This window comes from Oreochromis niloticus, unplaced genomic scaffold (genome assembly GCF_001858045.2).
Source record: "Oreochromis niloticus isolate F11D_XX unplaced genomic scaffold, O_niloticus_UMD_NMBU tig00002178_pilon, whole genome shotgun sequence".
NCBI lineage: Eukaryota > Metazoa > Chordata > Actinopteri > Cichliformes > Cichlidae > Oreochromis > Oreochromis niloticus.
In genome coordinates this window covers 4191-130944 of record NW_020327591.1, presented here as the reverse complement: position 1 = coordinate 130944, position 126754 = coordinate 4191, and the positions used below count along the sequence as shown (strand labels likewise).

Genomic DNA, 126754 nt, shown 5'->3' with positions numbered 1-126754 from the left:
ACCACACACACACACCAACAAGATCCAATTCAGTCAACAGTCTAAATATATTGAATTTAAATCTTACAATGAGATCATCCCATAACAAGCCTTTCTTCTCTCTCTCTCTCTCTCTCTCTCTCTCTGTCACACACACACACACACACACACACACATACACACACACACACACACACAAGATTCAATTCAGTCAACCAGTCTAAATATATTGAATTTAAATCTTACAATGAGATCATCCCATAACAAGCCTTTCTCTCTCTCTCTCTCTCTCTCTCTGTCACACACACACACACACACCACACACACACACTCAAGATCCAATTCAGTCAACCAGTCTAAATATATTGATTTTGAATCTTACAATGAGATCATCCCATAAAAAGGCTTTCTCTCTCTCTCTCTCTGTCTCTCTCTCTCTGTCACACACACACACGCACACACACAAGATCCAATTCAGTCAACCAGTCTAAATATATTGAATTTAAATCTTACAATGAGATCATCCCATAAAAAGGCTTTCTCTGTCTCTCTCTCTCTCTCTCTCTCTCTCTGTCACACACACACACACACACACACACACACACAAGATCCAATTCAGTCAACCAGTCTAAATATATTGAATTTAAATCTTACAATGAGATCATCCCATAACAAGCCTTTCTCTCTCTCTCTCTCTCTCTCTGTCTCACACACACACACGCACACACACACACACACACACACACACAAGATTCAATTCAGTCAACCAGTCTAATATATGAATTTAATCTACAATGAGATCATCCCATAACAAGCCTTTCTCTCTCTCTCTCTCTCTCTCTCTCTCTGTCACACACACACACACACACACACACACACACACACACACACAGGGAGAGAGAAGTAAGTTTCTAGCTCAGTCAAGCAGCCTGGGAGCTGCTGAATTTGAATCCACCAATCAGAGAGGCTGTATACTTTTTCCCGCCAAAACAGGTGCAGCCGTTTTTACACACACAGAGCACAGAGACAGGATTTCTGCAGTGAATTTCTCATAGTGAGGATTCCTCTCAAACAAATGGCCATAATTTCCTAACTGTAGGGGCTAGAACGGTCATTCTTACACCGTTTTGTTCAGAAGAGATCAGGGAATCTTAAAGTGTTGACAATTTATCATTAAAATATGAATTATTAAAGATATTTGACTTCTAATGCACCATAACTGAGTAGAGCAAAGCAAAAACTGCCTTGACTTGCCCTCAAACAACGCTTTCTAACTCTAAATCTATTTGGAGTATCAATATCATTTTTTCACCGTAAGAGACAGCAGGCTTTGGTGAACAATCTTGGAAATTTTCAGGTCTCTGTTGATATCCATTAAAAAGATATGACGAGAGAAAAAAGTGGATCATTTCCAGAGTTTGAAATCTGAAGAAATCTGAGCGAAGGACGAATTTCCTACCCTCAAACAAGTCTAACTCATTTCAGAACGGTAATAGGTGAGAAAGAAATTCTTGAATTGTGAGTGTCAGGAGTGTCTGAAGATATACTGGGACAAGCCTCATGTTTTAACTTCGCTTCGTTAAGGAGATATGACGATTCGAATATGCCTCTCATTACAGAAATCAAGCTGTGATTTTGAACAAGCTCTCCATTGACTTTCTATGGGGATTTTTGAGACTTTGTGTTGGTCTGAGGAGATTTGCCAAAATTCTATAAATCTCACAACAATGATGGTGACATTTTCTGAAAGCCAGCAAAAATACCTACGTTTTGATGTATAATTTGTGGAAGTTGAGTGAAAATTGAGCAAGTAGCAAGAAGTTGTTCGGACATGAAGAGAAGACTGCAAAACCTTCAGTGGCACACTGGAAGCCAAGTGCATAGCAACCATAACAACGCATGTATTTTGTGAAAAATCACAATTTTGCAACTCAAAACTTTAAGAGGCATAAAAGTAAAACGGTAAAAGATTTGAAAAAGCTGATTTATTCCTGAATAGCCCAATAATTGGAGAACATTTTAAAGTTTGAATGGTTATTCTACGTGAAAGTAGGAAAAAGTAGTTAAGTTTCAAAAACAAGCAAATTTTAGCAGAATTGCAGAAGTTTCCCATTCATTTCAATGGGACAAATTAAGCTTAATATTTTAAAAAGTATAATAGTATAAAATACCAAAAGACATAGCCATCATTAGCAGAAATAGCAGAATAGTTTAAAATTTGAACGGTGAAAATCGGCTGAAAATTGTGGAAGTAGATCCACGGCGAAAAACGTACGGAAGTCCCAAGAGGAACTCAATAGTGTGGATGCTTAAAGCATCCACACAATAAAGAGAAACAGGAACTCAATAGTGTGGATGCTTAAAGCATCCACACAATAATAAAGTAGGATAATAAAGAATAAAGAGAAACAGGAACTCAATAGTGTGGATGCCTAAAGCATCCACACAATAAAGTATAAAGAATAAAGAGAAACAGGAACTCAATAGTGTGGATGCTTAAAGCATCCACACAATAAGAGAAACAGGAAAACAATAGTGTGGATGCCTCAAAGCATCCACACAATAATTTCTAGTATCAGCTGATGTTTGCTGGAGCCAGAGCTGTAAAAACTGCTGGTCATGATGTCAGTTTGTATATCTGGTGAGAGGGAAACATGCAGATGAAACCAGGAGATGTCCTTACTGAATCATCAGAGCTGAACAGGTGATGGAGAAACAGGTTTACCTTTTAGGCGACATGAATGAGTTGAAGGGAAGTTATGAACTGTTTCTGAGAGACAAATAACACCAGGATCCTTTTCTGTGTAGCTGACAGCTGGTAACTGTGCAGGGGCGGGTCTAGCAAAGTGTTGCCAGGGGGGCAGGTAGGGCATTAACAGGGAAAGGGGGGCACAAAGAAATACTTTTCTTTCTTATTCTCATTTAAAATATGTAGCTTTTATTAAATAATTATCTGAATCTTGCGAACAAAGTTTTTATTTGACATAAATTGTATAGAGATCATACATATACCAAAAGGACAGTGTACATCACTGTCACAACAGCGTTTGTCTTCATTCAAAGGCTTTATGGCTTTAATACCTGGCGGGCCGGTCTGTAGTCAAAATGCCCGATTTTTTTGTCCCAGTCCAGCCCTGCAGGTTAATACTGGCAGTATCACCATGCCAGCTGACTGTATTTCATCATCAGCCAGTGTTGTCCTTTATACATCAGTATTACCAAAGTTTACCATAAGGCAGCATAGAAAGTATTTACTTGCTTTCAGGTTTCATTTTTTGCATTGGCTAATTTGCCAATTGTATGTTAAAAATGTTCGTATTTTAATATTCAAAAATGTTTTTGCCCAAAACATATGTGCCCTATATGTCAGTAAAAATACTATGCAAATATTGCTGTCCTTGAATGCTGAATAAACACTGACAAAGCACTGATTGTATCTCTTGTACATTATCAGCGCAGTATCTAAAAACTTTGCATCATAGTGCTTAAAATCTCATTCTAATAAGAGTTAAAAGCGCATTTGGTTATTAGGTTTATAGGGTTATTGAATTATGGTTAACGGTTGGTAGAATTTTTTTTTAACATTATCTGCCAATTACATCTGGCACCCTTCTCCAAATCTGTGCCCCTACCAGGCCCCCCCAACAAAAAATTTCTAGACACGCCACTGTCCGGTCCCCCTTCTTAGAGATGGGAACCACAGCCTTTTTCTGCCAATCCAAAGGTACCACCCCTGATATCCACACAACATTGTAGAGGCGTATCAATCAAGACAGTCCTACAACATCCAGTGCTTTCAGAAACTCAGGGCAAACCTCATCCGTCACAGGGGCTCTGCCACCAAGGCCTCATTAATTATTATTAATCGCTTGCTCTCTTCCACGGCGCATCTTTTATCCTCTCTTCCTTCCCCAACAGATAGCCACCCCCCTGAGCCTGGTTCTGCCAAAGGGTTAAAAAGGAGTTTTCTCTTCCACTGTAGCCAAAGTGTCTGCTCATAGCAGGGTCAAATGATTGTTAGGGTTTTCTCAGTTTTCACTGTATTATTGTAGGGTCTTCCTCTTACAATGTAAAGTGCCTTGAGGGAACTGTTGTTGTGATTTGGTGCTTTACAAGTCAAACAGAACTGAATTGGTCTTATCTTTAATACCCCAGCTGTCCTGCCAGTTTCTTTCCTTTTCAGAAGTCCCCGACAAGTACACCAATAATTTACTGCTCTCCTGCAGACATAGGTTGAGCAATGATTAACAAAATTGCCCGCCAATCTCTAAAATTATAAAGTGCCTGTCTTTGAGTGATGCTGAAAAACAAGTTCATGCATTTATTATTTCTAGGCTGAACTACTGTAATTCATTATTATCAGAATGTCCTAAAATCTCCTTGAAAAGCTGAATGGAATGTCATTCCAAATACATTTGTTTTTCCAAGATGAGCTCTATAAATTGGGGGCCAAGGTTCAGCAAGCCCCAGCCTCAGGCCCAGCAATGCACACACTCACATACCTAGACACAAACACCAACCTGATATCACAGTAAAGCATGTAATAGACACACCAGTCAGATGATGCAGTTCCAGCAGGGGGAGATAATATATATAAAGCTGAGAAGTTGCTAGTGACCAAATAAGGTATGAAGTAGAGCTGGGCGATATATCGAGTTTTTTAAAAATATCGATATATTTTTTTACGAGATATAAGATGTGACAATATCCTTTATATCGATATAGTCTATGTTACGTTATAATTATAGTTGCGGAGCCGCAAGTTTGCCTCTCTTTCGTCCACTTTTGTCTCTACACAACGTTACTCGGCCTCGCCTCTCCTTCACTGAACACAACTCCCCTCCTCCCCATCGCTTCACCTGCAGGCAGCGACAAGATGGACACGGCAAATCTCCGTTAATGAGTTACTGCGCATCGCCCCGTGCGTGGGGCTGGACGGTGTCAACGTGTTAACGAGCTAACCACGCTAACGAGCTAGCCACGCTAACGCCATGCACGGCCTGAAATCCTTTCATTTTCTCAAAAGTTGACTGCGCGCCTTTTATATAAATTCTGGTTGTGCTTGATGACCGCAAACCGATTTTATGTGATACACAGCGCTCAGCAATCTGTCAAAAATGTTTTAGTACAACTTTGGTAAGCTACGGAGCTGCACCGCTTGATGGATTGTCGGAGCATTACGGCTACCGAGGAGCCTCGCGGAGTGATACGTACTGTGCTTCAACGTAATATTACCGTATTGTGTGTGTATAAGGACCATAAATGGCACCTGTTCAGAGTCATGGTTACGAAGTGGATTTCAAACTCCAGGCTGTCAGTCACGCAGTAGAAGTTGGGAACAGAGCAGCTGCGAAATCTGTCTTTGTTATTATGCTCAGCGTCTTTTAGTTTACATTTTGACTGCACAATTGTGAGCTTTTTGTTATGCACAAAACAACATAGTTTTCTTTTATTTATAGAGCATCATTATTTAATAAATGCTCATAATTTATTTTTGAGTAGTTTTTTTCATGTACATCTGCGCTGTATGTTAATAAAAGTGCCTGTGTGACATCTGGGACACAGCTTTGACTAACAACTCTCTTTTTGTTCTTACTTTATGGCTTTAAAAAAATATCGAGATATATATCTTATATCGCCATCCAGCTACAAAATATCGAGATATGAATTTTGGGTCATATCGCCCAGCTCTAGTATGAAGTACATTCCATGGTCCTCCTATGCCACAAACCATAAAGTTGGCTCACTTTCAAATGCACTCCTGTGATTTTTTGTTTTTGATTTTTTTTGTGTTGGCTTGAAATGAAATCTCTCTCTCATGGTACTGCAGCTTACTGCAACTTCTGCATGAGTGTCCATTGCAGGCATTGAAGAAACAACACCTGAAATGGACACATTGGACCGGCATTGTAGTGCGCACACACACACCCAACCCACTGACTCACTCATTCACACATACCCTCCCACCAACGACACAAAGACACCCATGGACACACATCAACCCCCTTTGAAGTATACCCCACCCCCCAATTCCCTCCCATGCCAGCAGCAAATCCAGGACACAGCCATACCCAAGACTTGGTTCTCACCTGCACGCTGCGTCAGAGCAATCATCCATTCAACTGAGAAAAGACACACAAAAATGGGACAAGACAAACTGCTCTGAGTCTAAGACAAGCTACAGCTAGCAACAATCGATCGCTCTCACCTGATAGGTCTTCACATATCCTTTCCAGTGTTGGGCAAGTTAAAAAGTAATTATTATTGTTACTAGTTACTTCTTCAAAAAAGTAACTGAGTTAGTAACTGAGTTACAAGATTCTAAAAGTAATTAATTACTTGAAAAGTAACTATTGCGTTACTTAAAAAAAAAAAGTTTAACCATGGGGTCCAGGGTATAATTGGCTATTTTTAACTACTTTTGATTTGACTTCTACATTTCACCTTTAAAAACTATTTACTTTGCCTTGTTTGGTATCATTCTCTTCAGCACAACCTCACGTGTCTGAATTTACAGTTATGTTTTCATTTTGACATACTGTATTAACACAATTGATCTAAAATCAGACAAAAAACATAAAATCCGAGTAGAAAAAGTTATATTTTTTACTGTAACAACCACAAACATGTTTAATGAATCATATTTCATAACTTTAAATGCAAATATCAATTGTCAATTTTAAAATCATATGCACAAGTTTTACAAACAACAAAGTTATTTGTATCCATTTACCTTTTACCCTTTTTTTAAATAACCATTTCAAACTATTTACAGAACAATCAGCTGTTCTGCATTCAATAAGCTGCCACACAAATTATTTGTGCCACTCCAAAAAAAGAATTTCTGTCCACTATAAAGGAGAACATCACAGCCTGATACCTGCAGGTCTGACAGCAGCAGGTGTATCACTGCTCCTGTTTCTACCTGGAAACAGCAGTCGCCTCATTGTTCTGACACACAACACAAAACCATCCACAACACTACACACTAACTACACAAGACAACACATTAACTACACACTCCAAACATGCTAAACGTCACAAATCTCTCACATCTCAAAACTCGCTCGCTCTCTTTTTCTGCTGTCTCTCTCTCTCTCGCCGTCACTCCTCAAACTTCCCCCTCTTCCTAAACAACCAAATGTCATGTTGTCATATCATTTTTGATTGGTCGACATGGTGCATTATTCCACCAACACGAAAGGGCTGTTTCTTGTTTTTTGGGGTTTTTTGGTCATAAGCAGAGAGTGCTTGCTGGCGCTGTCCTTCGACAGTAAACGTGACGAAACTATTCAGTAAAAAACGCCGCGTATATATTGTTTATCATGACTCTGGTTTTATGTGGCCTATCAACACAATTTATAAACTGGTATGTATCACCTTGTTGCTTTGTCATCTTGAAGTGGTCATGTGATTGGCTTACCACGACTACTTTATTCTTCCTCAGCCAAACAGCAGCACTCATGCGACTGTTTTGCCCCCCTGAGCTCCAGGTGTTGTGCCAAAAAGTGATCATCGGGCAGAAAGTGATTGCCGCCCGCGGGAGCAGCGCGCAGCTGCTTAAAGCTGTAGCGCCCAGATTACTTACAGTTGCTTCCGTGCAACTGATATAAGGTCCGGTAAGATTTACACAGCTTCAACTGTCTGTTTGTTGAAAAATAGTAACACGACCGCACTGCATTTTCTTGTTAGTAATGGTAACGGCGTTGTAACGATAGAAATAGTAATTAGTTAGATTACTCGTTACTGAAAAAAGCAACGCCGTTAGTAACAATGTTATTTCCATCACTGATCCTTTCCCAGAGCCTGTCAACAGGCATACAAGACCATATAGCATGCATGTAGTTCTTCTAATAACTGTCCATACAGTGGGTGCATATGTTTGAATATATGACGCCCATTTGGAACATCCTTTGTCATACATTGTGTGTTCTATGGAGAGCTTTGTATGTCACAAGTTGCTGTAGTAAGAACACATTATGTTGAACATGGCAGCATGCCATTGTTTGAAAAACATTGTAGTTATGAATTTTCTCTGCTAGTTTACTGCTAGAAAGCTTTAAAGTAAATAAAAACGCCCTCAGTTTTTAATGGAAGCCCATTGGCCATTACAATTTAAGCCCCTTATTCTGTTAAGCATGTCTGAGTCAAATTTTCCAAATAAAAATCCTTGAATAGTTACAGTAAAGGAATTGAATAGGATTCTTTGAACTCTCACTTTGTTAAAGTAAAAGCATTTCATTGCTTATTGAAGATATTAAATACTTTCATGCTATCCCCCTTAAACTTTTTTAGGCAAACTGTTTACCTCCAGCAAGCAACAGAACAAGTCCAACATTAGCAACAATTCTTCCAATTTCTCTAGAAATACTTCTAACAATTAAAGACAGGAAGACGGTCATACATTAATAAATTAAAACACTTTTTGGTGCAGGTTTCTGTATGCTTCATTTATAATGGTTTATACTGTGTATGACTAATATACACACCCAATTTCCCCGTGGAGTACAGTAAACTTTCATCTCATAACCATAATTTTAGGCTGTACCTTTCTCCAATGTAGCCAGCTGTGCACTGGCACTGACCGCTGATATGGTCACATAGCCCTCCGTTACGACACGTGCAATCCTGGGAGCAATTAATGCCAAAAGATCCAAATGGACATGGCTGGGCACACACTGGACCCTGATGGAGAAGAATATATCATGTTTACATGCACATCAAACATGTTTCGGAAGGAAGCAACGTATTAAACATATTAATTATTGGCAAATTAGGTAATGACAGTAATGTCAACAGTATCCAGTGAGCAGCTTCAAACCTCTCTAGTCTAAGAAAAACCCTTGGTTCATGTTTATGGCCTCGATTTAAACTTGAATTTATGGAAAATAAACTTAAATAAATTTAAACTAAGACAAATAGTTTAATATATGCAACTTTACACTTCACAATTCTTTAAAGGTAGTTTCTGTTATTTGAAAAACTACACTCTGATGTCTCATTTTTTCCATCTAAAGTAAAACAAGTTACAAAAATCTCTGGAATCAGTCCAATAAATAGTAAGCAAGACTGTTATAACTGGATACATGGAATGTAATCCCATGTGGTAACTGCCCACTTCATAGTAAAAGTACTTGGTGTCTGACAATGTGATGCAAACTAAGACGTGTCTAACAGAAATCTCATGGGAGGTGAGCTGTTGCAGGAAGACATTAGTGTAAATGAGACAAAAAACAAATAGACAGACCTGTCAGGTGAAGAAATATTATAGCCCATGCTTACTCCCAGAGCTTCAGATATTGCAGGACAAAATACTGACTCTGGTTGACATACTTGTAATATACCGACGCCAAAGGACACTTCCTGTCTTTGTGACTTCTAGCATGAGGTGAATATTTACCCTGGGATGAAAACTGGCTGCTGCATGGAAATTGTAGCTTAGTGTTAATTAAAACTAACTAAATCAAACTAACTTGAAATAAGAAAAACTAGTTCCTAGTTTAAAATGTGGCACAGTAAAGTGCGACACTTGGTAAAGCTTTCATAGACTACTGTGGTGGCAGGAACAGACTAAAGCTGTGGGGAACTGTACCACAAATAGATGGAAACACTTCTGTTTTCAAGTTCATTCACATGGTAAATGAACTTGAGCACTCAAAGGGCTTTACGTCACACTGACCCACTGATACACACATTCATACAAATAGTTTTCTACACCTAAGTGGTTTCTGTCTATCTCAGACATTTACATTCCAATTAACACATCCTAGAGTAACTTGGAGTTCAGTGTCTTGCCCAAGGATACTTTGGCATGCAGATTGGAGCAACAAGGTGTCAAACCACCAACCTGAGCTACGGACACCAAAGGGGCTACAGCAGTCTGTACACTGACCATAATTTTAGGCTGTACCTTTCTCCAATGTACCCAGCCTCTCTTCTTGTAGCAGTCTAGGACAGGAAATTATCATAATATGTGCTTTTGCATGTGGATTTTTTTTTTCTCTCATTTGTGTGACAAAAGCACATATTATGAAAGAGAGGCTTGCTGCAGAATAAGTGAAGCTAAATGTTAATCTTACAATATGGCAAATAAATGAAACAAATTTACATTGAAAACTATCACAGACACAGTATTTCAGCTCAAGATAGGACCAATGCAGAACATTTATGTTCCTAAGAATAATTTAGGCCCAAATGGGAAAACAGAGCCTAGGACACAAAAATACCAGAATTTCTGCTATTGTAACATTTTCCTGGCAGTTAATTCAGATTAAAAAAAAAACTTTTCACCAAACTATTACAAAATGAAGTGTGACCCAGCAGCCAATGCCACATTTTGATAAAATGATGATTGATACATTTTTGTCACCTAAAATGTGGCATAAAAAAAGTTTTTTAAGAAGGTATATTTTATAATACAGTATAATAATACAGTATCATGGGGCTTAACTGTTGCTAATCCTTAAATATTCTTTTCGGCAGATTAGTTGGATGATGCATATCTGCTTTTGCATGTGTCATGTAGTCCTTACCATCCAGCCAGCTGGACAGGAACACTCCCCAGTGACATGGTGACATGTTCCACCATTCTGACAGGGACAGTGATGCTCACACAGGGGGCCATGTTTACCTGGAGGACAAGGTTCCTCACAGCTGGAGGGACAGAGAGCAGGAACAGGTGTCCGTGTCAAGTGGTGAAGCTTTTAATCATTGACAAAGCTCAAAGGTTTGACACAGACAAGTGGAAGGTTAATACAGCCAGATGAGCATTTACACTTTAGGTTACTTCAGTAACTTATGAAAGAGTTTATCAGAAGGGAATATAGAAGAGCCCTAGAAATCAAAGTAATTTCCACTGTTGTCACTCTGAAGAAAATATTTATATTAAAACTTACTAACAAACATCTGAGAAAATAATGTCTGCTTAATTCTTTCTTTTCAGTGGCAGAAATAAGCTGTAACATGTTTATAGACTTCCCAAATCATCATTATACCTGACAGCTTAATGGCGAATTCTAAAAAAGCTGGAAAGGGGAAATGAGAGCATATGATATAGATCGATTTAATGACATGGAACATCACAATTTATTTACAGTACGATGCAAGGCTTGAGAAAGCTCTCATTTATCTTTTCTTTTTTTATTTTAAAGTGGTCTATAACAAAGATAACACAATCTGACAATTCAATTCAGTTTTGAACAGTTGCCTCAAGGTGCTATAAACTGTAAGGTAAAGAGGGAAGACATAACCAATCACCAACAAGGTGCTTCTCAATTAAGGGCTGCTGGCCAGAAACTTATCTCAGCATTGTGTGCAATGTGTCCTTAAAATATTGAGGAATCTGAACAAGTCAATGATAAAAGAAGAAATGGCAGCCCTAAAAACATTTTGTCTACAGCAGATGAACAATAACTGAAAGTCATGTCCTCCAGAAATAGGAAAAAAATCCAATAACACAGGACCTGAGAGATGCAGCTGACCTGGATGAACCATATACTGTTTGCCGAAGCCTCATCTGGTCTTAATGTAACGATGGCACATATCGGGTCTATGGCTGCAAACTGAATGAGTAACTAACATAGAGAAGAACATTCAGATTTTGGTTTACCATGGAATACCATCTGGAGAGCATCTGAGGCTTCATTTTTCAGGATGATAGAAAAACACAGAACATAACATTAGCAGTCAATGACTGGCCTCCCCAGAGCCTGCACTCAACCTTATTGAAGCTGTGTGGAATCTTCTTGACAGAGAACAGAAAAAAGGATAAAGCTCAAAAAGTGCCTACAAAAGATGGAAATTGCCACTGTGACATCACCTATTGACTTGTAAACTCCTTTTCACAAGTTTAGTATTTCGGCTGTCACCATCTTGACTTTTCAAAATAAAATATTACACTAGGGGTTCATCTGAGTAGCCTTTTACAAACACTACCAGTCAAAAGTTTGGACACACCTTCCAACCTATTAATGGTTTTTCTTTATTTTTACCACTTTCTACATTGTAGATAAAAACTGAAGACATCAAATATATGAAGCAAGATTTATGGAATTACGTAGCAAAGACAAAAATTGATAAATAACTCTAAATATGTCTCATATTTTAGATTCCTCAAAGTAGCCACCCTTTGCTTTGTTGACAGAGCTGCAAACCCTTGGTCTTCTCTCAATGAGCTTCATGATGCAGTCCCCTGAAATGGTTTTCACTTCACAGGTGTGGCTTGTCAGGGTTCATTTGTGGAGTTTCTTGCCTTCTTAATGGGGTTGGGACCATCAGTTGTGTTGTGCAGAAGTCAGGTTGGTACACAGCTGACAGCTCTATTTGACAAATGTTAGAATTCATATTATGAAATGACAGTCAGTCTGGAAAATTGCAAAAACTTTGAATGTGTCACCAAGTACAGTCACAAAAACCATCAAGAGCTACAATAAAACTGGCTCACATGAGGACCGCCCCAGGAAAAGAAGACTAAGAGTCACTTCTGCTGCTGAGTTAACAGCACCTCAGATCAGAGCCCAGATAAATGCCACAGAGTTCCAGTAGCAGACACATCTCTACATCAACTCTTCAGAGGTGACTGCATGAATCAGGCCTTTATGACCAAATAGATGGTAAGAAACCACGACTAAGGAAAAGCAACAAGCAGAAGAGATTTGTTTGGACCAAGAAACACGAGGAGTGGACATTAGACCAATGGAAATCTGTGCTTTGGTCTGATGAGTCCAAATTTGAGATCTTTGGTTCCACCGATTGTGTCTTTGTGCAACGCCGAAAAGGTGACCAGATGATCTCTACACCCATGGTTCCCCCCATGAAGCACTGAGGAGGAGGTCTGATGGTGTGGGGGTGCTTTGCTGGTGACACTGTTGGGGATTTATTAAAAATTGGAGGCACACTGAACCAGCGTGGCTACCACAGCATCCTGCAGCGACATGCCATCACATCCAGTTTGCGTTTAGTTGGACCATCATTTATTCTTCAACAGGACAATGACTCCAAACACACCTCCAGGCTGTGTGAGGGCTATTTGACCAAGAGGGAGAGTGATGGAGTGCTGGGCCAGATGGCCTGGCCTCCACAGTCACCTGACCTAAACCCAATGGAGATGGTTTGGGATGAGATGGACCACAGAGTGAAGGCAAAAGGGCCAACAAGTGCTCAGCATCTCTGGGAACTCCTTCAAGACTGTTGGAAATTCATTTCAGGTGACGACCTCATAAGATAAGATAACTGTTTTTTTTTTGTCATTGTAAAAAAAGAGTTACTTACTCCAATAGTACAATGAAATTGGAAACTGTCCCATGTCAGCACTAAGCACAAGTCAACACAACAAAACACAACACAGTGGACTTTAAAGTGGCTTTTTTTAAAAAGTGCCAGAAAGGTATGAGCAAAAACAATAAGTGAATGTTTATTGCACATTATTATTTTTGCCCAAAAATGTCCAGCGAAGAAGCCAATCAGGTCAGCTCGTAGCATTGATTAGGGCTATTGCCCTGTTGTAAAATCTGTCCTTGAGTCTGTTTGTCCGCGACCTCAGCAGCCTGAATCTCCTGCCAGATGGCAGCAGCTTAAACACCCGGTGTCCTGGCTGTGTACAGTCCAGTAGGATGCTGCGTTCCCTCTTGAGACAGCGAGTGCTGTACAGGTCCTTCAGAGAGGGAAGAGGATGTCCAATGATTTTTTGGGCCATATTAATGACCCTATGAAGTGCCTTTTGTGTGCAATGGTGCAGCTGGAGAACCACACTGAAGCTCATTGAGAGAATTCCAAGAGTGTGCAAAGCAGTAATCAAAGCAAAGGGTGGCTATTTTGAAGAGTTATTTTTTGAGTTATTTCACACTTTCTTGTTTACCACATAATTCCATATGTGTTCATCCATAGTCTTGATGCCTTCAGTGAGAATCGACATCGTGGGCACACCTTCCCATTAAATGGGAAGGTGTGCCCACACTTTTGACTGGTAGTGTAGATTGTACTATGTAATGCTGCTACATAATTTTCTGCCCAAATTTGAAAGTATGGACACCAAAGCATTGTTGTTACTTGCTTTAACACTCAACTGAAATAGAAATGCGTAGAAAATGTGGATATGTTATACTGCTTTGTATGCTAATATTCAGATTTTTAACTGTTTAAAATAATCATATGCATTTAAAACAGTCAAATGCATTAGAATTTTCAACAAGCTGTTTGCCATATTGAAAGAAATGCAGCCCTACTGAATTTTACTCAACTCACAAGGCCCCAGTGTATCCAGGTGCACAGAGGCACTCGCCAGTCTGGTGATGGCAGGTAGCGCCATTAAGGCACTGGCACTCCAGCAGGCAGTCTTTGCCATAGAAGTTGGGGTCACAGGGCTCCTCACAGCGCCAGCCCTGGTAGCCGTCAGTGCAGACACACGCTCCTGTTATTGGGTTACATTTGGCACCGTTGCGGCACTGACAGCGGTTACTGCAGTGTGGACCCCAAAAGTCACTCTCGCAGCCTGTAAAGAAAAGGGAGTGGATGAATCATTACACATTATTTAAAACTATAAATTGTGAAGCCACACACCAGAACATTTACTTGTGGTTTTAATTTCCAACAGCAAATTCACAACTGTAATGAGGGGTCAGCCATGAAGCAAGGAACCTACTGCACTCATGGTGTCACAGCTTTGTCAGTCTTACATGAAACACAACCTGAGCAACTGAGCTTTATTATAAACTGAGCAATATTTAAAAAACAAAAAAAACAAAAAACAAAACAAAACAGACCAACTCAGTAGTACAGAATATGCCTAAAATAGTAAAAAATAAAAAAGTTTTGCCACTGTAAAACTGGAAACTGGCCTGAAACAGCCACTTAGTGTGCTATAACAACAGGAAAGTCTTGAACAGATAAATATGTTGTGTACTTTTCCAGGAAACTACCAGGACTGTGTTCCATTCTTAGTCACAGTGTGGTAGCAATGTATTTTCAATTTTTAAAAAAATGCTGGAGAAACTACCATAGAAATTTCACTCTCTCTTCACATGAGATAATTATGTAGCATTTACTCAAAACACTAATCTAAATAAAACTAGAAAGTGCATTTTCTGAAGAAACTGCAGTGTGAATGCTTGAATCTGAATGTATGCACTGAAATGAATTAATTGCTGAATTTTAAGTTAAAAAGTTTGAATGAAATAAAAAAAAACAAAAAAACAGAATTTAACCTGAAAACAAAAGTGCTGAACTGCTAAAAGCTGACATTTACACAGAAGTAGTTGGAAAATAGCTGAATATGTTTTAATTGTAAATTAGAAAAACCTAAGAAATGAGAAAAGAAAATTTAGAGTCAGAAAACATCTGAATGAATATTAAAAGTTCATATTCTTTGAATCACTGAATGACTAAAATGTGATCCCTCCACTTGGATCCACACAGTTTAAAAAGTTTAAATGTCTGAGCTTTGAAAGACACGCTGTTGGAAAGAGAACAACGATGGTGACGTTTTGAGGGTAAAATGATGGCTGTAGAGCAAACACTGTGGACACAGCAGCAGTGGAAAGAGAAGTGTTTAAGATGAATCTTGGCAGAGTGAGAGACAGAGCTCGTTAGGCAGGCAGGTGTGAGCCTGGTTGCTATAGTGACTGCACCCAATGGTGGTGTCCAAATTCATGGGCTGCATCCTCCTGAGGCCGCATTTGTAGACCGATTACGTCACAGCGACGCGCCGAAGGCTGTCCAAATTCGTAGACTCCTCCAAATGCAGCCGACAAATGCGTCCTCCTTTTCCCCGAATTTGAAGGATGGGTCGGTTGTGTCCTTCGTGGCCTACCATCAGTGTTGGGACTAATGCGTTGTTAAGTAACGCGTTACAGTAACTACGTTATCATTGTGGTAACGAGCACGGTAACTAGTTATTATGCCAAAACCAGGAACGCGTTACTCGTTACTGGGATTTAGATAGGCTCGTTACTCGTTACTTCGTGTGGTGGATATCGCCGAGCTTCCACAGATTCAATAACATTAGCAAGTGGTGGAGGCCAGCAGGTGGATGAAGGAAAAGGGAGGCAAGAGGAGAGACCCGAGGCAGCCGCCCGTCCCAGTGTCAGGTGAACTGAACTTCAGGTAAGAAGTTATGACCTGCAGTCTATCCGGGTCAGATATAAACCAAGTTTAGGTGGAGTTTATTTTCGGTATGCTGACATTTTCGTACTGCGTGCTAGCTAGCATGACGGAGTTTCTATACAGCTGTGTGGGTGCTATGTTACTGATGTTGAACTTTATTTTGTTCATACGGTTAATTATTAGAGTTTCCAACCGTCCCCTAAAAAACAGAATCGTCTGGTATTCAGAGAAACTATTACGCGTTTCGTACTGAGGTGAAAAGGAACACAGTTTGTCCCGGACTTCAGCTACAATGAAAAAGACACAAAGCTGAAGCTGCACAGCTGCCTCTTCTTCTCTTATTCTCTCCTCTCCTGTTTCTACTTCAATCACGAAACTGATCAATGATCAGCTGATCGGCTTTTCTCTCGTTTATTTATCGCCCACTTTGCGCCAGAAAGAGGAAACCAGCGGATGTCGCGTTAAACAACAGCAGCACTTTAAGCTTGATCAGCTGTTGTTAGAATTTATTTAATATTAATTTCTAGTATCAGCTGATGTTTGCTGGAGCCACAGCTGTAAAGCTGCTGGTCATGATATCAGTTTGGTTATCTGGTGAGAGGGAAACATGAAGATGAAACCAGGAGATGTCCTTACTGAATCATCAGAGCTGAACAGGTGATGGAGAAACAGGTTTACCTTTTAGGTGACATGAATGAGTTGAAGGGAAGTTATGAACTGTTTCTGAGAGACAAATAACACCAGCATCCTTTTCTACGTAGCTGACAGCTGGTAACTGTGCAGGGGCGGATCTAACAAAGTGTTGCCAGGGGGCCAGGTAGGGCATTAACAGGGAAAGGGGGGGACAAGGAAATACTTTTCTTTATTATTCTCATTTAAAATGTCTCGCTTTTAAAAAAATAATTATCTGAGTCTTACAACAAACAATTGATAGATTGATACATATATACCATCAGAACAGTGTACGTCACTGTCACAACAGTGTTTATTTTCATTCAAAGGCTTTATGATTTTTCCTATAATGGTGGGCCGGTCTCTAGTCAAAATGCCCGGGATGATTTTTTTGTCCCAGTCCAGCTCTGTATGCAGCTCATCTGCAGTCTGGTGTTACCTACATCTTTCCTATTCAGAAGGCAGAATTTCCAAGTTCTGAGTACAATCAAAAGCACCACGACTGCAGTTTTTGTGTTGGATGTAAAAAGCAGGCTAGAATCATGGCGGCGGTCAACAACGGTCCAGGCGTGGGATTTCTCTCGTGGAAATGTGCACATTATTTTTTCCTTTCTGTTGGTAGGTGGCACAGTGCACTTGTGGCAAGTAAGCAAGCTAGAAGACTGGCAATCTTGCTGGTATCCAGTTACGGAAGCAACACATTAACAAGAGAATTCTGAGTAAAACCAAAGTTACTTTCCCTAGTAACTAGTTACTTTGAAAGTAACGAGTAACTTGAAGTAACTGAGTTACTTTTTTAGAGAAGTAACTAGTAATGTAACTAAGTTACTAATTTAAAGTAACTTACCCAACACTGCCTACCATATCCCAGAATTCATAGCGCGGCCCAGCCAAACTCGAGTTTCCGGCAATGGCGGCCGCTACTAAGTTTTAAAATTACTTTTATTAATCTTTCTGGGTCACAAAATAAACTTCTAACATATTTTCAGGCGAGAATGTAGCTGTGTAAACTTCAAATATCTGCTCGGTTTATCAAGGTATCGCATATTTGCAAAAGTGCTTCGACGTTTTCGGAGACGTCTGTTACCCACCAGCTCGATAGCTAGCCGAGAGCTCGAGGGTCACTGAAGCCGCCGAGAACGGCACAACTCCCGGCACACCATTTTCAGATCACCGCGGACTTTCGCTACTCAGGTTAAACGTAATATATGTCACTTAGACAACCTAAAAATGATATTGTTTGGCTTTTTTCAGTGTTTTATTTGTTCGTGAGTAAATCGGTTTGGCTGAGATTAAAGTTATTAGATTAGATTAGATAAAATAAAACTTTATTAATCCCCCGGGTGGGTTCCTCCTTGGTTTTCACACAGCTGAATAAACGTCAAACAGAAAACCAATTAAACAAAAGTGTGAGATGGTCGAGAGTTTACGCCAGTGTCCTGTTATATTTTAGATAGCAAGGAGCAGACGGCCGAGTTTATTAAACTCCACCGAGACAGCGGTGACGTTAATCAGAAGGCTAGCCCGTCCAATTTCACAGCTGTTTACTTCCGGCCTACCCGACCTTCTGAGAACCCGGCCCACGTAGACCGCGAAGGCCGGGTCCTCAGGAGGATGCAGCCCATGAATTTGGACACGACCAATGGCTCCATACACACGCACACAGACATGCACCTCACTTCTGCTGCTTAAAATGAACAGAAAAGTCAGCCCCAAACAAATCGCTCCCAAATGAAAAGTGCAAGTCGTATTGACAAAATTCTTTCACCGTGAGCGGCAGCAATGTCTAGTCTACTGAATTCTCAGTTTTCATGCCTGTGGAGTTTATTATATGGATGTGGTGACAGTGTAAAGACAGCCTGTACTTCAGATTTTCAGACAAAGTTTCTGAGCCCATTTAACATTAGAGTCTATAGGGCTTTGGAGTTGACGTCACGCCGCAATGCATTGTGGGAGCGTGGCACCATTTTCGGGGTCTACGAACGACTACAAGAAAGGTGCTTAAAAGCAGCTCAAAAGAGAATGGACTGTATAGAAACCGATTGCGTTCAGAGGCGAAGCGGCGGTACCTGCAGAAAATAGCGTGCATTGGAAATGTGGACCCGTATGAAACACGGCCGTGGAGTAGAAACCCTGAAGACCAACCGCTATGGACGTAGCCGGACATATTTTCGTACCTTGTCTGTGGAGTCAGCGCGTACAAGTCGTCATTCAAACAAAGGTAAGTCAGCTCGAGTACTGCGTGTGAAATGCGTTTGATTTCCCTGCAAACATTCAGATTAGTGCAGCATAAATTCATTCATGAGGGGAAATTACAGTGAGAACATGTGGAGGCTGTTAGAGGGATAACATAGTGAGTTCAGTGCATTGATGTGACATTGTCCTGAAGGATTTAGTTATTCTTTATGGTTAAAGAAATTGCAATAATTTATTCATATTTATTATAAATAATTCTAATTATACATCTTGCTTCTATATTTGTATCCTGTGTCACTAAAAATACATTTTATTTTAATTTTATATATTAATGACCTGCAGAATCTCCTTATCATATTAAGTGATTCATAATTGTCACTTTATGCTTTCTCCATCTCTAAAGCGATTACATCCTTGCATTACATACTTTAGGTTCATTTTCTGCAGGCAGGTTTCTGACAGAGAACAGGCTGATTTAGAATATAACATGCAGCGTTCTATAGATGGACACATAAAGAAATGAAAAATTACATGTATGTGCTAACTTTCTAAACACTTTGTTACATTTATGATAAAGTAGATAAAACACATTTATGTCGGCCTTGGCTCATAGTTCTTGTCTTTAAATGAACTTTGTCTGTGTGTGTTTCAGGTGCTGCACTCTCAAAGACTGAACCAGCATTGCAGCCATGGGTCACTGAGCATCACAGGGAAGGTTGAAGCCGCCCACTGCACCTGTATGGCCGGAGTCGCGGACACCTGCATCCATGTCGCTGCTCTTCTGTTTAATGTAGAAGCAACAGTGCGGATCTGTGGCACGAGGACTGTTACAGATGAACCTGCATACTGGGTTTTGCCTGGTAATATGACCAAGATACAGTCAGAGGTTGCCCATAAGATAGACTTCTCCTCTTCAGCTGCCCAAAAAAAGGCTCTTGATCAAAACATAAACAGACCATCCGTATTGAAAGGTAAAAGGAGCCGTCCTCAAAAAAGAAAAATCCCACCTGCTACTGTGGAGGAGTTGTCACTGCTATAATGCCATAATGTTTTATATAGGGGTCCAGATTTATGCCTGTAGTGCACTGCCATGTAAATAATTTGCATTTACTGAATATGTACTGAGTACCACTGTTCAAAAATTCAATAAAGAAACAAACTAATTTTTGCCTCTTTTTTTTAAATTAAAACCACTTTATAGAACATCACATCAGTTACAATGTAGAATCCATGTCATTTATAGTTTACAAATGACAAAATGTTTACATAAAATCATGAAAGTGTTTACATGATATCACCCACTACTAACATTATTTACTGTATCTTTTGAAAAAAAAAATACCACTATTTATACAGCACAAGACTTAAGAATATTTAACAGGAGCAAGATTCATTTTTCCCTGGTTATAGAAACAATAATCACTTTAAATCAAGGCAGTTCACTTTAAATCAGTGCGGATGCGCCAACCAGCGTGCAGCCTGTTACAGTCGCTCCTGCTTTTTCTCTTAGTTTAGCTTACGTATTCTTTTTTTTACTGACTTGTATTTTCATCCGTTTATTATCTACACTTAATCATGTGGATTGAGAGAGTTTTTGTTCTTCTGGTGGCCGTGGAACTATTACTTTTATCAAGGAACGGGACCGCGGCACATCTCCTACACGCACAGACTGTTTACTCCAGAGATCAGCTGATCGCCCTGATGCCGGCCGGCTTGCTGGCCAGACCCGCAGAAGTACCAGCTGAAATTTGGAGAAAAACACATCGGGGATGCAGAGGTCAAGGACAGAAGAGAAGAAAGAAGGAGATGGTGAGACAGCGGAGGCTCGAAGCGAGGAGGAGGTATAAACCGTGTCTGCCGTCTATCGTAATGGGAAATGTGCGATCCTTATCGACGAGCTCTCAGCACTGGTACGGAGTCAGAGGGAATACCGAGAGTGTAGCCTGATGTGTTTCACTGAATCATGGATGCACCAGGACATTCCCAACGAGAATGCTTCCGTGGAAGGCTTCCACACTGTTCGGGCAGACAGGGACAGCATCGCTAGCGGTAAGCGGAAAGGAGGTGGGCTTGCTGTTTTAGTTAACAACCGGTGGTGTAACCCTGCCAACATAACAATCAAAGAAAGGATTTGTTGCCCGGACATTGAACTGTGTCCCGTAGGACTCAGGCCGTATTATTTACCCAGGGAATTCTCTCACGTCATCTTGGTGGCTGTTTATGTTCCTCCCTCTGCTAACCCCACAGCTGCATGTGACACTATTCACTCTGCCATAGCCCGGTTACAGACTCAGCACCCGAGTGCCTTCATGGTGATCTCAGGTGACTTCAACCATGTATCACTGGACAATACACTACCAACATTCAGACAACATGTGGACTGTCCCACCAGGGGAGAGAAAATTTTAGACCTTCTGTATGCTAATATCAAGGATGCATACAGCTCCTCCTCCCTTCCCCCACTTGGTAGGTCAGATCATAACCTGATTCACCTCACCCCACGCTATGTGCCAATTGTGAGGAGGGAACCTGTGACCACGAGGAGCATTAGGAGGTGGTCAGACGAGGCCTTAGCGGAACTACAGGGCTGTTTCGAGGTGACCGACTGGGAAACACTCTGTGAGCCTCACGCCGAGGACATCAATGGGCTTACTGAGTGTATCACAGACTACATAACCTTCTGCACCGACTCCATTATTCCAGCTCAGACTGTTCATTGTTACCCAAATAACAAGCCGTGGGTGACTAAGGACATCAAAGCCCTCCTCAACGACAAGAAGAGGGCTTTCAGAGGGGGCAATAAAGAGGAGGTGAGGAAGGTCCAGGTGTTACTAAAGGACAAGATCAGAGAGGCTAAAGACAATTACAGGAGGAAGCTGGAGTGGAAATTCCAGCAGAACAGCATGAGAGAGGTGTGGAGGGGCATGAAGACCATCACTGGATTCAGGCCAACCAACAGCAGGGGAGCTGAGGGAGGTGTCTCCGGGCTCTGTTCCATGTCTCCCCTGTCTGTCATGTGTCTGCAGCCGTCATGTCTCGTTCCCTTTTTCTGTATCCCCTGTGTTTAAGTCGCTCCCTCCCTCTTTCTGTCTCTCGTTTACATCGCTCCATGTTTCCTGTTTAATTTTGAAAGTCTTGTGTTTCCATGTTCAGTGTATTTAGTTTTGTTTCCCTTGTGGCATCATGTTCATTTGTGTCAGCTGTGTTTCCCCAGGTGTCTCCACTTCCCTCATTACCCTTCTGTCTCCCTTTGTTCAGTGTCAGGTCATCTGGCTTCCTTCCCTCGAATTCCTGGGATTCATGTTGTCTCAAGTCTCGGTTTTCTCAGGTTCATGTTCATGTTTATGTTTATAGCTAGTGTTTTTCCATGTCTAGCTTTAGCTTTTCCTAGTTTAGGTTATAGTTTAGTTTCGCTTCTGTTCACCTTTGCCTTTTGTGTTTCCCATCAGCCTAAATAAACAGCTCGCTTTTTGTTACTCCTCAGTTTTGTCTCTCGTTCATCTGCTCTTGGGTCCGCTCCTCAAACACATCACAATTCCAGCCGTAGCACATATGTAACAGTGTTCATGTGGTATTATTCCACTTGCCACAAATGTCAGAGTAATGGGGAAACAGCGTACTTTTCATTTGTTTAATATTGTGTAAAACTGTATGCTAAAGCAGAATGCTAATGGGATATTCTGCCATAGTGTGCTGTGCAGAGTGGTGTGTGGTGAGCCCTTCGCACTGATACAACGTTTCCATTCAGGAAACGTTGTAAAGTGGCAACGATCAACCAGAGACTACTTGTCTTCTTAAAAACACAACACAATGCAGAGTCGAGGAGTCTGTTTGGGCTGCCCTGTTGCAGCGGGGTGAACCGGTTACACATATACTGTCATGTTCAAAAAAGGCAGAGGACGTACAATGAGCAAAGAAGGAGACAGACTCAACTGCCAATGAATAAAAATAAGCTTAAAGCCTAGTTTAAAAAGACTCAATGGAGAGGGCAGATTGGACTGTGAGAAGTATGCTTTTCCATAGTTTGGGGGCAAATGCAAAGAAAATACAGTCTCTGAATATAAATCTAGAGCAGGGGGCAGACAGAGGGTTCTGATCAGGTTGCCAGAAGGATTTTTAGAATTAGATCAGGATCTTGGCGAGATTCAGTCAGGAGGCTTTTTTCCTCCACCTCTACGTCCAGCCATTCAGAACAAGTGGAAACATTTGGTAGCACTGTTGAACAAACTCATTTGTTTAAAGCCTCCTGAGGCCTCAAGACAGGCTGCCCCTTACTATAATTGGGGTTCAGATATGTGGTAAAACTCTACTATTGCTCCTCAATTATTCTAAGGTGACAAGATAACAGCTCAGAGCAAAACACCACAAGCATCTTTCTGCAGAGTGAATATGATAGATGCAGGGAGGCATGCAATTTCCTCTACAGTCATCCCATCAGAATGAACAGCAGAGAATTTGGAATTTAGCATTTTAATTTTCTAGGCCAATGAATCCCAGGTATTCTGCTGAATAAAGTGGAGCTACCATCAGACAACAGATTATGATGTGCTCTTTCTCTTGTAATGGAATGCTCTTTAAATACATTACTGAAGTACATGTAACAGATTTGGAGCTGGAGTATAATAAGTGGATAAATCAGAATCTGAAGACATTAACATAATTTCCTTAGGGATAGGGTGATAATAAATTCCTTTGTCTAATCAGAATCAGTATTTTATGATTCTGAATCTGGCTAGACAAAAACAAACAGAGAAAACAGAAGAAATAACATATTGTTGTACATTACATCATCTTAAAAACCATAAATCAAAGCAGCAGTTATCTTTCTGACATATGCTTACAGACTAAACTGTCTTCCCAATATGAGAAGTACAATACACAGTTTAGTGAGTGTGCTTCACAGTGTCAACAGCTCTAAATGAGTGGCTAAAAAAGAAGAATGGCAGAAAACAGGGGTGAAACAAACTGCAGGAGAAATGGGAAAAGTCATGCATATGTAGGGAACTTTGCTAATCATACGTGGGTGGTAGTTTCACAGATATTATAGTGTTAAATGTTTCATCAGTACTGCGGTGGACAGAGCCATGAGCAGACAACACATAAATCAGACTCGCACTCCCTCCCTCTCAATCTTTCTCTAATTTACTCTCTTTTCGTCTTTCAAGTCCTCCTGTCCTCTGTCTACCTCTCTCCTCCATGTGTCTCTTGCTCTCTCAAAGAGAGGAGTTATCTTTATTTCTCTTAACTAGTGAGCCAGCATAGTCAAATCCTTTATCCTCTCACAGCCTCAATTATTCAGGAGCAAAGAGTCCAAATCAAGAGACTAATGACTTTGATCAAGAGTAGCTCGCTGGCACTAAGCAGAACTTTCTGCACTAAATTAAGAGCTGCATAATATACTTTGTCAAAGGCCACTCTTTAAGGAATATTTCTAGGTCTGTCTATGGTATAGTCACTCTTTGCCAGTAACAAACTCAGAGCTCAAGAGGGCTAGCTCTTTTCATGTTTCTTCTGTTACAAAAGGACCCGAGCTCGGTGCAGGTGACCGATGCAGTTGCCAGATTGCCAAAGTGAGAAAAGGGCAAATTCGCACGTGTCACAACAACCATAACTTAATTAGTTATGATAAACTGCCCTATACACAGGATCTTTCAGGACCACAAAATAGCTCTGCTTTTCTACACCTCACACAAACAAGCTGTCACGCAGACTCACAATTTTACAGTGAAATCAGACGCACACTGAGTCCTGAACTCCAGTTTAAAAACTTGAGAGTTTGTGGAAAAAACTTTACCAAAAATGTAGCGATACTGTCTGAGTGGTGATACCTATCATGCAGCGGCTTCCTAGACCTTAACAGCGAGTCTAAAAACAAATGGCTGTGAGATGAGGTTGCAGCGGTGAGCAAAGCGACCACTGCAGCAGCTTTACAGGGCCTTAATGTTGCCATTACTCTTGATTGGCCTGAGTTTTGTGCGGGCTGGGATGATGTCTTTGGAAATGTGCAACAGCACTAACCAACAAACAAAGTGACCGTATGGTTCCTTCCATAAAACAGGACAGAGGACTACTAGTAAAATAGTGTCTAGACTCCTATGTGAATTCCATTCATTTTAGGGGTTTTTTTTGTCTTGACATTCAGTTTTTACTGAAACAAATTTTTGCTGAAAACTGTTTTGTCAAAATTACTTCTACATAATTTTATAAAGTTACACTTTATTATAAATTTAGGATGGTGTCACAAAGTTTTCAGATGCCTCAACACCAGCTTTAGTAAGATACTCTGGACTGCGTGCTTTTAAATACAGGATTTATCTCAAAATCTGACCCCAAAAGGTTGATTCTGTTCATCTGGATGTAGAGTTTTTAGTGAAACAGTCTCAGCTGTTTCCTCATAACTGAAGACCTCAAAGTCTCATGCATTGTAATAAATATAATATATTATTGTTCCATTTACAAATTAGAAAGCACAGTTTTCCTTAGATGCACATAGAGCATTGTACTGGGCAAACTGGAGAAAGAAAATGTAGCAGCCCTTCAAAATTTGGATTTGGTTCATTCATAGACTGGATCAAAACACTGTATACCTCTACAAATGGATGCATTAGTGTATATTAGACAAACATTCTTATTTCCCAAAGCTTCAATCTACAAAGGGGCACCCCTCAGTCAGCGGATCTGATCCTTATAGGAGGATATTTGGCACTGGTGTAGCCCCTCCACTGTCTGAAAGTAGCTTTAGGATTCCATTACTCTTGAAATCATAAAGATTCAAGAGGAAAAAAAAAAAAGGTTAACTGAGTTGTTCAGTTAAAATTCTGAGCTTCGGCTCTTAGGGTTTATTTGTACACACTCTGACCTCATTGTGGACTAGTACACTCAGGACTTCATGTACACAGTGTTGGGGAGTAACGGAATACACGTACCGGCGTTACGTATTTAAAATAAAAAATATGAGTAACTGTATTCCTTTACAGTTGCGAAATATTTTTAAAAATTATTGTTCAAAAATAGGCAGAGTGTTACAGGCATAGCCCTAAAGAATGTAGCCTCATGGGCAGTGTAGTCCGTGCTGCAGGGAGAATGGACTGCCATACCCGTTATGTGTCTGTGAGCGCGAGGAGGCAGAAAAAGGAGAGTGGAAAAGTACGAGTTATCACCGAGCAGAAATGGTGACATAGTTTTCGACCTATGAGCCCGACATGAACCCGACGTATTAGCCAGAGGTCCCTTTACTACGGTTCGGAGCCGCGGACCTGTTTTATATACGCACGGAATAATTTTCTATACGAGATCGCTGCAAAAAGTGCAGCCTTACCTAATGTCCACCTACTGTTACTTATTTTATATTAAGATTTAAAAATCTAGTTGGTATTGGTATGGCGACTAACCTTCAGTAACATAATTAAATCACACAGCAATAGTACATTCATGTAGTTGTAAAAAGCATGATAATATATTAAGTAATCCAAAGTATTCAGAATACGTTACTCTCATTGAGTAACGTAACGGAATACGTTACTAAATACATTTTGGGGCATGTAATCTGTAATTTGTAAAAAAGTAACCTTCCCAACACTGCATACACATGCCTTTCAGTGGAGACAGTGAACTCCTTAAACTTCCTGGGACCTGAAGTGCGAGCAAAACATCAGTTCACTTATCAACATGGCACAGTAAAGGATTTACTTCCAATGCCAACTGAAGAACTACAGCCTGAAGTTGCAGTTTTACTCCTACATCTTCAAATCCATCCTCACGTCTTCCATCATCATCTGCCAGGAAGGAAGGAAGAATGTTGCTGACACCTCCCACCCTGGACATAAGCTTTTTGAGATACTCCCCTCTAGCAGGAACCTGTGGTCCATCAGAACCAATACCTCAGGGTACAACAGGCATATACACCCTCATTCTGCCTTTATAGTCCCTGACACTGTCTCCCGTTCCATGATTACGTCATATAATAAAGAGACAACGATATAACAAATACATGAGCCTACTTTATTGTAAAAGACATTCCAACCAGTGTGTTATACCTCTAAAAATGTATATTTACATGCAACAAAACAGACTGCAGTTCAAGAGTTTATAGAAAGCACAGTTTCATTATAAAACTGTTAAATATTTTGGCTATAAATCTATCACATGTAATATAGCTTTCTGTTTCTATTAGGTGAAGCTGCTTTGTTTACTCACTTTGACTTAGTGAAGGGTAACTGCTACAGTAATGGTGTCACAAGTCATGTTGGCAGATCTTTATACACTCAGCATTACTTGGTTACAGAGAATACATTTTACAAGTCCATGATATGATTAGACAGCAAAATGAACATTTCATGGAGCTGTCGGTCATGTTTCAATGCTGTATTGCACTGTATTGGTATATGCTGTTAGGTAATGCTTGTACACAATGTGCATGGCTGATTGGTGTCATTAAATCATCTGCTGTACCTACTTTAAATACTGCTCCGCTTTATGTCTCCATCCATTTGGAAAAAGGAGAAAAAAGCTTTAGGGGTTCATTCTACTGCTTTTTCACGACACAGCAAAAAGTTATGCAAATGCAATAAGAATTTCTTAGTTACTACCAGTTCTAAGTGAGTTGATTTGTTCAAAGCCTGGACAAAAGAATTCAACATGCATTCCTAATTTTTTGATTAGATTTGATGATATGAGTGTGCAAAGAGCTCTCTCACTAAACATTTATTTATTCAGGAAAGTTAGCCTTTGCAGCATCCTTCTTCATGTGCATACCAATTTTGTGCAGCACTGTGCAGTGCAGTGGTGACTGAGGTAGCAATTATTTATTGTTGCACTGGGGCCTGGGGCCTGTTCCAAGAAGCAGTTTTAGTGAACAACTCTTTGGTTAATCCTAAGATGAAGGAAATTTGAGTTTTCTGTTCCAGAAAGAGAATTAACTTAAACTCAGAGTCACTTACCAGGTTTTCTTTTAGACACTATAAGGTGATACGGGTGCTCCTGGTGCAACGGACTGACACGTCAATTCATTTCTTCATTCTTAAAGTCCTAATAAAGTTCATAGTGGAGTGAAATCATTTGCAGAAGTTTACATTTACAGGCACTAAAATCCCAGTTGGATGTTAATTTGAACATTAAGGTTACAGCTAAAAAAATAGATTTAAAATTCAAATATAAAATTAGGAGCTTCATCTAATGAAAATTCAAGAGAGCTCATATTTCTCCCATATTCCTTTCTCTTCATTGGCTCCCTGTTAAATCCATAATCAAGTTTATAATCCCTCTTCTCACATAAAAGGTCTTGAATAATCAGCCCCCATCTTATTTTAAAAACCTCATATCATCCAATCATCAGACTGTGGGCTTACTTGTGGTTTCTAGGATATTTCAAAGCAGAATGGGAGGCAGGGGCTTCAGCGTTCAGCCACCTCTTTTGTGGATCAAGCTCCCAGTTTGGATTTAGTTGACAAACACGCTCTCTACTTTTAAGATTAAGATTACAACTTTCCTTTTGGATAAATCTAATAGTTAGGGCTTGTATCTGGTGTTGCTGATTCCTCAGTGAATCCACCGCTGTAGGTCTGAGTGTTTCTTCACTCGCCTTTTTTCCCCTCACTAAGTTTGTATACTCTAATCTGTATTTAATCATTAGTTATTATAAATCTCTGGCTCTCTTACAAAGTTTCTCCTGTCTTCCTCCATCACACCCAAGTGGTCAACTTGTAAAACCATGAGTTTACCATGGTAAACTCATGGTTTACTTACTCAGCATGAGTCAGGCTTTCTGGGGCTGAAAACTGTCGATCACAGATTTGATCAACTCAGATCTTTTTCAACTCAACCATTTGTTAAAGCTGCATACTGAAAGTGAAGCCTATGAATTAACTATGAAGCAAAGTTCCACATAACGAGTAATTCTTTCCATTATCTGGGTGATTTTAGTAATTATTTTACCAGTTTTTAAAAATCTGAGTTTTGTCTTTACAAACACAAAGAAAATTCTCATTTGAATATCCAGGCCTGTGTGACTGAGCTAATGTGTTGCTTAGATGTTTTCTTAGGGCATGCAAGACAATTCAACTTAACTTTTCCATCTGGTTTATGTTAAGCGGCTTGAGAGCAAGTAAAGATCTAAAGAAAAATGAATGAAAAACACTCAGGTTGTGAAGGATCTTGCAGGAATGGTGATGTTATTTTAAAAGTGAGTGATCAGTAGCTGTTGGGTTTGTAACTGTTGCTCTTGTCTTGAATAAAATTTGCAAGCAAGTTAGGTGTGCAGCATAAGTTACCATGGTGATATATCCAAGTAAGAAATAATCACCTGTTTAGGCCAACAAATTCCACAACAAAATAAAAAACAATTGCAATTTCTTTTTCTATCATTTTGCAATCCATTTAAATTCACACCGAGGCCACTGCACAGAGTACTGGATTACACATTCACCTAACTTCACCTAACCTAAAACAGAAATGACCTTGATCTGTTACCAGACACCATTTAAATGAAACATTGTAACTAACTTTTCTAACTTTTTTCTGTTTATTTGGTTTATTTTGGGGTTTGTTTGTTTTTTAAAAAAAATGTTGATGTGTTTTTTTTCTGTGGGTTTTTTTTTTTTAAGTTTTTAAGTTTTGTACTTATCAGGAATTTGAATATTTCCAAATGTCATAATTTATTTATTTTCTCACCAGTATGAGATAATAAATTAACCCAGAAAGCATCTTTTGCCCTCTTGGTCTAACCAACTGAATGAGAGTAATCAACAAGCAGTCTGAGGAATGAGCAGGGAATAGCCTGCCAATAAGTGAGGTACAAAACCCACAGCAGCAATCTAACTCCCCACTGGGTCATCTGTTAATCTATGGAGGAGCAGATATAACCATTTGTCTTGGTTCTGCCTCACTGATCACAGTGGGATCTGCTGGCGCTGAAATGTCAGTTACAGTATGTGTGTTCAGTTTAGCAGGGAACACCTGGAGGATGTGAAAAACCAAAGGCCAGCTTACGTCCCATAAACTCACACATATTTTATTTTTTCATTGTAATGAAACATAATTGAAATCCACAGCTTCCTACACTTTTATCCAGGGAACAAATATATACAGAGTGTAATCTTAGGGGACTATGAAATAATCAAATTTTAGTATCTGCATGAAAACAATTTTTTACAATTTAATCAAAATTCTCATCTGTTTTTTTCTGGCAACCAACTGACAGCTCGACTACGTGTTTCAGCTATAAAAATATTTGTAAGCAGTAACAGCTTAATCTGTGTCAGAATCAAATACTGACCCAGAATTTAAATCTTATTTAAAGAGAGAGTTCATTAGAAGTAAGAACTCTTCTCACCTACACCTGCACACATTTCCTTTAATGCAGCCTTTGTTTTTATTCTGTCTGAGGGACCTGTTCATTTAAAATTATTCTTTTTTAGTCCATCTATTAATATCCACAGTTCCTAATTTCATGGCCCAGTATACCCTGCATTGCTTGCTTCTTACCGGCATGTTTTCAATACAACTTAAAACTTAGCATAATAGTGTGTAAATGGAAAATTGTACTTAGTAGTCAGTATAAGCTTATAATGATATAAGTTTAATTATGATAGAATACTGCATAATAACCTTTTTGATGACTTAGACTGTTGTTACTTGTTCTGTTCTCTTTTATCAGTTCTCACAGCGATAGTACAGAGCTGAACAAGCAGTTCTGACTCCCTACAAGGAAAAGGAGCTGCTTCCCACACACACACACACACACACACACACACACACACACACACACACACACATTCACATACGCACATGCTCACGTATCAACATTCCACTAAACAAATGTATTCATTATTGTATTATTTTTCTTGTGTATAAATAAAGACAAGTGCAAGAACAGAGCGCTGATCACAGGGCCCCCACTCTGATGTGAGCGTTCTGTGATCGCCCTTGCAAGTAAAGATCTGCAGTGTGTGTCTTCACTCTTAGACTCTCAGCTGAAGAAGTGTCATTTAGAATATTTCTCTTGACATAGTGTATTGCTAATGCCCTGCATTGCCAGTACTGTTGGAAGATATTTTTCTTTTTATTCATGCATTCAATTTTTCTCCGCATTGTATTAGGGGAGGAGTGGAGCAGTGGGTTTCAGATTGTGTCGCTGGCCTGAGCAGGAGTGGGTACTCTAGCCGTTACCATTGCTGACGAGGGACACCCAGGTAGCAGCCCTCAGGCTGCTTTGCCGATGTCCAGTGCACAATCGCCAACCCAAAGACCATGCGTTCACCTACACCAGACGGCTGACCAATGCAGCAAACTGGGGGCTGCAGCCCAGTGCTGCGAGGCTGGAGGAAGCAGTGACGCTGGCAGAGGACCATTTGGTGCCATGGCTGGCACCTCCAGGGGAACAACTGGCGGTGGAGAGCCAGCCGGTCCCCTGGCCGAGGACATGACTCTAAAATGTAGCCCCGGTTCGGTCCACTACTGTAGAACAGCTTCCTATCTAATCTGTTTCCTTCCGCTCTCTTCACAGGTCCCGGTGACTACAGACGCTGCACCTTATTCACCGGGAGCCGCACAAGCCCCAGGGCAAGAGCATTGTGGTTGTGGGTGACCAGGACACGTCGTCCAGGAGACATTTTTCACAATGACATATTTTTCGGTCAGTTTTGATTAGTTTTTTCTTCTCTTTATGATCTCACACAGAAAACTAAAATAGATAAATGTCTCTGAACATGAAGTTTTTGAATACAAAAACTTATATGACAGGAATTATTACCACCACTCCACGCAATTCCTTCAGGTACAGTGTAGCTGCTACCTCAAGCCTTGTGGCTTATTACAGTAACTGCCCCTGTTTTTGTGAGCCATCTTCATTCAACTTTTTTAGACAATCTCTACAACTTTTTAGCCGTACCAGAGACAAGCTACAGACTGAGTTCAACAGTAGCAGCAATCCTAACACAATTTCTCCAGAAACTGCAGTCTAGTTATACTTGTTTCTAAAAAAAAAAAAACATGTTCATGACCTACTTTCCATTTTCTTTTACTACATGTTCTACATGTACTGCATGCAAAAATCTAATTTCTTTATATTTTGCTTCCAAAAGGCCAGACTTAACTGTCATTTTCTAAAGTAGTCTCGAGCTAAACTTCTCCAAGCTTTTTGAAGATCTTTCAAAGATTGTATTTGGACATTACCTGCTTTATCACTCACTTTCAGTCCAGTCCTCATATCTGACCATGTTTTTCTTTTCTTGCTTGGTAAGTCACGTAACGCTGACCTTATGGTACTAGCAGCCTGTCACAGCACATAATGTATTTCTATTGCATTTATGGCATAGGGTGTGAATATTTCACAGTTTTTTGTCTGAGCATTTCTTAATATTATGCTAAACATCTCTCAGCTGTCTTCTCTGGGCTTCTCTGACGGCTGCACCCATGACCCAAACCTGGGGTCATGGCAGGTGATGGATGAGTCATCTCAAAAATGTTAATTATTGTAAATTAAAGCAATTTTTTAAACTGCTGATATTTATTTAGATCTGTTTTCTCTTCTCTTAAGATTTCTAAACTAAGCTCAATAAAATCATCAACAGACCCCATCCCTACAGCACTGCTCAAAGAAGTCTTACCATTAATTAACATCATACTAATAATTAATTAATAAGGAACTTTTGAACATGATCAATCTATCTCTGTTAACAGGATATATGCTACAGGGTTTCAGGGTAGTTATAATTAAGCCATTAGTTAAAAAGCCTTTACTTGATCCAGCTTTCTTAGCTAATTAGAGGCTGACTTCCAACTTTCCTCTCATTTCAAAAATTCTTGAAAGAGCAGTTTTAAAACAGCTGGGTGATCATTTGCAGAAAAAAATCGTTTATCTCAAATATGTCGAGCACTGCATACCGAAAAGTTAGAATTCCAGCATATCTGGGCGATTGTGGCTCAAGAGTTGGCAGTTCGTCTTGTAATCGGAAGGTTGCCGGTTCGAGCGCCGACTCCAACAGTCTTGGTCGTTGTGTCCTTGGGCAAGACACTTCACCCGTTGCCTACTGGTGGTGGTCAGAGGGCCCGGTGGCGCCAGTGTCCGGCAGCCTCGCCTCTGTCAGTGCGCCCCAGGGTGGCTGTGGCTACAATGTAGCTTGCCATCACCAGTGTGTGAATGGGTGGATGACTGGATATGTAAAGCGCTTTGGGGTCCTTAGGGACTAGTAAAGCGCCATACAAATACAGGCCATTTACCATCTGTTGTACTTACATGTTGGACAGCTGTTGCTAAGTCCAATACTCCTTTCTGGCATCGTTGTATTTTTACTCAGTTGTATACAGCGTTTGTATTCTATTTTTATCCTATTGTATATTTTATTCTATTTTATTCTACTGTATATAGTATTTTATTTTATTCTATTCTGTATAGTTGTGTACTGTATTTATTCTTATTGTATTCTAATTTTTGCTTCAGAATTTTTGCACAGTCCACTTCCTGCTGTGACAAAACAAAATTCCCACGTGTGGGACTAATAAAGGTCATCTTATCTTATACTTACAGAGATTAGATATTACCATTATCATGTTAGCATAGTTAGAATAAGAAAAAACAAAATTTCTGCAAAGATTTTACAGTGGTAAAATCATTGCAGTTAGTTACACTTCAGGTACACATCTAAGTGTTACATGGTTATAAGCTGCAGGACTCGTGCTAATGCAAACAAAATGACAAAAAGTGCTGTTTTTCTTTTCTTTCTAACATTCAGACAGATTCCTACTCCAATGGATGCATCATGGAGCAACTTGGAGTTAGTATCTTGTCTGGCATGCAGACTGGAGCAGCCAGGGATCAAACCACTAACATTCAGATTAGGTGATGAGCTGCTCTAACCCCTAACATGACCTGGACAAAACCAAATCATGAAATAAAGAGGGGGGAGGTGAGGCTGGCTGAATTTTATTCCTTGTTAACCGAAACAAAACTAATGCTAGGAAACAAACAAGTTTATAAGTACTAACATTTTATAGTAATAGGGTTAATACATTTCTTCAAAAAGAATAATAATTGACTCTTATATTTTTTTTCATGCACCCCTTACAATTACTTATTTCCCCCTCACACTGCCCCTGTCTGTAGTCCTTCATTATATAATGCATAGAGGCTTTTTCCAACACCCGTGTCCAAAACCAATAAAATACGTACATTTTTACCGGAACTGATGCGTATGAATTTTTTCATTTTTCAGAATGTGTAGGCCCCAAAAAGGTGAGTTGCCTGAATAATCATAATAAATGGAGCAGATAGCAGCCTTTGCACTTTTAGTGCTCTGACCTAATAAACATACATGTCTGTGTTTTCAGACTAATTTGGCTTCAAGTGGTGGATTATTGCAAGTGATGAGCACTTATGGTAGGATAGGAACATATTCTCCTTTTTTTCAGAAACCAGATTTAAGTAAACAAAGTAAAGATTTCTGAATAATTGAGTCTAATGATCAAGAGTATAGTTACTGAACAAAATAATTGTGATAATGATTTCTACCATATTTACAACCTCTCTCACTAAAATTGCTGCCTTGTTTGTCCAGTTTCATCAAATCAACATTTGTTTTGACACAAACGATCCTGCAGGAGGAGAAATGTTTAGGGTACAAACCACAATATGAGCTCACTGAGGTGCCAAGATGCATGTGAAGAAGGGAATATTGTCTCTTCAAGTTTGAATGTAAATCAGCTTTTTATTTTAAAAAAGAAATCGCAATCATCAAATTTTTTTGTTTCTGAATGGTGGTGATTTATGTCTTTAACGATAACATGATTGCAAGGCTCTACTGGAAGAATTTGCTCTTTTTGTAATGTACTTTGTTGTGATTTATCTTGTGAAAAAACAGGTGAGGGTAGAGATGAATCTATGGAGAAAACTGCCGTCGCTGTGATGTATCTTTCTTTGAGCCTGTTCTTTCCCTTAAACAAATAATAAATAATTAATTGTACAAAAATAGGCAAGTGAGGTTCCTCAAATACTTGCACCCTAATCTTTGTTCATAAATTACTGTTGCTGAAAAAACAGGACACTATCAAATTGTTTTTTTGTCATTAATAGATACATGATGGCAACTAAATTAACTAACTAAAAAGAGAAATAAAATAAAAGTAGTAGTAAATAGTAAAAAAAATACATAAATCCACATTCCCAGGATACACATATATGCTACAATATATGCTTTTAAGCACACACAAATGATAAATATTACTGAACAGAGAGAACTAAATTGTTTGTTGCAGGGATGAATAAATGATTATAAAATTGTTCTGTATCTGTCACCAAGCTCACCTTTAAGATTTCACCCTGTCAACATGTTGGGGATCAGTTCTGCTGCCAAGCAGCAAATGCATTCATTGCACTCACGGTGTCAGCCCATCCAATCAGCACACAGACAGCAAAATGTATTTATATAGAGATAGAGACACTTCAGCTTCATTCTTCAATATTAAATCAGTGGCATTTGTGTCAAAAACCAGTGATGAGGGAGAACCGGTCCATAGCATACTTATTTTCCATGACTTTGATGCGACCTTTAGTGATCACTGCTTTCCTGTTTTGCATTTACTACAGACACTGGCCTGGTTTAATCTATTATTAAATATTGCTCTCTTATTATATTTATTCCAGACAAATTATTATTGTTGCTTCCCTAAACACAAAGTTGATAACTACCTGTGCAGCACAACAACGAGTGTATCCATAACAGCCAAAGAGCAAAATAAGAACTCTGAAAATAATTAGTTAGTGGACTTATTGTTGCAGCAGGGTTTAGAAGGGGTTTATTTATATAAGAAAACAAATATCCCCCACATGGGTTTTTACATTAAATGTCCCACAGAATCATTGAAGAGGGTCAAAGCAGAGGGTAGCTATGAGTAACAAATACAATATGTTTATATTTCCAACAATTTCAGCTGTTGACCAGCAATTCGGCACTTTATTTGAGGCCATGCTGCTTACATGTAAAAAACTATTTTCATCAGCACACTGTCAGACAGCCCCTTTTGAGAAATAAGAAAAAAATACTTTATAGAAGAAGAAGCAGTGGGGGCTGTGGGTATTTTTCTGTGAGCCACATCGACTTCCAAAAGAAACCCAACAAAGTCACCAATAACAACCCTTTGGGGGTAAGAGTGTGTTGCTAAGTGTGTGGATTCCCCTTTCAGTCATACTTTGAAACACCGTGTATGTCAAGCAAAGTTGAGACAGGTGACCCATATACAAACAGGCAGGCTTGTGCTTAATTCAGAGCCATTGATTTCCAATTTTCAATTAATAATTGTACTTAGTGGCAGCCTATTTCAGGCTGGATAGGATGTGGGTCAGCGGAGGACAGGCCAGATGGATGACACAATTTAATGCTCACAGGCCTGGAATAAAGTCTCACTTTAATGTGACACTAACTGACTTAATAACTGTTAGCATCTGCATTTGTTCGTGTGACTCACTGACTGAGTTACAGAATAGTCTTTGAGTGAGTCCATTTTCATATCCAGTTAATAAGCCAGGACTGTGTTAATCAAAGCTAGGAAGTCTTTTCCATTGCTCGGGTAAATCTTCCTACATTAAGAGTCCTTGCTGACTTCTCTTTGTTGCACTTTTTGCATTGTAATTCAAGACTAAATAATTGCTGTCATTAGTGGCTGTCAACAACTGTGATGTGGAATGATGCATGTGTTCATGCATCATTCAGTCTGACATAGTCTAGCTTGCTTTGTGTAGTAATTGCATTTTAATGATCTCCTTTTATGCAAACTTTTGGCATAAATCTGAGCTCATGTCACGGTCCTGGGTCTGTGACCCAGCGTTTTGTGTTTTGAATTATCATTAATAGTCTTTGATTTCTTTGTTATTTATAGTTTCTAGTCTCTGGTTTCTGTCTCTGTGCTTCCCCTGCGTTCCTTGTGTTATATCAAGTTATGTTTTCATGTCTGTGCTTCTCATTGTTTCAGTGTCAGTCCGTGTCTCTGTGCCTGTCTCGTCTTTCCTGTTTTACTTTGACAGTCTCGTGTGTTATGTTGGTGTTTTCAGTTTTGCTTCCCCCGGTCTCGGTGTGTGTGATTTCTCCCAGCTGTGATCTCCTCCTGTGTCTCATTCCCTCGTTATCCCTCAGTGTATTTCCTCTGTTTGTTGCTGGATCGTCTGTGTATCACCCACTGCATCTCCCATGTCTCAGGTCTTTAGTTTCTTTATTCTTGTTTTTTAGGTTTCTCCTAGTTTAGGTTTTGCTAAACACCTGCTGTTGTCACCTTTTGCTTTTTTTTGTAATCTGCTCCGCCGTAATAAAGCCTCACTCTCAGTTCAAGTCCGTCATCAGTGTCTGCATTTGGGTCCAATCTCTCTCGGCTCCTCGCCTTCTGCCACAGCAGAGATGACAGCTCAGGTCTAATGGCTTTTGGCAGGTGGCTATCCTTCCACTGCTCCACTGACATATATGAATAGTAGAGATGTCCAGTTCTGACAGCCATTTGGTAGGGGTCAAAGTTCAGACCATTAATAAAGTACAGCCTGGATGCAGGCCTAATCCGGGCCTGCTATCTAGGCTGGGCTCCTAGAAATTATTGCAACTGAAATGGAAGGTAGCCCAGGAGTTAGAGCTACTGTGATTGGTCTGTTTATATATGATCCTGGAAAAATTTGTCATCATAAACTAAAACTTTTTCAAGTTAAAACTAAACTTTCGATTTAAATTACAATGCCCAAAGCCATTGGATCAGAGCGTGTTTAGGACCAGCAGTGTAATGTAACTTGGCCCATTTCCTCAAGAACTTTGGAAATGGGTAATTTAACATATTTGTATTAAATAAGTATTTCTGTATTATGCTACTTTCTGCTTGTACTTGATTGTATACCATTTATTTTAAGGTTCAATAAAACTCATCCAGTATATTCCTTTGCACTACACAACACTTTCCAGCAATATAAGTGATTATATTAAGTGCTGGAACATTAAAGAGATATGTACATATTGCTTACTCAATAATTATGATTTAGTACAATGTGTCAGATTCTGAAAATGGCCATCCTGCATAAAAAGTACTTTTTACTTTAGGAACTTTAAGTATAAGTATATTTTGATGGTAAAACCATAGACTGTATATAAAAATAGAGTTTGTAATCATGACGTCATCCATTGGGTTTTGATTCTGCATTCTGAAGCTTCAACATGGTCATTTTAATGTTGAACAACAGACTAATAAAATGTTGTTGTGCAGTTGTTATATCAACATCCCCCACCTGGCATGCTACAACAGACAGATGATGAATATATCTCTTCTTCTCTTTGTCTTCACCCCACAAACAGTCATGGCAGTGACTGCTCAAACCTACGACCACAAAGTTAGTATCACAAACAGAAAACGTCCAATAAGACCACCCGCTTTCATCAGTAACTGGGGGCCAATGCCCATAATTGTCATTCCAAGTACTGTGCTATTATCATTACAGATAAACCTCACAGTAGTATTCATTATGTCGCTTTATTAAATGATTAGAGACGTTCTTGAAGCACAGGGAGATCTGGGTTTGTGTATGGAGTTTATAAGGAAATTTGATTCAACACATGTATATTAGGTGTTGTGGTCAGCTACATAAAGTGTATATAATGAACTCCATCAAGGGGTGAATGTGGCTTGCAGTCCACAATGCTTTGATTAGTCATTAGAACTACAAAACCTCTTTATAGCTGCTCAGCCGTTTCCCTACTCTTAAAGTATAACTGTGTAACACTCTTTCAGTTCATATTCTTTCTAGTTTTTTGTTTTTTTTCCTTTTTCTTTCCTTACAGTCCTGGAAAAAAATTCCCCCACAAAAGATAATTCTGTTTCCAAACTGTGAGTACGCTCTGAGTCACAGTGCATCCTAGAGATCAACTAGCTTTGGGGAATCCTTTAGGAATCAACACGCCAACTTCCCCACTCACTTTGAGGGCATACTGACTCCCTCCTGTATACCATGAGCTCCACTGAGAAAGGTCAAGATGGCCTGAAGTGCAAAATGACTGCTGGAGAAGTGGATGGTGCTGCTATGATTGTGCTCTTCTCCTCTGAGGAAATGTAAAATGGAGGAAGACGGCCGATGAATAATTCCTAACCATTTTCAAAGTCAAAGTGAAGTCAGTCATGTGGAGAGGAAAAGGATCTATCATGCTGGTCATTTTGGCTGAAAGGTGGCAGTGGACGATAAACAAGTTTGTTTGGAAATTAATCAGAGTTCAGACGAAGAGAGAGAGAGAGGGAGAGAAGGAGAAATGCCTAGAATATGGAGGGGGGAGCAGGCAGGAAACCAGCAGTGAGTAGCCAAGTCGTTAGATTCCTTAATGGGTTGTCTATCATGAGGTTTGGCCCGCGTGGGCTCACGTGGCACTGGAAGGAAAATGGGTAATCAAAAGGTTTCTGAGGTGAGATGTGAGTCCATTTCCCCCTCACTCTCAGACACACAAGATTGATGCCATACAGAGAAGGAGAGAAAAGGACTCTCTGGATTTGATGGGAAAACAGCAGCCTGAAATTTATTTGCTGATCGAGGCTTTTTTCTCCATATCTGTTAACAGAGCCACTCAGGAACCAACTATTTACTTCAGTTGCTTGCATATCAAAGTCATAGAGAACTAACACAATGCTCATGCATTTGTATAATGAGCTGCAATTGCTGTTTAAGAAAGAAATGCCTTGGTTAAACAAATAAATGCATACTAGAATAGAAAATCAGAACAGGAAAGAGTAAAAGGAAAATTTCACGACTCATTTAGCAGTTACATTTTCCATGCATGTGGCAAAAGTCCATTTCGTTTTTTTCAAATCCTGTTAAATCTTTGTAGATTTTAAAGGTAGATAAAGCACTGACTGCAAAATGAAACACTTCTTTTGTAAACATAGGGAATAACTTCACATTTCTGAACAGTGAAAAACCAAACCACAGAAACATCATCAAGCTATAAACAACCATTTAAAGTGTGGTGTTCTATTTGACTCCACAATGACACAGTGTCGGTGTTATGTCAATCTATCTCTCTGAGCAAGTCACACAATCTACCTGATTCTCCAATGATAATGTTCCACGACTCAAAAAAGGAAAGATGAAGGAAAGAATCATGTAAAAGGAAGTAAAACACGCTCACTTACACTATACTGCAAAAAGTATTCACTCGCATAATAATTGAATTCAGGCGATCCAATCATGGCCACAGCTGTATAAAATCAAGCATAGCTACTAAATATCCCACAGTCAAGTGCTGAGTCAGTATTATTCAAAGTGAATGACAGCAACTCAGACATGAAGTGGTGGGCCACATAAAATCACAGGGCAGGGTCAGCAGAGGCACATACTGCGCAGAGATTTTGGAGATTACAAACCTCCAAACTTCATGTAGCCTTCAGATTAGCTCAAGAACAGTGCATACAGAGCTTCATGTAATTGGTTTTCATGGCTGAGCTGCTGCATCCAAGCCTTACATAACACAGGTGCAATCCGCAGTCTCAGATGCAGCGATGTAAAGCGCGTCTCCACCGGACTCTGGAGCAGTTGGAGACATGGTAACAAATCACACTTTTCTGTCTGGCAATTTGACAGATAAGTCTGGGTTTGGCAGCGGCCAGGAGAGCAGTACTTATCTGGCTGCATTGTGCCAAGTGTAAAGTTTGGTGGGGGGGGGCACAGTATGGGGATGGTCCCTGCACAAAACAAGGTCGGTAAAAACATGGATGAGCACGTCTGGTGTGAAAGAACTTGACTGGCCCACACAGAGTCCTAAACCTTAAATTGACAGAATACCTTTGCTATGAATTAGGGGTGCTATGTAGCTAGCCAGCCTGTAGTCAGTGTGGGTGAATGTAGGATGTCACCATTAGCTCTTCTCCAGCAGATGGTCAAGCAATGAGCAACCAGGGAAAACAGGCTGGCTGGGTGACGATGAGGAGGAAACATGGTCCTAAACAGAACTCCCTGGTACTCATTCACATTTTCAAATGCCTTTTCCCCACTCAGCGATACAGCCAGCAAGGAAAAACCACTGGTTATTGATACTGTTTTGAGAAATGTGAAGCTAGAGACACCAGCTGAAACTGCTGGCTAAGGATAAATGTAGATTTCATAAAATGATAATTGATGTTGGCAGTAATCACACCTGCTTACATCTGGCAGAGGTCATTAAAATTAATAGTGTATGGATGTGTAATTTTGCCAAAACAATGTTGGATTCTGTAGTTTCCTCTGCGTAGCATCCTCAGCTGTACCAAAGATTAAAACAATTAAACGTGATTTATTAAACATTACTCTAAGTCCCTGTCAGCATCAACATATTGATTCATTCTGTATTATAGAGTCCTCCACATCCTCCCCCCAGAAACACAGGCTGAGGAGGGGGTGGCAGCAATACTCTTGATTAATACTCCAGCGTATTAATCAGCCAATAAGAGTTTCTCTCTGATTTGTCAAACTTGTCATCTGATTTGGTACTCAGTTCAGACAAAATGATTACTGTGGGTGATTTTAACATCCATATAGATGCTAAAAATGACAGCCTCAACACAGCATTTAAGATATTAAACTCAATGGGCCTCAATTGCCACCCACCACTTTAATCACACTCTGAATCTTGTTCTTAAATATGACATAGAAATTGGTCAGTTAACAGCCTTCCTGAAAACCCTGGTTTGTTTGATTATTTCTCGATAACATGGATTACACAGCAGTGGTGAATGTATTTCATTACAGTAGATGTCTTTCTGAAAAGCGCACCATAAAGTGTTGCATCTTAGTAATTTAGAAGTTCTTCATTAAGTCAGGAGAAATAATTTGTAGCTCCATAAAGCCAGAACATCTTCCTATTCTTCATGCCACTCCATCATGGTTTGGTTGTGGCTCAGGCGGAAGATTAGCAGGTCACCTACTAACTGAAAGGTTGGTGGTTTGATCCCTGACTGTTCCAGTCTTGCATCCTTGGGCTACTAAGTTGTCCCCATTGCATCCAATGAAGTATGAATGTGAATGTGTAAATGTAAGACAGAAAGCACTTAAGCATAGAAAAAGTACTTGTGTGAACGGGTGACAGATGCATGTTGTATTAAGCACTCTGAGTGCTCCGGGAGAGTAAAAAAGTGTGATATAAGAATCGGTCCATCTACCATCAGGTTTCTCTTCACCACTACAGCCAGGCTGAGAAAAAGTCAGAGGTCTGTTAAACCGAGAAATTCTTTAACCTTATCTAGTTATGGGTCCATGAAAGTCTTCACAAATAAATTTTAACAATTAGAGAAAAAACATTACACATGACCATCTCAGAGATGTATAATTATGTACAGCAACTTTCAGTACTACCGATATTTATTTAGCGTCTTTCTCTCCGACTGATACTTCTGAGTTACCTTTAATAATCACTTCCTTCCATCAGCATGTTTATGAGATTCCAGTCCTTCAAGACTGTTCAAAGAAGAGCTAAATCTTAAATACAGGGAGTGCAGAATTATTAGGCAAATGAGTATTTTGTCCACATCATCCTCTTCATGCATGTTGTCTTACTCCAAGCTGTATAGGCTCGAAAGCCTACTACCAATTAAGCATATTAGGTGATGTGCATCTCTGTAATGAGAAGGGGTGTGGTCTAATGACATCAACACCCTATATCAGGTGTGCATAATTATTAGGCAACTTCCTTTCCTTTGGCAAAATGGGTCAAAAGAAGGACTTGACAGGCTCAGAAAAGTCAAAAATAGTGAGATATCTTGCAGAGGGATGCAGCAGTCTTAAAATTGCAAAGCTTCTGAAGCGTGATCATCGAACAATCAAGCGTTTCATTCAAAATAGTCAACAGGGTCGCAAGAAGCGTGTGGAAAAACCAAGGCGCAAAATAACTGCCCATGAACTGAGAAAAGTCAAGCGTGCAGCTGCCAAGATGCCACTTGCCACCAGTTTGGCCATATTTCAGAGCTGCAACATCACTGGAGTGCCCAAAAGCACAAGGTGTGCAATACTCAGAGACATGGCCAAGGTAAGAAAGGCTGAAAGACGACCACCACTGAACAAGACACACAAGCTGAAACGTCAAGACTGGGCCAAGAAATATCTCAAGACTGATTTTTCTAAGGTTTTATGGACTGATGAAATGAGAGTGAGTCTTGATGGGCCAGATGGATGGGCCCGTGGCTGGATTGGTAAAGGGCAGAGAGCTCCAGTCCCACTCAGACGCCAGCAAGGTGGAGGTGGAGTACTGGTTTGGGCTGGTATCGTCAAAGATGAGCTTGTGGGGCCTTTTCGGGTTGAGGATGGAGTCAAGCTCAACTCCCAGTCCTACTGCCAGTTTCTGGAAGACACCTTCTTCAAGCAGTGGTACAGGAAGAAGTCTGCATCCTTCAAGAAAAACATGATTTTCATGCAGGACAATGCTCCATCACACGCGTCCAAGTACTCCACAGCGTGGCTGGCAAGAAAGGGTATAAAAAAAGAAAAACTAATGACATGGCCTCCTTGTTCACCTGATCTGAACCCCATTGAGAACCTGTGGTCCATCATCAAATGTGAGATTTACAAGGAGGGAAAACAGTACATCTCTCTGAACAGTGTCTGGGAGGCTGTGGTTGCTGCTGCACGCAATGTTGATGGTGAACAGATCAAAACACTGACAGAATCCATGGATGGCAGGCTTTTGAGTGTCCTTGCAAAGAAAGGTGGCTATATTGGTTGCTGATTTGTTTTTGTTTTGTTTTTGAATGTCAGAAATGTATATTTGTGAATGTGGAGATGTTATATTGGTTTCACTGGTAAAAATAAATAATTGAAATGGGTATATATTTGTTTTTTGTTAAGTTCCCTAATAATTATGCACAGTAATAGTCACCTGCACACACAGATATCCCCCTAAAATAGCTAAAACTAAAAACAAACTAAAAACTACTTCCAAAAACATTCAGCTTTGATATTAATGAGTTTTTTGGGTTCATTGAGAACATGGTTGTTGTTCAATAATAAAATTATTCCTCAAAAATACAACTTGCCTAATAATTCTGCACTCCCTGTATGATCAATCTGTAGGGATGGGAATCGAGAACTGGTTGTTGTAGAGAAATTAAAATTTCATATCAAATAAATTGAATATCAAACATCCTTGAAAGAGTAGTTGTCAAACAGCTAACAGATCATCTGCAGAGGAATGGCTTATTTGAAGAGTTTCAGTCAGGTTTCAGAGCTCATCACAGCACAGAAACAGCTTTAGTGAAGGTTACAAATGATCTTCTTATGGCCTCTGACAGTGGACTCATCTCTGTGCTTGTCCTGCTAGACCTCAGTGCAGCGTTCGATGCTGTTGACCATAATATCCTATTAGATCGATTAGAGCATGCTGTAGGTATTACAGGTACTGCACTGCAGTGGTTTGTATCATATAGAATAGAATAGAATAGAATTCAACTTTATTGTCATTGCACATGTCATAGGTACAGGGCAACGAAATGCAGTTTGCATCCATCCAGAAGTGCTTTAGCCGCGATATAGATATATTACAATATATATTAGCAATAATATAGATGTGTAAGTATATTGCAGAAATGGGTCTATTATGGTATGTTATAATGTACACGGTGTGAAGTATGTTATGAATATTCTATAACTATAAGTATGTACAGGCTGTAGTGAGTACAAGCTATGTACAGGCTATGAACAGGATATAAATATGAAATAAAAACTATACAGAAATCTGAGATATACAGTTATACAGAAATGTGAACTATGCAAGTTATAAACAGTTGTAGGATTGAAAAATTATCATATGTACAGAATGATATTCACACAGAACTATACAGTAGTGCAGTTAGGATAATTGTGATAGTGATAAAGTGCTAGTGGTTGTGGGTGTGTGTATGTTCAGTCCATGAGTTTAACGTGGGTCAGATGTCAGGAGGCAGAGTTCAGGAGTCTGACAGCTGTGGGGAAGAAGCTGTTCCGGTACCTGGTGGTCTTAGTCCGGAGGCTCCTGTAGCGCCTCCCAGAGGGCAGGAGGGTGAAGAGTCCATGTGATGGGTGACTGGGGTCTCTGATGATTTTCCCAGCCCTTTTCAGACACCGCTTCCTGTAGATGTCCTTTATGGCAGGAAGTGGTGCTCCGGCGATGCGCTGGGCAGTTTTCACGACCCTCTGCAACGCCTTCCGGTCCGAGGCGGAGCAGTTCCCGTACCAGACTGTTATACAGTTGGTCAGGATGCTCTCGATGGTGCAGCGGTAGAAGTTCACCAGGATGTCTGAGGACAGGTGGTTCTTCCTCAGAGTCCTCAAGAAGAAGAGGCGCTGGTGAGCCTTCTTGACCAGCTTGGAGCAGTTGGTTGTCCAGGTGAGATCCTCGGAGATGTGGACTCCCAGGAACTTGAAGCTGCTCACACGCTCCACAGCCGTCCCCTTAATGTGGATGGGTGGATGTGGGTCAGCATTCCTCCTGTAGTCCACGATGAGCTCCTTGGTCTTCTCGGTGTTAAGCAGCAGGTTGTTTGTGTTGCACCACTCAGCCAGATGATCCACCTCCTCCCTGTAGGCGGTCTCATCGTTGTCGCTGATGAGGCCAATCACCGTGGTGTCATCTGCAAACTTAATGATGGTGTTAGAACCATCAGCAGGTCTGCAGTCGTGGGTGAAGAGGGAGTAGAGGAAAGGGCTCATCACACAGCCTTGTGGTACCCCGGTGTTCATTGTGATTGTTGATGAGCAGCGGTTATCCAGTCGGACATGTTGAGGGCGGTTGGTCAGGAAGTCCAGTAACCATTTGCAGATGAGGGAACTGATGCCCAGGTCTGTCAGTTTCCTGATGAGTTGTGAGGGGTGGATTGTGTTGAATGCTGAACTGAAGTCTATAAACAGCATTCTGGCGTAGGTGTTGTTGTTGTCCAGGTGTGAGAGGACAGAGTGCAGTGCGATGGAGACTGCATCCTCTGTGCTCCTGTTCTGGCGGTATGCAAATTGGTGGGGGTCCAGGGTGGGGGGGAGACAGGATTTGAAGTGTGCTAAGACCAGCTGCTCTAAGCACTTAGTGATGATGGGGGTGAGTGCTACTGGGCGGTAGTCATTGAGGCTAGATGGGTTGGAGTTTTTGGGTATCGGGACGATGGAGGTGGTTTTGAAGCAGGCCGGTACCACAGCGTGGGCCAAGGACAGGTTGAATATGTCTGTCAGGACTCCTGCAAGCTCCCCAGAACACGCTCTGAGAACACGCCCGGGGATGCCATCAGGACCTGCAGCCTTGTGGACATTGATCCTGCTCAGCACTGCTCCTACATCGGTGGGGGAGAGAGTCAGAGGTTGGTGGTCTGGCGTCGTGTCTGTTTTGGTTGTGGTCGTGGGGTTCCCTCGCTCAAAACGAGCATAAAAGTTGTTGAGCTCGTTGAGGAAGGAGACATCAGAGGATGTGGGGGAGGGTTTGATGGTCCTGTAGTCTGTAATGGTCTGGAGTCCTTGCCACATGCGTCGGGGGTTGGAGTTGGAGAAGTGTTCTTCTACCTTCTTTTTGTAGTGGTGTTTGGCTTTTTTGATGCCCTTCTTTAGATTAGCCCTGGCTGTACTGTAGGCGTGTGCATCTCCTGACCTAAAAGCAGTGTTGCGGGCCTTCAGGAGGAGACGAACATCCCGGTTCATCCAAGGCTTCTGGTTGGGGTACATGGTGATCCGTTTCTGGGTGGTGACACTGTCTGTGGTTTCGGAGATGTAATCCAGTACAGATGAGGCGTACTGGTCCAGGTCTGTGTTGGTGAACATATTCCAGTCTGTGTTTTTAAATCTGTCCTGGAGCACTGCGTCTGTCCCCTCTGGCCACACTTTAATTGTCCTCACAGCAGGTTTCACACGTTGGATGAGTGGTGAATACCTAGGTGTGAGGAACAGGGAGAGATGGTCCGATTGTCCAATGTGGGGGAGGGGTGTTGCTTTGTAGGCTCCAGCCAAGTTGGAATAAACATGGTCTAAAGTCTTGTCTCCTCTGGTGTGGCAGGAGACATGTTGGTGGAATCTGGGGAGGACTGTCTTTAAGTTGGTGTGGTTGAAGTCGCCAGCAACAATAAAAGCAGCCTCGGGGTGTTTATCCTGGTGTTTGTTAATGGCTGCAGAAAGTTCTTTCATGGCCAACCTAGCATTAGCGTCGGGGGGGATATATACTGCAGTGAGTATGGTCGAAGTGAGTTCTCTGGGGAGATAGTAAGGTCTGCATTTAACCATTAAAAACTCCGCATTAGGTGAGCAATGACTCTCAGTAGTAGTGGAGCTCATGCACCAAGCATTGTTAATATAAATGCACAAACCTCCACCTCTGGTCTTGCCGGAGTCATCTGCTAGCCTGTCGGCTCGGTGTGTGTGGCGTCCTGCTAACTCGATAGCATTGTCCGGGCAGCTGTTGTTCAACCATGTTTCGGTGAAAAACATGACATTTGAGTCCATAATCCGTCTGTTGTTAGTGATGGAGAGCCGTATCTCATCCATTTTGTTTGCCAGAGAACGGACATTGGCGAGGAAAATACTGGGTAAAGGCAGCCGATGTGGTGTTAGCTTTAGCTTAGCCCGTAGCCCTCCGCGCCTACCTCGCCTTTGTTTACGTATCATATCTTCCTATTGAAACTGAATTTTTAATTCCCACTGTAACCAAAGTGCATGCTCATACAGATCACCCAATTGTTGGAGTTTTTGTTTTCACTGTATTTTTGTATGGTCTTTATGTTATATAATATAATGTACATCTGGGGGACTGTTGTTGTGATTTGGCGCTATATAAACTGAATTGAATTCTCCCATAATTATGCTGCAATATGCTAGTGCGGGCTTTCCTTGATGCACTGATTAATTTTACTTCATTAATGTTTTTCACTCACTATGTGTTTATACACCACTCTGCATTTATTCACCAGTTATTATTAATCTCTGGTTCTCTTCCACAGTGTGTCTTTATCTTGTCTTCCTCCCATCAACCCTAAATGGTGGTAGCAGATGGCTGCCCCTCCCTGAGCCTGTTCCAAAGATTGAAAGCTGATGTCTGTTTTGATGGAGAAGTATGGAGACGGTCAGAAAAGCATATGATAGGGTGTCAAGTGAGCAACTTTGGTACTGCATGAGGAAGTCGAGAGTAGCAGAGAAGCACGTGAGGCTGGTAAAGGATGTGTATGAGGACAGAGAGGTTCAAGGTGGAGATGGGGCTCCATCAGGGATCTTCTCTGAGCTCCTTCTTGTTTGCAGTGCTGATGGACAGACTGACAGATGAGGTCAGACAGTAGTCTCCTTGGACTATGATGTTTGCAGTCAACACTGTGATCTGCAATAAGAGCAGGGAGCAGTAGGAAGGGAGCGTGAAGAGGTGGATTTATGCTTTGGAGAGAAGAGGAATGAAAGTGAATTAGAGGGAGAGAAGTGCAACAGCGGTATTAAAGTTGTCTTAATTTAAATATGTGTGGTCAATCATCCAAAACAACAATGCAAGAGAGTTAAAGAAGAGAGTGCCGGTGAGTTAAAGCAAGTGGAGACGAGTGCAAGAGGGAATTTGTGACAGAATGATAGCAGCAAGAGTCAAAGGGAAGGTTTACAAGATGGTAGTGCGACCTGCTGTAATGTATGATTTGTAGAAGTTGGCACTGACATAAAGACATGGGCCCAAGAAGTAGAAATGATATCAGAGGGCCAGCTCAAGTTGAGTGGTTTGGAGACAAAGTTAGAGAGCCTAGATAGTTTTGATATGTGTAGATGTGGAATAGTGGCTAAATTGGACAAAGGATACTGATTATGGAACTGCAAAGTAGGAGGAAAATGGAAGACCACGGAGAACATTCATGGATATAGTGAAGGAGGGTATGCAAAGGGCTGGTGTGACGTGGAGACAGGTGATCCACTGTGGCAACCCTTAAACCTGTGTCCAGTTGGGCTAGTTGGAGCTACCATCCTGCAGCTTTTACATGCATCCTTGTTCCAACTCACCTGAATCAAAAAAATGGCTTCTTATCAGGCCTTTGCCAAACTTGATGGCATGCTGAAGAGGTCATCCAACCATTTGATTCAGCTGTATTGGAGTAGGGATGCATCTAAAAGCTGCAGGACAGTAGCTCTCGAGAACTGGTGTTGGACACCCCTACCCTAAAGGAACCAGCTGAAAGAAGAACCTTGTGTAAAGTATTTACGTGAGAAAGTGTTTGCCCCACAAAACGATTCTGCGATTTCAGTGTAAAGGCTGAAAAGCCAACATTCAGATGAGCACAGGCAACTTTTCCTGCATGACTGAGTATGCTTCAAGACGGGAAAGTATTTGATGATTAATGAAACAAAAAGCTCACAATGCACAAAATCTTTTCCATGATCCATTTAAAAGAATCAATTTTGTCTATTTAAAATAAATAGGAATAAAACATCCTTTCAAACTGGTGTTCCAATTTATACTTTAACTTAGATCTTCGAGGAAAGAAAACTCTGAGAACAGAAAGAATAGTTGACACTTGAATTTCATCACTGAGACAAATTTCTGATATTGTGTAGGTTAATTTATAATCTTCCTGTTATCTCAAGAAAAAAGATAAATATGATGAGAACGGAAAAAAACATTAAAGATCATAAATTGGAAAAAGATGAGATGAAAGGAAGGCTGTTTCTCTGCGTCTGCTGAATTTAAGAAGTACAAAAAGGTTTCATTTTGATGTTAAATTGAGCTCAGTTTTGTCTGTTTGGGGAAATAGCCTGGACAAAAAAGTGGTCTTATTTTAAATTCTGCTTTCCTTTAGAGCACAGCGAGATCGCAGACCATTATTTTTAAAGTGCAAAATGAACTTGAGATTCCTTTCTGAATTATTATAAAAAAATAAAATAAGAGCTCCAGAGATGCTTAAGTGCAATTGTGGTCATTTATTCAAAACTTCTTTCAAATTGTATAAATACTTCAGACATATATGACCAACTACTAAAAGTTAGCATGAGTGCAGTGCTTTGATATTCAAACACTATGAGCACAAAGAGAGCCCGAGTTTCCAGGGGCCTGTTAATGTCTCCTGAATATCAGTATTTAACACACAAAAAAAGCTTTCAGTGACATTTGAAAACTGTGCTTTTTAGGCGACTGTGGCTTTGATTGTGTTGTTCCCTGTAATTTAACAGGAAATGCTGAAGGATCATTTTTCTTACACTTGCAACAAGCGGGGGGAAAAGCCATGCTTCACTGCTTCAAGCTGAATCACTGCTCCCCATTGCAAGAGACGAACATTGCAGCACCAAACAGTGAATGCACAGAGCCGATCGCCCCTCGGGGTTTGTGGTGAAATTTGATTAAAAAGTTTGTTGGTAAATTAATTTTGACCAAACACAAGGGGCATGCTGATGTAGCTGAAGCTATTAATTGGAGTTGGCAGTGGGGCAAGTTCATTTGTCAGCATTGTGTGGATTTGTGTTTAAAGCTGTGTTCCTGTTGAGCAGGACAACCGGTGTCCCTTTAGACTGTGTGCATTATCACTTACAACTAAATGAAGTGCAGGATCATGAAGAGGAGGTGTAGATACACACACTCGTGCAACAAGGACAACAGTGTGTCCTAGAGTCTGCGCAATGCATGCATAACCAGATTATTTACAACACACACAAAAGAAGTGAACACTCCCGTGTGCTATATGAGTAAATTGTTACTTCATTTGAAATTATATCACCTGATAATATTATATATAATGTAACAAGGTTGACAATTTGCACATTTTTCTTCTGAACAATCAAAAGGTGACTTTCAGTCATTCAAAATAAACCTAACTGCATGAATATGGTCAGAAAATGACATGAACAGCAGAACTCCGTTTTTGGACCTATGGACTATATCGATCAGCATGACTGCACTGGCACCCCCGTATTAGAAACTATTGCTCAACAATTTCACTTAACAACGGCAAAAGATAGAAAGATGGATCGAGTAAAATGTTGCAAAGGTAATCAAGTTATAATCTAGCATGTAAACACCAAATAAAATTACATTTAACTACAAAATCCATTAACAGGCACTAATGAGGAAGGAAGAAGAATAAAGGTGAGAATTAAGAACACAGGAAACCACATGACAAGCTAACCATTACAATAAAATAGCAAGTATAAAGTCAGACCAAATCTCTTTGACCAAGACAGACAGACAGCACGAGGCACAGCGAGGGAAAAACACAAAGGAAAACTTGTAGGAGAGAGCATAGGTTATTACAAAGAACAGACGTTGTGTTTCTTTGAGCTCCTGCTCTACAGCCTGTAACACAATAAATCTAAAGTAGTAGTTTGACATCAGAGGAAATACATTACTGTTTAAGTTAGAAATGATCCAGTTATTGAATGAGATGTGATGAGTCTTTGACACTGGACATTTATATGAAATTAACAACCATATTTTTAAGCCACACAGACACACAGACCTCCAGTATGAGTTCACCTCAGCCACCCATACATTATGCTAATACTTGCTTGATATTCTAAATATGTATGATCCGCTCTCTCCCTTCCTAACCACAGTTTTTCGTATAGTTCCCCCTTGCCTTTCCATAGGAACTCATCACATCATCCCTGCAAAGCTGCACTTAATGACTTGCTGATACGCTTTATTATAAAAGGCCAGTTTTCTCCTGAATGAAGTTCAAAGCAGGACAAAACCCAGAAGACCCACTGGCTAATGGCTGCTGACCTCACAGTATCACCTCCTCCAACATGGGCAACAGTTATTAGCAGCCTAATGAACTTGATGCTAATGAAGAGCAGTGGGAGTTCAGAATCATCTACTGCCAGACAGAGCGAAGCTGACAGACTCGTATACATGATGCTGGGGAAGTGTGTGGCATTCACAATTCAGTGGGCACAGCTCAAAACAAAGAGAAAGAAACAAACAAACAAAAAAGCATCATGCAATAGAAGAATACTGAGATCATAAAAGTAGAAAGGTTCTCACTGCGGGTTTGAAGACAAATATGTTACAAAGGGAAGACAATAAATGCAAATACTTTGGGGTTTTTTTCATTTACTGGCTAATTTTGCTTCCATGGCATGTCTTCTTTCAGACTTGTGGAAAAAAGTACCAGTCAAAAGTTTGGACACACCTTCTTATTTAATGGTTTTCCTTTGTTTTCATGACTATTTACATTGTAGATTCTCAGTGAAGGCATCACAACTACGAATGAACACATATGGAATTATGAAGTAAACAAAGAAGTGTGAAATAACTCAAAACATGTCTTATCCCAGCTATCACAGAGGCCGGGTACACCCTGGGCAGGTCGGCGGTCTGTCGCATTGAGACAGACAACCATTGGCGCTCACACTAAGATTCACACCTACGGGCAATTTAGAATTACCAATTAACCTAACCCCACTAACTGCATGACTGTGGGGGAGAACATGCAAACTCAGAAACGCCCTGGCCAGGTAGTGGAATCAAACTCGGGACCTTCTTGCTGTGAGGCATAAGTGCTAATCACTGCACCACCGTGCTGCCCACGGCTAACAGCTGTTTGACCATAAAGGTCTGATTCACACAGTTTGCTCTGAACAGTTGATGGAGATGTGTCTGCTACTGGAACTCAATAGCAGACACATCTCTGTATAAACACCAGTATAAACACCAGTATAAACACCAGTATCGCCGTAGTGCTTGATGGTTTTTGTGACTGCACTTGGAGACACATTCAAAGTTTCAGCAATTTTCCAAACTGACTGACCTTCAGTTCTTAAAGTAATGATGGAGTGTCGTTTCTCTTTACTTAGCTGATTCGTTCTTGCCATAATATGAATTCTAACAGTTGTCAAATAGAGCTGTCAGCTGTGTACCAACCTGACTTCTGCACAACACAACTGATGGTCCCAACCCCATTAAGAAGGCAAGAAATTCCACAACTGAACCCTGACAGGCACACCTGTGACGTGAAAACCATTTGTGGTGACTACATCATGAAGCTCATTGGGAGAAGGTGGAGGGTTTGCAGCGCTGTCAGCAAAGCAGAGGGCGGCTACTTTGAGGAATCTAAAATAAAAGACATCAGTTTTCTCTTTGCTACATAATTCCATATATCTTGTTTCATATATTTGATGTCTTCTGTTTGTATCTATAATGTAGAAGGTAGTAAAAATAAAGAAAAACCCTGAGAAGGTGTGTCCAAACTTTTGACTGGTAGTGTAATTGCTTATTGTACCACACTTTCTGAGCACACCCTTACTGCTCCTATAGGAAGCAGAAGGAAAATAATTATTCATGCAGAATGAACAGTTTTTAACAATACATGTACAAGTTTTTAGTTACCTAAGTCAGTGTCACGGTTCTGGGTCCGTTGGACCCAGTATTTCGAGTTTATTATGTTTTGGTTTACTTTTGCATCATGGATTGTTCTTCATGTTTCTCTGGCACTTTGTGTTTCAGTTATCTTGGTGTTTTGGATTGTTTTCTCATTTTGTGATGATGGTGATGATGATTATTGTTATTGGAGTTCCATGTTTCTGTTTATTGGTATTTAGGATTTGTGTTCTGATGTTTTGTGTGGGTTTAGTTCCATGTGTCATTTTCTGTCTGTCTCTCAGTGTCAGGTCTGCGTCTTGGTGTAGTGTTCTCGTTTCCTGTTTTATTGTGAAGGTCTGCGTCTCATGTGAGTGTGTTCAGTTTTACCCCTGTCTCGTCTTGTTGATTATTCCCAGCTGTGTTCCCCACCTGTGTGTAATCTCCCTGTGTTTCTCTGTGTGTATTTAAGTCGCGTCTTCTGTGTTTGTAGTTGCTGGTCCGTCTGCGTATCCACCCTGCTTCATCTGTGTGTCTCCCTGCTGTCCGTCGTCTGCCACCTCCGCTCTTCCTCCTTCATGTTCAGTTCCTGGTTTGTGTCAGTAGTTTAGTTGTTCTCAGTTTAGATAGTTTTGGTCCCGTCTGCTGTTTTGTCCATTTCATTTTGTGTTAAATAAACCACCCTCTCACCTTCATTCTTGCCTGCGATTGGATCCTCCTTTATTATTTTCCACACGGCTCATCTCATTCGCCATGACAGTACGGATCAGCCAGGTATGGATCCAGCGGCATTCACCCCACCCACGGAGCTTCGAAAGCTCATAACGGACTCAGCTTCCAAGTTAATCAATCTGTGGCTAAAGCATGAGGGAGAAGCGTTTCTCTATGTTGTGGAAGACAAGCTACAACAGCTTATTTCCGATTATCCCTGGCTATTGGACTCACTCCACCCGCTCGTACAAAACTTCATTCTCCACGAACTACACCTTCACCCCCCCGCCGTCACTGCTCGCCTGCTCGCTTCAACGGAGGACGTGCCGTCCGTACCGCCGGATGAGGAGTTACCTGGCCCGTCGGAGCCATCTCCACGGAGGAAGCGACGTTCACGCCGTCGGCGCGGCACCCCACAGCCGGAATTCAGAATGTCAGAGCAGCCGGCTGTGGTGAGTGAAAGGGACACTTTTGTTGATTCTGTTGCTTCTGTGACTGTTGTTTCTGGGGCGATTTTTTTGTGTTTCTACTGAGGATAACCATGATTTCCCCGTCTCACCCATGGTCGTAGCTTCTAAGACTGCCTGTTCTGAACCTTTATCCCGTGTTAATGATTGTGTCCACTCCATGGTCCCGTCCTCACTTTCACCCCAGTCAAACATCAAGCCAGCAGCCCTGCCGCCCTCAGTTCAGCCAGCAGCCCTGCCGCCCTCAGTTCAGCCAGCAGCCCTGCCGCCCTCAGTTCAGCCAGCGGCTCCTGCACCTATTACGCCTTCCCTACAGCCGTCTCCGCTACTTGTAGGTCAGTCTGTAGCTGCTTCGCTGCCTATAGCTCAGCTGCCACTTGTTCAACTGTCTGCTCACTCACCCATTCAGCCACCATCCTCACTGTCTCATTCTAAGCAGGGAACACACTTCACCACAACATCTGCTGGTTCTCTTAAGCTGGCCACCTCTGTGACAGTTACTCCCCCTAGGGCCTCCCCAGAGGCTGGGTGTCGCTCACCAGCCAACTCTGGACCCCTGGAGCTCAAGACGCCAGCGCCAGCAGCTCCCCCGGAGAACTCACCAGAACAGTCTCGGCTCTCAGCACCCCCTGAGAGTTCAAGTGAGTTCACCCGTCCGCCTCCGTCCTCTGCTGAGTGCATTGGGGAACACTTTCAGCCCTCTGAGGACTGCATCCCACTGTTGCTGCCTGAGTCCAGCCACTGTGCTGCTCAGTCCCAGCCAGTGTCCACACTGGCAGAGGTCTGCGTACCTGCTGCTTCAGTGTCTGTTTCCACTGGAGGGCCCGAGGAGCCCGTCCAGTCTCAAGCCACGTTAGCTGGGGGTTCAGGTGAACTCAGCCAGCATCCTGCCTCGTCAGCTGGAGGGCCAGAGTCGCCCAGCCAGCCTCAAGCCACGTCTGCTGGAGGTTCCAAGGAGCCCGACCAGCCTCATGCCACGTCTGCTGGTGGGTCCGAGGAGCCCACCCAGCACCACGCCTCATCTGCTGGGGACCCTGGAGGACCCAGCCAGCACATTCTCATGTCAGCTGACGGTCCGGGGAAGTCTGTTCAGCCGTCACCCGCTGAACTATCCCCCGCGACTTCTGCATCATCTCCTGCAGCCTCGTCTCCTGCAGCATCCATATCACCGCCCGCAGCCGTCTCGCTGCCGTCAGGTTCCGCTTCTGCTCCGCCTTCGCCTGGTCCAGCTTCTGCTCCGCCTTCGCCTGGTCCAGCTTCTGCTCCGCCTTCGCCTGGCCCTGCCTCATCAGACTCGTCCACGCCTGGCCCAGCCTTGTCAGACTCGTCCACGCCTGGCCCAGCCTCCGTGTCTTCATCTTCGCCTGGTCCAGCTTCAGCTTCGCCTTTGCCTGGTCCTGCCACGTCTGGTCCTGCCTCTTCAGACTCGTCCACGTCTGGTCCTGCCTCGTCCACGTCTGGTCCTGCCTCTTCAGACTCGTCCACGTCTGGTCCTGCCTCTTCAGTCTCGTCCACGTCTGGTCCTGCCTCGTCTGGTCCTGCGGTTGCCACACCGTCATGGGACCCAGCTCGTCCTGTTCCGCCTCGCCTCTGCTGGCAACTTTCCAGGCCTCTAAGTTGGCATCATGGCAGTCGAGGACGGCCTCCGGACAGAGTTCGTCACCACCGCTGGCATCGCGGCCGACCTCCGGGCCTGCGCAGTGGCCACCACTGCCTTCCAAGTGGTCGGCCTCCAGAACTGTTTGCCCGGTGCTGCCACCATTGCTGCGTGCACGGTCGGCCTGCAGAACTGTTTGCCCGTCGCCGCTGTTGCCGTGTGCACGGCCGGCCCCCTGAACTGTCTTGGTCCTTGTGTTGTCGACCTCCGGTTCGACCCCCGGGTCGACCCCCAGACTTTACTGTGGACTCATGAATAGTCTTGTTTTGTGTTGACCTGTTTCCTTGTGTTTTTGGTTTAATCTGGACTCTTATGCTCCTTGTTTTTTGTTTCGGGGGTTAGGGTTAGGGTTAGTCAGAGTTAAAGCCATGTGCTTAGCTTATGGAAATGAGTTTACAGTTTGAATCACCAAGATCAAACATGCAGAGTAATATAAGAATGTGACTGATGCCGAGCAGGAATTTGCATGTAAACCTTTCCCAGCAAAGCTGCAAAAGACAATTTGAGAAAGACAAAGATTTTTTTCCAAGCTTTACACATCCAAGGATACAGCAGTCAAGACCAGCTTTGGGATTTCCCACAAAATTGCAAAAAAGAGTAAGCCATTCTCTGATGGAGAGTTTATCACAAAGTATTTGGTGGACTCCACCACGCTAACGTACCCTGAGAAAAAAGAAGCATGTGAGAATGCGCCACTCTCAGTGAAACGTAACAAGACGAATCAAGGAAACTTGAAATCTGTACCTTCAGCTGAAAGACAAAGCAGATAATACTGACTTTACCTCCTTAGCTGTCGACAACAGCTGTGATGTCCATAACACAGCCCGGCTACTATATTTGTATGTGGGATAACATTTGAAGCAGATCAAGGATAAAGTGACTGAAATAAAACCAGAAATGAAATTGTTATTTTTGTATTGAGTTATACACCAGGAGGTGTTGTGTAAACCGTTGTTAAAAATTAACTTGTTGATGTTTTCTGAGAAGAAAGCCAAGGACATACTATATCTCTCTGATGCAGAACAAAAGGCAGATCTTGGATTTGCTCCAACAGTTACGCTGACTTGAATTCACTTGTTCAAACTCAAAACTGGCAAGAATGCTATCACTCAACAAGGAAGTGCAGATGCAGTAACACCAACAGAACGAATAGCAATCGCACTTTGAGTTATGCAGTAGGACAATTATCCCAAGAACACCATCAAATCCACAACAGAATGGCTAAAAAAGAAAAGATCAAGAAAGAATGACCCAGTCAAAGTCCAGGTGTCAACCCAACTGAAATGTGGTGGTGTTTCCTTTCCTCTCCTAATATATGCACAGCTGTTAGAACAAAATTACATTTCTTTGCACACATTTCATGAAAGCAACAAGTGCTTGGGCTCCTACTTTTTGTGGAAGATTTTGTGATTGATGACAGTATTTCCTTATTTATGGAGCGATATAAATTAATATCCAAAATCTCATCTGTAAAATGCACCTTGAATATGCCAACACTGTAATATTTAAGTGTAAAATGCCCATATTTCTGCCCTGGATTTATTAGTAGTCACCTCAGTTTTATGATATCACTAGTTCAGTTATCACCCTTCTACTATTTATGTCTTTCAACATTACTTTTTTAGTGCACGTTAATTGTTTCTCCCAAACTCTACATAACATCTGTGTTAAAGGGAAAGATTAATTGCAGCATGTCTTAAGTGAAAAGACACAAACACTTCAATGTTCTTCGAAGCTAATCCTTTTTCAAGCATGGCTGAATTTTTCACGAGACCATCTACTAGTGTCTGAGTAGAAGGTATAAAGGTGTTCTTGGACATTAACCTGCCAGTCTGCAGCTGCACTGGATTAAGGGACTGAGAAATGGGCCAAAGCATCTAGATAATGCAAATTTGTTATTCTAACAAAATCAACTTTACAGGGAACAAAAATTAGAAAATTAACAAGGAGGATTATGTAAGGCAACACTTTAGTCCAGCTTAGTAAGATTTGTATCCAGAATTATATTAACAATAGGATATTGTCTCTGGCCTTTAAAAACTATACCACCGCTGTTTACTTTTTAACAGCTCAAAGCCTGCAGTGTTCAGCAGTGTACCGGCTGCTGACAGGGGAGCTTACATAGCATGAATGAATGAATTACTAATCATTCAAGGCCTTTCAGAATATTTTTCAGAAGTAAGAACAGAGTGTTAGATTTTTTAATACTAACACATGGTGTGAACACTGAACACTGATTGCTGGAAAGGTTTGTCAGCAAGGCTGAACTGCACTCACTATACAAAAGTGTAAAACAATGTGATATATATATATATATACAATGCTGCAAATGACTGCATTTACAGTAAAAGATGGATATTGTAAACCTCTACCTACAAGTAAAATAACATAACCTGAACCTGATTCAGAAAACAGAACCAAAACTTAGAAAGCATGAACATAAATAATCTGTGGCAAAAAGGCTTGTACAGAGTTGCTGACTGGCTGGGAACAAACAGAGGCGAGCAGAAATCAAAACCAGAAGCTGAGGCAGAGTTGCACTGCAGTGAATCTGTATGGATTTTGTGCAGCTGAGCTGAAGAGTGGCACCGGGAGATAAGAAGAAAGGTACACAAGAGGCAAACAAAAGAGTGAAAATGGAGAGCAGCAGCTGTGGGAAAGTGCAGGCTGCATTACGATGTTGCACACCTTGATAAGCTTTCTCAAACATGGAAGCCAGCAGGAAGAATTGTGCGAAACTTGGTTCTTATAAAGACTTGGCCCGCAAAGAGACAATGTATCACTGTGGGCAGTTATATGATTGAGTGTGAGATTGTCTACCCAAGCTTTTCTTTCTGTGTGTGTGTGTGTGTGTGTGTGTGTGTGTGTGTGTGTGTGTGTGTCTGTCTATTTATGTCTGGGATTTATGTCTAGCATGTCTGGACACAGTAGTGAGATGACATGTGACCACGCTGGCCACTGAGAGCCACATGTCATATCAGCAAACCACACCAGACCAATTTGTCCTTTTACAGAAATATTTCTTGGTGAAAAACGAGGGTGAGACACAGGAAGTAAAGCAAAAACTTGTTAGGTAAAACACATCACACAAAACAGGATTAACAGGTTCCCTATTTGCTATTTTTAAAAGTGATGTACAGATTTGACAGGAAAACAACAGTAAGTGGGTCAACTTGATGTCACAGTGTCCATTTCATGCTTTGGAGAGGCAAAGCAGAAGCTGCAGTACCAGCAGGGCACTGTCAACTCAGTATAACAGCCAAGAAGTTACTAGTGAGCAAGTATGAAGTACATTACAGGGTCCTTAATTACCAGAAACTATTAAGTTAGGCAGGTAATATGTATTTACCTGTAATTGTGTTAGTTATGTCAGTTTAAACGTTTTCACATGATTATTTTCATGTTGGCCTGAAATAAAATATCTCCCTCTGTTCCTACTGCAGACTGAAACTTACTGCGACTTCTGCCTGCATATACATTTCGTGGTTTGGAGAGGCAGCGTGTTAAATGGACACAGCATCTACACGTTTGCTCTGATCTGAGGTTTCTGAAAAGGATGATAAACTGGGAATCTTCAAGTAAAATTTTTTTGAAGCGAAATTACAAAAGTTATTCCTGTAATGTTTCAGATAGATGTATCAATTTATTTATGCTGTGCTGTAAAATGTGCGGTTACAAAGGAGGTCTGATTTCCTACATTGCTGGTGTCACAGTATGTGATGCTCAGTGATTTGATACTATATAAATCAGGGGTGGGCAACTCCGGCCCTTGAGGGCCGGTGTCCTGCAGGTGTTGGATGTGTCCCTGATCCAACACAGCTGATTTAAATGGCTAAATGACCTCCTCAACATGTCTTGTAGTTCTCCAGAGGCCTGGGAATGAACTAATCATTTGATTCAGGTGTGTTGACCCAGGGTGAGATCTAAAACCTGCAGGACACCGGCCCTCAAGCCCTGGAGTTGCCAAATAAAACTGAACTAAATCAAAGTCTGTATTACTTAAAGATGGCAAAATTTAAAAAGGAAAACCGAGCATTTGGCAAAGGTGTCCAATTATAATTGTACACAAAATTTAGCTGAAAGTGGCGGATGGTTTGTTTCAGAGAAAATAACTTTTGACAGTTTAAAAAGTTTTAAAGGGTTGTTTTATTTAAAACAATAAAAACAGAACCTAAAAATAGAAGCTATTTTTCAGCTTCTGATGAGCACATCTCTCAAATACTCAAATAAGTCTGAGGAAAAAGAAAATTGTGCCGACTGCATGTCTAAAGTAGAAATGAAACGACTGCATCTCAATATCAGTTTCATTTTAACCACTTGGTTCCACTCCCCAGCTTTGCATACTCTCTCACTGCCCTCCCTGGTGCTGCCCAGTTCAGCATAAACCCCTAGCTATAAGCATGTGCTATTGAGGTGATGAGGAGGTTATTGGCACCTAATGAGCCTCATAGCCCCTTTAGCCCCCGTTTCTTATTCGATGTACTCCAGATTCCCCTTTGTTTACCGTTTTTATTGCTGCGCAAGAGCCAAGGGACTGAGGCCAAGCCAAGACATGGGTTAGGTAAATCTGCTACCACTTAAGCTAAAGGAAAGGGAGGATGAAGAATTGATGGCCCACTTGTGTCCCTGTTTAAGGAAGGGAGTGGAAGTAAACACAGGGAAAGTCAAACTCAATTTAATGTGTCTGGTTCTCTCTGGAAGTTTGGCTGTCTTTAACATCTCTCGGCCTGTCTCTTTGTTCCTGCACTCATCTATGCATCTCCTCCCTCTCCTTTTCCTCCCTCTTGTTTATTTTAGTGTTAAAGCAAAGCTCTGCACAGAGCAGCATCACACCTTGCTTTGTGGATAACGTGGCTGTGCGACAGGTGAATTTGAACACCGGGGAGTACATTTTTCTCCCGTGTTAGATTAAAACAGCTCAGCGTGAAAATTCTGCCTCCACACATCCTCGTCGTACAATTTGTCATTTTCTCATTACCTGTGGAAGAATGTAATTTGCTGTAGAGATGCTGCACTGTGAGACAGAAGCGTCTCTCCTATGGGGATGTCAAGCTCGTCCTAATGAGCAATGTGTTTGTTTTCTACATGCTTTTACACAATTTGCACAAAGAAAAGAATCCTGTGGTCACTTTTGTCCTACGCTGTTTCAAATCATATTACTTTCCAATACAGAATGGCTCAGCAGTGTTCTTTATGATGTTTTGCAAATAGCTGTAGTTTAGCACCAGCGACATGAATGAATTTAACACCCAGCCACTTCACTTAATCTAATCCAAATCAGTAGAATTGACACAATTTCAGTTCATATGTTACAAACCGATTCACTGGGAAAGTGTTGACCAATGATTCGGTTACGAGAACTCATATATTAGTTGATCATAGGCAGATAAACAAAATCTACTTTGTGACCTTGAATATCACTTCAACCTTCAGTTTGTTAAATAAAATGGCACCAATGAGATTCATTTGCTTCAAATTTAAAAGAGAATCTATTTTCCTTATATTATGTCAGATATATTGTGGTCAAGTGACCAACATTTTAAATAAAGAGCTCAGTGTATGTAGGTAATCCCTGTAAGCAGAATGATCTGAACACTGTTTAACCCATTTTTTTAACCCAAAGGTCCTTAAGACCGTCACAGTGTTATACAGTTTTGTTTGCGAGTACAGCAACCAGAAAACTTGATGTAAATTAAATAAAATAATGTTGCTTTGTGTGTAATATGAACATGCATGTTTAAATGGGTGAGTTATACTGTAACCCCCTTTTTCTCATTTTATACACTCGATGGGCAAATTAGCTTTAAAGTAATTTTGATCAACAGCTGCTTTTACTGAAACACATGCTTAGACTTGCTGTCCCCAGCCAGGTGCCAGTTAGTTACTGGCAGTTCCCTTTCCTGCTTCTAAGTTGAGAGACTTTCCGTCATCAACACATTTCATGCAATGGTCTAGTGTCACCAAGAGGGGGCGCTTTCTTCGCAAAAACTTTGACTTATACAGGGTTTTATAGCATTTCATGTTGAAAATATTTCTCTTGTCAAAATCTATTTATTGCACACGTTTTGCACTGAACTACTAAATATACTAAATATAATATTGTATGCAAACACACATTCTATGTGACTGTGATGTACATGTTTATTGTGTTAGAAAATGCTTCTTATGTTTGTCGAACACAAGTTGTGACTAACAAGTAAGTTAAACTTCAAGTGACTAAAAACACTGAACAATGAAAAAGAAAGCCACAGGACTGTGTTAAGTCTTCCTCTGCAGCTAATCAGATTAGTTTGTGTAGCAATGTGTGAGCCTCAGCCACCTTCCCTTTCTAGACCCCTGTCCAGGTGAAGAACTTTGTTGCTCTGCCAGGCAGCATAAACAGCTCAGACAAAAGTAGGGTTGAAGCAGTGAGAGAAGGAGCAGGACGAGAGAAAGCAAAGAAAGAACAGGGGACTCTGGGAGAAGCCTCAGAAGCGGTTAAAAGAGAAGAAATTAACGACAGATAAGGAAAAATTCTGATGAAAATTATCATGTAATGCAGGGATGGTGATTATAATGACAAAGATTATCATGTGCAAAAAGGATCAGATAAAAAGAAAGAAAATGCTGCAAAGAAGCTATTTAAGATGATAAAGATTCTTTATAGAATCAGGCACATGAGAAGCAAACTGCTGCGTAGGCAGTTTCAGAAGTATATCATTTCAATCAACAGAGATTACTTCTGTGTAGCGAGAATTATTTTCCAGATGTGACACAGTTGCATTAGTTTACTCATAGCCTTTGTTAAGAAAAAATATGCAAAAGATACATAAAGGCTAAAATAGTAAACACCAGAAGACTTGTGCCTCATGACTTGACTTGAATCGACTCAGTTTCTGTTGTTTTCCATTATAATGGAGTACCACCTCAATGTGCCTGAGGTCGTGACAGCAACACGGCTGAAAGTCCTGTGAAGAAACAGGACATCGAGGCAATATACAAACACAGATAAAGCAAAGGTACGAGTCTGCACCTAATCACTGGACCATGGTGTGGGTTTTTGTGGAGCCATTTCCCTCGTTGTCGGGTTTCAAAAATGGCAGTGTTGATTTTTGTCAGGGAGACACTCTGGTGATTCATCGAGTGACGCCACTAACTGGCCAATCAGCACGATGCGGCCTGTTGACGTCACATTTTCAGATCAACTCAGATTCCTTGGAACCCCAGCAGAGAAAGTACTAAAACAGTACCTGGTACCAGGTACTACCACCTAATGGAAAACCCTAAAAACCAAGTCGAGCAGACTCGACCCGAGTCAAATAGGTACTAGTGCAAAAGGGCTTTTATTATGTTTGCAGAGTCAGACGGTGTGGAGTGAGCAGAAGGTAGACCCAAAACCAGACGATGGAGGCAGAGTGAGGTGATGAACAGAAAGCGAGCCTTTTATTTGGCTGAACCAAAGTACAAACAAAAAGCACACAATGACTGGGATGGAGCTAACGAAACCTATACTGGGAAAACTAAATACAAAACATTGTATGAAACTAGAAACCTGAAACTTGGAAACACAGGGGAAGAAACACAGACGAACCAACAACAGAAGGAGGAAGACAGAGGACTAAATACACAGGAGGGTAACGAGGAAATAAGGAACAGGAGCAAACACAGCTGGGACTAATCACACACATGAGACAGTTCCTCCCTGTCAAAACAGAATACACTAACACAGGACGCGGGACTGTCAAAGCAAAACAGGAAATACACAAACATAGAAAGCAGGGTGACCAGATGTAACACAAGGAACACGGGAAAGAAATCACAAAATACAGACGCTAACTTAGGGAGCTACAAATACAAAAGACTAAACCATGAGAACCACAAAATTACAGAACATTAATAATCACCAGACCCAGGACCATGACAATTATTCTACATGTACATCTAGACTTTGCTTATAATCTCATTATGTGTAAAATTTGTTGTAAAAATGTTTTAAAACCATTTCTTTCTATAATGTCTGAAAATGTGAAAAATGTGAAAATGCCTGCAATATTACTGTACAGACAGAAAAGACAGAGGGTTGAAATGTTAGCTTTGCAAGATGTTTAAGAATGAAATTGGAGGCTGGCTGTCCACATCTTGCTCTTTTTCTGTGGTTGCACATTTTTAAAATAAACTTTTGGTTCAACTTTAGGATGTTCAAGCATCTTCTGTGATTTTGGTTCCTTCTATCTTCTCAGAGCAATCCCAGAGAGATTCCATAATACTGAGGGTATGAAGATGATTCTCATGTTTGCAGACCAACAGAAAGACCCTAAGGCAGGGGTCCCCAACTCCAGGCCTCGAGGGCCGGTGTCCTGCAGGTGTTGGATGTGTCCCTGATCCAACACAGCTGATTCAAATGGCTAAATTAGCTCCTCAACATGTCTTGAAGTTCTCCAGAGGCCTGGTAATGAACTAATCATTTGATTCAGGTGTGTAGACCCAGGGTGAGATCTAAAACCTGCAGGATACCGGCCCTCGAGGCCTGGAGCTGGGGACCCCTGCCCTAAGGCAAGCTCAATGATTTACATTCAGGATTCCTTGATGCAATGTGGCTCTCTTATCATATCTCTGGTATAACTTCTAGGTGAAAAAAAGGAGTTTTTCTCTCTCTGCTCTGCTGTACATGATACAGCTGACAGAATGATTTCAGTCACCAACAGGAAACGACCTGTGATTATAAGGGTTTAGGTAACCTCACGTCTCTCGCTCCACAAGGTTGTTGGAAGTTAGGCAAAGTCCATAAAACACTGACGCCAACGACGAGGTTTCTTTGTGAGCTCCATTCTCAGTCTTCTGTCTGCATTTCATTACGGAACAGGCCTCCATTTGTTGTCATGGAAACAGACAATGCCTCTGACACATTACATTTACATGCCTTTTTACTGATGTGCTCTGAGTAGCTTTTTCAAAGCCAAAGCATATTTTAGCTGTTTGTCTCTCGTGTAATGGATAAACTTTGTCAGCCAGACATGGATAAAAACTTTTTCTCTCCTTAATGAGCGCGTAAAGACAAAAAAACCCAGCATAGCTGAACATGCAACCCAGCATCATATATTAGACACACCAGTCAACGATGTCCACTTCACTCTTTACCTCTGTCTAAATCCACAGGACAGCAGCTTGTGAATTTGAGCTTTTTGTCTTATTTCAGTGTTATGTATTTGTATTCATGCTGCATGTGTTTCTATTTTCCTATATATATTGCATTTGCATGAAACAGTGCTGAAAATGCATCCTTCAGCTGAAGGTAAACCAAACAAATTGTATCGATTTGCACAATTTAGTACAGGGATTGAGCTCCTCTGCCCTCTTATGACATAAGGTTAATGCCAGGTGTCCCTTTGAACACATTGCCAATCTGTAACATTACGCTGTGTCACTAATAATTAAATGCTGCTCAAGTTTTAGGCTGGATTAATTCCAGCACAGTCTTGCAGGAAAATAAGTAAGTAGCCACAGACCGAAAGCTAATGTTTTAAAGGTTTCAAAATTGTTAGAAACCAATGATTTTTTTTTTAAATATATGTTTTCCTGGTACAATGGAATATATATATTATAAAAGTTTTTTATACACATTTCCTGTTTTTCTAACACTTTTAAAATTCTGTTACTAATTTCTGATTACACAGGCTTGTACCAAGCTACTGCTCAGAAATTATATCGGTCCGTATACCAGAAAAAAAAAACTCCTTTTCCATGTTTTTAAGCTGTTCAGCAAAGCAACAAAAACAAGTGGCAATGGAAGCTTGTGCTACAGCAACTTCTGCTTTACCATACTGATATAAATATAAATAAAAGTATTAATATTTAAAAAATGACTGGTTGGTCTTCATGAAGTGTTTGATCATTTTGCTATTAACGTTCTGTCTCTCCACTAGTTATTTACACATCAGGAAATTCTGTCAGTCTGTCAGTGAACAAGTGAAGAAGTGAAATAACTGAAAGGTGGAGGGAGGGTGGGACAGCTTGGAGAACTGGGATAAGAACAGGAGGGGGCGTGTTTGGAGGCGTGGTCCCGCTCCTGAAATTCAGATACTTTGTCTCTAAATGTTCTACAGTTGTGTTATGTTATGCAACGCCATGTTATGGTAAGTTATTTTATGTTAAGAAATGCTATGAATTGTTATGTTCAGATATTACAAAACCAAAGAGGTTAGAAAGGTAAACAAAAATAGAAAAGGACGAGGTCAATTTTATTTTTATCGACTGCAGTACTGTTATTCAAAGCTTCATTATGCTACATTACGCTTGTAATGCAATGCTTTATATTAATTTTTCCATTTACTGTCTGTTTGTCTACTGAGTACTCACCACTGGAGCAGTCCAGTCCTCCCCATCCTGGCTCACATTGGCAAGTATCAGGAGAGACACATCGTCCATGGGCACACTCTTCTGTGCACAGTGCTGAGAAGAAAGAAGAACATTGAAACAAATGTCAAACAAGCAACTATAAAACATAAGAAGTTATCAAGTTTTTTCTTTGAGTCATAAAACCTTACATCAAGTCCATTTGTCATTTAAATCATAATCCTGTTCCCTCAGTTTATTTAATTCATGTTAATATCTTTCAATGTTACAGTCTTTAGTGCAAATCTGACACTATCCACTCCAGCTTAGCACATAAAGTCTGTCTTGGAAATTTTCTACTGAAAAGCCTGTTTGGAGAATAATGTCTTAATCTGATAATGCTTCTCTTCTGTCCCTGCAGCAGATGATAATATTTATCTCATAATGTATATTTTTGCGGAAAAACAATGGCCGCAACAACAAAATACACTATAACACCAGATGACTTTTAAATCCTGGATCACAGGACTTCTTTCTCCCCTCTCTTCCAGATGCTTTTCAGAAACTGAGACATCCTACAACAAAGAGTACTAAGACTGAGTTCCAGTCATTGAAGATGTGAAAAAAGCCACAAATGTTACTTATTTTTGTCTCCTGGAAACATTTTCACAGACTTCTGTTTTTCCATTGATTTACAGATATTACAGTTTTACTATACAATTGTTGTTTGTTAGACAGGGCCAGCTACGTCTCTTAATGCATGAAATTCTATTGAGGTAGAAGAAAAACGCAAATTAAAAATAATCATAAATCACAGATTTTTCAATATTTTCATGCATTTTGGTTTGTTAAAAAATTAAATGTGTTTTTCATAGTTTTTAATTATTTATTTTTATTTCAATAGATACTGTAATAGTGCTATATAATATATAGCTCTGTTCTCATTTTTAATTTTAAAATGAAGCTATTCTTGATGTTTTGCTGTAAAAACTGAAGTGATTAATGCTTTTTTTTCATTTAAAAACATAAATATATTTAATATATATTACAATTATTTTTTTCTTTAAGGTTATGCACCACGGTATGAAGGAATGGAAAGGCAGATACTAGAGACTATTGACCAGTAAAATCATATTTACGAAAATATGAAAACAAAATCATTTTGCCAGGTTTTTAAACACAATAGAGAGATTTTATAGAAATGAATTAATTAAATGAATGAATGAAATGGATCAGTGTTAGCTTTCAGAAAGCTTACTCAACATTGTATAATACTTGTAAATGAAGTATTATGCCCATTATACCTAGTTTATATTGTAGGATGCTTCTCTTGTCTGTTGGTGTTCCATTTGAGCTGTTTCTCGGTTGCTATGGTCTATTGTCACAATGTAAGGGTTTTTTTTATAAGAGCTTAGTAAGAATATGCATTGTTATGGCTGATGATTATATCCTAATAAATTAAACTAAGACCTCAAATACACAGACCTAGAAACTGGATGATTATCTATAAGATGGTTTTAGTTTCTAATATTACTTTGCTTCAATCTGTCACATCTAGTGGCTGAAACTGGTGTGCAAAAGAGATAAAGGCAGGTGATGTTACTTGGAAGGTGTTGTTGAAGGAGGAAGACACAGTATTTGCCCTCACATCCTCAGATCTATCATTGAATCATGGATAATATATGTGTTTCTTTAAGGACATTAAATGACCACAACAATGACTTCCTCCTGGCCAGTTACAAAGATTGGTGAAGGTTGCTGGCATTCACTATGAAATTAATTGCTAAAGCCTGAGTCACGCAGCCCTAGAAACCAGTCAGTGACTCCCTGGTAACTACTGGCCACTAAGCAAAAATTTAAAAAAAGACAAAATCCTTGATAGTGTTGCTTATTTGCCCGTGTTGAGCATATCTGCAGCAAATTAATGAAGGTTTTTCTTAATTTACATAATTTGTGTCTATATTTTTTAATATGCAGTGTTCTGTGCTCTGCACTACCATAGATTAACCCCAAACATGACATTACCAGTGCCTGTTTGTCATTTTCCCCTTACAAATTCTCTGCACATCCCAGGTGTACTACTTGCTCTTTGACATCCTAATGTAACAATAAGCCATAATATTTTCTACTTTGCTTAGATATGGAGATATTCTACCAGCCAGTCTAGCGAGCAAAGCGTATTATCTGCATTGTACAGCAAACAGATAAGGTAGTGCTGACATCTCCATTATCACCTTCCAACTACTATAATATTTCATTGTGACACAACACTACAGTTGAAAGCCATCATGTGCAATCTAAAGGTTAAAAAATGATTCTATCACAACATAATAAATGATGCAGAGTTTTACAGGGCTACTGTGCGTCACTCTGGCATTATCTCATACAGCTATTAGCTAGAAGGTCAGAGGTGGTCACTAGCCAATGTTGCGATGAGAAGGAGAAAAAGCAATGTGAAAAGGACGAAAAGACAAACAGTATGAGCAGTCAAGACAGAAAAACTGCACACTGAACAGCTAAAATGAACTCTTAAAACACTATTTTAATGACTATAAAAAGTAATACATAAAACTTTAAACTAACCAGCACACTGAGATGTTTTTAATAGAACTTTTTGATCTTCTAATTATTATGTCATTGCATCATATATCACATAAGTGGAGCATTTTTCAGGAAACCTAAAACTCAAGACCTCAGTATGATGGATGAAAAATTAAAGGAAAAGACCTAAACCCTTGAGTCGGATACAGTCAAACAAGTTCTTGCAGTAATAAGTAATTCCAGCATGAAGTGAGAAAGACTGTTAAAGAGTTCCAATACTGAGTACGATGTTTTATTCATCCGCTAGTTGGTCCCTTTTTGGTTAAAACACCAAAACCTAGTTTGTCATTTTGTGAGCTAAAATACACTTTTCACATTAACTCATCTTTGAAAGCTCTATTTCCCAAGATACCAAGGTGATGACATTATATACTGTATAGTAAAGTTTACAGAAACTAGTGAAGCATCTATTAGAGCATAGCCCATGTAGTTAGAAACATATCCAAAAAGCATGAGTGACTGACTGAAGTCAGTTATCACAGGAAATGAAAAACAAATAACTGAGAAAAAAGAAATATTCAGCTATCTTTGTAAGAAATAACACCTTTGTGAGGGCTAAGATTTGTTGTTGAGGGCTTATATATATAGGACGAGTTGTAGCAAGAAAGCCATCGCTAAGATGTCAGAATAAGACAGATGCTTGCCTGGGCCATGAAACACCACCATTGGACTACTGAAGACTGGAAGAAGGTATTATGGACTGATGATTCAAAATTTGTTCATCACACAGGATCTTTGTACGCCGTCAAGTAGGTGAAAGGATGGTTCCTCAGTGTGTGGCATCAACTGTCAAACATGGAGGAGGAAGTGTGATGGTCTGGGCCTGTTTGCTGGATTCAGGGTCGGTGACTTGTACAGAGTGAGAGGCACCCTGAACCAAAATGACTACCACAGCATTCTGCATCCATGCAATACCCTCTGGTATGCACCTAGTTGGTTAGGGGTTCATCCTACAGCAAGGTAATGACCCAAAACATAAGTCCAAGCTATGCCAGAGCTACCTCAGGAAAAAAACATGGAGTGACCAGCACAGTCTCCAGACTTAAACCCCATCGAGCTGGTTTGGGATGAACTGGACAGAAGAGTGAAAGCAAAGCAGCCTACAAGGTCCACATTTATGGGAACTTCTGCACCAGATATGGGAGAATATTTGATTTCTATTGTACAAAGAATGCCACGGCTGTGTTCAGCTGGTATATCTGCCAAAGGTGGCTACTTTGATAAGTCAAAAGTTTAAAATACATTTTGGTCTATAAGTCAATTCCATGATTTCTTTATTAAATCCAATTGCTTATTTGTACTATGCTTTCACTTCAGAGTGACATTAAACTGCATAATTTTCAACAAAAAAACTAGAAAAATTGGGGTTTTCTAAAACTTTTGAGTGGTAGTTGCATTGAAGGACATGTCCTGGTCAAAAACGACTCCAAGGTTCCTCACAGTGTTACTGGAGGCCAAGGTAATGCCATCCAGAGTTAGTATCTGGTTAGATATCGTATTTCTAAGATCAACATGTGATTTTATATAGATGTACGCAGACTACCCATCTGTCTTTGAGAAAGAGCTTTCTCGACTTATTGTTAATAAAACTTGAGATCATAATAAGAGCTTGTAGAATAAAATCATGGTGTTGTTTCTGTGGACACTCACAAACTCAGAGATGGGCACATTAATAAAGAGCTGCTGATGGTAATGTTTCTGCAGTCAGGTGTGATTTTTACTTGCCAGAGGAACAAAACAATAAAAAATGTTGGAAATAAAAAACTCTCTAATTAACACATTTTTGAAACTTTTATTCAAACTGGGGCGTTTTACTCAGAGTTAGACTGTTTCACATCAATTTATTTTTTTGTTTTTCATGCTGTAACCCTTTGTCGGCATGAGGATTTATCAGTGAAACTCTCTAATTGCACAGGATCCCAAAACCAGTAAGGTTGTGAATGGGGTCGAAGTGGTAATGTGTTGAGGGTGTACCCTGCCCAGTGCATTCTGAAAGATTCAGTAATTGTTCCTTTTTCTGCAAGTAAAGGATGCTGACACCTATTCTTGCATAGTAGTTACCACAAACACACACACAGCAATTCAGTAATTCAAAAACAATCATATCTATAGTAACGGTAATTTAACCCATCACACTAAACACCCATAGTGCATAAGGGAATAACAATGTAAAAAAAGAAGCATGTTTATCTTTAGTGCAACATGTTAAAAGTAAAATGTTGAATTTTATGTAACATCTCAACTCATTTTGTAGGATCAGAGTATGAATATTGCATCATATATCAGGTAGGGATTGTGCTGGAAGAAGATGGGCTGACAGCTTGGAGACTTTAGCTCCTCCATCACAGAGATATGATGTGCTATAGTCCTGGCTCTGTTTGCTTTCTTACAGAAGCAGGCAGCTTGACGTGCATATAAATGTGCACAGGAACAAATGAAAAAAAACAACCTCTCTTGCATGAAGTGTTTCAACATTCTGACCTGTTTTTTAAGGCTACGAAGTGTTAAAATCCACACAGTGAACACAAAGTGAAGTGCTGAGTTTGGGAAGTTGCAAAGAAGTGTGCAAGCAGGGCGCAAAATGTGGACAGAGTGGCTACAGGAGTTAGATCGGATTCTGTAAAGCTGGGTTTTATTGCATTTTAGTCCCAGAGGGGTCATCCTCTCTAAATTTATAGCAGCAGTGTGTTAAATTTTACAGCTTGTTTCGAATATTAGGAAAGAAATCCTTGCATCCACACCTTCTCAACACAGACTGAGTTTTATACGACCCCAGGGGTGGGGAGGTTAGGATGGAGTTGCTGGTTATAATACAGAAAGACGCATGTGGTAAATACCAGTACGTTTATTTTTTTCATAGTTTTTATAAGGACAAATACATCAACACATATTCAGATAAGAATTAACTAAATTAATTAAATTCAAGCCTGTTCAATAAAAAATCACAACTTTATGAATGCACTATAAAAAAACTGGATGATGAATGCTAAAGTGAGACTTTAGCACACTTCCCTACAGACTTTATGTTACTGACATAGTCTTTGCCTGCTGTGTGCCTACAGCCCCCCGATACACACACATATGCAACATCTACACAGAGATGCAGGTGAAGAAAGCACTAAATTTTAGAGAAAGGTCCAATTCATACGCGTGTGAAAGCAGACAATCAAATTCTTTTGGCAATATAGTAAAATAAAGAGTCAGATAACACAGCACAAAAAATATTGCAAATAATTGCATGTTTGTGTTTCTTGTACAGCTTTTGTAAAGTTAAAGTGCTGTGGAAAAAAAAACACTTGAACTCCCTTCCTAATTCCTTTTTTTTCCTGCATTTGTATTTGCCATACTTGCATGTTTCAGATCATATTAGACAATGGCAACTGAAGAAAATGTACTTGTTTAATGATTTCATGTATTAAGGGGAAAAAGCTATCCAAACCTGCAGCTCTTTTTGTAAAAACGTATTTGCTGCTTAAACCTAATAACAGTTTGTGCCACCATTACGGCCACAACTGTAATCGAGCATTTGTGATAACTTGCAATGACTCTATCACATTGCTGTGAAGGAATTTTGGCTCACTCTTCTTTGCAGAATTGTTTTAGTTCAGCCACATTCAGGGGGTTTTGAGCATGAACTGCTTTTTCAAGGTCATGTCAAAGCATTTCCGTGGGTTTTAAGCTCAGACTTTACCTAGGCCACTCCAAAACCTTCCTTTTTTTTTAACCAATCAGAGGTGAGCCTGCTGTTGTGTTTGGGATCATTGCCTTGCAGAATAACTCAAGTGCACTTGGCCTTCAGGGTATGAACTGATGGTTGGATATTCTCCCTCAGGATTTTCTGATTGAGAGCAGAACTCATGGTTCCATCAATCATGCCAAGTTGTCCAGGTCCTGAAGCCCCAGACCATCATGCTACTACCATGTTTGACTCATGGTATGATGTTATTTTAATGATATGTATTAGTTTTACACCAGATGTAATGTGACCAAAGTTTTTGGAAAAGTTCAGCTTGTCAGCCTGTCAGTCCACTGAATATTTCCTAAAATACTTTGGGGATGATCAAAATGTGAGACAAACCTTTGTTCTTTTTGGCCAGCAGTGATTTTATTCTTGGAACTCACCAATGGATTTTTCACCTAGTCTCTTTCTTATTGTTCATGAATCAAGAACACTGACCAACACCTTTTTAAATTTCTTATGACCACAATAATGATGTATTGACAATCTGGTGTTGTCATCTGACAGCTCTAAGAAACACACAGGTTAAGCCTAGAAAATAACAAGTCTGTTGGTTTGTGTGAACTGAATGGCCTGGAATGAAAATAAATTTCTGTCCGGCATTACTGTTTCAGTCTGCATCTAGTGCTAATCCAGGACAGATAGCAGAAAAAGCAGCGCTTCCAGAGAGAACACGGCCCAAGCATTTAAAGCCTCCATTACAATATTTCACTTTTCTTTACATGCCATTGTAATGATACAGGAATGCCTTTCACCTCATCTGTCAATAGTTTATGTCTATACAGTATTTACTGTTTGGGATATATATATTTATATATAATTTATATAATTTTTATAGTCCTGCCTCTGTGCACCTCAACAGTTGATTATAAATCAACAGATAAGTGTGTGATTAAATTGCAGACCTTAGCGCAAGGGGTGTTCCAAAAATGATTCATGAAATTTTTAAGAATTATAGCAAATATATTATATATTATTTACAGAACTCCTTTTAGTAGAGTAACTGATAAGCAAGTTTCACGGTGAGATGAGGCCTACAAATGAAGCAGACACAATATCTGATGTTGTTTCAAATTGTTGAATTTGGAGGTCATCATTAAGCTGAAAACAAGAATAAATCTACCAGAGTCAGCAAAAATGTCAGAAGTGCAAAATCAACACTATAATGCAAAAAAACATGAAAACACTGACCAGCTCAGCAACACCAAAAGTCCTGAAATATCACAGAAGACAACAAAAGTGCATGATAAAAAATGATTTTACTAGTAAAAAATAGCCTCACACATCTAAATCAAACAGTGCCTTGAAGGTCTTGTGTTTCTCATCCACATATTAAAAGGAGTCTTTATATTTACATTTCTGTCAGTTTGTCCCTTCTGAAAATAGAGGACTGTGTATAAAAATCACTGTAATTCTTAGACAGTTCTTGAAAATAATTTGTAAAAATAATAGTAATAGTAACAATAATAAAACAGCAAAACTTGTGTTTTGCTAATATTATTGAGGGCACTGTATATGATCAACCCCTAGCTTCAGTCTTTATGCTATCCATCATATTTTCTGAGGGTGAGAGAGATAAAATGCCCCAAATTTTAATAAGATAGTGAACAAGCGAATGCTCTTGTAATCCTCAAGGAGAGCTGATAAATCTTTAAAGAGGTGCCTAATCCTTTCATCCTGTGGGCTGAAGAAGGAATGGCTACAAGGAGGATTACATCAACCATGGGTACGGTAAGATTAATAGACATCAAATTAGCTAATCGCTACCCAATTCTTGCTATTGTTTTAGCATGAAGAGGTGGTCTTTAGTGCCCTTAAATCTCTTAATCTGCTGCTGCAGGAAGAATGAGAGCAGAGGTATGAACAACATCAGAGTTGCAGTGGGACCAACTGTAAGGGCACACCTGACATCATCCTCCACTGCCTGATCTGTCTGCAAAGCTGTCAGTAGAGCAGATTGCAACATCCCAGTGAAACAGTTTTTGTCCTGAATACAAAAAGCTGTTTTAATCTTTCTCCTCTGGTGTTCTCAACATTATATAATGGTCCCTTTTTAATGTTTTTTTAAACATAGGGTAGATTCACATCTACCTCTTTATATGGGATTTTTAAATATTAGACTTAGTACTCAGAAGGAAATCTTCTGCAAGCCCTAAATTCATGAGAATTGACTTGAAAGGTACTAAAACTTCTGACACTGTCTTAGCTTATGCTAAAATGCAAATCCCTAAGTAGTTTGCTGGTGACATGGTATCTGTTAAGGGGTCAAACTCAATTATTTGTTTTACATTCAAAAAGAAAAACACAGATGACACAATTTAAATGCCCCTGGCTGTTTGCTTCTGTCTTCTTTTTAAATGACTTTAAAACTTTGACTTCTCAACTTGTTTCCAATGCAGAAAATACCAATAATCATTTTTTAATCCACATCTATGAAATTATTAACATACGATTAAGGTCAAGATAGAAGTATGTCTCTGTCCAGATTTCCCAATTCTCCCTGCTGTTCCACCATGGGTTGACCTTGTGGTTGTTAGGCCTAATCAAAAATCACCTCTATCAAATATATATTGTGTGCTTATGGCGACCATATCTGATTCATCAGGTAAAATCAGAACCGCCTGGGAGCGGATCTAAAATTTCCTTCAATTATAGACCAGTGTGACAGATGTCACACCTCCCCTTGCAATCTAAGCCATATGTTTTTCTTCTGTCCAAGTTTGAACAAATTTTGGAGTGATTTCTTTTCCGTACTTTCAGGGGCTTTTGGAATTCAGATCCGACAAGACCCTCTAACTGCCATATTGTCATGATCCTGGGTCGTTGACCCAGCATTTTGTGTTCCTTTTTGGTTTCATCTTGTGTTTGGTGTTTATTCTGATTCTGTATTAATTCTTTGGGTTGGTTGTCGTGTTTATTATCCCTACCTGTGTCTCCCCTCTGTGCTCCATTCAGGTCCCTGCGTGTTTTGTTGTAAAACAGTCTATGTTTCCGGTTTTACTTTGTAGGTCTGCTTCTCATCATGTCCATTAGTGTCAGCTGTGTCCACCCCTACATGTCATCTCCTCATTACCTAGTGTGTATTTATAGTGTGTGTTGGCTTCTGTTCGTCGTCGGATCGTCTGTGTTTCTCGGTGTTACGTCGTCTCTCTGCATTCTCCACTCGCCGTCTCATGCTTAGGTTTGTCTTTTAGTTTTCCCAGTCTAGGATTTTTCAGTCGTTCGTCATTCCTCACTGCCTGTTCTGTCGCTCCACTTCTGTAAATAAAACATCACTCTCATCACCAGTCAACTGCCTGCATTTTGGGTCCTTTTCCTCCTACACCACACGGCTCACCCCGCCAGCCGTGACAGTACGATCCGACCATACTATGGACCCCGTAGGCTCCGCCCGTGAGGAGGATATTCTCCGCGTACAGTGTCTGATGAGCCGAATAACACGTGCCACGGACCCACGGACAATTTCTGTTGGACTAAACGCTATTAAGGCGATCGTTGAAGGAAATCCTTACCTTCGTGAGCTTTCCGGCTATGGAGACTTCATGGGAAAATTAAGCCGAGGCCAGGAGGCGTGTCGGGCTCGGGAGCAGTCAGAGCACATCGATTCCCGGAAGGCCTCACTGCAGTCGCGGCCGATGGAGATCCCCTCCGGACAGTCACTGCAGCAGCAGACGGAGCTCTCCACAACGCAGCAGCAGACATTACCGCGGAAAGCTGTTCCCGTGCCGGTGCCAAGGAATTCTTCAGCCTCCGCGTCCCGCTCTGACCACTACTCACCTGCCTTTTTTCTTGTGGCTATGTGGTCAGAAGATGAGGAGCCAGCTTCCTTTTCCCCATCATCACTAGCCTTCTCTGTCGTCTCCTCCGCCACCTCCTCCCACAAGAAACGGCGTATGCGCTGCCAGCGCTCCTCTCCTCAGCTGGACTCTGAGATTCCCACACAGCCAGCTGTGGTGAGTGGTAAAGACTATCTTTCTGCTTTCTCCGAACCGCAAAGTGTTACACCAGAGACTGAATCACAAGTTTCTATGGACTCAGTATCAGATATCACTGTCTCAGTTAATGCTGAAGCGGCAAAATTAAAGACTGTGGTTTCAGGGACCATTTTTTCCAGTCCCAGGGATTCAAGGGGCTCTCTTCATGCACCCTCTGAATCCAGGGATGCTTTAAAAAGAACCGTTAATACTAACTCTAGGATAGGATATGCTAGCCCTGTTTTTCAAGGGACTGAGACCCCCTCCGGGGCCTCCCCAGAGGCTGAGCCACCTTCCTCAGCTGATTCTGGACCCCTGGAGGTTGAGGAGCCTGGGCAGTCTGTTCAGGAGCAATCGCTTTTCCCACTGTTAGCACAGCCGTTAGCTCAGTTACCAGCTCAGGTTCCACCACCTATTCAGCCATCACCTTCACCTACTCCCCCAGTACAGCAAGCCATGTCAGTTCAACCCATTAAGGTCAGTTCAACAACTTCTTATTCTAAGCAGAGAGACAAACCTAATAACAATGAAAACATTCCTGAAGAGCTGGCCAGTTCTGAGACTGAGACACACTCCAGGGCCTCCCCAGAGGCTGGGTTTCAGCCCTCAGCTGACTCTGGATCCCTGGAGGTTAAGAAGCCACCTGAGGACCGCACCCGGCTGTCGCTGCCTGAGCAGAGTCAAGGCCCTGCGTAGCTGCGGTCTGCTATGTGTTTGCCAGAGGCCACCGTGCCTGCTGGTTCTGTTCTGTCCCTGCCAGAGGCCCGAGTGCCCGCCGGTTCTGTTCTATCCCTGCCAGAGGCCCGTGTGCCCGCCGGTTCTGTTCTGTCCCTGCCAGAGGCCCGAGTGCCCGCCGGTTCTGTTCTGTCCCTGCCAGAGGCCCGAGTGCCCGCCGGTTCTGTTCTGTCCCTGCCAGAGGCCCGTGTGCCCGCTGGTTCTGTTCTGTCACCGCCAGAGGCCCGTGTGCCTGCTGATTAAGCTCTGTGTTTTCCAGAGGCCTACGTGCCTGCTGGTTCAGCCCTGTGTGTGCCAGGGGCCCACTGGTTCTGAGACTGTTTTCGCTGGGGGGCCCGAGGAGCCCGTCCAACCACCCGCCTCGTCTGCTGGGGGCCCGAGGAGCCCGTCCAGCCACCTGCCTCGTCTGCTGGGGGGCCCGAGGAGCCCGTCCAGCCTCCTGCCTCGTCAGCTGGAGGTTCAGGAGAACCTAGCCAGCCTTCTGCCTCATCAGCTGCATCAGCGTCGCCTGCAGCAGCCTCCTCATCTGCTTCAGCACCACCTGCAGCAGCAGCAGTTTCATCCACGCCGCCTGCAGCAGCTTCATCCTCGCCGCCGGCAGCTGCAGCAGCTACATCCACGTCGCCTGCAGCAGCCTCCTCATCAGCTGCATCGGTGATGCCTGCAGCAGCAGCTGTTTCACCCACGCCTGCAGCAGCAACAGTTTCACCCACGCCTGCAGCAGCAACAGTTTCACCCACGCCTGCAGCAGCCTCCTCATCTGCTTCGGCACCGCCTGCAGCAGCCTCCTCATCTGCTTCGGCACCGCCTGCAGCTGCAGCTTCAACATCGTCGCCTGCAGCTTCAACATCCTCATCGTCGCCTGGTCCAGCCTCAGCTTCAACATCCTCATCGTCGCCTGGTCCAGCCTCAGCTTCAACATCCTCATAGTCGCCTGGTCCAGCCTCAGCTTCAACATCCTCATCGTCGCCTGGTCCAGCCTCAGCTTCACCCAGGCCGTCGCCTGGTCCAGCTTCAGCAGCATCGGCGTCGCCTGGTCCAGCCTCTGCTTCAGCTTCGTCAGCTTCGTCTGGTCCAGCTTCAGCTTCGCCGTCGCCTGGTCCAGCGGCAGCCCCTTCCGCCTCGCCTGGTCCAGCCTCTGCTCTAGCTTCGTCAGCCTCGTCTGGTCCAGCTTCAGCTTCGCCGTCGCCTGGTCCAGCGGCAGCCCCTTCCGCCTCGCCTGGTCCAGCCTCTGCTTCAGCTTCAGCCTCGCCTGGTCCAGCCTCCGCTTCAGCTTCTGCCTCGTCTGGTCCAGCCTCCGCCTCACTTGGTGCCGCGGGGGCCATGCAGCCTTCAGGTCCCCAACTGCCACCTCAACATCGTCGGTCATCTGCCAGGCCGCTTGTTGGGCGTCGTTGCCACTGTGGACGACCTCCTGAACGCCGCCGTTGCCGTCCTCACGGTCGGCCCCAGACTTGCTCTGTCGCCGCCACTGCCTTCCGCGTGGCCGGCCTCCGGATGTCTTTCAACTGCATCGCCGCCACTGCCTTCCGCGTGGCCGGCCTCCGGACTGCCTTCGTTTGCCTCGCCGCCGTTGCCGCCAGCACGGTCGGCCCCCAGAACTGCTTTCACGCCGCTGTTGCCGTCCGCACGGTTGGCCCCCAGAACTGTTTCCACGCCTCTGCCTACTGCGTGGCCGGCCTCCGGATCTGCCCCACTGCCGCTGCCTTTCACACGGTCGGCCCCCGGAACTGAACTGTTTTGGCCTCCTGCGCTGTCGGCCTCCGGGTCGGCCGCCTGAACTGTTGTTTGGATTTGTTTTTCTTGACCTTCGGGGTTTTTTGGTTTGTTTTTGGACTCTGTCCCTGCGTCCTGGTCCCCCGCCGCCCGCCCTGGTTGCGTTCTTTTCTGTTTTTTGGGGGCGTTTTTTTTTGTTTCTGTTGGGCTGTCTGGGGCCAGCCCTTGAGGGGGGGTACTGTCGTGATCCTGGGTCGTTGACCCAGCGTTTTGTGTTCCTTTTTGGTTTCATCTTGTGTTTGGTGTTTATTCTGATTCTGTATTAATTCTTTGGGTTGGTTGTCGTGTTTATTATCCCTACCTGTGTCTCCCCTCTGTGCTCCGTTCAGGTCCCTGCGTGTTTTGTTGTAAAACAGTCTGTGTGTTTCCGGTTTTACTTTGTAGGTCTGCTTCTCATCATGTCCATTAGTGTCAACTGTGTCCACCCCTGCATGTCATCTCCTCATTACCTAGTGTGTATTTATAGTGTGTGTTGGCTTCTGTTCGTCGTCGGATCGTCTGTGTTTCTCGGTGTTACGTCGTCTCTCTGCATTCTCCACTCTCCGTCTCATGCTTAGGTTTGTCTTTTAGTTTTCCCAGTCTAGGTTTTTTCCGTCGTTCGTCATTCCTCACTGCCTGTTCTGTCGCTCCACTTCTGTAAATAAAACATCACTCTCATTACCAGTCAACTGCCTGCATTTTGGGTCTTTTTCCTCCTACACCACACGGCTCACCCCGCCAGCCGTGACACATATTTGGAGTTCCAAAGACTCCTCTTAATATTATCTCCCCAGCAAACTGAGATCTTGGCTTTTTGTTCCCTTCTTGCTAGACGCTGTATTTTACTTCTTTGGAAATCTCCCACGCCTCCATCTGCATCACTATGGCTTAATACTGTCCGGACATTTTTGAGGGTGGAGAAGATCTCACTCACAGTGAAAGGCAGCTCTCCAAAATTTATCCACAAGTGGACACCATTTGTGGAATATCTGAAATCCTTTCCTTAGTATTTAGAACATTGCAATTTACTCAACCTGCGACTAGATTGAAAAGAATTTGAAATTTACTCTTTTTTAATGTAGACATAGGATTTAAGCACCCCCCCCCCCCCCCCCCCTTCTAGTTTTTTTATTTATTTATTGTTTCATTTAAATTTTTGTTTTGGGTCTTTTTTTAAGTTTAATTTATTATTTTACTTTTTTTTTTAATTTTCTGTTCTTGTGTTAGTATGATGTTTTTTGTATTTTAATTTGTCTTTTGTTTAACAAGTTAAAATGTTTGAGAAAGAAATGTTTGAGAAAATATGTCATGTAAGATGTATACAATGTATATAAGTTTGTATAATCTCTTGATAAACAAAAAAAAAGAAAAGAAAGAAGTATGTCTCTGTAGTTTCTCAGTCATCCAGCTAATGGTAGTTTAAAGAGGTTGGAAAAAAAGCCACTGAACTTCTTTAGGTTTTGTGAAGACATTTCACTTCACTCATCCAAGAGGTTCCTTCAGTTTTAAAACCAAATGGTTGAGTTTCCTAGGTATTTAACCCCTAGTGGCGGCCTCCTCCCAGTGAGACATGCCTGGAACACCTCACCCAGGAGCCATCCTCGTCAGATGCATGAACCACCTCATCTGGGTCCTTTCAATGATGAGGGGCAGCGGTTCTAGTCTGAGCCGCTCCCGGATGGGTATACTTCTCACCAAATCTCTAAGGGAGAGGCCAGCCACCCTTCGGAGGAAACTCATTTCTACCGCCTGTATCCGCAATCTCGTTCTTTCTGTCACTCTCTACCATAGGTGAGGGTAGAGATGTAGATTGACCGGTAAATTGAGAGCTTCGCTTTTACAATCAACTCTCTCTTCACCACGACGGACTGGTGCAGAGTCAAAATCACTGCAGCTGCAGCACCAATCTGTCGGTCAATCTCCTGCTCCCTTCTCCCGTCACTCGTGAACAAGACCACCAAGATACTTGAATTCCTCCACTTGGGGCAGGAACTCGTCCCTTAATCGGTGTGAGCACTCCACCCTTTTCCGGTTGAAGACCATGGCCTCAGATTTCGAGGTGCTGATTCTCATTCCCACCACTTCACGTTTAGCTGCAAATCGTTCCAGTGTGAGCTGGAGGCCATTACCCAATGAAGCCAACAGATACCACATCATCCACGAAAGGCAGAGATGAAATTCCAAGACCATCCAAAAGAAAGCCTCTCGCCACTTGGCTACGCCTAGAAATTCTGTCCATAAAAATTACAAACAGAATCGGTGACAAACGGCAGCCCTGGCGGAGTCCATCACCACCAGAAACAAGTCAGACTCATTGCCAGCTATGCGGACCAAGCTTTTGCAACAGATGTATAAGGACTGAATGGCCTGTAGCAATGAGACAGACACCCCATACTCCCAGAACACCTCCCACAGGACACTCAGAGGGACACTGTTGAATGCCTTCTCCAGGTCCACAAAACACATGTAGACTGGCTGGGTAAACTCCCATGCACCCTCAAGTATCCTGGAGAGGGTAATGAGCTGGTCCAGTGTTCCACGACCAGGATGAAAACCACATTGTTCCTCCTGTATCCAAGGTTTGACTAACGGACACCCCTGGGATAAAATGAGTCGCCAGATGGTTTTTTCAATGGCCTCTCCCAACTCCTACACCCAATGTCAGACACTACAAACCAGTTCTGAGACAGGTGAGAACTTGGCCTGCACGAGCTCTCTCTGCTCCTCAAGACTGTTTTGAGCATGTGCATCGATGATGTCACTGACTCCAAGACTATCATAACACGCTCCAACCAGAAACTGTGGATGACTGCAGAAGTACATGAGCTGCTAAGGATTCGAGACTCCGCATTCAGAGCCAGCGACAAGGCGGCCCTGGGAACAGCAAGGGCCAAACTGTCTCATGCCATCAAAGCACCAAAGTGCTCGCATGGCAGAAGAATCCACAGCCACTTCCAGGACAGCGGTAACATGCGGAGCATGTGGCAGGGCATGCAGGCTATCATCATCAGGCAGGCTATCATCAACTACAGGAAGGGTGCTCAGGGAATGTTCAGACCAGCTGACAGATATCCTCACTGACATCTTCAACCTCTCCCTGAGCACTGCTGTTCTCCCGACATGCCTCAAGGCCACCACCATCGTTCCATCATGCCAAAGAAGTCCCCAGTGTCCTGCTTCAATGACTACTGTCCCATTGCACTCACACTCATCATGATGAAGTGCTTCAAGAGGCTCGTTATGAGGCACATTAAGACCCTGCTGCCACCCACACTGGACCCACTGCAGTTCGCCTATCACCCCAACCGGTCAACAGACGCCAACGCTATCGCCACCACCCTACATCTCGCCCTCACCCACCTGGACAATAAAGACATATATGTACGAATGCTGTTCATAGACTTCATTTTAGCATTCAGCAGAATTACAAAATTCATTCCTCGGCACCTGATTGGAAAACTGAGCCTGCTGGGTCTGAACACCTCCCACTGCCGATGGATCCCGGACTTTCTGATGGAGAGGCACTCAGACAGTCCAGATCAGCAACAGCATCTCCAACACAAACACACTGAGCAATGGAGCCCCTCAGGTCTGTGTGCTCAGTCCACTGCTGTTCACTCTGCTGACTCACAACTGTGCAGCAATCCACAGTTCGAACCACATCATCAAGTTTGCCATGCAAATGATGATGTGATGCGATGGATCCTCTGTGGAGGTCGCCAAGAGCACTAAATTCCTTAGCTCCATAACCAAGAAGGCCCAGCAGCATCTCCACTTCCTGTGGAACCTGAGGAAAGCCCATCTCCCATCATCTATTACCACCTTTTACAGAGGGACAATCAAGAGGAGCTGCATCACTGTCTGAATCAGAATCAGAATCAGAATACTTTATTGATCACTAGGGGAAATTATTTTTGGTTACAGTGCTCCAGTATAAACAAACAGTAACAAAGACAGACAATACACTAAGTAAGAATAGCACAATATATACATGCATATATATACATAAAAGTCACTTATTAATAAATAGCTGAAAAAGGAAAAACATGTGCAAAAAGGGTGTAGCTATTGCAGTATACAGTGTGTTAGGTGGAGGAGTTGTACAGGGAGATGGCCACAGGCAGGAATGATTTCCTGTGTCGTTCAGTGGTGCTTTTCGGTAATCTCAGTCTCTCACTGAACGTGCTCCTGTGACTGACCAGCATGTCATGGAGTGGGTGGGAGGTGTTATCCAACATTGTCTTTATTTTGGACAACATCCGCCTCTCCGACACCACTTTAAGGGAGTCCAGCTCCATCCCCACAACATTGCTGGCCTTACGGATCAGTTTATCGAGTCTGTTGGCATCTGCGACCCTCAGCCTGCTTCCCCAGCATGCAACAGCATAGAGGATCGCACTGGCCACAACAGACTCATAGAAAATCCTGAGCATTGTCCGGCAGATGTTGAAGGACCTCAGTTGCCTCAAAAAATAGAGACGACTCTGGCCCTTCCTGTAAAGTGCTGTGGTGTTTTTAGCCCAGCCCAGTTTATTGTCAGTGTGTACTCCAAGGTATTTATAGTCATCCACAATGTCAACATTGACCCCCTGGATTGAAACAGGGGTCAAGTGTTTCCTGGTCTTCCTGAAGTGTCATAGTCCGTGGTCCTGGGTCTGTGGAATGCGTGCTGCTCGGGTAGCCACACCCTCGGACTGGGCCATCACCGACACACCTGCTCTCCATCGCGGTGATTACCTGCAGAGCTACTTTACCCGGCGCTGACGGATGCTCCACGCCAGTCCGTAATCACCTCACAGTGGTAACTAGACTTCCGCGAAAGCGTTACATCAACATCTAGTTGGAGCTGTATTTAACCCGCCCGCCGGCGTTCAGCGTCTGCCACCTGCCTGTCCTCCTGCTCAACTGGCTCACTCAGTGCATCATCTGGCCCATTCACCATCTCCACGGACTCCCTGCTCACGGGCTACCACACCTCCCTTCCGAGCTCCCACGGTCTCGCTCTATCGTAAGCCCACTACTCTAACGCAGTCTTAATATGTTTTCCGCTCCCCGGCTTCCTAGTAATCCTCTCCCCTTTCTGTTGCAGCCTCCCGCGGTCCCGATTCCGGCTTCCTTGTGTCATTGTTTCCCCGGGTTATTAGTTCCTCGTTTTGCTCTTTAGTTTCCCCGGGTCGCCTTTCGTTAGTATAATAAAGTGTCTTTTCTGCTACCGCTGGGTCTGCGCCTGGATCCCTTTTGTGCACGCGCGCTGTGGCGCCTGACAGAAGTCCACAATCAATTCCTTGGTCTTTGCCACATTGAGCTGCAGATGATTCTGCTCACACCACGTGACAAAGGAGTCGACCACAGCCCGGTACTCTGACTCATCATCCCTGCTGATGCATCCAACCACTGCAGAGTCATCAGAAAACTTCTGAAGATGGAGGTCTCTGTGCAGTGGCTGAAGTCTGTGGTGTAGAACAGTTTCTTTCCCCAAGCCGTCAGACTCCTGAACACTCAGTGACTGGACTGACACACACACACACACACACACACACACACCTTTATACACACACACACACGCACACCAAGTTACCTCTGCACAATACTCAGGATTTTGCACATTTCCATCGCACTGTTTTGTGTCCTGTTCAGTCTAGTGTTGTACTGTCTTGTCTTGTTTATTTTTTGCACATTGCACTTTACGTAGTCCTGTGTTTATCTGCTATATATCATATGTAGCACCAGGGTCTCAGAGGAACGCTGTCTCATTTCCCTCTGTACTGTACTATTGTACATGGTTGAAATGACAATAAAAGCCACTTGACTTGAGTTTCTTCTTTAAACTGCAGTCCGATGCAGTTTTTATAGGTGTCAGACCCGAGCTTGAGGTGTGTGTGCATGTATAAGTGTATGTATGTGTGTATAAATAAACACTTATTAGTGTATTTGGAATTTGATTAAAGCTTCTCTGTGCAGTAAAAATTGTCCAGCATCTGGAAGACAGGACAGTAAGTTCTAACAAGAATGAAGAAAAGGCTAAGCCACAGAGAAATGACCCCAAGGAAGGATACAATGGCCTCAGGCAGAGATTTAAAAAGAGATTTGATTTTTTTTTTTAAAGCACTGCAAGAAAAGAAACATCCATAGTGTAAGTTTACCTAAAAAGGTATTGTAGGAAAACTTACACTATCTCCTGCACAGAATTACATGTTTATCTGAGAGATAAATAGACACAAAAACAGAGCCAACAAAAGAGAGAGGAAACAGGGAAAGCCCCCAACTCAAATCAAACCCTCCCCTTTTTTTTCTACTTCTTCTTCTTTCAATTAGCTCAAGCTGTGTATATCACGCAACAAAAGACCTGTCCCAGGATGTTAACGTTAGCAGACCAGGCAGCCATGTTTTTGTAGTTAAGACCTAAGAATTAGCTTCCGGCATTCCAACTACTCAGCCAATGGGAGAAAAAAGCTGTGTGTGTGTTTAGAGTGGGAAGGTGGGGGATGTAGTGTCACACAATGGAGTCAAAGGGTATTTATCTAGGCCATGCAGGAGAGACTAATAAAGTTGTTTACAAGTAGATGTTGAATAAAAGACACACAATATACTCGTCTTTGTGCCCCCCTCCCCTTCAGGGAATCTCTTTCACGGCTTTTCATCAACAAGAAAAGATAACACTGTGCCATAGAGTTTACCATCTGGGGTGGATAATTGGGTTCTTTTACCGAATAAATGCGGGTGTCTAGAAAAATACAAAGTATGGTCACTGAAATTTTCTTTTGTTAATGTTCACATTGTTTTGGACAGGTTTGAATATTTTGAATGTTCTGAGTTACAAATTCATGTAATTGTACATTTTCAGGATCTCACTTCTATATACAGTTCAATGGTTACTAAGAAGGTGTAAATGCTGCTTGTATTTTTTTAAGCACACAGGCAGGCAGTGCTTCCTTAGGAAGGTCTTCATGTATCTTATGTTTTGAAAACCACACAGAGGTTCAGCTCACTCCGGTCATGTTACTGTGTAACAAGATTAATAATAAAATTAAGGCAAACTACAGGAAGTGCATTTCCACTGCAAGAAATACTCTGCCTACTCCTCTGCTGCTTCTTCATTATATGAGCAAGTATCAATTAACATCAATCAATTGTGAAAACCTCATTTTTAATTGTGGTACAGAAATTAAAAACCCCCCAAAAAAGCCAGTAAAACTGCTTGTGCTGCTAATGAAAAATTTATTAGTTTATTAAACTCTGAATGATTTGTCTAACTTCAATAGCTTTTCATGCAATTAAGTGCATTTTCATTGTTAACAGTCTTCATATTACCACAGTTTTATTTACTAAAGAACAAATTATACTGCAAATACTGTGTGTAATTAATATGTACCAATTTTAATGTTATAGTAATCATTTTTGCAATATATGTTCTGTACTATACAACAGCCTTGAGCCACAATTCAAGATTTGAAAGAACCTGTTCCCTCAACACCAGCTCCACAGAAGAAGAACCTGTTTTAAAATGGTAAATGGCCTGCATTTGTATAGCGCTTTTTCAGTCCCTAAGGACCCCAAAGCGCTTTACACTACATTCAGTCATTCACCCATTCACACACACATTCACACACTGGCAATGGCAAGCTACATTGTAGCCACAGCTGCCCTGGGGCGCACTGACAGAGGTGAGGCTGCCGGACACTGGCGCCACCGGGCCCTCTGACCACCACCAGTAGGCAAACATGGGGTTAGTATCTTGCCCAAGGATATTTGACATGCAGCAAGGAGGCAATCTGGGATCGAACCACCGACCTTCTGATTAGGGGCTGACCTGCTCTGCCACCTGAGCTACAGCCACCCCACCTAATTATTTTTATCAAACTTATTGGTAATGTCACAAGAAAAACAATGGTGTGCTTGGTTTCAACGTAACTTTATTCTTTCATGAGTTATTTACAAGTTTGTCTTTGTCCACAGCCATTGACATGTTGAAAAGGTTAACACGTGAGGAGCGGATCGAAATTGTGTTGATATCTGGTGAACGCAGTAATCGGGTCATTGCAGCAGATTTCAATGCAAGACACCCTACGAGACCACCCATCTCCCATGCTACAGTTAGCAAACTGCTTGCTAAGTTTCGTGAAACTGGTTCAGTGTTGGATTTGCCAAAATGTGGATGCAAGAAAACTGTCACTAATGAAGAAACATCAGTGGCTGTCCTAGCTTCATTCAGCAAGAGCCCACAGCGTAGCACTCGCCGCATGTCACTGGAGAGTGGCATTAGTCGAACATCCCTTCGGCGGATATTAGCTACTCACAAATGGCACCCTTACAAACTCCAGCTACTGCAGCATCTCAACGAGGATGACCCAGATCGGCACACAGAATTTGCAGAATGGGCAAAACAAAAATTGGAACAGGACCCTCAGTTCACGCAGAAGATTTTGTTCAGTGATGAGGCAAACTTTTATGTGAATGGTGAAGTTAACAAACAAAACCACCGCTATTGGTCTGACACTAACCCACATTGGATGGATCCCTCCAAGACTGTTGGAACAACAAAAGTGATGGTTTGGTGTGGTATATGGGGTACAACGATATTGGGTCCATTCTTCATCAATGGAAACCTCAAGGCCACTGGATATTTGAAATTGCTACATGATGATGTGTTTCCCTCTTTATGCACTGAAGCTGGCACGTTCCCTGAGTTTTTCCAGCAAGATGGTGCACCACCACATTATGGGTGCCAGGTCCGAGCATTCCTAGATGAACAGTTTCCTGGAAAGTGGATTGGTCGTCGTGGGCCAGTTGAATGGCCCCCAAGGTCTCCCAATCTGACCCCCTTAGACTTTTATCTTTGGGGTCATCTGAAGGCAATTGTCTATGGTGTGAAGATACGAGATGTGCAGCACCTGAAACTACGGATACTGGATGCCTGTGCTGGCATTTCTCCTGCGGTGTTGCTATCAGTGTGTGAAGAGTGTGAGAAGAGGGTTGCATTGACAATCCAACACAATGGGCAGCACACTGAACACATTTTATAAGTGGTCAGAAACTTGTAAATAACTCATGAAAGAATAAAGTTACGTTGAAACCAAGCACACCATTGTTTTTCTTGTGACATTACCAATAAGTTTGATGTGTCACATGGCCCTCTTCCTATTGAAAAAACAAAAGTTGTATCCAAGATGGCCGACTTCTAATTGGCCACCATGGTCACCACCCATCTTGAGGAGTTTTCCCCCTTACATATACTAATGTGCCACAAACAGGACTTTAATATCACCAGCCATTCCCATGTTATTACGGTGTATCCATATAAATGGCCCACCCTGTAGTATATTTACACTAACAACATGGTTCACGAAGGGCTTAAACTTGACAAATCTTAACATAGTGTGGAGTGTTTTCTTAAACAAAACTGAGGAAACTGAACAACTGAAGACAAAAGATGTGCCATGCCAAAAATATATATATATAGATGAACAGTATCTGAAAGACATCCTCAAGAAACAGGAATTTCAGGTTTCAGTAGTTTGTAGTTGTTAGTTTCCTTTTGCACTTTATGTTGGAGGACTAGCTGCCCATTGCTTCAATCTGATCCTTGCTGACTTAATTCTTGGCAAACCAGTGGTTGGAGGATGAGGAGCCCACTCCAGGTCCCCCTCCACCAACTCCCAAGAACAGATGTTGTAGTCGTCATCCTGGTCCTGATGAGACTGTGAACCACCAGAACCCACAGGCTCCCTCTCCAGGTTTTGCCCTGTGACTGGGCTGACCCCAGACAGTTGGACGTAGTTAAAAATATATTAGGCTGAACGCTCTTGAAAATTGCAGAGGAAAATAATGGGCTCTTGATATCTGCAAAGTCAAAGAAATGTGACTTTTGACTGTTGCTGACTGAATGATTGAATTCTTCGCAGTGTTTTGATTACACTATGCTTTTCATTCTTTAAATAGTAACATTAATACATGCGTGGCAGGTATAGTCTATTTCTGGTACTGGGAAAATCCTAGAACCAGACTGATTGTATTTAAGATCAATACATTAATTAATTGCTTGTAGTCTTGAAGTTAACTCAAAAAGATCACATCATGTTTGCTCTTACTGCACTGATAGTGCGTTTGGGATCATTGTCATGAAAAAAAAGTCAAACTCATGTCAAGAGCACTCAGAGAGCGCTGTTCCCCTCAGAGGGGGAACATGATGTTTTATGATGCCTGTTATTGTGTCATTGTGACACTGTATTTAAAAAATGTAAAGTGTGTTATACACCTCTTTCTGTGCCCTTTCAGATGATATATTAGTCGATATGGTTTCTAATTTTTCCAAGGTCAACTTTGAGCTTTAGCACTAACAATGAAGGTCAAGGTCAAGTGTGTAGCCAACCTAGGTACTCATGTCCCCCAAGGCCTATTATATTGTTGTGAAGTTTGTCAATGAGCCATAAAAAATTATGGGTAACATAGAGTTTTTACTGATTTTCACGTGGGAACTTGAACAACACCTGATTTTATTAAATCAGCTTAAGCTATTATTGGCATCTGCCATCACACAGAATTTGAAAATGATATGTTGAAATGACAAAAAGACAGACGAACAGATAAACTGACCCAATTACATACTTTTTTTGCCCTACTTTCATTGTGTTTTATTCCGCTTCTGTTGTGTTTTCTGTGCTTTTGCAGCACAGAATATTCAGCCTCTGGTCTGTGTCTGTGTTTTTATTCCCAAAGTCAGAGAAGTTCTCTGCTCTTTAGTTTGAAGCCTTTTCCACTCCCCAGTTGGATCACCTTGTCTAATCACCCCAGTCAGTTGAAGTACAAAATAGACCAGCTCAGCCACTCAGACTTTACCAGCTTATCAGCTTGTTCATTGTGGTAAACAGACCAGTCTCTTGGCTTATTTTGTAAACTAACGTCTTTGTTCCTTGTTCCAGTTTGTACCTCTGTCAGTCACAGGAGTTGTTCCAGCTTACTAAACCCACCTTCTTCCATACAACACTGGTGATCTCTCACCACACCTGGTACCATCATAAGCTCCGAGTTGTTCTGTGTGTGGGTTTAATAAAGAATGTGCACCTGAGTTTCTGTGTGTCTTGCCGCCAGTTTAGACAGTCATAACATTTTTCTATTTCAATTTTCAACTGCAGAAGGAAGCCTGACACTAGTTGACAGAAGTTGAGGAAGGATTGTTATTCAGTTATGGTTTAGACTGTTACAGAAACCAGGAGAGATTGGGTTTCAGAACAGCCACTGGAATAAAGACTTGGACTGTGTATAGGACTGTGTGGTAAATGCTCACTTACTAACTGGACTGGTGTTGTTCTGTGTGTTTGGGCCTGCTGTATTCCTATATATATTAATTTTAAATAATTTCCCTTTTTTGAGTTTTTTTTTAGAGAACTGTTTAACCAGTTCTATTACTTTTAGTCATGTAATCTTATTATTCAGTGCTACCTTAATTGTATATTTGTTTTTATTTGTGGGGAAATTAAAATAAATTGTTTAATAGAATTGTCCTTGCTCCCAGTCTGTTCTTTACACTGCTCTCTCCTCCTTACAACTAAAAGTTAATAAATTAAAGAGCAACAATAATATGATAAACTTTTCAGATTGGAGTGGTAAAGAAATCAAATATTTAGAACATATACTAGAAGGAACAGAATTTATTTCATTTGACAGACTAGTTACACAATATGGGAACAACAAGAAAAGATTTTTAGAATATCAACAAATTAAATCCATAGTAAAAAAGAAATTTAAACCGGGTCAAGTTGAACTACTAACACCACCAAGTGTGGTTCAATTTCTTACTCTTAAAACTCCCAAATTACTTTCCAAAATTTACAGAATGCTTTCTAAAACAGATGAATCAATATCACTTCCTATTGCAAAATGGGAAGCGGATTTATCAGTTAACTTAGACCAAAACTTCTGGTCTCAGATTTGCTTAAAAACCTTTCATCTAATTAGAAATCCCAGTCTTCAATTAATTCAATACAAAATACTACATAGAGTGCACTATACAGGTCATCGGATGTTCAAGATGGGCTTTACGTCTACCAACAACTGCTCACACTGCCAAACCAATTCACCGGACAATTACATCCACGCTCTTTGGTTCTGTCCACCAGTTCAGAAGTTTTGGCGCGAGATATGTGAAGACTTATCGAAGTGTCTGAAATGTAACATTCCAACTTCCCCGTGTGTTTGTTGGGCAGCTTAGATAATGTCACTACAGAAAAGAATATAGCCCATATGGTTTTCACTGCCCTATGCATAGCCAAGAAAACAGTCCTCATGAACTGGAAAAATAAAAATAATCTTAATTCTAACCAATATAGAAATTATCTATTAGATTACATTAGTCTTGATACAGCCTCTGCCACCACATCAGATCAATTGCTCTGGGCTCCTTTGATCAGCTCCATCACCTAGTGGGGGTGGGTGGTCATAGTTTGGTCCCACCTTCACTGTTGTGATTGGTGTGGGGGTAGGGACAGGCTTAGGGCGTCGGGGGGTTCCCCGGGAGCATCTCCCTTGGGGGGCTCAACCCGGGGTAGTGGTCATGGCCTATTAAGGGCTCTGTTGGCTCTTAGGTGACGGTTTCATCGTGGCTGCATGCAGCGGGGCTAGGGGAGGGTCTGTGCTGACGGACGTGGGTTACTGACCTGGTAGCCTGGCTGCCTCTAGGTGGGTCCGGGACGGGCGTGAGGTTCTGGGGGCACTCCGTCTCTGGGCAGGGGCCCTGGCCGGGCCTTGGGGGCTTGGGTCCTGGTTGGTGTGTTGCTGGGGTTGTGGGCGGGTGGGTGTATGGGGGCCCAGCCCTGGCGCAGGGTGCCGCCGGTGCATCGAGCCACCTGGGGGGCTCTTCAACTGGTGGGGGAGGTTGTCACATCTTGTAGGAGCCTTCCTCTCTTCAGGAACTCTCTCTGCAGGAGGGGGAGATACAGGAGAGGTGGAGGAAGATCTCAGCCTGGGCGTCTATTGTCTTGTGTAGTCTGGAAGATGAGTGGATGATGGGGTGGGTGCAGTTTTCTCTGTGGTGGGGTCGGGTGAGCTGTCCCGGGCTCTGTGGGGCCAGCTGCCTCCCTCTTCCCGCTCCACCACAATCACCCACACATGCAGGGCCTTGGGGTAAGGGTGTGTCACCAGGGTGCAAAGGAGGCATTCCCCCCCCCCCCCCTTCTGTCCCCTTCTGGCTGCCTCTGCCTCAATTTTATCCCACAACTCAGACATTCACATTACTCACACTCTCATAACACATACATATAGGATCTTGGGAGTGGGCACACCACACAGAATCCAAATTACCATCAGGGTGTACGACCTCACCCCTGGCGTGGTTGCCCACCTCCCAATTTTAAATACACGTAGACATTGAGGGCTAGCAGGAGGGGCTATGCACTTACCTGCTGCTCTCTGGCAGGTAGCTCCATGCCCTCCTGGGTTTTAAATGCACCTTAGAACACACATACATCAACACTACATATGAGCGGGTGGAGGGAGGTTTGGAGTCTTCTCACACCCCCGTTCTCTGCGGCCTGCTGGAGCTAGGAGGAGGAGTTGGCCGTCTGACTGGGGTCTGGAATGTGGGGCCTCCCTGCTGCTGCGGAGTCGGGGCGGTCTGCTTCTCCCCACCGCAGGGAAAAGGGTAACACCACCTGGGTCTGGGTGCAGTTTCCCCCTCCAGGGGCAAGGCAACTAGACCCGGTTCTTAGAGTACGCTCTCTATGTCTGTCTCCACGTTGGCTGAGTGTGGAGTAATTGCATATGAGAGCATGAGGGTGGGAATGGATGTTTGTATCTGTGTGTGCCTGTATGTCTGTGTCTATATGTCAGGTTGGGTATCAGACGTCACCTCTCTGGGGACATCTCAGGCCCTCCAAGGTATGGAGGCCTATCTCCCTCCACTTCCCCTGCCGGTGGCGGACGCCCTCAGACATCGGTGCGTTGGTGGTTCTTTGTGTCCGGGGATGGGCGTCCAGGTACACACCGGTTCACTCCTTGGTGGCTGCTTGCCGGGGCCTGGGGCTCGCTCGGGCCACTTCGGGGGTGGGGTGCCCTCGGCCTCTCGTCCTGGGGCTCGGTCACTCAGGCACGGCTGGCTGCTGGCAGAGCTCACGGGCACGTCACTGCAAGCCCCCCTGGCTTCTGCTCCGCGGCTGCTGAGTGACCCCTCATCTGGGACTCTCCTCAGCTCTTTCTGGGATAGTGGCGCGGCTGCCCCTCTGTTGGTCTTCCTTGGTCTCTTGTGTTCTGGGGGCCTCTGGATGTCTGGAGTTTTGATCTCCTCCATACCTGCTTCATGCCCTGGAGGACGGGGCTGTGGCCCCCCCCCACACCCTCTAGCCGATCATTACATGAAGGAACCTTTTAAATACAAGCGCGTCCATGCTCACAGGTGTACACACGGGTGCTCACACGCACACAAACTACACCCTTTTTGGCTCCTACCTCAAAGCACACTGTGCGCTGTCAATCTTACATGCTGCACAATAATGTTTAATATTTAGTATTTACTGTCATATTCCCATATATCATTGTGATGTTGTTTATTCTATTACTCTCGTTTTCTGTTTTCTTTCTCAACAGGTGATCGATATATGTATTTTTTGTCTGCTTATTCTGTTGGTTTTTGTTTTTTGCCCTTTTTCCCCCGTCCCTCTTCTCAGCTGTTTTTCTTTCCCTCTGTCATGATTCGGCTGTGTGCGGGCAGGATGAGGACCCAAACGCAAGCTCACGGAGGCAGGAATGAACTCAAAACGCAGCTTTATTGCTGGACAGGAAGACCATACAAACTAAACTGGAAACTAAACATATTGCACGGAGAAACACACGGCCATGAATGAGGGAGAACGCGACACAGGACTGAGGGAGACGCGGAACTAAATACACAGAGGGTTAACAAGGGGAGTGGGCGCACACGGGGAACACAGGTGACACTGATAATCATAATGAGACAGGGCAGGAGTGAACACAACATGACGCATACTGACGAGGGACTGTCAAAGTAAAACAGGAAGTGCACAGAGGTTCAGACAGGCGGAGAGAGAGAGGACAGACATAACGGGCTGGGGAAGACATTGAATGAAACACAAGGAGGGGAAACGAGGGCTCACAGATACACAGAGGGGCACACAGGGGGGTAATCAAATAAGGAACATCTTGGCAGAACCTAGGAACCACGGCATAATGAAAGAACAAAGTACAAAACACATGAAAACTAAGAATACTGGGCCAACGTGGCCCAGGACCATGACACCCTCTTTCTTTCTCCCCTTTCTTTCCCCCAATCAAGTCTGTCCCGTATTCAGCAAGTGAAAATAAAATAAACAATAAAAGGTGAATCAAATAGACCATTATGGCAAGGCTGGGATGGTCCATTTGGTAAAGTAAATCCGTTGGGCATCTTTCTTCGCCTTTAGACAATAATTCTGATGGCAAAAGAGCCAAACGGGACAGGCGCAAAAAAATAAATAAATAAATTAAAGAGCATTGTCAGGCCCTTTAAATCTAGGTCACATTGTTGTTAACAGTAATTCTGCCACTTAGCTTGGCTTTGTCTTTACCACTTGGCCACAGGTACACAAAATTAAGTCACTGCATTCTGTTAATCCTGGTGATTACTGCATGGCTTTAGTGGAGAAAAAATATTTTAGAGTAAAATTAGAAATTCAGTTTATATATTTTATTTATTCCAGAACAAATAAGCAGTTGTGTTTTCTCATGGTACCTCCAGGATTTATAAATTTTTCACACAGCGATGGCACTCTAATGCCCCTGAGAGGACCCCGTTACTCTGCGGCCTTTGCTTGTTCACACTGAACTGAAGAAAGCTGGTATGCCACACTCCATGAAAATGGAAACAAGGCCATTTAAAAATCCCTTTGGAGATTATGCTGATTACAACATTGTGAGGTTGCAACTTTTTACCCAGATTAATCAAAACATTTGAACAAAATTCAATAAAAGCCTTTTTAGGATCACTTTTAATGGCATTTTAATCATGAAAAAATGCAAATACACGAAGGATTTCAGTTGATTCTTTGTCTGAACACACTGTCAGATGTAATAACATAAATAGATGTGTGACAGAACCAGGAGCGCATGTTGTGGGATTCTTCTTTAACAATTAAGAGCAGAAGCTTAATGAGACTGGGTTCATCATGTACAAGTATATCTCCTCTGAAAACAACATCTGTTGTTTCGTCTGCTCTGTTTAATTGTTTGTTTGTTTTTAACTGATTTAAGAGCTGTTACTTACTTTGACTGGCAAAGTACTTTGAGCTTCAGACAGAAATAATTGTGTAGAGAAATATTGCACTGACCAATGGACTGTTCCCATGAAGCAGGGAATACAACTAGATGATACGTCCAATACTGAATAAAGGTTTTCTTCAACTTGAATGCAAAATAATTTGATTGACCTGATGAATTCACCAAAATGACCAAAGACAACTAACAGCATAGCTTTGAAAATAGTTTAGATTTGCTGTCTGATGTCTAAAGAAACATTTTGTGCTTACAGTTTGTTTGAGATTTTGCTCAGTGTCTTTTTTTTTTCTTTTACCAGTTTTCCTTCCATTTACAGAGATTCACAGCTGCCTGTGGTCAAACTTTAGGTAGAAATAGATTGACTTTGTTACAGAGCTCGACTGATCTTCATTTTGACAGCTCTTACAGCAGATATAGGTAACTGTGAAAAGATAACTACTGAGATTGAACGACTGTTCCACAATGTACACTGCAATTTTAACAAGCCTGCATACTTTGTGCGTGCATCAAGTGGAAAAAGTTTGAAAATAACAATGCATATGACAGGAAAATGGTTTTGTTTGTCACAGAGACGTTATGCATAACACATGTTCTCTTACGGTTGGAATATTAAGGAGAAAGTGCTGTCTGATAACAAACAAACACTGTTAAATACATTTTTGGTTTTGATCAACCACAGTGTGCATTTGTTGGGTTTTTATAGCATCTATATTTTATGTCTAAGAAGAAACTAGCAGGAAAAATGTAACACATGTTCAGTCATTTATGTGGACTATAATCACTCGGGATGGGAATTTATAAGAACTTAGCGATTCTGATTTCAATATTGATATCACTTATCGACTCGATTCATTGTAGATTCTCTTATAAATTCTCATTGGGTTTTTAAAGGTCATGTATTACACAGAACACTCTTATTTAAAGTAATGCAGTATGTGACTTAGTTATTCGCTGGAGACAGTAATTTATTATACTAGTCATTACATTGCTTTTACATCATGTTTCTCTGATATTAAAATGATATGAAACACACTGTCTCATAATTACCAATTAACAATATAAACCTAGAGGCCCCACACACCAACACAAATCCCTGTCATTATTAGGACAAACGTGTGATCATTCTATGAGTATTTAGGTATGAACACAAAGCCGTCAGCGCAAAGCAAAGATGAAAACCAACACAAAGCGTGTAAACTCATCACCACAGTGACTCTACTGCAGAAAAATGAGCAGAGCCTGCAGTCTGACTGCTCATCACTACTTTTATTACCCAGTTACTTAGTGTCAGTTTGCTCAGCTTTAACGGCACTCTGGGTTTTTGGTTAGCTTAATACCTTTGTGTTAGCATGTTAGCAGTTGTTTCTGTCCTGGATGAAGTTTGCATTTTACCATTGTGCGCGTGCTTTTGTGCAATAAAATGAATTAAATTATAATAAATAAAAACAAATCATGTTCATATCGATGCAGTAGACTGTGGAACTTTCTTCCTCTGGCACACAAACTAAAATCAGCTGATTGTAGTGCGAGTGGAACCTACAAGCAGAATAAATAAGTGACAAGCAAACTGATAATGCTGAGGAACTGAACTTATTCCCATTCACATCTTGTATGCAGAACGCAAAGTGAACCGGAGTCAGATTCCTTGTTTGTCTGCACAAATTTGGCCAAATAAAGACGATTATGATTTTGATAATCACCATTCCATCAATGACAGCAAACATCATCACAAAATCAAGTATTTTACAACAATGGCAGCCATATATGGCAGTCAACATATATGTTGACTGCCATTGTGCACCACTGACTTTTGGGCAAGTGGATGACTTTAGCTGACTTTTCTATGACTTACCTGACAGAGGTGAGAATGCAAATATCATACACAGTTGCGTTGGACATTAGCTGTCTGTGAATAGCATTAGTGAGTGGGTGTCATGTGTTGCATTTCCTGGATCCAGGCATCCCCCTCACCTAAACCACACAAAGTGGGTTATTTTCTGCTGCATGTTTCATGTGACAAAAAAAAGAGATGATAGAAATATTCCAGCCTGATTCCCTCCAAATTGTCCGAAGTAAAGTCTTTCTTTGAAATCACTCATCTTTTTTATCATTTTTCGTTTTTCATAGAGATCGTGTAGAACAGTATATACAACACACTGTTATTTGTACTCTAATCACCGATTAGAGTACAAATGAGTTGTGTAATGTCATGGCTAGTGCTGCGTGGCAGGTAAGACGAAGGACCCAAAATGCCGGATTCAGAAACAGAGATTTAACTTAGGGCGCAACTTTATTGCTGGAGAAACTCTTCATAGCAGTAAACGTGACAAAAACAAACCAAAACCACAAATGCAGGACTAAAATCTAAACTGGAGAACAGGAACCTAGAAACTAAGAATACTCAGGACACAAAGGGAGGAGACACAACACAAAGAGGGTACGACGCAACACCGAGCAGGGGATAACAGAGGGCTGAAATAAGACGGAGTAATCAGGAAACGGGAGACAGAAGGGAAACACAGCTGGTACTAATTACCCAGACGAGACGGGGAACAGAGGCTGAACACAGAGCAGGACTGTCAAAATAAAACAGGAAGCACACGGCAGACACAGACTAGACACTGAACAGAGGGAACACCGAGTACAAGGACAGGAAGGACATGAGACATGACTGACTGGGGAACAAGAGAATAAACACGAGGGCAGAACAAAACCTAAGAACTAGAAATCACAAACCCAGGAGTACTAGAGCTCTAGAAATACAAACCAGAAACCGAAACCCTAACAGTCATGAACCATGATGAAATCAAAAATAAATGTACAAAACTCAAAACACTGGGTCACCGACCCGCGACCATGACATGTGATAGGTAAATGGTGTGGCATCTATATAAAACTCTTCTAGTGTAGACTGAATTAGTCTGTTAAACATAAAAATGCACACTTGTGAGCTAGTTTGTTTACAGACCTGGAGTGTTTCTGTTTATATCAAAGTCTGGTTCATTTTCACCCTTGGTTTGATTCATTTGTGTAGCTATGAACAAAGTAATTGCACTTAGGTCTGGACCAAACAAACCGGATAGTCTTGGTACAGTTTCAACTGGACTCCAGAGCAATTCGTTTACAGTGTGAACGTAACCCAACCTTGATCTTCACCAACTAACAGGTCTGCATTACAAGTTTGAGCTAAAAAATGCCTCGTAGTCACGCATGCTTTACATTCTGTACTGTAGGTACTGTAGATGTGCAAAGGACTGTATGAAGTAGCCATGTAATGAACGTAAATTCGTCGTGTTCTCCACTAGTTAAGAACTCACCAACTTCTTCCTCTATTTACTTTTGTTCCTCCCATCCCAGGCGCATCTGCGCAGCGAGCAAACTGAACATTGTCATGTGGTTTGTTGTAATGAGTTTACAAACTCATTAACTGATTCGGGCAGGATTAAACAAACTATAGGTGTGAAAACACTCTCAGACGTACAAGGGAGCTGGGGATCAAACCAGGAAACAAAATAAGTCTAAACAGCAAAGTCCAACAGTGACATTTATTTGGTGAGAAAAAAGTTTATCACAGTGTTCAGGTTACTGAAAGAGGACCTATTAATAGTTAAAATGGAGTTCTTCCTTCCCACTGTCGCCTAAGCGCTTGCTCATAGGTGGTCATATCATATGTTGAGTTTTCTTCTTGGGTCTTTTTTGTATGATTGTAGGACTTGTACCTTACAATATAAAGCACCTTGAGCCATCTGTTGTTGTGATTTGATTGTAAAAATAAAACTGAACTGAATTGAATCCGTTTGAGGTAACGTGATTTACTCAGGTTGTAGAAAAGACATACAGTGGCTTGCAAAAGTATTCGGCCCCCTTGAACTTTCCCACATTTTGTCACATTACAGCCACAAACATGAATCAATGTTATTGGAATTCCAGGTGAAAGACCAATACAAAGTGGTGTACACGTGAGAAGTGGAACGAAAATCATACATGATTCCAAACATTTTTTACAAATAAATAACTGAAAAGTGGGGTGTGCGTAATTATTCAGCCCCCTGAGTCAATATTTTGTAGAACCACCTTTTGCTGCAATTACAGCTGCCAGTCTTTTAGGGTATGTCTCTACCAGCTTTGCACATCTACAGACTGAAATCCTTGCCCATTCTTCTTTGCAAAACAGCTCCAGCTCAGTCAGATTAGATGGACAGCGTTTGTGAACAGCAGTTTTCAGATCTTGCCGCAGATTCTCGATTGGATTTAGACACCAGACAGGTCAGGGATAAAGTTACTGAGAAATTTAAAGCAGGCTTAGGCTACAAAAAGATTTCCCAAGCCTTGAACATCCCACGGAGCACTGTTCAAGCCATCATTCAGAAATGGAAGGAGTATGGCACAACTGTAAACCTACCAAGACAAGGCCGTCCACCTAAACTCACAGGCCGAACAAGGAGAGCGCTGATCAGAAATGCAGCCAAGAGGCCCATGGTGACTCTGGACGAGCTGCAGAGATCTACAGCTCAGGTGGGGGAATCTGTCCATAGGACAACTATTAGTCGTGCACTGCACAAAGTTGGCCTTTATGGAAGAGTGGCAAGAAGAAAGCCATTGTTAACAGAAAACCATAAGAAGTCCCGTTTGCAGTTTGCCACAAGCCATGTGGGGGACACAGCAAACATGTGGAAGAAGGTGCTCTGGTCAGATGAGACCAAAATGGAACTTTTTGGCCAAAATGCAAAACGCTATGTGTGGTGGAAAACTAACACTGCACATCACTCTGAACACACCATCCCCACTGTCAAATATGGTGGTGGCAGCATCATGCTCTGGGGGTGCTTCTCTTCAGCAGGGACAGGGAAGCTGGTCAGAGTTGATGGGAAAATGGATGGTGCCAAATACAGGGCAATCTTGGAAGAAAACCTCTTGGAGTCTGCAAAAGACTTGAGACTGGGGCGGAGGTTCACCTTCCAGCAGGACAACGACCCTAAACAGAAAGCCAGGGCAACAATGGAATGGTTTAAAACAAAACATATCCATGTGTTAGAATGGCCCAGTCAAAGTCCAGATCTAAATCCAATCCAGAATCTGAGGCAAGATCTGAAAACTGCTGTTCACAAACGCTGTCCATCTAATCTGACTGAGCTGGAGCTGTTTTGCAAAGAAGAATGGGCAAGGATTTCAGTCTGTAGATGTGCAAAGCTGGTAGAGACATACCCTAAAAGACTGGCAGCTGTAACTGCAGCAAAAGGTGGTTCTACAAAGTATTGACTCAGGGGGCTGAATAATTACGCACACCCCACTTTGCAGTTATTTATTTGTAAAAAATGTTTGGAATCATGTATGATTTTCGTTCCACTTCTCACGTGTACACCACTTTGTATTGGTCTTTCACCTGGAATTCCAATAACATTGATTCATGTTTGTGGCTGTAATGTGACAAAATGTGGAAAAGTTCAAGGGGGCCGAATACTTTTGCAAGCCACTGTAAATGCTAAAATGGTGTTAAGGAATCTGCAGGACTTACGAACACACAGTTCTCCACTTTCATAGAAGCCTGGGCAACACTGAGAGCGTCGCCTGTACATGGTCCTTACACCTCTCCTATAGGCGGTCTTGTAGCTGATCCTGTGTAAGTGACATAAACACAGTAAAGGTATTAATGTTAAAAGATGTGTGGCGCTGACCACACTGATGTATAAAACAAAAAATGTAAGCTTGCAATGAATTATTTTCACAACAACAGAAAATGATTGTGTGAATGCACTTTCACCAGTCCATCCCACAAAAAGGCTTTCAATGAACACGTCACTCAGCATTGTCACTCAATACCAGGTCGCTTAAGAACACAGGAGTCACTACACTTATAAAGGATGAGCAGCACTTAAATGTTTAGGGGAGCTTCTCCACTCGTTCAAGGACAAGGATGTTTTCTAATATTTCAGTTTAAGATAAATGAATCAGCTCTTAGATAAACTAACATGGTCATCAAAGCTGATATGCCAACAGTTGCTCATCAGAATGACTCAAGCATTGTGCCACTGTTTGTGTTACATACAACCAATGTTGGGGAGTAACAGAATACATGTACCGACGTTACGTATTTACAATAACATGAGTGACTGTATTGTGTTACAGTTACCGTTTAAAAAGGTGATCATTAGAATACAATTACTTTGTTGAAATAAATGAATTACACGGTGTTCTTTTCCGGTTTCCTATGTTAGGCTATCCTCTGTCTAATTTAGGTAATTTCACACATTGCCGTAAACCGAAACAAAACACAAAATAAGAGGCTCTAATGCAAGCTTCCTGTCAATGTTGGTGGCGTCAGTTCCACAATAGACTCAGCAGTGCATTCCTGCCCGTGCCAGCAGTGTACGGGCAGGAATGCATTTCTTACTGACCGTGCAATGCAAACTCTGTTTGTCAGCAACCAAGCTGCTCTCAGCATCAAGAGACTTCAACCTAAAGAAACATCTGGAAGTAAGTTCTTTTTAAAAACTAATGTTAGCCTACTGCAGCTAGCTTGTTTTAGTTGTCGTAGCTACCTGGGTTATTTGCCACTTCAGTATCTTCGATGTACTATTCCTGTGTGATTTATTACTATTACTGAAGTAACATTATTACTGAGGTTAGTTCCAGTGTCGGGAATAAGTACAAGTAACGGCGTTACTAACGGCGTTACTTTTTTCAGTAACGAGTAATCTAACTAATTACTATTCCTATCGTTACAACGCCGTTACCGTTACTAACAAGAAAATGCGGTGCGGTCGCGTTACTATTTTTCAACAAACAGACGGTTGAAGCTGTGTTCAGCTTACCGAACCTTATATCAGCTGCACGGAAGTAGCTGTCTACCTAAGTAATCTGGGCGCTACAGCTTTAAGCAGCTGCGCGCTCCCGCAGGCGGCAATCACTTTCTGGTAGACAATCACTTTTTGGCACAACAGCTGGAGCTCAAGGGGGCAAAACAATCGCCTGAGTGCTGCTGTTTGACTGAGGAAGAATAAAGTAAATGGTAAATGGCCTGTATTTATATAGTGCTTTTCTAGTCCCTAAGGACCCCAAAGAGCTTTACATATCCAGTCATTCACCCATTCACACACTGGTGATGGCAAGCTACGTTGCAGCCACAGCCACCCTGGGGCGCACTGACAGAGGCGAGGCTGCCGGACACTGGCGCCACCGGGCCCTCTGACCACCACCAGTAGGCAACGGGTGAAGTGTCTTGCCCAAGGACACAACGACCGAGACTGTCCGAGCCGGGGCTCGAACCGGTAACCTTCTGATTACAAGGCGAACTCTCAACTCTTGAGCCCACGATCGCCCCGTGGTAAGTAGTCATGGTAAGCCAATCACATGACCACTTTAAGATGACAAAGCAACAAGGTGATATATACAATTTTTAAATTGTGTTGATAGGCCACGTAAAACCAGAGTCATGATAAACAATATATACACAGCGTTTTTTCCTCAATAGTTTCGTCACGTTTACTGTCTAAGGACAGCGCCAGCAAGCACTCTCTGTTTATGACCAGAAAATAAAAAAACAAAACAAAAAACAGCCCGTTTGTGTTGGTGGAATAATGCACCATGTCGACCAATCAAAAAGTGATATGACAACATGACATTTGGTTGTTTAGGAAGAGGGGGAAGTTTTAGGAGTGACGGCGAGAGAGAGAGAGAGAGAGAGAGACAGAGAGAGAGCAGAAAAAGAGAGAGAGCGAGTTTTGAGATGTGAGAGATTTGTGACGTTTAGCGTGTTTGGAGTGTGTAGTTAATGTGTTGTCTTGTGTAGTTAGTGTGTAGTGTTGTGGATGGTTTTGTGTTGTGTGTCAGAACAATGAGGCGACTGCTGTCTCCAGGTAGAAACAGGAGCAGTGATACACCTGCTGCTGTCAGGCCTGCAGGTATCAGGCTGTGATGTTCTCCTTTATAGTGGACAGAAGTTATTTTTTTGGAGTGGCACAAATAATTTGTGTGGCAGCTTATTGAAGAACAGCTGATTGTTCTGTAAATAGTTTGAAATGGTTATTTAAAAAAGGGTAAAAGGTAAATGGATACAAATAACTTTGTTGTTTGTAAAACTTGTGCATATGATTTTAAAATTGACTAGATGTTACAATCCCGGACATTGCATTGCTTTTAATGGAGAAAATCTTGAGGGATGGCTGTTATGAGGAAAAGCAGCCCAGAAACTTTACCAGCAGCACACATCGTTGTGTGCCTCAACTTTCGTTGCCAGCTAACTTGCCATTTTCCCTGGTTAGGTTTAGGGATTAGAGATCCTAAATTGTTAAAATTTGGGACACATCGTCAGTAGTGGACCTTGGATTCATCAGGTTAATAAACATGTTTGTGGTTGTTACAGTAAAATATATAACTTATTCTATAGAGACTTTATGTTTTTTGTCTGATTTTAGATCAATTGTGCTAATACAGTATGTCAAAATGAAAACATAACTGTAAATTCAGACACGTGAGGTTGTGCTGAAGAGGATGATACCAAACAAGGCAAAGTAAACAGTTTTTAAAGGTGAAATGTAGAAGTCAAATTAAAAGTAGTTAAAATGGCCAATTATACCCTGGACCCCAGAGGGTTAAACTTTTTTTTTTTTAAAGTAACGCAATAGTTACTAATTACTTTTAGAATCTTGTAACTCAGTTACTAACTCAGTTTTTCAAAGTAACTTGCCCAACACTGGTTAGTTCATAGTTCATAGACCGTAGACTGTTAGACTTGATGGATAGCATTAACAACCTGCTAGCTAATCATGTATAGTTATGAAAGCAGTCTATGAACTAACTTCAGCTAACGCCAGCTAACAATGTTAGCTCGGTGGCGAGTACCCTTAAGTAATAGTAATAAATCACACAGCAATAGTACAGTTGTAAAAAGCATGACAATATATTAAGTAATCCAAAGTATTCAGAATACATTACTCTCATTGAGTAACTTAACAGAATACGTTGCAAACTACATTTGGGGCGTGTATTCTGTAATCTGTAGTGGAATACATTTTAAAAGTAACCTTCCCAACACTGCATATAACATACTTTTACATACTTTTTCTGAGGTACAGAAAAAGGAACTCAGAAGATGTGATCACGAGAGCTGTGTTAAAAACAAATATCTTGCTTTGAAAGTTTTATTTTATACTGAAGTGTCATTGAGATCAAGATCAATTTAAAGAGTCCTGAAAGCAAAACATGTCAGCACTTCAGTGATGGCCTTTTATTTAGCAATAGTTAGCAGAAAAAAAATTAAAAATTATATTTCAGTAGCCTATTATAGACTATTATTATGTGTGCCTATGCCAAGAGGCACACATATTACTATTCGTCGGATTTATTATGTGTGCCTATGCCAAGAGGCACACATATTACTATTCGTCGGATTTATTATTATGTGTGCCTATGCCAAGAGGCACACATATTACTATTCGTCGGATTTATTATTATGTGTGCCTATGCCAAGAGGCACACATATTACTATTCGTCGGATTTATTATTCTTATTCTTATTCTTATTATTATTATTCTCCATCTTCATTACTATTCGTCGGATTTATTATTCTTATTATTATTATGTGTGCCTATGCCAAGAGGCACACATATTACTATTCGTCGGATTTATTATTATTATGTGTGCCTATGCCAAGAGGCACACATATTACTATTCCTCGGATTTATTATCATTATTATTATTATTATTATGTGTGCCTATGCCAAGAGGCACACATATTACTATTCCTCGGATTTATTATTATTATTATGTGTGCCTATGCCAAGAGGCACACATATTACTATTCGTCGGATTTATTATTCTTCTGATTATTATTATTATGTGTGCCTATGCCAAGAGGCACACATATTACTATTCCTCGGATTTATTATGTGTGCCTATGCCAAGAGGCACACATATTACTATTCCTCGGATTTATTATTATGTGTGCCTATGCCAAGAGGCACACATATTACTATTCGTCGGATTTATTATGTGTGCCTATGCCAAGAGGCACACATATTACTATTCGTCGGATTTATTGTGTGGATGCTGGAGGCATCCACACTATTGTTTTCCTGTTTCTCTTTATTCTTTATTATTATTGTGTGGATGCCCTCAAGGGATTCCACACTATTGAGTTCCTGTTTCTCTTTATTCTTTATCTTTATTATTCTTCATCTGCAAGTTGCTTCCGTACGTTTTTCGGCGCTTAACTACTGCCTCAGCTTTCAGCCGATTTTCACCGTTCAAATCTTAAAAAATTCTGCTCTTTCTGCTCTTTCCAGCTATGACTTTTGGTGCTCATAACTGCTATACTTTTTGAGATATTGAATTTTTTTTGCAATATTTTTTGCCCATTTCTGCCATATCATCAGTGGCCTCACTGATTTTCCTTGCCGGGTTGACCTGTGTTTTAGCTCAGTGAGATGAGCATCCGTTCTCAGACTGGGAGGCCCGGGTTCAAATCCCGCTTATGGCAACATTTCTTTCAGTTAACAGTTAAACTTTTTTAACTCAATTTCAGCTTTTTCACCCCTTTTCAGCAAAATTTTCAGTTTTTTCACCACTTTTCAGCACAAATCCCAGCTTTTTCAGCTATTTTCAGCAAAAACATCTTTTCAGCAGAATTCTGAAAAGAGTTCTGCAGAACTCTTTTCAACAGAAATTCTGCTGATTGAACTCTTTTCAGCAGAATTTTCACCTCTTTTCAGCCCAAATTCTGCGTATTCACCTCTTCTGCAAAATTTTCAGCTTTTTCACCTCTCATTAGCACAAATCTCAGCAGTTTTCAGGAAAAACTCTTTTGAGCAGAAATTCTGCTGATTCATCTCTTTTCAGCGCAATTTTCTGCTTCTTTACCTCTTTTCAGCAGAAATTCTGCTGATTCACCTCTTTTCTGCAAAATTTTCAGCCTTTTCACCTCTTATCAGCACAATTCTCAGCAGCTTCTGCTAATTTCAGCAGAATGGTCAGTCTATCCACCTTTTCTTTGTGAGAATGAGTTTGGCTCAGTGAGAAGAGTTTCCGCCTTGAGACCAGGAGGGCCAGGTTCGAATCCTGCTCAGGGTGACAATTTTTTTTTCACCACCATACAACTTTTTGCAACTTTTCATCTTTTTCAGCTTTTCAGCAGACAGCTTCAGCGTTAAGGCATCCACACAGCATTTTCGCAGGAAATGCAAATTTTTCTAGTTGTGTGGATGCTTTAGGCATCCACACTATTGAGTTCCTGTTTCTCTTTATTCTTTATTGTGTGGATGCTTTATGCATCCACACTATTGAGTTCCTGTTTCTCTTTATTCTTTATTATTATACTTTATTATTATTATTCTAGTTGCAACTTTTTGTACTTTTTTGGCACTTATCTACTTCCACAATTTTCAACCGATTTTTACCGTTCAAATTTTAAACTATTCTGCTATTTCTGCTAATGTGCGCTATGACTTTTGGTATTTTTTGGTATTATACTTTTTAAAATATTACGTTTTTTTCCTTTAATTTGTCCCATTGAAATGAATGGGAAACTTCCACAATTCTGCTAAATCTTGCTTGTTTTTGAAACTTATCTACTTTGTCATACTTTCACCTAGAACAACCATTCAAATTTTAAAATGTTCACAAATTATTGGGCTATTCATGAATGATTCAGCTTTTTCATATCTGTTACCGTTTTCATCTTATCCCTCTTTAAGTTTTGAGTTTCTTTTTTTTGATTTTTCACAAAATACATGCGTTGTTATGGTTGCTATGCACTTGGCTTTCAGTGTGCCACTGAAGGTTTTGCAGTCTTCTCTTCATGTCCGAACAACTTCTTGCTACTTTGCTCAGTCTTCACTCCACTTCCACAATTTATACATCAAAACGTAGGTATTTTTGCTGGCTTTCAGAAAATGTTACTATCATTGTTGTGGGATTTATAGAATTTTGGCAAATCTCCTCAGACCAACACAAAGTCTGGAAACTCTCCATAGAAAGTCAATGGAGAGTTTGTTCAAAATCACCGCTGGATTTCTGTAATGAGAGGCATATTCGAATCGTCATATCTCCCTAACAAAGCGACGTTAAGACATGAGGCTTGTGCCAATATATCTTCAGACACTCCTGACGCTCACAGTGTTCGATTTTTTTTCTCACCTATTACCATTTGGCCATGAATTGGGTTTGTTTGAGGGTAGGAAATTTGTCCCTCGCTCAGATTTCTTCAGCTTTCAAACTCTGGAAATGAACCACTTTTTTCTCTCGTCATATCTTTTTGATAGATTTCCACAAAGACCTGAAAATTTCCATGATTGTTCACCAAAGCCTGCTGTCTCTTACGGTGAAAGAATTATATCAATACTCCAAATAGATTTAGAGTTAGAAAGCGTTGTTTGAGGGCAAGCCAAGGCAGTTTTCGCTTACCTATACTCAGTTATGGTGCATTAGAAGTCAAATATCTTCAATAATTCATATTTTAATGATAAAGTGTCAACACTTTAAGATTCCCCCATCTCTTCTGAACAAAACGGTGTAAGAATGACCGTTCTAGCCCCTACGGTTAGGAAATTATGGTCATTTGTTTGAGGGGAGTCGTCATTATGAGAAATAGACTGCAAAAGTCCTGTGTCTCTCTGTGCTGCGTGCACCTGTTTTGGCGGGAAAAAGTGCACAGGCTCTCTGATTGGTGGATTCAAATTCAGCAGCTCCCAGGCTGCTTGACTGAGCTAGAAACTTACTTCTCTCTCCCTGTGTGTGTGTGTGTGTGTGTGTGTGTGTGTGTGTGTGTGTGTGTGTGTGTGTGTGTGTGACGGAGAGAGAGAGAGAGAGAGAGAGAGAGAGAGAAAGCCTTTTTATGGGATGATCTCATTGTAAGATTCAAATTCAATATATTTAGACTGGTTGACTGAATTGGATCTTGTGTGTGTGTGTGTGTGTGTGTCTGTGTGTGTGTGACAGAGAGAGAGAGAGAGAGAGAGAGAGAGAGAGAGAAAGCCTTTTCATGGGATGATGTCATTGTAAGATTCAAATTCAATATATTTAGACTGGTTGACTGAATTGGAAGATTTAAATTCAATATATTTAGACTGGTTGACTGAATTGGATCTTGTGTGTGTGTGTGTGTGTGTGTGTGTGTGTGTGACAGAGAGAGAGAGGGAGAGAGAGAGAGAGAGAGAGAGAGAGAGAAAGCCTCTTTATGGGATGATCTCATTGTAAGATTCAAATTCAATATATTTAGACTGGTTGACTGAATTGGATCTTGTGTGTGCGTGTGTGTGTGTGTGTGTGTGTGTGTGTGACAGAGAGAGAGAGGGAGAGAGAGAGAGAGAGAGAGAGAGAAAGCCTTTTTATGGGATGATCTCATTGTAAGATTCAAATTCAATATATTTAGACTGGTTGACTGAATTGGATCCTGTTTGTGTGTGTGTGTGTGTGTGTGTGTGTGTGTGTGTGTGTGTGTGACAGAGAGAGGGAGAGAGAGAGAGAGAAAGCCTCTTTATGGGATGATCTCATTGTAAGATTCAAATTCAATATATTTAGACTGGTTGACTGAAATGGATCTTGTGTGTGTCTATGTGTGTGTGTGTGTGTGTGACAGAGAGAGAGAGGGAGAGAGAGAGTGAGAGAGAAAGCCTCTTTATGGGATGATCTCATTGTAAGATTTAAATTCAATATATTTAGACTGGTTGACTGAATTGGATATTGTGTGTGTGTGTGTGTGTGTGTGTGTGTGTGTGTGATTTAAATTCAATATAGTTAGACTGGTTGACTGAATTTGATCCTGTGTGTGTCTGTCTGTGCATTTGTGTTACCATATGTGTACATATTTGTGGTTGTATGACTGTTATACTTTTTTTTGCTGGTTTTTTTTTCATTTAACAATTACATTTGAGGGACCCTTAGCATGTTCAGGATTTTTTCAGCTGTCCATTTTGCTTTTCCAATTTTTCTATTTAGATTATTACTATTGTGCTAAGTCATAGCATTTCTGCTGCTTTCCAGTATTTGTGCTAAATACAGCATTTCTGCTAAATCATACTATTTCTTCTATTTCATCAGATTTGTGCTAAATATAGTGTTTCTGCTACAACATAGTATTTCTGCCAAATATAGTATTTTTGATTAATTATAGTTTTTCTACCAAATCATAGTACAGTTTTACTGCTTTTTATATGGCTTCTAAGACAACCAATCATATCCGAGGGCTTGCACATTCAAATTTGCATATTGTTGCCTTCATGGCTTCCCAGCCAGCCAATCATATCTTAGGCCTTGCACATTCAAATTTGCATATTGGGGCAATCATGGCTTCTAAGACAACCAATCATCTATGTCCTATATCTATGATGTTTCATATTTTTATTTTAAATGGTCAACATTTCAAGATTCTCCCATGTCTTCTGAACACAACGGTCTAAGATTGACCGTTGTAGCCCCTACGGTTAGGAATTTATGGCTGTTTGTTTGAGGGGAGTCCTCACTATGAGAAATAGACTGCAAAAATCCTGTCTCTCTCTGTGCTGTAAAAGCCTGCACTTGGTGCACCAGTTTTGGCAGGAAAAAGCACACAGCCCCTCTGATTGGTGGATTCAAATTGAGAATCTCACAGCTGTTTGACTGACCTAGAAACATGCTGTTAACAGCCCCTGTTCACTTGCTGATGTGCGCGCGTGTGTGTGTGTGAGCCTGAGTGTGGGTGTGAGTGTTTGAGAGAGTGTGTGTGTGTGTGTGTGTGTGTGAGAGAGAGAGAGAGAGAAAGACACACACAAAGCCCTTTTTGGGGCAGCATCTCATTGTTTGATAAAAATATAATATATTCAGACTGGTTGACTGGCATAGACCCTGTGTGTGTGTCTCTCTCTGTACATTTGTGTATCCATATTTGATTTTGTGTGTATTTGTTGATTTGTGTATCCATATTTAATTTTGTTTGTATCTGTTGGCTGTTCTTATTTGTATTTCTAAATGTATTTTTATTTTATTTTTTCACAGGTGAACAAAAATTAGTTTTGAGCAAACTTAACCATGTTCCTTTTTATTCAGCTTGTCATTTTACCTTTCCAATATTTTCACTTAAGTTATTGCTATTCTGCTCAATCATAGTATCTGTTCTAAATCATTGTTACTGAGCTATATTGTAGGATTTCTGCTAAATCATAGTATTTCTACTATATTATATTTTTCTTTCTAAATATATCATTTCTGCTATAGAGTAGTATTTCTGTAATGTTTAAGAATGTTTGGCTAAATATATTCTTTCTGTTATCTTATACTATTTCTCCGAAATTCTTGTATTTTTGGGAAGTTATCGTGTTTCTGGTAAGTTACAATATTTCTGCTAAGTTCTGCTATGCTATTGTATTTCTGCCAAGTATTATGTTTCCTCTAAGATATTGCAGTTCTGCTAAGTTACTACATTTTAGCAACGTTCCTTTGCTTCTGCAAAGTTTTTACAATTTCTGCAACTTTTCAGCTTTTTCAGCTAGTTTCAGCAGACAGCTTCAGCGTTCCAGCATCCACACTGCATTTTCGCAGGAAATGCAAATTTTTCTAGTTATTGTGTGGATGCTGGAAGCATCCACACTATTGAGATCCTGTTTCTCTTTATTCTTTATCTTTACTTTATTCTGGTTGCTCCCCCATTTTTCGGCACTTAACTACTCTTTCAGTTTTCAGCCGATTTTCTCCGTTCAAACTCTATACTGTTCTGCTCTTTCTGCTAATTCCTGCTATGACTTTTGGTGTTTATTACTATTATACTTTTTAAAATATTACACTTTTTTCCTTTAATTTGTCCCATTGAAATGAATGGAAAACTTCCACAATTCTGCTAAAACTTGCTTGTTTTTGAAACTTAACTACTTTGTCATACTTTCACCTAGAAACTCCATTCAAACTGTAAAATGTTCTCAGATTATTGGGCTATTCCTGTGTGATTCAGCTTTTTCAGATCTTCTACCGTTTTAATCTTATACCTCTTTAAGTTTTCAGTTGCAAAATTGTGATTTTTCAGAAAATACATGCGTTGTTATGGTTGCTATGCAATTAAATTACAGTGTGCACTCATCCATTCTGAATTTTCTCTTCATGTCTGAACAACTTCTTGCTACTCGCTCAATTTCCATTCAACCCCCACAAATTATACATCAAAACGTAGGTATTTTTGCTGGCTTTCAGAAAATGTCACCATCATTGTTGTGGGACTTATATATTTTTTGCAAATCTCCTCAGAGCAACACAAAGTCTCAAAACTCTCCATAGAAAGTCAATGGAGAGTTTGTTCAAAATCAGCGCTGGATTTCTCAAATGAGAGGCATTTTCAAATCGTCATATCTCCTTAACGAAACAAAGTTGAGACATGAGGCTTGTGCCAATATATCTTCAGACATCCCTGATGCTCACAATTCAAGAATTTCTTCCTCACCTATTACCATTTGGCCATGAATTACACTTGTTTGAGGATAGGAAATTTGTCCCTCGCTCAGATCTGTTCAGATTTCAAACTCTGGAAATGAGGCACTTTTTTCTCTCGTCAGATCTTTTTGATGGATTTCAACAGAGACCTGAAAATTTCCAGGTCACCGTAAGAAAGCCTGCTGTTTCTTACGGTGAAAGAATGATTTTGATGCTCCATATAGATTTAGAGTTACAAAACGTTGTTTGAGGGCAGGTCAAGGCAGTTTTGCTTTGCCTCTACTCAGTTACAGTGTATTACAAGTCATATATCTTCAATAATTTATATTTTATCTCTGAATTATGAAGACCTGCAGATTTCCCCATCTCTTCTGAACAAAACGGTGTCAGAATGACCGTTCTAGCCCCTACGGTTAGGAAATTATGGCCATTTGTTCGAGGGGAATCCTGAATGTGAGAAATACACTGAAGGAAACCCATAGCTCTCTCTGTGTCTGTGTGTGTAAGTGCTGATTACAGCAGGTGCAGCCAATTTAGCTGACCTAGATATACCAAGCCCAGACTCTTAACAGCCCCTGTACACTTTGCTCTCTGTGTATGTGTGTGTGTGTATCAATATCTCTCCCATGTTAAAACATTACTCCTCCATAATAGTATTTGTGCTAAATCAAAGTACTTCTACTACATCTTAGTACTTCTGCTCAATCATAGTATTTCTGCTAAATCATAGTATTTTTTGAAAAATCATGTTGTTTGTGCCAAATCATGTTTTTTGGGCAAAACCATAACATTTATTTTATGTTATAGTATTACTACTAAGTGGAGGAATGTCTGTTATGTTATAGTATATTTGCTGAATACAATATATCTGCCAAATCATAGTATTTATCCCAAATCAAAGTATTTATGCAAAATTACAGTATTTCTGCTAAAAAGCAGAAATAGTACCTTTTAGCAGAAATTTCTGTCAAAAGACATTATTCATGTTAAAACATAGTATTTCTGCTAAATCATAGTATTTGTGCCAAATCATAGTATTTATAGCAAATCATAGTATTTGTGCCCAAACATAGTATTTCTGCCAAATTGTAGTATTCCTTCAAAATCAGAGTATCACTGCAATTTGGGAGTATTTGAGCAAAATCGTAGTATTTGTGCAAAAACATACTATGTCTGCTAAATCACAGTATATGTGTTATGTTATTGTACTACTACTAAGGCATAGTATTTCTCCCTAATCATAGTATTCCTTCAAAATCATAGTATTACTGCAATTTCATAGTATTTGAGCAAAATCGTAGTATTTGTGCAAAAAAAAATTCTATGTCTGCAAAATCACAGTATGTCTGTTATGTTATAGTATTACTACTAAGGCATAGTATTTCTACCTATATATAGTATTCCTTCAAAATCAAAGTATTACTGCAATTTCATAGTATTTGAGCGAAATCGTATTATTTTTGCAAAAACATATTGTCTGTTAAATCACAGTATATGTGTTGTGTTATAGTATTACTACTAAGGCATAGTATTTCTACCTATTCATAGTATTCCTTCAAAATCATAGTATTACTGCAATTTCATAGTATTTGAGCAAAATCGTAGTATATGTACAAAAACATACTATCTCTGCAAAATCACAGTATATCTGTTATGTTAAAGTATTACTACTAAGTCACAGTATTTCTGCCAATTCGTAGTATTTGTACTAAATCATGGTACTTGTGCAAATCATACTATTTTTTGCAAATCATAGTATTCGAACCAAAACATAGTATTTGTACGAAATCATAGTATTTCTTTTAAATCATAGTATTTCAGTCAAATCTCAGTAGCTGTGCTGAAACGCAGTATTATTGCCAAATCATAGTATTTGTACTGAAACATAGTATTTGTGCCAAAAGAGTATTTCTACTAAATCATAGTACTTGTGCCAAATCATAGTATTTCTGCCACATTGTGCTAGTTGTGCAAAAACATAGACTGTCTGCAAAATCATAGTATATCTATTATGTTATAGTATTATTACTAAGTCGTAGACTCTCTATTTTGTTATGGTATATCTGCTGAATACAGTATATGTGCCAAATCATAGTATTTATAGCAAATCATAGTATTTGTGCTAAAACATAGTATTTCTGCCACATTATAGTATTTGTGTAAAACCAGAATGTCTGCAAAATCATCATATATCTGTTATGTGGAAAATCATAGTATTTCAACTAAATAATAGTATTTCTCCCAAATCATAGTATTTGTTTCAAATCATAGCATCTGAACCAAATCATATTATTTGTGCCAAAACATTGTATTTGTACAAAGTCATAATATCTTTTCTAAATCATAGTATTTCAATCAAATCTCAGTAGTTGTGCTAAAACACAGTATTATTGCCAAGTCATACTATTTCTGCCAAATCACAGTATTTGTACTAAATCATAGTACTTGTGCCAAATTATAGTATTTGTACCCAATCATAGTATTTGTGCCATATCATCACATTTGTCAGTTCAACTTATTTAACTCTTCTCAACAGCCAAACATCTCTTCTTCACCCCGTTTCAGCAGAATTGTGAGTTTTTTCACCCCTTTTCAGCACAAATTCCAGATTTTTCAGGTGTTTTCAACAGAAATCTCTTTTTCAGCAGACATTCTGCTGATTCACCTTTTTTCAGTGCAACTACTTCTTTACCTCTTTTTAGTAGAAATTCTGCTGATTCACCTATTTTAAGCAGAATTTTCAGCCTTTCACCTCTTATCAGTACAAATCTCAGTATCTTCTGCTCATTTCAGAAGAAACCTTTTCACCTCTCCTCTTTTCAGTACAAATTTGAACTTCTTTACCCCTTTTAAGCAGAATCATTGCCTTTCCACCTCTTTTCAGCAAAAGTTTCTGTTTTTTCACTTGTTTTCAGCATAATTTTTCAGTTTCTTTACTGCCATACAATTTTTGCAGCTTTTCATCTTTTTCAGTCATTTTCAGCAGACAACTTCAGCGTTAAGGCATCCACACAGCATTTTCGCAGGAAATGCAAATTTTTCTAGTTATTATTATTATTCTTCAAGTTGCTCCCGTTTTTTCGTCCGTTAACTACTTCCACAATTTTCAGCCGATTTTCACCGTTCAAATTTTAAACTATTCTGCTATTTTTGCTAATTCCTGCTATGACTTTTGCTATTTTCTGCTCTTATACTTTTTAAAATATTAAGCTTTTTTCCTTTAATTTGTCCCATTGAAATGAATGGGAAACTTCCGCAATTCTGCTAAAACTTACTCTTTTTTGAAACTTAACTACTTTCTCATACTTTCGCCTAGAACAACCATTCAAATTTTAAAATGTTCACAAATTATTGGGCTATTCATGAATGATTCAGCTTTTTCATATCTGTTACCGTTTTCATCTTATCCCTCTTTAAGTTTTGAGTTTCATCTTTGTGATTTTTCACAAAATACATGCGTTGTTATGGTTGCTATGCAGTTGGTTCTAAGTGAGCCACTGTACCTTTGGCAATTTTCTCTTCATGTCCGAACAACTTCTTGCTACTCGCTCAATTTTCACTCAACCCACACAAATTATACATCAAAACGTAGGTATTTTTGCTGGCTTTCAGAAAATGTCACTATCATTGTTGTGAGATTTATAGAATTTTGGCAAATCTCCTCAGACCAACACAAAGTCAGAAAACTCTCCATAGAAAGTCAATGGAGAGTTTGTTCAAAATCATCGCTTGATTTCTCTAATGAGAGGCATATTCGAATCGTCATATCTCCTTAACGAAGCGAAGTTAAAACATGAGGCTTGTCCCCGTATATCTTCAGACACTCCTGACGATCACAATTCAAGAATTTTTTTCTCACCTATTACCGTTCTGAAATGAGTTAGACTTGTTTGAGGGTAGGAAATTCGTCCTTCGCTCAGATTTCTTCAGCTTTCAAACTCTGGAAATGAACCACTTTTTTCTCTCGTCATATCTTTTTGATAGATTTCCACAAAGACCTGAAAATTTCCATGACTGTTCACCAAAGCCTGCTGTCTCTTACGGTGAAAGAATTATATCGATACTCCAAATAGATTTAGAGTTAGAAAGCGTTGTTTGAGGGCAGGTCAAGGCAGTTTTTGCTTCGCCTCTACTCAGTTATGGTGTATTACAAGTCAAATATCTTTAATAATTCATATTTTAATGATAAATTGTAAACACTTTAAGATTCCCCCATCTCTTCTGAACAAAACGGTGTAAGAATGACCGTTCTAGCCCCTACGGTTAGGAAATTATGGCCATTTGTTTGAGAGGAATCCTCACTATGAGAAATACACTGCAGAAATCCTGTCTCTCTCTGTGCTGAGTGTGTAAAAACGGCTGCACCTGTTTTGGCGGGAAAAAGTCCACAGCCTCTCTGATTGGTGGATTCAAATTTAGCAGCTCCCAGGCTGCTTGACTGACCTAGAAACTTGCTTGTCTCTCCCTATGTATATGTGTGTGTGTGTGTGTGTGTGTGTGTGTGTGTGTGTGTGACAGAGAGAGAGAAAGAGAGGGCGAGACAGAGTTTTTATGGGAGCATCTTATTGTATGATTTAAATTCAATATATTTAGACTGGTTGACTGAATTTGATCCTGTGTGTGTCTCTCTGTGCATGTGTGTTTCCATATGTGTCCATATTTGTGATTGTGTCACTGTTATACTTTTTTTTGCTGATTTTTTTCATTTAACAATTACATTTGAGGGACCCTTAGCATGTTCAGGATTCTTTCAGCTGTCCATTTTGCTTTTCCAATTTTTCTATTTAAGTTATTACTATTGTGTTGAGTCATAGCATTTCTGCTGCTTTTCAGTATTTGTGCTAAATACAGCATTTCTGCAAAATCATACTATGTCTGCTATTTTATGAGATTTGTGCTAAATACAGCATTTCTGCTAAATCATACTCTTTCTGCTATTTCATAAGATTTGTGCTAAATATAGTGTTTCTGCTATTTCTGCCAAATTTAGTATTTTTGATTAATTAGGGTTTTTCTACCAAATCCTAGTACAGTTTTACTGCTTTTTATAGGATTTTTAGAGGATATTTATATTGCTTAATATAGTATTTCTGCTTTTTATAGGATTTGTGCTTAATATAGTTTTTCTAAAAAATGTAGTATTTATGCTTAATCATACTATTTCTATATATTTCTGCCAGGTCCCCAGGCAGCTAATCCTCTGTGAGGACTGATACATACAAATACATATCAGGGCCTGCACGGCTTCCCAGCCAGCCAATCATATCTGGGGTCTGCCCTTTCTTCTCTCGTCATATCTCAGCGACAGATGTACAAAGAGCAATGCAAATCACAGTCAAAGTACACGAACGTACGCTGATTCACCCAGTACAAGAATTATGCTTCTAGTCCACCTAGTTTTTGAGTTACACGACGTTTTGTAACTGCAAAAAACGGCGTTTTTCGCCTCTCACCGCAATCTGATTCTGACTGCTCATCACCCTGTTTTCCAGGCGCTCGCTCTCTTTCCCACTGGCGCAGTTGGTAATGACACAGGTCTGCAACCCAAAGGTTCAATTACACCTTGGGCAACATGTGTTTTTTCCCTACAAATTAATACACTATCACAGATCACTAATTCATATTCATCATTTATTACAATTCTGCAACCTTTTATGATTTTAGCAGCTTTTCTAATATGGACCTCAGATTCTTGTTAACACTCCATGGCACAAATACTGTTCCCTTTAGGCTCTCTGTGTGTGTGTGTGTGTGTGTGTGTGTGTGTGTGTGTGTGTGTGTGTGTGTGTGTGTGAGAGAGAGAGAGAGAGCGAGAGAGAGCCTTTTGATGGGAGCATCTTATTATATCACTTAAATTCAATATATTTAGACTGGTTGACTGAATTTGGTCCTGTGTGTGTCTCTCTGTGCATGTGTGTTTCCATATGTGCCCATATTTGTGATTGTGTGACTGTTATACTTTTTTTGCTGATTTTTTTTTTTCAGTTAACAATTAGATTTGAGGGACCCTTAGCATGTTCAGGATTTTTCCAGCTGTCCATTTTGCTTTTCCAATTTTTCTATAAGTTATTACTGTTGTGCTAAGTCATAGCATTTCTGCTGCTTTTCAGTATTTGTGCTAAATACAGCATATCTGCTAAATCATACTATTTCTGCTATTTTATGAGATTGGTGCCAAATACAGCATTTCTGCTAAATCATATTATTTCTGCTATTTCATAAGATTTGTACTAAATATAGTGTTTCTGCCAAATATAGTATTTCTGCTTAATTATAGTATTTCTGCCATTTTATAGGATTTGTGCTAAAACATAGTATTTCTACTAAATGTAGTATTTATGCTTAATCATACTATTTGTATATATTTCTGCCAGGTCCCCAGGCAGCTAATCCTCTGTGAGGACTGATACATATAAAATTTACATATCAGGGCCTGCACGGCTTCCCAGCCAGCCAATCATATCTGAGGTCTGCCCTTTCTTCTCTCGTCATATCTCAGCGACAGATGTACAAAGAGCAATGCAAATCACAGTCAAAGTACACGAAAGTACGCTGATTCACCCAGTACAAGAATTATGCTTCTAGTCCACCTAGTTTTTGAGTTACACGACGTTTTGTAACTCCAAAAAACAGCGTTTTTCGCCTCTCACTGCAATCTAATTCTGACTGCTCATCACCCTGTTTTCCAGGCGCTCGCTCTCTTTCCCAGTGGCGCAGTTGGTAATGACACAGGTCTGCAACCCAAAGGTCGTGGGTTCAATTACACCTTGGGCAACATGTTTTTTTTCCCTACAAATTAATACACTATCACAGACCACTAATTCATATTCATTATTTATTACAATTCTGCAAACTTTTATGATTTTAGCAGCTTTTCTAATATGAACCTCAGATTCTTGTTAACACTCCATGGCACAAATACTGTTCCCTTTAGGCTCTGTGTGTGTGTGTGTGTGTGTGTGTGTGTGAGAGAGAGAGAGAGGGAGAGAGCGAGAGAGAGCCTTTTGATGGGAGCATGTTATTATATCATTTAAACTCAATATATTTAAACTGGTTGACTGAATTTGGTCCTGTGTGTGTCTCTCTGTGCATGTGTGTTTCCATATGTGTCCATATTTGTGATTGTGTCACTGTTATATTTTTTTTGCTGATTTTTTTCATTTAACAATTACATTTGAGGGACCCTTAGCATGTTCAGGATTTTTCCAGCTGTCCATTTTGCTTTTCCATTTTTTCTATAAGTTATTACTGTTGTGCTAAGTCATAGCATTTCTGCTGCTTTTCAGTATTTGTGCTAAATACAGCATTTCTGCTAAATCATACTATTTCTGCTATTTTATGAGATTTGTGCCAAATACAGCATTTATGCTAAATCATACTATTTCTGCTATTTCATAAGATTTGTACTAAATATAGTGTTTCTGCCAAATATAGTATTTCTGCTTAATTATAGTATTTCTATGTATGTGTGTGTGTATCAATGTTTCTCCCATTTTAAAGTATTACTCCTCCATAATTGTATTTCTGTTAAATCAAAGTACTTTTACTACATCTTAGTACTTCTGCTCAATCATAGTATTTCTGCTAATTCATAGTATTTTGCCAAATCTTGGTTTTTGTGCCAAATCATAACATTTGTCTTATGTTATAGTATTACTACTAAGTGGAGGAATTTCTGTCATGTTACAGTATATGTGCTGATTACAGTATTTCTGCTAAATCATAGTATTTCTACTATATTATATTTTTCTTTCTAAATATAGCATTTCTGCTATATAAGTGTATTCTGCTATGTTATAATATTTGTGCTAAACCAGAGTATTTGTGCTGAAACATAGTATTTCTGCCAAATGATAGTATTTCTGCCAAATTATAGTATTTGTGCTAAAACATAGTTTTAATTTAAAATTACAATATTCATAGTTCATCACAGTGTCTCTGGTAAATCACAGTATTTCTGCTATGTTGTACTATTTTTCTAAATCATAGTAGTTCTGTAATGTTTAAGTATTTTTGGCTAAATATATTCTTTCTGTTATCTTATACTATTTCTCCTAAATTCTTGTATTTTTGAGAAGTTATCATGTTTCTGTTAAGTTACAATATTTCTGCTAAGTTCTGCAATGCTATTGTATTTCTGCCAAGTATTATGTTTCCTCTGAGATATCGCAGTTCTGCTAAGTTATTACATTTTAGCAAAGTTCCTTTGCTTCTGCAAACTTTTTACAATTTCTGCAACTTTTCAGCTTTTTCAGCTAGTTTTTGCAGACAGCTTCAGCTTTAAAGCATCCACACTGCATTTTCGCAGGAAATGCAAATTTTTCTAGTTGTGTGGATGCCCTAAAGGGCTTCCACACTATTGAGATCCTGTTTCTCTTTATTCTTTATACTTTATTCTTCAAGTTGCTCCGTTCTTTGCCGCTTAACTACTTTTTCAGTTTTCAGCCGATTTTCTCCGTTCAAACTCTAAACGGTTCTGCTCTTTCTGCTAATTCCTGCTATGACTTTTGGTGTTTATTACTATTATACTTTTTAAAATATTACACTTTTTTCCTTTAATTTGTCCCATTGAAATGAATGGGAAACTTCCACAATTCTGTGCAATTAACTCAGAGTGAGTGCTGGTCCGTTCTGAATTTTGTCTTCATGTCTGAACAACTTCTTGCTACTTACTCAATTTCCACTCAACCCCCACAAATTATACATCAAAACGTAGGTATTTTTTCTGGCTTTCAGAAAATGTCACTATCTTTATTGTGAGGTTTACCGTTTTTTTGCAATTTGCCTCGGAGTGACACAAGGTCTGACAAGTCCCCATTCAAAGTCTATGGGGAGGTTTTGAAATTCAGAGCTGAAATTCTGTAACGGGAGGCATTTTCAAATCGCCATATCTCTTTAACAAAGCAAAGTTAGGACATGAGGCTTGTGCCAATACATCTTCAGACACTGCTGACACTCACAGTGGAAGCAGTTTTTACAATTATCTTACCGTTGAGCAATGAATTACGTTTGTTTGAGGGGTGGAAATCTGTCCTTCTCTCAGTCTTCAAACTCTGGAAATGAAGCCGTTTCTTCTCTCGTCATATCTCCGCGACGGAGGTAGAAAGAGCTATGAAAATCGCAGTCAAAATACACCAAAGTCCGCTGATTCACCCAGTCCAAGAATTATGCTGCTAGCCCTCCTAGTTTTTGAGTTACACGACGTTTTGTAACTCCAAAAAACGGCGTTTTTCGCCTCTCACCGCGATCTATTTTCTGACTGCCCAAGTATCTGTCTTTCAGACCGCTGCCCCCTTTCCAGGTGGCGCAATCAGTGATGACACGGCTCTGCAGCTCAAAGGTCGTGGGTTCAATCCCACCTTGGTCCACGTTTTTTTTTTTTCACTACAAATTTATACACTATCACAGACCTGTAATTTATATTGCTAATTTATTACAATTCTGCAAAGTTTTATGATTTTAGCAGCTTTTCTAATATGGACCTCAGATTCTTGTTAACACTCCATGGCAGAAACAAGTACACAGCCTGATGAAGCAGACTGAGGCAGTACCTCTGATTGGTGAATTTGAGCAGAACCAGGTTGTTCTTTCATTTCATTTCTTTATTTATTTCACACATGGTTCAACAGTGTTTCTTTTTCTACATACTAAACCTTCTGCCTCTTTCCAGCAGAAATTCTGCTCATTCACCTCATCTCTTGTGTTGGAGTGCCCTCTTGTGGCGCCTTTTGGGTAGTGCCTTAGTAAACGTGAACACTGCAAAGAAGTGATATCAGACTGGTTTGTAGTGGAGGAATTTGTTGCCAGTTTCTTTCATCTTTAATCCGTATTCATGTTGTAATGTAGTAGTACCACAATATGGCAGAAACACTATGTTTTGGCACAAATACTTTGATTTGGTATACTTTAGCTTCTTCACGCCTTTTCAGCAAAATTTTCATTTTTTTTCACCCCTTTTCAGCACAAATTCCAGCTTTTTTGGCTGTTTTCAGAAAAACAAAACTCTTTTCAGCAGAAACTCTGCTGATTCATCTCTTTTCAGCGCAACTTATTGCTTCTTTACCTCTTTTCTGCAGAAATTCTGCTGATTCACCTCTTTTCTGCAAAATGTTCAGCCTTTTCACCTCTTTTCAGCACAAATCTCAGCTGTTTTCAGAAAAAAAACTCTTTTGAGCAGAAATTCTGCTGATTCATCTCTTTTCAGCGCAACTTATTGCTTCTTTACCTCTTTTCTGCAGAAATTCTGCTGATTCACCTCTTTTCTGCAAAATTTTCAGCCTTTTCACCTCTTCTCAGCACAATTCTCAGCAGCTTCTGCTCATTTGAGCAAAATTGTCCGTCTCTCCTCCTCTTTTTTGAGAGAGTGAGTTTAGCTCAGTGAGATGAGCAGCTGCCTTGAGACCAGCAGGGCCAGGTTCGAATCCTGCTCAGGGTGACATTTTTTTTTCACCACCATGCAACTTTTCATCTTTTTCAGCTTTTCAGCAGACAGCTTCAGCGTTAGGGCATCCACACAGCATTTTCGCAGGAAATGCAAATTTTTCTAGTTGTGTGGATGCTTTAGGCATCCACACTATTGAGTTCCTGTTTCTCTTTATTCTTTATACTTTATTGTGTGGATGCCCTAAAGGGCTTCCACACTATTGTGTTCCTGTTTCTCTTTATTCTTTATCTTTATTCTTCTAGTTGCTCCGTTTTTTGGCACTTAACTACTCCTCCAGTTTTCAGCCGATTTTCTCCGTTCAAACTCTAAACTGTTCTGCTCTTTCTGCTAATGACTGCTATGACTTTTGGTGTTTATTAATGTTATACTTTTTAAAATATTACACTTTTTTCCTTTAATTTGTCCCATTGAAATGAATGGGAAACTTCCACAATTCTGTGCAATTAACTCAGAGTGAGCACTGGTCCTTTCTGAAACTTCTCTTCATGTCCGAACAACTTCTTGCTGCTCACTCAATTTTCACTCAACCCCTATAAACTATACATCAAAACGTAGGTATTTTTGCTGGCTTTCAGGCAATGTCACTATCTTTATTGTGAGATTTACCGTTTTTTCGCAATTTGCCTCGAAGTGACACAAGGTCTCAATACTCCCCATTCAAAGTCTATGGGGAGGTTTTGAAATTCAGAGCTGAAATTCTGTAACGGGAGGCATTTTAAAATCGCCATTTCTCTTTAACAAAGCAAAGTTAGGACATGAGGCTTGTGCCCATATATCTTCAGACACTGCTGACACTCACAGTGGAAGCAGTTTTTACAATTATCTTACCGTTGAGCAATGAATTACGTTTGTTTGAGGGGTGGAAATCTGTCCTTCTCTCAGTCTTCAAACTCTGGAAATGAAGCCGTTTCTTCTCTCGTCATATCTCCGCGACGAAGGTAGAACGAGCTATGGAAATCGCAGTCAAAATACACCAAAGTCCGCTGATTCACCCAGTACAAGAATTATGCTGCTAGCCCTCCTAGTTTTTGAGTTACACAACGTTTTGTAACTCCAAAAAACGGCGTTTTTCGCCTCTCACCGCGATCTATTTTCTGACTGCCCAAGTATCTGTCTTTCAGACCACCGCCCCCTTTCCAGGTGGCGCAATCAGTAATGACACGGCTCTGCAGCTCAAAGGTCGTGGGTTCAATCCCACCTTGGTCCACTTTTTTTTTTCACTACAAATTTATACACTATCACAGACCTGTAATTTATATTGCTAATCTATTACAATTCTGCAAAGTTTTATGATTTTAGCAGCTTTTCTAATATGGACCTCAGATTCTTGTTAACGCTCCATGGCAGAAACAAGTACACAGCCTGATGAAGCAGACAGAGGCAGTACCTCTGATTGGTGAATTTGAGCAGAACCAGGTTGTTCTTTCATTTCATTTCTTTATTTATTTCACACATGGTTCAACAGTGTTTCTTTTTCTACATACAGAACCTTCTGCCTCTTTTCAGCAGAAATTCTGCTCATTCACCTCATCTCTTGTGTTGGAGTGCCCTCTTGTGGCGCCTTTTGGGTAGTGCCTTAGTGAACACTGCAAAGAAGTGGTATCAGACTGGTTTGTAGTGGAGGAATTTGTTGCCAGTTTCTTTCATCTTTAATCCGTATTCATGTTGTAATGTAGTAACTTTTGTGGCACAAATAACACCATATGGCAGAAACACTATGTTTTGGCACAAATACTTTGATTTGGTATACTTTAGCTTCTTCACCCCTTTTCAGCAAAATTTTCATTTTTTTCACCCCTTTTCAGCACAAATTCCAGCTTTTTTGGCTGTATTCAGAAAAAAGACAACTCTTTTGAGCAGAAACTCTGCTGATTCATCTCTTTTCGGCGCAAGTTTCTGCTCCTTTGCCTCTTTTCTGCAGAAATTCTGCTGATGCACCTCTTTTCTGCAAAATTTTCAGCCTTTTCACCTCTTATCAGCACAATTCTCAGCAGCTTCTGCTCATTTCAGCAGAATTGTCCATCTCTCCACCTCTTCTTTGTAAGAATGACTTTGGCTCAGGGAAATGAATAGCCGCCTTTGAGCAGAAATTCTGCTGATTCATCTCTTTTCAGCGCAAGTTATTGCTTCTTTACCTCTTTTCTGCAGAAATTCTGCTGATTCACCTCTTTTCTGCAAAATTTTCAGCCTTTTCACTTCTTCTCAGCACAATTCTCAGCAGCTTCTGCTCATTTAGCAAAATTGCCCCTTTCTCCATCTCTTGTTTTTGCGAGAATGAGTTTGGTTCAGTGAGATGAGCAGCTGCCTTGAGACCAGAACGGCCAGGTTCAAATCCCGGTCATGGCAAAACCTGTTTTCAGTTTTCTCTTTTGTTCTTTTTGTTCTACCTCTTTTCTGCAGATATTCTGCTGATTTATCTCTTTTCTGCAAACTTTTCAGCCTTTTTGCCTCTTCTCAGCACAAAAAATGAGCAGCTTCTGCTCATTTTAGCAGAATTGTCAGTCTCTCCTCCTCTTTTTTGAGAGAATGAGTTTAGCTCAGTGAGATGAGTAGCTGCCTTGAGTCCAGGAGGGCCAGGTTCAAATCCTGCTCAGCGCAAAACTTTTTTTTTCACCACCATACAACTTTTTGCAACTTTTCAGCTTTTTCAGCTTTTCAGCAGACAGCTTCAGCGTTAAGGCATCCACACAGCATTTTCGCAGGAAATGCAAACTTTTTCTAGTTATTATTATTATTCTAGTTGCCACTTTTTTGTACTTTTTTTGGCACTTTTCTACTTCCACAATTTTCAGCCGATTTTCACCGTTCAAATTTTAAACTATTCTGCTATTTCTGCTAATGATCGCTATGACTTTTGGTATTTTTTGCTGTTATACTTTTTAAAATATTAAGCTTTTTATGCAATTTTTTGTCCCATTGAAATGAATGGAAAACTTCCAAAATTCTGCTAAAACTTGCTTGTTTTTGAAACTTAACTATTTACTCATACTTTCACCTAGAACAACCATTTAAACTTTAAAATGTTCACAAATTATTGGGCTATTCCTGTGTGATTCAGCTTTTTCATATCTGTTACCATTTTCATCTTATCCCTCTTTAAGTTCTGAGAGTCATTTTTCTGATTTTTCAGAAAATACATGCGTTGTTATGGTTGCTATGCAGTTGGTTCTAAGTGAGCCACTCTTCCTTTTTCAATCTTCTCTTCATATCCGAACAACTTCTTGCTACTCGCTCAATTTTCACTCAACCCACACAAATTATACATCAAAACGTAGGTATTTTTGCTGGCTTTCAGAAAATGTCACTATCATTGTTGTGGGATTTATAGAATTTTGGCAAATCTCCTCAGAGCAACACAAAGTCCCAAAAATCCCCATAGAAAGTCAATGGAGAGTTCGTTTAAAATCACCGCTTGATTTCTGTAATGAGAGGCATTTTCGAATCGTCATATCTCCCGAACGAAGCGAAGTTAAGACATGAGGCTTGTGCCAATATATCTTCAGACACTCCTGACGCTCACAATTCAAGAATTTTTTTCTCATCTATTACCATTTCGCCATGAATTGGGTTTGTTTGAGGGTAGGAAATTTGTTCCTCGCTCAGATTTCTTCAGATTTCAAACTCTAGAAATGAGGCACTTTTTTCTCTCGTCATATCTTTTTGATAGATTTCCATAGAGACCTGAAAATTTCCATGACTGTTCACCAAAGCCTGCTGTCACTTACGGTGAAAGAATGATATCTATACTCCAAATAGATTTAGAGTTAGAAAGCGTTGTTTGAGGGCAAGTCAAGGCAGTTTTCGCTTTGCCTCTACTCAGTTATGGTGCATTAGAAGTCAAATATCTTCAATAATTCATATTTTAATGATAAATTGTCCACACTGTAAGATTCCCCCATCTCTTCTGAACAAAACGGTGTAAGAATGACTGTTCTAGCCCCTACGGTTAGGAAATTATAGCCATTTGTTTGAGGGGAATCCTGACTATGAAAAATAGACAGCACAAATCCTTTGTCTGTGCTGCGTCTGTGTAAAAACAGGTGCACCTGTTTTGGCGGGAAAAAGTACACAGCCTCTCTGATTGGTGGATTCAAATTTAGCAGCTCCCAGGCTGCTTGACTGACCTAGATACTTGATTTTCTCTCCCTGTGTGTGTGTGTGTGTGTGTGTGTGTGTGTGTGTGTCTGTGTGTGACAGAGAGAGAGAGAAAGAGGGCGAGAGAGAGTTTTTATGGGAGCATCTTATTGTATGATTTAAATTCAATATATTTAGACTGGTTGACTGAATTTGATCCTGTGTGTGTCTCTCTGTGCATGTGTGTTTCCATATGTGTCCATATTTGTGATTGTGTCACTGTTATACTTTTTTTTGCTGATTTTTTTCATTTAACAATTACATTTGAAGGACCCTTAGCATGTTCAGGATTTTTCAGCTGTCCATTTTGCTTTTCCAATTTTTCTATTTAAGTTATTACTATTGTGTTGAGTCATAGCATTTCTGCTGCTTTTCAGTATTTGTGCTAAATACAGCATTTCTGCAAAATCAT

The 126754-nt window shown here is 40.8% G+C and overlaps 1 protein-coding gene across 1 annotated transcript; it reads right to left on the bottom strand.

Moving 5' to 3' along the window:
- Positions 1-8527: 8527 nt before the first annotated feature.
- LOC102079740 (multiple epidermal growth factor-like domains protein 11) lies at positions 8528-100991 on the bottom strand (the record flags this gene model as incomplete). Its single annotated transcript, XM_025904516.1, is given in 5 exon segments — positions 8528-8664; positions 10512-10632; positions 14221-14467; positions 66336-66428; positions 100891-100991. Coding segments are annotated over 5 exon segments (699 nt in total), but the record flags the coding sequence as incomplete, so codon positions are not given.
- Positions 100992-126754: the final 25763 nt, after the last annotated feature.